Source organism: Oncorhynchus mykiss, chromosome 9, assembly GCF_013265735.2.
Source record: "Oncorhynchus mykiss isolate Arlee chromosome 9, USDA_OmykA_1.1, whole genome shotgun sequence".
Lineage (NCBI taxonomy): Eukaryota > Metazoa > Chordata > Actinopteri > Salmoniformes > Salmonidae > Oncorhynchus > Oncorhynchus mykiss.
In genome coordinates, this window is record NC_048573.1 from 42,313,085 (window position 1) to 42,434,878 (window position 121,794).

A 121,794-nucleotide genomic window follows, 5' to 3' on the forward strand; every position below is an offset into this window, starting at 1 on the left:
AATAGACTATCTTCTGTATACCAACCCTAGGTTGTCACAACACAACTGATTGACTCAAACTCACTAAGAAGGAATGAAATTCCAAAAATGTACTTTTAACAAGGTACACCTATTAATTGAAATGCATTCCAGGTGACTACCTCATGAAGCTGGTTGAGAGAATGCCAAGAGTGTGCAAAACTGTCATCAAGGCAAAGGGCAGCTACTTTGAAGAATCTCAAATATAAAATATATTTTGATTTGTTTAACACTTTTTTGGTTACTACATGATTCCACATGTGTTATTTCTTTGTTCTAATGTCTTCACTATTATTCTACAATGTAGAAAATAGTAAAAAAGAAAGAAAGAAAGAAAAACCCTTGAATGAGTAGGTGTGTCCAAACTTTTACTGGTACTGTACGTTTTTCAGAATTTTTACATATTCATAAAAAATGTAATGCTCAAATGTCTTGAGTCAACAAGTAGTCAACCCCTTTGTTAACCCACATAATAAGTTGTATGGACTCTGTGTGCAATAGTAGTTCTTATCATGATTTTCAAATTACTACCTCATCTCTGTGCCCCATACATACAATTGTTGTGTGGTACTCCGGTGTTTTGGTTTCTTCCAGTTCTAACCACTGATTTCAGTCATTGGCACCATAATGCCACTATCTTTATCGCTGGATTTCTAGATTTGAACTGGTTCCAAGTCGTTTGTCCCTTATTGGTGCTGTGGCAGTCAACGTGGTCATGGACCTCTGTCACTCTAATCCCTTTTGTGGACCACAGAGAAATTATTCATACTGTTCAGCTGCTGTTCAATTATTCAGAATGTTCAACTCACGCAAGGTGTAGTATTACTTCCTATGTTCTCTACATATTTTTGACCCTGCAGGCCACCGCAGTTATCTCTGCAGGGTAAGCCACATTAAGTAGATGTGGATCATTGGACACGTGACAGGGATGGTATTGGTTTACATGCATCCATCCTCAGAGGGTGTAACATTGAGGCATTCGATTGAGTGAAGTTGTGTCTCACTTGCACAAGTGTTTGGCATCAGAATTATAATGCTATTGTATAATTCAGCTGTTTGTTATTTCCGTCTCAATGTAGTAGACGGGGGAGAGAGAAAGAGCGAGCAGTGACGTAGCAATTTTGAAATCTCTTCCTCTCTGTGGCAGTTTCGGCTTCCAACCCGAACTGGCCTCCAGCCATGTAACCATGGCGACAACCGGAATTCAGTGGAGGGAAAATCCTCATTCCCGAAAATCCTCCTTCCCCTCCTCCGCTCTCATCCTACTTCTGTCCACTCTGTATGGTGGCTCAGCTGACTGCACGGCATAAAGGATGAGGAGGGAGGCACTGGCAGAATGGCTCACCATCCCTCCACTCTGATCTTCATCAGTGGCGTGTTGGAGTCGGAGTTCTGTTCTGACTCAACACCCCGCTGTTCATCCGTTCCCTTTGTTTGTGTGTGCCGTGCCCACAGGCTTCAACTCTATGCCATCCAGTTGTTTTACAGCACACAAGACAGTATTGTTCATCTCCCTTCCCCGACACTTTCTAACAGCATGCTGACTCCCAGTGCACGAGGCACTATTTCAGCGTGTATAACATCATTAAGGTCCACAAGGACATACAAATACATGATATAAATAAACGTTTTAAAGAAAAATATTACCATCAGAACAATAACAGGACAGTGTTGTGTTATCCTATCAAACAGAACCTAGACAGTGATGTAGCTGGTATGACAGTGGTTATCTCTATTGCGTATTATCTCAGATAGTCTGCCAATTTTACTGTATTATAACACAAATAAGAATATACTCTATATTCGTAGGGTAAACAAATCTGATGACCACATGCCAAATAACAATGAGGGTGCCCTTCCATCCTCACCTCTCTGTTCTATGGCGTGGGATATGGATGCCAGCTGTAGCATTATGGGAGCTGTGATTATTGGACCGAAACAAACAGATTTCATTGAGAGTAAAGGTCAACCCTATTGGCCACATATGGGATCCTTTGGTTGGACAGGGACATCTGCTCTTCTCTGTAAGATGCCACTGTCTGTGGGTATACATCCATGAGACTGGACTAGAGAAATAGGACATTTCTACAGGCCACAATTTCAAACAATACAACGGAAGTGGGATTTTTTCAACCATATATAGGTTGTGTTGCATGTGAAAGAGGTGCTCCGTGTTGACATGTGAAAGTTTTGTTTGACAGAGATAAATACCATTACATTACACATGCGTAGCAGGGTGTTTCTCGTTCCAAAAGGTTATTATTGCAAATGAGAATTGGTTCTCCATTAAGACACCTTGTTATATAAGAGTTAAATCAATAAAATACTAATATATTTGACCGATGTCTTCATTCAAAGAAACAAGACAGGTATGTGAAATCAAAGTTTTAAAGCAAAGTTAGTGTGTGCATTTTACCACTTTATTTTATCTCTTTACATTTTTGTTATATTGCACTTTGCAACCCCTTGATTATCTTTTCAAGGTGTTTGTTATGGTGCATCATGACAGAAAAAAAAAGCCCTTTCATCTGTTTTTGGGATCTCAAATCTCATCGGTGGGTTGCAAGCGCCAGCAAATCTCATTGGTGGGTTGCAAGCGCCAGCAAATCTCATTGGTGGGTTGCAAGCGCCAGCAAATCTCATTGGTGGGTTACAAGCGCCAGAGACAGATACAGTTTGACTGAAGCAACGTAAGTGAGACAGGTGGACACCCGCTCAAAACTCAGGTCTTGAAGCATCTGTGACCATGCTGGTTTTCATTTATGATCTACCAGTTGTTTCACTATTCTCTTCGCCAAACAATACACGTGACATCATTGACCTATAGCATTCATTCATCAATTTCACCTGGCTGCTACTAGCTGCTGGTCTATTGAGGATATAAAGGCCGACACAGGAAATGGCTGGAAGGCCCAAACATCAAGGATGATCAAGACGACAAAACACTGAATTAATTTTTACCTTAGCCCTCCTAGCTTGGAATTAGAGTCTTTGCCGATGTGACAATACTGTTACCATGTGAAATCCCCATACAAACAAGAGAAGACTTAATTTGTAAAAAAAAAAAAAAAAAAAAACAAAACATCAACAAAAGCTTCAGTATCACTATAAACCTTTTGTTCAAATGTAAAAAATAAATAAAATAATTATGCCTGAAACAGGAAAATACATTGGTCCACTTACAGTACAAGCTGTATAATCTAATTATTTCCATAGTTACATTTGTGGGTCATAAATGGCAGGTTATTTTAGCATATTGTTCTATACAGTATACTGTACCTAATGTGTGATTGTTTTTTAACCAATATTACATTTGTGCTAGCCTAAGTAACAGACTGTTTGTGCTCTCTTGCCAACTCCTTAGGGCGTTGTCTCGCCAAACATAGTCAGGCTACATTTGTGCTCCAAAAACAGATATTGTAACAACATCCTCCATATTTACTTGATTTTGCATTTGAGAGTTTGTGTCACAGTTTAGTGTAACATCCATGTTGATTGCTCACGCTATCCAGTTTCTGTGTTCTATATTGTAACAATAGAATCTTCTCATTCAGCCTGCTCTTTGGTAAACAGAGGTTAAGTAGGTTGCTACTCAAATCACTGCAATGGACATAGTTATGTATTAGACTCCAGTGTGCCTGTCCCTTGTCCTCCTCTCTGCCCTTTTACCTCTCAGCTCAACCCAGATCTCAAAGAACCTGCAGCAGAGGAATAGTCCTCTTTGAAAGAGTGGTGCAAGTAATTTTACCTCATGTTAGATTTAAAGTACAGCCCAAATATAGTACTACGATTTCAAGGGAATGCTGGAGGATCTCTCCAAAGTAAGGTAGTAAGGCTGTGTACACTAAGGCAGTGCTAAGAAAACATTTGTATTATTCAAGCGTACAGTTTAACCCACTGCCCTAGCACCCCTCCTGGTGTGCCTCTGACTGCCACCAATGCGGCGAGCAGGAATTCACATGGTAAGAGCCTTTTAGCCCAATTCCTGGGCCAAATACTCCCTTGTTGTCCTTGACTTACTCTTCCATTTTCCTGCCCTTCTTCCTGGCCCTCTTACAAGGTATGTAGTCAGGGTCTGCAATGCCTGCAGTGACACTGAATCTGGTCCCAGATCACGCTCTTTCTCTCTCTCAGTCGTTGCCCTCCTCCTCGTCTGCCTGACCGGCTTTGCCCAGGCGCTGGAAGCAGTGGACCATAGAGGCCAGAAAGAAACTGGCTATGATGGCTACCACAGAGACGGAGATCCCCGAGAAGATGACTATGAGGATATCCGTGAGGGAGAGGTAGCCCCGGCACTCCCGGAAACTGGCCTCAGAGAGCAGACTCAGGGACATAAGACTCCCGTCCATGGGGAGGGAGCACTCCAACCCTTCCATACCTGAGAGGAGAGAGAGCGACAGAAAACAGTCTGGATCACAATCACTCTATGGTCCAATCCCAAATAAACCCCAGCCTGTACACAGTGTAGATCTGAAATTAATTTCAATATATACAGTGTATTCGGAATGTATTCAGACCCCTTCCCTTTTTCCACATTTTATTACGTTACAGCTTTATTCTAAATTGATTAAATAAACTACACACAATACCCCATAATGACAAAGTGAAAACAGGTTTTTATAATTTTTGGAAAATGAAATACCTTGTTTACATAAGCATTCAGACCATTTGCTAGGACACTCGAAATTGAGCTCAGGTGCATCCTGTTTAAATAGATCATCCTTGAGATGATTCTACAATTTGATTGGAGTAGACCAATGGTAAATCCAATTGATAGGACTTGATTTGGAAAGGCACACACCTGTCTATATAAGGTCCCACAGTTGACAGTGCATGTCAGAGCAAAAACCAAGCCATGAGGTCGAAGGAATTGTCTGTAGAGCTCAGAGACAGGATTGTGTCGAGGCACAGATCTGGGGAAGGATACCAAAAACAAATCTGCAGCATTGAAGGTCCCTGGGCTGTAATGTAACAAGATGTGGAAAAAGTAAAGGGGTTTGAATACTCTCTGAATGCACTGTAAGTATGGTAATAGCTTAACAGTGAAGGTAACAGCTACACTCTGCCCTGTATGTTTAGTGGAATTTTCATCATATTGCATCTATTAATTCCTTTCAGATCTAAATGCGTGTTGGAGCTGACCTCTCTCTGATGACTGAATAAAAAGCCTACACAGGTTTTTTATTGTTGTCTTGTCTGTTCAAAGTACTGTTGAAAAGCATGCTGACCATACAATTTGGAATGGCATGCATTGACCGTGGTTGAAATCCACCAAGAATGGCTAGTCTGTGATATCCTCCTACTGTAACAGTGTAAGTGAGGACACTGCGAGACCAGATGGGTGCCATTGTTTTGCCTTACAGGAGCTATAGCCTAGTACGCCTACAGTAGTAGCTACTATATTGTGTGTGTGTTCGTGTCTCATCATTTTCCACACCCATCGAATCCCATCACGTCCCAAAACCCCATCAATTTGATGTTTGTGTTTAGTTTTCCCTCTTATAATAGTGTAAACTATCAAGTGTTGAATTTACTCACTGCAACAGAGAACCACATTGCCATAAATCAACACCTAACACTCCACAGGAATGTATGATTTTCTTTTAGTAGGCATATAAATGCATGTGCTTCGTGCCAGGCTGCGTTCCCTGTGTCGTCGTTTGGTGTGATTTAAAGAGCTTCACTGAACACCTGTCACAGACACACGTGACTCCTGTTACATAATTCCCATATAAGGTTTTTCCTTAGGATTTTCTCCAACTTTTCTTTATTCACCTCTCCAAGGCAAATATTTGTTTGTGAAATGTCCATGTTGCAATCAGATCTACCTGCTTTGGTTTATACAGAAGGAAGATAGTAATCTGCTCCAACCAGTGTATTACTAGCAGACACCAGATCAACCCCCTGGGTAATAATAGAACAGAGACCCATTTATTGAAACTGAAATACATAAATATCTAATTTACATAAGTATTCACACCCCTGAGTCAATCAATATATGTTAAAATCATCTTTGGCGGAGATTACAGCTGTGAGTCTTTCTGGGAAAATTTCTACGAGCTTTGCACTGTACAATATTTGCACATTATTCTTTTTAAAATTCTTCATGCTCTGTCAAGTTGGCTGTTGATCATTGCTGGACAACCATTTTCAAGTCTTGCCATAGGTTTTCAAGCCAATTTATTAAGTCAAAACTGTAACTAGGCCACTCAGGAACATTCAATGTCATCTTGGTAAGCAACTCCAGTGTATATTTGGCCTTGTGTTTTAGGTTATTATCCTGCTGAAAGGTAAATTTGTCTCCCAGTGTCTGTTGGAAAGCAGACTGAACCAGGTTCTCCTCTAGGATTTTTCCTATGCTTAGCTATATTTTCAGTTTATTTTTGTCCTAAAAAAAACTCCCTAGTCCTTGCCGATGACAAGCATACCCATAACATGATGAAGCCACTACCATGCTTGAAAATATGAAGAGTGGTACTCAGTGATGTGTTGTGTTGGATTTGCCTCAAACATAATGCTTTTATTCAGGACACAAAGTTAATTTCTTTGACACATTTTTTGCTGTTTTATTTTAGTGCTTTATTGCAAACAACATATTTGTGTTCTGTACAGGTTTTCTTATTTTCACTCTGTCATTTAGGTTAGTATTGTGGAGTAACTACAATTGATCCATCCTCAGTTTTCTCCAATCACAGCCATTAAACTCTGTAACTGTTCAGTCATAATTGGCCTCGGTGAAATCCCTAAGCGGTTTCCTTCCTCTCCAGCTTCTGAGTTAGAAAGGACAACTGTATCTTTGCAGTGACTGGGTGTTTTCATACACCATCCAAAGTCTAATTAATATACAGTTGAAGTCGGAAGTTTACATACACTTAGGTTGGAGTCATTAAAACTCGTTTTTCAACCACTCCACAAATTTCTTGTTAACAAACTATAGTTTTGGCAAGGCGGTTAGGACATCTACTTTCTGCATGAGACAAGTCATTTTTCCAAAAACTGTTTACAGACAGATTATTTCACTTATAATTCACTGGTTCACAATTCCAATTGGTCAGAAGTTTACATACAGTAAATTGACTGTGCCTTTTAAACAGCTTGGAAAATTCCAGAAAATTATGTCATGGCTTTAGAAGCTTCTGAAAGGCTAATTTACATAATTTGAGTCAATTGGAGGTGTACCTGTGGATGTATTTCATAGCCTACCTTCAAACTCAGTGCCTCTTTGCTTGAGATCATGGGAAAATCTAAAGAAATCAGCCAAGACTTCAGAAACAAATTGTAGACCTCCACAAGTCTGGTACATCCTTGGGAGCAATTTCCAAACGCCCGAAGGTACCACGTTCATCTGTACAAACAATAGTACACAAGTATAAACACCATGGGACCACGCAGCCGTCATACCGCTCAGGGCGAAGATGTTTTCTGTCTCCTAGAGATTAATGTAGTTTGGTGTGAAAAGTGCAAATCAGTCCCAGAACAACAGCAAAGGATGTTGTGAAGATGCTGGAGGAAACAGGTACAAAAGTATCTATATCCACGGTAAAATGAGTCCTATATCGACATAACCTGAAAGGCCGCTCAGCAAGGAAGAAGCCACTGCTCCAAAACCGCCATAAAAAAGCCAGACTACGGTTTGCAACTGCACATGGGGACAAAGATTGTACTTTTTTAGAGAAATGTCCTCTGGTCTGATGAAACAAAAATCTAACTGTTTGGCCATAATGACCATCGTTATGTTTGGTGGAAAAAGGGGGAGGCTTGCAAGCTGAATTACACCATCCCAACCGTGAAGCACAGGGGTGGCAGCATCATGTGTGGGGGTGCTTTGCTGCAAGAGGGACTGGTGCACTTCACAAAGTAGATGACATCATGAGACAAGAAAATTATGTGGATATATTGAAGCAACATCTCAAGACATCAGTCAGGAAGTTAAAGCTTGGTCACAAATGGGTCTTCCAAATGGACAATGACCCCAAGCATACTTCCAAAGTTGTGGCAAAATGGCTTAAGGACAACAAAGCCAAGGTATTGGAGTGGCCATCACAAAGCCCTGACCTCAATCCAATAGAAAATTTGTGGGCAGAACTGAAAAAGTGTGTGCGAGCAAGGAGGCCTACAAACCTGACTCAGTTACACCAGCTCTGTCAGGAGGAATGGGCCAAAATTCACCCAACTTATTGTGGGAAGCTTGTGGATGTCTACCCGAAATGTTTGACCCAAGTTAAACAATTTAAAGGCAATTCTACCAAATACTAATTGAGTGTATGTAAATGTCTGACCCACTGGGAATGTGGTGAAATAAATCAATGCTGAAATAACTCAGTCTGTATACTATTATTCTGACATTTCACATTCTTGAAATAAAGTGGTAATCCTAACTGACCTAAAACAGGGAATTTTTACTAGGATTAAATGTCAGGAATTGTGAAAAACTTTGTGTAAATGTATTTGGCTAAGGTGTATGTAAACTTCTGACATCACCATGCTCAAAGGGATATTCAATATTTGCTTTTTTATTTTAACTCCTCTACCTACAGGTGCCCTTCTTTGCGAGGCAAACATCATCAAGTTTGCTGATGGCACCACGATTTTAGGCCTAATAACCAACAATGACGAGTCCTTCTCTATGGAGGAGGCAAGCAAAATGTTATTGTGGTGCCAGGACACCAACTCTCACTCAACGTCAGCAAATCAAAAGAGTTGATTGTCAACTTCAGGAAGCAGAGGAGGAAACATGCCCAATCCACATCGACAGGACTGCAGTAGAAAGAGTCAGCAGTTTTTAGTTCCTCGGCGTCCACAGCACCGAGGACTTGACATTGACCAACTACAACACCACTCTTGACAAGAGGGTGTAACAGCGTCTCCACTTCATAAGGCAGCTGAAGAAATCTCTTCTTCAAATACTACCGCTGCACCATCGATAGCGTCTCGACTGGTTGCAGCACATCCTGTTAAGAGAATTCATCATCATCAAGCACCCCAAACAGCCCAGCCACATGCTGTTCACTCCCTTACTGTCGGGAAGACGGTATCAGAGCATCGGATCTGATACCAACAGGCTCAGACAGTTTCTATCCACAAGACATCAGACTGCTGAACACTTGAACTGGACTGACTACCTGCACTGACTCTCCGCACCTTAGCATTCATGCACTCACTCACTCACACACCCACACATTCATCCATATGCGTGCACACACACACACACACACACACACACACATTCATGCTACACACACATCACAACTGCTTCTACCAGACTCCTATTATTATTGCTAAATAATGCACAATTAAACACCTTCCACCCAATCCCCCCTTCCGCAAAACACGTGTAAATATTCGACTATAAATTGTGCCATCATATATTATATTTATGCAAAAAAAAAATATATATTCTACTCAGCCATTTACTATGTTTGTGTTCTTTACTATTTCTTATTGTTGTTGTATTGTCAAGAAGGAACCAGAAAGAAAGCATTTAGTTGGATGGTGTATGCCATGTGTATCCTGTACATATGACTAATAAAACCTTTCAATTATTGCATGATAAAAACAGAAGTGTGCAGAACAAGAAATATACTTATATTTGCACTCTGGGGATTACATATCATACCAGAATAAAATTAAATCATACACCGTAACAGATAATAATGGAACAGTACCAAATGATCTGATCAAATTGATATTATGAGGATAAATAGATTATGCTGTGGATTATTTTACTTATAAGGGGCTGTGGTTTCCTAGTAAAATAACCCAATCTATTCCACTAATGCACTAATCAGAATTATTTAAAATTCAATCGGTATTAGCTGTTTTTGGAAAAGGTATTTAATATAAAACATTCATCTAAATCACATATGGTGTACCTCAGTCATGATAATAAAGGCAGTTTCGGATGCTTCCATTTTGGCATGCCTGTGTTTGTAGCTGCTGTGGTCAGCAGTCAGAATACATCATTATCAAGTGTGTGTGCGTGTGTGCGTGTGTGTGCGTGTGTGTGCGTGTGCGTGTGTGTGTGTGTGTGTGTGTGTGTGTGGTGAGTCACAGTCAGACCAGAAGGGGTTTTCCACATGCGGAGAGATTCAGTGACCTCATCGCTCTGTGATATTCCAGTCACGTGGCTCTCCTCTCATCTCACCATGCAGCACAACAAGCTCAGCCCAGACACTGGCTGTCCTGCTCTCTCTTTCTCTGTCTCTGTCTCTATCTGTGGAGAGGACCAGAATGCTAAATTGCAAATAGATGGAGAGAGTCTGTATGGTTTCGGTGTTGGTGGTGATGAGTTTGGGGGTGGGGAAGGGTTGAGTAACATAATGCCTACATTGTCTGACGCTGCCTATAAAATCAAATCAAATCAAATTGTATGTGTCACATGCACCGAATAAAACAGGTGTAGACCTTACGCCGAAATGCTTACTTACAAGCCCTTAACCAACCATGCTTTAAGAAGTTTTAAGAAAATAATAGATAAGTAAAAAATAGAAAATAAAAGTAACAAATAATGAAACGGCAGCTGTAAAATAACAATAGTGAGGCTATATACAGGGGGTACCGGTACAGAGTCAATGTGCAGGGGCACCGGTTAGTTGAGGTAATTGAGGTAATATACATGTAGGTAGAGTTAAAGTGACTATGCATAGATAATAAACAGAGAGTAGCAGCAGCGTAAAATAGGGCTCTGGGTAGCCCTTTGATTAGCTGTTCAGGAGTCTTATGGCTTGGGGTTAGAATCTGTTAAGAATCCTTTTGGACCTAGACTTGGCGCTCCGGTACCGCTTGCTGTGCAGTAGCAGAGAGTCTTTGACCTTCCTCTGACACCGCCTGGTAAAGAGGTCCTGGATGGCAGGAAGCTTGGCCCCAGTGATGTACTGGGCCGTATGCACTACCCTCTGTAGTGCCTTGCGGTCGGAGGCCGAGCAATTGCCATACCAGGATGTGCTGCAACCTTTTGACCATCTGAGGACCCATGCCAAATCTTTTCAGTCTCCTGAGGGGGAATAGGCTTTGTCGTGCCCTCTTCACAACTGTCTTAGTGTGTTTGGATCATGATAGTTTGTTGGTGATGTGGACACCAAGGAACTTGAAGCTCTCAACCTGCTCCACTGCAACCCTATCGATGAGAATGGGGGCTTGCACGGTCCTACTTTTCCTGTAGTCCACAATCATCTCCTATGTCTTGATTACGTTGAGGGAGAGGTTGTGGTCCTGGCACCACATGGCCAAGTCTCTGACCTCCTCCCTATAGGCTGTCTCATCGTTGTTGGTGATCAGGCCTACCCCTGTTGTGTCATCGGCAAAACTGGATGATGGTGTTGGAGTCATGCCTGGCCATGCAGTCATGAGTGAACAGTGAGTACAGGAGGGGACAGGGCATGCACCCCTGAGGGGCCCCCATGTTGAGCATCAGCATGGCGGATGTGTTGTTACCTACCCTTGCCACCTGGAGGCGGCCTGTCAGGAAGTCCAGGATCCAGTTGCAGAGGAAAGAGTTTAGTCCCAGGGTCCTTAGCTTAGTGATGAGCTTTGAGGGCACTATGGTGTTGAACGCTGAACTGTAGTCAATTTATACCATTCTCCCATACATTAGGTGTTCCTTTTGTCCAGGTGGGAAATGGCAGTGTTGACTGCAATAAAGATTGCTTCATCTGTGGATATGTTGGTGCGGTATGCAAATTGGTGTGGGTCAAGGGTTTCTGGGATATTGGTGTTGATGTGAGCCATGACCAACCGTTCAAAGCACTTCATCTCTACATGCTCTTGGGCACAGGGACTATGGTGGTCTGCTTGAAATATGTTGGAATTACAGACTCAGTTTGAGGTTGAAAATGTTGGTGAAGACACTTGCTAGTTGGTCTGCACATGCTCGGATTACACGTCCTGGTAATTCGTCTGGCCCTGCGGCCTTGTGAATGTTGAGCTGTTTAAAGGTCTTACTCACATCGGCTGCGGAGAGCATGATCACACAGTCGTCCAGAACAGCTGATGCTCTCATGCATGCTTCAGTGTTACTTGCCTCGAAGCGAGCATAGAAGTAATTTAGTTTGTCTGGTCGGCTTGTGTCACTGAGCAGCTCTCGGCTGTGCTTCTCTTTGTAGTCTGTAATTGTTTGCAAGCCCTGCTATATCTGACGAGCGTCGGAGCCGGTGTAGTACCACACGATCTTAGTCCTGTATTGACGCTTTGCCTGTTTGGTGGTTCGTCAGAGGGCATAGCGGGATTTATTTTCCTTGAAATTGGCAGCTCTACCCTTTAGCTCAGCGCGGATGTTGCCTGTAATCCATGGCTTCTGGTTGGGGTATGTATGTACGTTTAATGTGGGGACAACGTCATCGATGCACTTGTTGATGAAGCCAGTGACTGATGTGGTGTACTCCTCAATGCCATCGGAGGAATCCCCGAACATATTCCAGTCTGTGCTAGCAAAACAGTCCTGTAGCTTAGCATCTGCTTCATATGACCACTTTCTTATTGACCGAGTCATTGGTGCTTCCTGCTTTAGTTTTTCTTGTTAGCAGGAATCAGGAGGACAGAATTATGGTCAGATTTGCCAAATGGAGGGCGAGGGAGAGCTTTGTACACATCTCTGTGTATGGAGTAAAGGTGGTCTAGAGTGTTTTCTCCTTTGGTTGCACATGTAACATGCTGGTAGAAGTTAAGTAAAATAGATTTGAGTTTGCCTTGCATTAAAGTCCCCGGCCACTAGGAGCGCCGCCTCTGAATGAGCTTTTTCCTGTTTGCTTGTACATATACAGACAGATACATAGTATACATAGACCGCCACCCCTTGTCTTAACAGAGGTCGCTGTTCTATCCTGCCAAAAAAGCTTAAAACCTGCCAGCTGTATGTTATTCATGTCGTCGTTCAGCCACGACTCCGTGAATCATAAGATATTACAGTTTTTAATGTCCTGTTGGTAGGATATACACTACCGTTCAAAAGTTTGGGGTCACTTATAAATGTCCTTGTTTTTTAAAGAAAAGCACATTTTTTGTCCATTAAAATAACATCAAATTGATCAAGAATACAGTGTAGACATTGTTCATGTGGTAAATTACTATTGTAACTGGAAACAGCAGATTTGTTCTGGAATATCTACCTAGGCCCATTATCAGCAATCATCACTCCTGTGTTCCAATGGCACGTTGTGTTAGCTAATCCAAGTTTATCATTTTAAAAGGCTAATTAATCATTAGAAAACCCTTTTGCAATTATGTTAGCACAGCTGAAAACTGTTGTTCTGATTAAAGAAGCAGTAAAACTGGCCTTCTTTAGACTAGTTGAGTATCTGGAGCATCAGCATTAGTGGGTTCGATTACAGGCTCAAAATGGCCAGAAACAAATAACTTTCTTCTGAAACTCGTCAGTCTATTCTTGTTCTGAGGAATGAAGGCTATTCCATGCGAGAAATTGCCAATCCCTTCACAGAACAGCGCAAACTGTCTCTAACCAGAATAGAAAGAGTGGAAAGCCCTGGTGCACAACTGAACAAGAGGACAAGTACATTAGAGTGTCTAGTTTGAGAAAAAAGACGCCTCACATGTCCTCAACGGGCAGCTTCATTAAATAGTACCCACAAAACACCAGTCTCAACTGGTAAGAGGCGACTCTGGGATGTTGGCCTTCTAGGTGATCGTAGTCTATTTTATTATTGATCGATTGTACGCTGGCTAGTAGGACCCATGGTAAAGGTAGATTACCTTCTTCCTCGATATCTGTGTATTTTTCTCCTGCGAATGATGGGGATGATTGCCTTGTCAGGCATCTGAAGTAAATCCTTCTCGTCTGACTCGTTGAAGAAAAAGTATTCCTCCGGAATGGGGTGAGTAATCACTGTCCTGATATGTAGAACCTATTTTCAGTCATAGGACACAGTGGCAGAAACATTATGTACAAAATAAGTTACAAATAACAAGAAAAAAACATAAATATTATCACAATTGGTTGCGGGATCATAAAACGGCAGCCATCTCCTTCGGCGCCATTCTCATGTAAACCTAAAATTGTCAACAAAACACTGCTTGTGTGTGTGTGTGCAGTGGCACATATTCATGGAAGCCAAGGAAAGCCAGACATCCCCCAACAATTGACAAAGAAACAAAACATACAAGAATAATTTTGCTTTTGTCTCTCCGTGTTTCATACATTTCCTTCAATTCGCAGAGGCTGAATGTACCGTATATCACCGGAGAAAGCATCCAAGCGAGCAAAACAGCGTCCCTCTGTCCTAATATGTGTAGCGAATCTATCTCATGATGTCTGGTCAAAAAGAGAACGACGTTGTTGCCACCCATATCATTGAATGCAAGGGAAGCCAGCGAGCATTTGGCCACCCTTGATAAAAATAAACAAGTGATAATATCCAATCAGAGTTGGCGCACCAAATAAACATGTCAAGAGAAGCCAGTTTGGATATGGCTTCAGACCAATCACATCAAAAGCCAATAGTCATTAACAGGAGAAAACTTTGAATTGTTACATCTTGTTGTGTTGTTGTCCTCCAGTGGCTAGCTAGCTAGCAAGCTAAAATCGTTCCTTTCCTAAATGAATCATGAATGGAGATAGGGATTTGGACTTGTCGTTTTACTTAATTCTCCGTACTAGCCAATGATTATAACAGCGATTCTGATCCAACTATAACTTCATACATTGTGCCCCTGGCCCGAGAGGATGTATGCTAATGTTAACTAGCTTGCCCATGAAAGGATGTTAGGTTAACGAGCAACATTTTAGCAAAGTAGCCTAGGACAACAAAAACTAAAAGTGTGTACTGTATGACAGAGTCATAGACCTTTTAGGCAACATGGAAAAGAGGAGGATGGCATTGGCGTTCCTCTACAAGTAGGGTGAGTCAACATGTTTTTTCTATTTGCATGCACGCGCTTACTCACGCATATACACACACACACACACACACACACACACACACACACACACACACACACACACACACACACACACACACACACACACACACACACACACAGAAACCAGTGCCATGGACAGCCACATCATGTTAAGCTTACGTTGATTGGACTAAATCGTTTTGGTTATATTTTTAGTCACTGTTTTAGACTAAGCATAGGTGATTTGATGATGTTGAAATATTGAAGTTGATATGGTGCTGGAATAGTGGAGGCAGCTTCTGTTTTCTTAGGGAATTCCGGTAACTCTCTGTGGTTCTAAATCCATAGGTGTTAATTAGTCCGAAAATGTTGTAAACATTACCTTGCTTGACCATGCAAGTAAAGTAAAGAAATAAAACAACAGTAGAAAGACATTTGAAAAAAGAGTAGCAAGGCTATATACAGACACCTGTTAGGCTTATTGAGGTAGTATGTACATGTAGGTATCGTTAAAGTGACTAGGCATATATGATGAACAGAGAGTAGCAGAAGCGTAAAAAGAGGAGTTGGCGGGTGGTGGGACACAATGTAGATAGCCCGGTTAGCCAATGTGCGGGAGCACTGGTTGGTCGGGCCAATTTAGGTAGTATGTATATGAATGTATAGTTAAAGTGAATAAGCATATAAGATAAACAGAGAGTAGCAGCAGCTTAAAAGAGGGGTTGGGGAGGGGGGGGCACGCAATGCAAATAGTCCGGACTGTTCAGGAGTCTTATGGCTTGGGGGTAAAAACTGTTGAGAAGCCTTTTTGTCCTAGACTTGGCTCTCCGGTACCGCTTGCCATGCGGTAGTAGAGAGAACAGTCTATGACTGGGGTGGCTGGGGTCTTTGACAATTTTTAGGGCCTTCCTCTGACACCGCCTGGTGTAGAGGTCCTGGATGGCAGGCAGCTTTGCCCCGGTGATGTACTGGGCCGTACGCACTACCCTCTGAAGTGCCTTGCGGTCAGAGGCCGAGCAATTCCCGTACCATGCAGAGATGCAAAGGGTCAGGATGTTCTCGATGTTGCAGCTGTAGAACCTTTTAGGGCTCTCAGGACCCATGCCAAATCTTTTTAGTTTCCTGAGGGGGAATAGGCTTTGTCGTGCCCTCTTCATGACTGTCTTGGTGTGATTGGACAAATCTAGTTTGTTGTTGATGGGGACACCAAGGATTTTGAAGCTCTCAACCTTCTCCACTACAGCCCCGTCGATGAGAATGGGGACGTGCTCGGTCCTCCTTTTCCTGTAGTCCACAATCATCTCCTTAGTCTTGATTACATTGAGGGATAGGTTGTTATTCTGGCACCACCCGGCCAAGTCTCTGACCTCCTCCCTATAGGCTGTCTCGTCGTTGTCGGTGATCAGTCCTACCACTGCTGTGTCGCCAGCAAACTTAATGATGGTGTTGGAGTCGTGCCTGGTCACGCAGTCGTGGATGAACAGGGAGTACAGGAGAGGACTGAGCACGCACCCCTGGGGAGCTCCAGTGTTGAGGATCAGCGTGGCAGATGTTTTGCTACCTACCCTCACCACCTGGGGGCGACCTGTCAGGAAGTCCAGGATCCAGTTGCAGAGGGAGGTGTTTAGTCCCAGGAGCCTTAGCTTGGTGGGCACTATGGTGTTGAACGCTGAGCTCTAGTCAATGAACAGCATTCTCACATAGGTGTTCCTTTTGTCCAGGTGGGAAAGGGCAGTGTGGAGTGCAATAGAGATTGTGTCATTTGTGGATCTGTTTGGGCGGTATGCAAATTGGAGTGGGTCTAGGGTTTCTGGGATAATGGTGTTGATTTGAGCCATTACCAGCCTTTCAAAGCATTTCATTGCTACGGACGTGAGTGCTACGGGTCTGTAGTCATTTAGGCAGGTTGCATTTGTGTTCTTGGGCACAGGGACTATGGTGGTCTGCTTGAAGCATGTTGGTATTACAGACTCAATCAGGGACATGTTGAAAATGTCAGTGAAAACACCTGCCAGTTAGTCAGCACATGCCTGGAGCACACATCCTGGTAATCCGTCTGTGTATGTTGACCTGTTTAAAGCTCTTACTCAAGTCGGCTACGGAGAGTGTGATCACACAGTCGCCCGGAACAGCTGATACTCTCATGCATGCCTCAGTGTTGCTTGCCTCGAAGCGAGCATAGAAGTGATTTAGCTCGTCTGGGCAGCTCGCGGCTGTGCTTCCCTTTGTAGTTTGCAAGCCCTGCCACATCCGACGAGTATCGGACATGGTGCAGATGTTGCTCTAAGGTTTTATAATGGAACAAATGTGTGTTTGAATTTATTCTGCTACTGTGTCTTCTAAGTTGTCTCGACCTTAGCCTATACTGTATATCACGGTGCCAAGGCATATGAACAGGTTATAGAGCAAACAATGCAATTATCACAACACATACAGTGCCTTTGGAAAGTAGTCAGACCACTTGATTTTTTTCCACATTTGTTACGGAGGTGGTCCCTGCACAGGGACAGCTCAGCGGAAATTTCAGAGCGCCACCTATAGTACTCGAGTATAGTACTCGATAAATCTCAAACTTTCATAAAAATACACATGCAAGGTACTGAATTAAAGCTACACTCGTTGTGAATCTAGCCACCAAGTCAGATTTGTAAAATGCTTTTCGGCGAAAGCATGAGAAGCTATTATCTGATAGCATGCACCCCCCCAAAATACCAGCACGACACGTAAACAACAGATTTTGCGGTAGCCGGCGCTACCCAAAACGCAGAAATAAAATATAAAACATTCATTACCTTGGACGAGCTTCTTTGTTGGCACTCCTACATGTCCCATAAACATCCCAATTGGGTATTTTTCCCGATTAAATCCGTCATTGTATACCCAAAATGTCATTTGCTGAAGGCCAGTCTGATGTTGCAAAAAGCCCATTTACAAGACGCAACGTCACTTTTTAAAATTACAAAAGTCGCCTATAAACTTTTACAAATCACTTCAAACGACTTTTCTAAACCAACTTTAGGTATTAATAAACGTTAATGATGTATCAAATTGATCACGGGGCGATCTGTATTCGATAGCAGCAAGTCTGGAAATCATCGTCCATTTTTTCAGTTTCACAACATACTGTGGTGCGCCTCAAGAAAGGAGGGGCTTATTCGTGTAATTCCTTGTAACCAAGGATAAAAAATCAGAAAATGACAGCAATGGCGACATCGTGTGGAAGCTGTAGTCGTTTACAGGGGGTCCTCATTTATTTTAGGTCGCCTTAAACAATACATTGAATGGCGGACGAATATTTTTTGTTTTGTTTTTGGTAAACTGTTTTACCAGGGATTTTTACTACTAAACACGTTCTGTTATAGCCACAGACCCGATTTAACCAGTTTTAGAGACTTCAGAGTGTTTTCTATCCACACATACTTATCATATGCATATACTATATTCCTGGCATGAGTAGCAGGACTTTGAAATGTTGCGCGATTTTTAACAAAAAGCTGCGAAAATTTGCATCATCCATAACAGGTTATAGAGCAAACAATGCAATTATCACAACACATACAGTGCCTTTGGAAAGTAGTCAGACCACTTGATTTTTTTCAACATTTGTTACGTTACAGCCTTATTCTCAAATTGATTAAATTTAAAAAATCTTCAGCGATCTACACACAATAGCCCACAATGACAAAGCAAAAACAAGTTTTTAGAAAGTTTTGCAAATTTATTAAAAGTAAAAACAGATCTGAGGAAGGGTACCAAAACATGTCTGCGGCATTGAAGTGTCATGTATTGTCATGTTGTGTCTTTCTGTCCTTTCCTTTCACCCTGTCTCCCTCTGCTGGTCGTATTAGGTTACCTTTTCTCCCCCGCTTTCCCCCAGCTGTTCCTTGTCTCCTCTTGACTACCTCGTCACCCCTTCTCCCACCTGTTCCCCTTTTCCCTCTGATTAGTCCCCTATATCTCTCTCTGTTTTTGTTCCTGTCCTTGTCGGATTCTTGTTTGTTGTGTTTCATGCCTGAGCCAGACTATCGTCATGTTTGCTGTAACCTTGTCCTGTCCTGTCGGAATCTGCCGGTCTATCTGAGCCTACCTATGTTTGGTTATTAAAGAAGCTCTGTTTAAGTTAGTTCGCTTTTGGGTCCTCATTCACTCACCGTAACAGAAGAATCCGACCAGGAATGGACCCAGCGACTTCGGATCCTCTCCACTCAGCCGTCGAGATCCAGGGAGCGATGCTAGGCAGACACGAGCAGGAATTGTCTGCTGCTCGACATGCCGTTGAGACCCTGGCCACCCAAGTCTCCAACCTCACAGAACAGGTTCACCATCTCCGCCTCGATCCACCGGCCACTTCCAGGGCTTTCGAATCTCCAGAGCCCAGAATCAATAACCCGCCGTGTTACTCTGGGGAGCCCACTGAATGCCGCTCGTTCCTCACCCAGTGTGATATTGTGTTTTCTCTCCAGCCCAACACTTACTCCAGGAGCACTGCTCGTGTCGCCTACGTCATATCTCTCCTTATTGGACGGGCTCGTGAGTGGGGCACGGCAATCTGGGAGGCAAGGGCTGAGTGTACTAACCAGTATCAGGACTTTAAGGAGGAGATGATACGGGTTTTTGATCGATCTGTTTTTGGGGAGGAGGCTTCCAGGGCCCTGTCTTCCCTATGTCAAGGTAATCGATCCATAACAGACTACTCTATTGAGTTTCGCACTCTTGCTGCCTCCAGTGGCTGGAACGAGCCGGCTTTGCTCGCTCGTTTTCTGGAGGGTCTCCGCGCAGAGGTAAAGGATGAGATTCTCTCCCGGGAGGTCCCTTCCAGCGTGGATTCCCTGATTGAACTCGCTATTCGCATTGAGCGACGGGTTGATCTTCGTCACCGAGCTCGTGGAAAGGAGCTCGCGTTCTCCGTTGCCCCCCTCTCCGCATCACTACCATCTTCCTCTGCCGGCTCGGGAGCTGAGCCTATGCAGCTGGGAGGTATCCGCATCTCGACTAAGGAGAGGGAACGGAGAATCACCAACCGCCTCTGTCTCTATTGCGGTTCTGCTGGTCATTTTGTCACTTCATGTCCAGTAAAAGCCAGAGCTCATCAGTAAGCGGAGGGCTACTGGTGAGCGCTACTACTCCTGTCTCTCCTTCAAGATCCTGCACTACCTTGTCGGTCCATCTACGCTGGACCGGTTCGTCAGCTTCCTGCAGTGCCTTAATAGACTCTGGGGCGGAGGGCTGTTTTATGGACGAGACCTGGGCTCGGGAACATGACATTCCTCTCAGACAGTTAAGGGAGTCCACGGCCTTGTTCGCCCTGGATGGTAGTCCTCTCCCCAGGATTCAGCGTGAGACGCTACCTTTAACCCTCACTGTTTCTGGTAATCATAGCGAAACCATTTCTTTTTTGATTTTTCGTTCACCTTTTACACCTGTTGTTTTGGGCCATCCCTGGCTAGTTTGTCATAATCCTTCCATTAATTGGTCTAGTAATTCTATCCTCTCCTGGAACGTCTCTTGTCATGTGAAATGTTTAATGTCTGCTATCCCTCCTGTTTCCTCTGTCTCTTCTTCACAGGAGGAGCCTGGTGATTTGACAGGGGTGCCGGAGGAATATCACGATCTGCGCACGGTGTTCAGTCGGTCCAGGGCCACCTCTCTTCCTCCACACCGGTCGTATGATTGTAGTATTGATCTCCTTCCGGGAACCACTCCCCCCCGGGGTAGACTATACTCTCTGTCGGCTCCCGAACGTAAGGCTCTCGAGGATTATTTGTCTGTAGCTCTTGACGCCGGTACCATAGTCCCCTCCTCCTCTCCCGCCGGAGCGGGTTTTTTTTTTGTCAAGAAGAAGGACGGGTCTCTGCGCCCCTGCATAGATTATCGAGGGCTGAATGACATAACAGTTAAGAATCGTTATCCGCTTCCTCTTATGTCTTCAGCCTTCGAGATCCTGCAGGGAGCCAGGTTTTTCACTAAGTTGGACCTTCGTAACGCTTACCATCTCGTGCGCATCAGGGAGGGGGACGAGTGGAAGACGGCGTTTAACACTCCGTTAGGGCACTTTGAATACCGGGTTCTTCCTTTCGGCCTCGCTAACGCTCCAGCTGTCTTTCAGGCATTAGTCAATGATGTCCTGAGAGACATGCTGAACATCTTTGTTTTCGTTTACCTTGACGATATCCTGATTTTTTCACCGTCACTCCAGATTCATCTTCAGCACGTTCGACGTGTCCTCCAGCGCCTTTTAGAGAATTGTCTTTTTGTGAAGGCTGAGAAGTGCACTTTTCATGCCTCCTCCGTCACATTTCTCGGTTCTGTTATTTCCGCTGAAGGCATTAAGATGGATCCCGCTAAGGTCCAAGCTGTCATTGATTGGCCCGCCCCTAAGTCACGCGTCGAGCTGCAGCGCTTTCTCGGCTTCGCGAACTTCTATCGTCGTTTCATCCGTAATTTCGGTCAGGTGGCAGCTCCTCTCACAGCCCTTACTTCTGTCAAGACGTGCTTTAAGTGGTCCGTTTCCGCCCAGGGAGCTTTTGATCTCCTCAAGAATCGTTTTACATCCGCTCCTATCCTTGTTACACCTGACGTCTCTAGACAGTTCGTTGTCGAGGTTGACGCGTCAGAGGTGGGCGTGGGAGCCATTCTTTCTCAGCGCTCCCTCTCTGACGACAAGGTCCACCCATGCGCGTATTTTTCTCATCGCCTGTCGCCGTCGGAACGTAACTATGATGTGGGAAACCGCGAACTGCTCGCCATCCGGTTAGCCCTAGGCGAATGGCGACAGTGGTTGGAGGGGGCGACCGTTCCTTTTGTCGTTTGGACTGACCATAGGAACCTTGAGTACATCCGTTCTGCCAAACGACTTAATGCGCGTCAGGCGCGTTGGGCGCTGTTTTTCGCTCGTTTCGAGTTCGTGATTTCTTATCGTCCGGGCTCTAAGAACACCAAGCCTGATGCTTTATCTCGTCTCTTCAGTTCTTCAGTAGCCTCCACTGACCCCGAGGGGATTCTCCCTGAGGGGCGTGTTGTCGGGTTGACTGTCTGGGGAATTGAGAGGCAGGTAAAGCAAGCGCTCACTCACACTCCGTCGCCGCGCGCTTGTCCTAGGAACCTTCTTTTCGTTCCCGTTCCTACTCGTCTGGCCGTTCTTCAGTGGGCTCACTCTGCCAAGTTAGCCGGCCACCCTGGCGTTCGGGGTACGCTTGCTTCCATTCGCCAGCGTTTTTGGTGGCCCACCCGGGAGCATGACACGCGTCATTTCGTGGCTGCTTGTTCGGTCTGCGCGCAGACTAAGTCCGGTAACTCCCCTCCTGCCGGCCGTCTCAGGCCGCTTCCCATTCCCTCTCGACCGTGGTCTCACATCGCCTTAGATTTTTTCACCGGACTGCCTTCGTCAGCGGGGAAGACTGTTATTCTTACGGTTGTCGATAGGTTCTCTAAGGCGGCTCATTTCATTCCCCTTGCTAAGCTTCCTTCTGCTAAAGAGACGGCACAAATCATCATCGAGAATGTTTTCAGAATTCATGGCCTTCCGTCAGACGTCGTTTCGGACAGAGGTCCGCAATTCACGTCTCAATTTTGGAGGGAGTTTTGCCGTTTGATTGGGGCTTCCGTCAGTCTCTCTTCCGGCTTTCACCCCCAGTCTAACGGTCAAGCAGAACGGGCCAATCAGACTATTGGTCGCATCTTACGCAGTCTTTCTTTTCGCAACCCTGCGTCTTGGTCAGAACAGCTCCCCTGGGCAGAATACGCCCACAACTCGCTTCCTTCGTCTGCGACCGGGCTATCTCCTTTTCAGAGTAGCCTCGGGTACCAGCCTCCGCTGTTCTCATCTCAGTTCGCCGAGTCCAGCGTCCCCTCCGCTCAGGCTTTTGTCCAACGTTGCGAGCGCACCTGGAAGAGGGTCAGGTCTGCACTTTGCCGTTATAGGACGCAGACTGTGAGGGCTGCTAATAAGCGTAGAACTAAGAGTCCTAGATATTGTCGCGGTCAGAGAGTTTGGCTCTCCACTCAGAACCTTCCCCTTAAGACGGCTTCTCGCAAGTTGACCCCGCGGTTCATTGGTCCGTTCCGTATTTCTCGGGTCATTAATCCTGTCGCAGTTCGACTTCTTCTTCCGCGATACCTTCGTCGCGTCCACCCGGTCTTCCATGTCTCCTGTATTAAGCCCGTTCTTCGCGCCCCCGCTCGTCTTCCCCCCCCCCCCCCCCATCCTTGTCGAGGGCGCACCCATCTACAGGGTCCGCAGGATTTTGGACATGCGTCCTCGGGGCCGTGGTCACCAGTACCTCGTTGATTGGGAGGGGTACGGTCCTGAGGAGAGGAGTTGGGTTCCCTCTCGGGACGTGCTGGACCGTGCGCTGATCGAGGATTTCCTCCGTTGCCGCCAGGTTTCCTCCTCGAGTGCGCCAGGAGGCGCTCGGTGAGTGGGGGGGTACTGTCATGTATTGTCATGTTGTGTCTTTCTGTCCTTTCCTTTCACCCTGTCTCCCTCTGCTGGTCGTATTAGGTTACCTTTTCTCCCCCGCTTTCCCCCAGCTGTTCCTTGTCTCCTCTTGACTACCTCGCCACCCCTTCTCCCACCTGTTCCCCTTTTCCCTCTGATTAGTCCCCTATATCTCTCTCTGTTTTTGTTCCTGTCCTTGTCGGATTCTTGTTTGTTGTGTTTCATGCCTGAGCCAGACTATCGTCATGTTTGCTGTAACCTTGTCCTGTCCTGTCGGAATCTGCCGGTCTATCTGAGCCTACCTATGTTTGGTTATTAAAGAAGCTCTGTTTAAGTTAGTTCGCTTTTGGGTCCTCATTCACTCACCGTAACATGAAGTTCCCGAAGAACACAGTGGCCTCCATCATTCTTAAATGGAAGACGTTTGTAACCATAAAGACTCCTAGAGCTGTCCACCCGACCAAACTGGACAATCTGGTGGGAAGGGCCTTGGTCAGGGAGGTAAGCAAGAGCTCCAGAGTTCCACTGTGGAGGTGGGAGAACCTTCCAGAAGGACAACCATCTGCACAGTGCCAAGACAACGCAGGAGTGGCTTCGGGACAAGTCTCTGAATGTCCTTGAGTGGCCCAGCCAGAGCCCGGACCTGATTGAAACATCTCTGGAGAGACCTGAAAATAGCTGTGCTGCAACGCTCCCCATCCAACCTGGCAGAGCTTGAGAGGATCTGTATAGAAGAATGGGAGAAACTACCGAAATACAGGTGTGGTACTGTCACAGCGTTGTGAGCGTACATTTTACTTTATTATAAATGTCGCCAACAAAACAAGAAACAACAAAAACGACTGTGAAGCTTACTAGGGCTGTACAGGCCACTAACAAAGTCAACTACCCACAACTAAGGTGGCAAAACAGGCTGCCTAAGTATGATTCCCAATCAGAGACAACGATAGACAGCTGCCTCTGATTGGGAACCACACTCGGCTAACCACACAGAAATACAAAACATAGAATATCCACCCCACATCACACCCTGACCTAACCAAATAGAGTAATAAAACGGCTCTCTAAGGTCCGGGCGGGACAGGCACGCTTGAAGCATCATACCCAAGAAGACTCGATGCTGTAATCGCTGCCAAAGGTGCTTCAACAAAGTACTGAATAAAGGGTCTGAATACTTATGTAAAATATTTGTCAATGTGGGGTATTGTGTGTAGATTGATGAGGGGGGGAAACAATTTAATCGATTTTAGAATAAGGCTGTAACATAACAAAATGTGGAAAAAGTCAAGGGGCCTGAATACTTTCCCGAAGGCACTGTAGATTGTAATATGGCTATTTTGGGGGGTGAGGGGGGGGGGGGGGCGGGCTTGGCTTCCCTGGTGATTTTACCCACGCACCGTGTGTCACTCGCAGAGCGATGGAGTATCTTTTACAGTGATGGAACATTAGACTAGATAATGTCAGTGTCAATGGCATGCTGTCATCAGTATCAAATGAAGTGTAGTTGTGAATAATAGATGCTGATTGTTCATCCTTGACCTATGCTGTAGTGTGATTACACACATTCACCTACAGGCACCGTTCGTGAAATATCCTCAGTGAATGCGTCTTAAACGGGCAATCTGAGGTTCAAACATTAACAGAGTGGTTATCTTCTTCAAGAATCAATGGGCATATTAATTTACAAGTTTAAAAAAAACGTATCTGCCAATTGCAGTTGCCTCTTTATCTGAGCTTTGTTGCATCTTGTTGATACAGTACCTGAGAGTACACTAGGCTTCAATGTGTCTATTCATGTTCTCAGATGCTTAACAGATCAAGACGATCTCAATCAGGATCTGACAGAGCAATGTCCCTGACAGCAAAGTGGGGAAAAGAAAGTTGTTACTGTTTGGGTCAGTGAAATTACGGTGTCCAATGAAATTACAGTGTCCAAGAGAAAATGACGTTTTTGACTTATCCCACAAACCCAGTGACTGGGCTTGATTGAATGGCTCTGTGGAAGTGTCCAGTTCAGCAAGTGGTCCATTATTCCGTGCCCTTCATTCTCCAGTTTGTTCACGGCTGTAGCTCACACAAGAACATTGATTGTGATTTGCCTCAGAGAGTCAGGAATTGAGTAATCAGTGAGTAAAGGTCTCGTTTAGCCTAATCCATCAGAGCTCCATTTCTTCCTAGTGTATACATTCCGATCCATGTTTCTAGTCTGCCCCCTTGTCAGAATGATGAAAAGATGATTATGGCATTCAACGAGTTTCTCATAAAGGCAATGGGAAGGAGTAAGTCTGCCTGTGTGTCAAATACACTGTACAACCCATATGTCCTTTAGGTTAAGATATAGTAGAGGTTTCCTGTGGTTAGCCCTACCAAAGGTGCTAAACCAGGCATAAGGCCAGAGCCTACAGTTGCTAAGGCCTATAGAAGAGCATGTAGGAAGCACCATAGTGTTGGTGTGTATATGTGTCTGTGCTCACTGAAAACTAGGTGTTAATGTGCCCCCAAATCATTTTGTTACTATAACCTGGAGCCCAGGGCACAGCTTTTGAAATGAAATCTACTGTGAAGATTGCCAATGTGCCAATTTGATCAATTGATATGATCCATAGAACACCCTGTTGCTTTGATTAGCGTACTGTAATAACATAGGTTGTGTCCCAAATGGCACCCTATTCCTTATGAACCCTGGTCAAAAGTAGTGCGCTATAAAGGGGAAAGGGTACCTTTTGGGATGCACCCACATAGCTTACTTCAATACAGGCCCTAATTCCAGCTGACATTGGTGTACCTCATTTGTATGGCCCTTAATAAAGATGTAAGAGGGTGAAGTAGCACTAGCCTAACTCTCTTGGGAAGCAGTTAATATGTAAATATGGAGTTGGACGTCCACTCACAGAGCGTTTGCTCAGGTCAGAGCTCACCATAGCACTGAAGCTCCGGAGAATGAGAGTGAGCATATACTGCGTGCAATAACCTGTCAGCACTGCAAACAAGGAATATTTATGTAGACAATACCCTCACTGTCTATATATATGGCAACACTACAGAGTGTGGATCAGAAGCTATATGTAATGCTTATTGTCTGTAATTACATAAACAATGCGGGTATATTATGATCAATCAACTGATTCAGATCCCATTGAATTTGATTCCCTGGCCTCATATCTTTTTCATTTTGAAGATCTTACATGTGATCTACCCACTCAATATTTTGGTGGACACACTCTTACAAAAAAAGGTGCTATCCAGAACCTAAAAGTTTTCATTGGCTGTCCCCGTAGGAGAACCCTTTGAAGAACCCTGCTTGTGTGTGTGTGTGTGCATGTGCATGTTCTAAAATCACAACAAGGAGACTGTTTATTGACACTATCCAGGTTTCTTACTCAAACACTGCACTCTTAGAAAAAAAGTGGAAAGGGTTCTACATGGAACCCAAAATAGTTTTTACCTGGAGCCAAAAGAGTTCTACATGGAACCCAAAAAGGGTTCGTCCATGAGAGTAGGAATGTTTTTTTTTTAAGAGTGCAGTTTTTGAGTATGAAACCTGGATAGTGTCAATAAACAGTCTCCTTGTTGTGATTTTAGAACATGCACATACAAACACACAAACACACACAAGCAGGGTTCTTCAAAGGGTTCTCCTACGGGGACAGCCAATTAAACCTTTTAGGTTCTAGATAGCACCTTTTTGTGTAAGAGTGTGTCCACCAAAATATTGAGTATAATATCTGAGAACACACTCTAATGTGGCATATGGTTAATTCATTATTCAGACACAATCTGGTATCTGTAATCTGGGACCCTCCACTCGTCTTCCAGAATTATCTTCTCTCTTTCGAATACTTATCAAGATGTTTCAGAGTGATCTTATGACAGCATTGAACTGTCCATATCCATACAGAATTATCAGTAGTATGAGCAACAAACTGCACATGAAATAAATGACGATGAGGTTGTTCGCCAATAGCTCTTTACTCAATATTAGACAATTGAAAATAAAGAGGAGAAACCATATTTGTAGACATACAGTGTAGAGATATTTCATACTAAACACTGTTATGCACGTTATGTTATCTGTCTTTCAGTGTACTGTGCAGTTTTGGATTCTAATTCTGTAACCGATTGGCTTATAGTGAGTTGTTTGAATCAAAAACAAGTGGGCTGACAAAATAGTGGTTTTATATGTCCTAGCACAGGCAAAGATGTTAACGTGCTGTTAAGCAGCTTACATACCCGTTGGAAGCTTGTGGCGGTTCTCCATCAGCCACACAAAGAGTTTAGCAAAGTGACAGTTGCACACCCAGGGGTTGCCCTCCAGGCGCAGCACCCGGAGTGAGGTTAAAGGCTCCAGCACCCCCACGTCCAGCCCCTGCAGGCCGTTTCGCTCCAGCTCCAGCACCCGCAGCGAGGTGAGACCCAGGAAAGCGTCCTCCTCCACCTGGCTAAGATAGGGGTTGTTCCCCAGCCGCAACTTAATCAGGCTCCTGGACTCTCCAAAGGTCTCTGACTGGATCTCTGTCAGGTTGTTGCTGCCCAGGTCCAGGAAGACCAGGCGGGACGATGTGCTGAGAGTGCCAGGCTCCAGCCCAGACAGGGAGTTATTCCTCAGGTCCAGGTAGACCAGGTCACTGTACAGAACCAGGAAATCCGAGGGGATCAAGGGAATCCAGTTGTCAGAGAGCAGGAGGCGCCGGACATCCAGGGGGATGGGGCTTGGGAGGCGGGTGAGACCTTGGCCCTGGCAGTCCACGGTGTGGTGGTCTGGACACAGGCAGCTGGACGGACAGTTGTGGCCCCGAGTCAGCAAGGTGGAAGAGAGCAAGGCAAGGAAAGGCTGAAGCCAGTTAATGCATGGTAACATTGTCAAGGGGGTAAGAGGGAGAGTAGGACTTTAGGTAGGGTAGGGGAGGGGGAGGTTGGGAGGAAGGGGGCACAGGACAGGAGAGGGCACGGGGGGTGGGTAGAGATCAAGAGGTGGGAGATTAAGGAAGGGGAGGGGGAAGCAGAAGGAGGAAAGGAGTCAATGTCCTGGCGCTGGCATCTCTCTTCCGCTTGGTGTATAATCTACAAAGGCCTGGCCATCGAGTGGCAAGAGAGATGCGGAACAGTGTTTTCCAGGAGATCATGTAGCAAGCCGTCTGTATCGAATAGCAGCCTGCTGGCTTTGAGGGAATAAGGGGAGGAGTGAGAGAGCAGGATCGAGCGAGAAAGAGGGAGGGAGGGGGTGTGGATTAACACAGAGGTAAATAGCAACTAGCGAACCAGAGACACGCTGGGGAGGGGGTGTGTGGGGGTCGAGGGACGGAGGGCGGTAGGGTAAGCCAGGAGGGGGTGTGAACTTGCAGTCGCCCCTCAGAACAGTTAACAAGTGACGCCATCTGTGAGTCAAAAGAAGAATATCATGTGAGTATCTTAGCATTGGAAGGCTAGACTCACTTAAAATATGGGTGTTTGTATCCAAACGTTTGCCTTTTCTTCTTGTGCTCAGAAGCTACCGTCAGTGGCTCGCTGTCCAATTGACATCACATTCCCAACTCACATGTTGCATTTCGCATTTCGCTATACTCACAATAACATCTACTAACCATGTGTATACATTTGATTTGATTTGATGATGTCAAATGGCTCCCAGAATCCCTGGAGGAAAATCATCCTGACGACTCCTGACCGCGAACTTCGGGAAACATCATCATATACGTCTCCTCCTCATCTGTCCTCTGCCTCCTTGTGCTGCACGATCCAGCCATCCCAGCTCCGTTGCCATAACAACATGCTCTAAACATCCACCGTGGCGTGAAGCCGCCTGGGCAGCACAGACGAATGTACTGAAAGTGTCATATTGAGGAATGCCATCACTTGACAGCTTGCCACAGCGGCATGATGCATTTGTCTCGTGCCTTCACTGAACAAGCTGAATGGCCGTCTCATACCATACACATCCACAACAGTACCTTTAATGCACTATATCCTATAAATAGAAATACACTATACATCCACTGCAGTTTAACACATCCACTGCAAAATAAATACTTGACCTTACACTAAGCAGTATGTTCCCAATTGCAGTTACCAACAGCAGCTGATTTGCCAGCTGTTATTGTTTACATGCTATTTACCTGCGTGCTACAGCAGTCAGACATGATATCCCCAGATCACAGTTAGAGAAACAGAATGCACGCTAGCATGTCCTCCGAAAGCATTTCCTGGTACATGAAACACAGACCAATGAAATTACCACCAGTTTACACGGCAGCTTTGACCTATGGAAAAGAGCTAAACATGACAGAGATGTTGGCAAGTCCTCTGAAAAGCCTCACATATCAAAATGGATACTAAGAGGGGTAAATTCCAATGAATCCCAGGAATGGACTTCAGATTCAGTAGGATTTTGTACGTGCCTAGTCCTAAAGTTTTGTTCCTTTTTTTTTTTTACAGTTTATTTCATTGTTTCCTATTTAACACAAAACAACCTCATAATACACCAAACTATAGACAATACAACCAATAATAAAAAATAAAAAAAACAACAACATACTGTAACAAACAAACAAAAAATGAAAACCAAGTCCATAGGGAGAGGTTTTTCTTCTTCTAATAAGTGATACTTCATTGCAACGGTCCTCCTTGACGCACAGTTAAAGAGGCATTTTGCAGTTGAAACAATGATAAAGCGCCTTCCCTGCCCGTGTTTCCGTAAAAAGATGAGAGATAGACCTGGCAGGGTTGGGTAGGTTACTTTCTAAGTGTAATCTGTAATATGTACTAGTTACCTGTCCAAAACTGTAATCAGTAACATCATTTTTGGATTACCCCGACGCAGTGACGTAATCTGATTGCTTTCAGTTCATTTTGGAATACTTTCCTTTTACGAGGCATTAGAATTGGACAAAAGGCATTCATCAAACACATTTGGTGTGTCATCATAGTGGTCTCTGATATGTGGTCAGACTCACTCATGTGGAACAAACTTAAACGTGTGCTTTCTTTCAATGCCGAATTGAACGTCACTGAGAAAACAAAAGGATGGTCGTAATGTATTTTTTTTCACAAACATTCTTTCTGAATGTAAAAGTAATCCAAGAACTAATCATGTAGTTTTTCATAAGTATCTGTAATCTGATTACAATATTTTTGCTAGTAGGGTAACCAGTTGCTCTCTAACCCCGGGGACTGGAGAAATGTAACCACTCTGAAATCCATAAACACAGTTATGGATGCAAGGACGCAGCATCCATTATATCAAAATGATCGTTTTAACCATGTTTTGAGGCTATACAGTGTTTGTTTACATTTAATTTGACAAAACATTGGATTAAAACAAGCTTATATTTTGGGTTCTGATGGGAGTACAAATGTTGAACTAAGCTCATGAGGCATGTATAAATTATATTCTTCAAGAATCAATGGGTACATATAATTAATTTATAAGTAAAAAAATAGATGTACAGATGTAGGATACTAATTTGATCAACCTGTTGCATGAGAACTTTCCTGAAATTCAGGAAATGTAGAACTTGTAGTGTATTTGAGGTTTAAAAGGGCTTCTGAAGTTTGTAATTTCCACTTCTAAATTTCAGACTTGATTTTCACATTTTTTAAGTAGGCAAGTCAGTTAAGAACAATTTCTTATTTACAATGACGGCCTACCCCAACCAAACCCGGACGACACTGGGTGCCACCCTATGAGACTCCCAATCACGGCTGGAAGTGATTCAGCCTGGATTCAAACCAGGGACTGTAGTGACACTTCTTGCACTGAGATACTGTGCCTTAGACCACTGTGCCACTCAGAAGTTGCTGCAGGCTTATTTTCCTGCTGTAGCAAACTGGCTCAAATTAAGATCCAACATCTACAGCAACTACAGATTGCCCCTTTAAGGAAAAGAAGAATTGTCCCAAATATTTTTTGAGTCTGTATTATTTTTATAGGCTTTTGTCTAGAATAATTTTAGAAGATTATGTTTTATCAACATAATCATCCATTCTGTGAACACTGGCTCATTAGAGCTTTTACAATATTTGTCAACCAGCCTTAACATCGACACAATACCCAAACATAGTATCTTCTGTCTGGTGAATGTCTTGCTCGCCTGTCCCCTTGGTCAAGAATATATGATAGATCGTTGGTTGTATCTTAGAAAATGAAATACAATCATTTATTTTAAGATTTGAAGCAAATCATTTAGATGCAGAGCAAATTTCTATGCAACCTGACAATGAAGTATGATCTCATCTCATTTCAATTCCAAGAAGCGTAGCTCAGAATATTTAGCAATCAAAACAACTCTCAAACGCTACATACATTACCATAAATTGCTCATTTCATTAGCACCAACATAGATTTTATTATTGTTATTGACAAGTTGATAAGTCAGTGTTCTTTCAAGGTGGCTTCCCTGCAGGGACCACTGGAGCCCTATCAAGTGGAAATCGGCTAATGTGTTTCCCCCATACAGTCTAGGTTGAGCATGTAAATAAATGATAAATGTCAGTGTAGCGTGGTGTTTGGCACCCTGGGTCAGAGCATGGTGTTTGGCACATACAGGGCTGGGAGGGAGGGTGGTGCCATGGAAAAGCAGACAGCCTGGCAGGCACACAGGACACACACCGCAAATGTCATCCCACTTTCCGACGATCTGTTCTCCAAGCATCCAAACCATCCAAGACCATAGGGAGCAGCTGTGACATCTGTAGTTGCACATTGGCAGGTGTGACTGTGCCCACTGGCTGTTGGCCACGAGTGGGTGACTGTCAAGGACAGAAAGCTTGGACCCATAGGGAGAGTGCCACTGTGGAAAGTTAGACAGGCAGGCAGGCAGGCAGACACTGGGCATATTGAGGATTGGTGGTGTGATAAAAAAAAATGGTGCACAGTAGGACCCTAACCAGTGCATTTGCGCTTTCGAGGATGTAATATAATGTGCCTTCTGAGAAATGCGACACACTTACCCAGAAATAAAGGAGTATTTGAGTGTCCTCAGATGAGGAAATCCCTAATCTAGTAGAGAAAAATTGCAGATACATCTGTTACACTGCCAGATGTACGTATATTTCCGGATTTCCAAGCAGTTTGTTTGCATTCAATGAAAGTCCTCTCTCAGAAAGCACGCATGACCCCAGAATGATCTAGTGGGTGAAAGAAAACGGTTCATGGACAACTTGACATCAAGCGTTCTTAGCCTTGCATTTGGAAATGTAATTACAATAATATTGTGTTCTGATAAAAGACTAAACAGACTTCAGGAAAATGCTCACCAATTCCCTCAGAGAAATAGCTTTGCATAAACAAACAAACAAAGTAACATTGTTCGACAAAACCCTAGAGTGGTCTCTACTTCCCCCTTCTGTTCAATGTGTTCTTTACAGACTAAGGACCAGCTTTCCAAAGTGTTTGCACAAAATTGTAGCTGTTATTTCACAGTTAGTTTACAGTTGAGGAAATGTGTATTTAATTGCAAGATAAAGGGAAAAGGTGCTTTAAGAAAATACAAGTTCTTTGAATGTAACCTTTTTTTATTTATAGAAGACAGTTGCTACCGGCTTCCAGTTTGTTGTCGTAATTGTTGTTTTCTTTTCTTTTCTTTTGTTCTTTTTTTTTCTTTTTATAAAATAGACAAATAACAATATTACAAATAATTCAAATTGTTACATCATTCACAGGGTTACAGTCAATGTACATTTGTACAGAAAATGAAACGTCCCAATGCAATCACAGTGGTTAGGACTGGAAGGGGTGGGGGGGGTTTGGCTGACCCTATGTGCCTTTAGGGACACCCAAAGGACAGAGGACAAAAGTGAAAGAGTGTGAAAAAGGTACTATAAGGTTACTATAAAGGTATAGAGGTACGGTAATAGTGCAGGTTTAACATGGGACCAGCAGAGGGAATGAGCTTAGCACAGTGTACAGTGTTTAAGTTATTTTTAAACACCTAAAATGACAAAAAAAAAGTAAATGTGCTCATATAGAGGTCACAGCTATATTTAGTTACAGTAGAAGCGTCCATTTTGGTTTCTTTTGTTTGCAAATGGCACGCACTCAGAGATGGCAAGCTCTGAGTGTATTTGTTGACAGCAGCAAAAACGTTTTTGTATGATTTTTTTGTTGTCGTTACAAATCATATTTGTAGGATTGTCTTCCTTAATTTAGAAATTCGGGTCTTGTATAGTGCATTGCCCCCCCCCCCCCCCCACCCCCCTGTTGCGACAGGCCTATAAAACAAAGTAAAATAATAGTGTCTGGGGCTATCCTGCATGATCAATTAACATAGCTTTCCACACATGGACATAATTCCACATAATGCACACTATACCCAGCTGAGAAGCTATTGATAGAGAATAATACGATGAGGACAATATATCTGGGAAGAACTGCAGAAGAACATACCCCTATTTATCAAAATTGGAAATGAGTAACAGTATAACACTTTAATAACACCGTTGATAACTCCATTGCCAGCGGTAAATGGTCAAGTGTTTCTCATTAGTACCATATTCATACCTATTAAATGCTACCGTATGTGAGATGACCTATGGAATGACTGATGGTGATTTATCCAGGAAGTGCGGAGACAATGGAAGCATGCAAACACTATTGCACTCAAGGAACAGAGGGTTGTGTCATCCTGGTTTGACTAGTGTCTATTTATTTGAATTTAAAAAAAATGTGTTTCTAATCCCTGAACCTCAAGTACAGTATGTTATGGATGGAGTATAAATGTGTAAACGTGTGATATGTGCTGGCACAATATGAAAAAGAGGTATACCCTATTTCTCAGTACAAAAAAAAAACTAAATGACCTTTCATCCATTTCTTTAAAAAGTCCCCACTTTTCTCTGTGACGAATCATAAACACGTGTCCTAACTTTTGAAAAATGAATGGCAACGGTATATACATATGTCAATATGAACGCTGTGTATGACCGACCCCAGATCACGTGACAATTCACAGCTCCATCGAAGGTGATCATAGGTAGCAATAGAAAAACAAATCACAAAAGATCATTATAAAACCCATTTAAAAACAAACCAAACAACAACAGTGTTCCGTGAAGTCTTTTAAATACCAGCAGGCTCCCTTTGGAATCCTTTCCCACCTGGTTGGAGCTTCAGAGGCTGTCATTTTGTGCAAGTACAGTATAGTACACCTGGCTGCATAACCTATTGCAGCCATTTTGTATGTACCATAAATGGAAGGACAAGTGCTTTTTCATGACAGAGACAAAATATATATTCACACGAGATCCTTTGAACATAGAGGAGGACAAAGGGAAAGTGAAATCTAAACTTTGCACACAACACTTTTGTAATGGAAGAATTTATGGAAGTGCCCATCCTACTTCTTTATTAAGGTGCACATACAAATATTTAAAAAACAAATACCAACTGAGTCACCGAAACAAAGACTGCACGGAGCGGAACTCCAAAACAGTGAAAATGGCCGACATGGTTCAGTGGCTATGGCAGCCTGTGATTCCCAGAAGAGAAAGAGACAATGACATGCACAGTACAGTACTTTTATATTATGCTTCATTTGGGCTGTTGGAAGTAATGTGTGTTCAAAGTCTTTTTTCTTCTCAAGAGAACAGAAGTGAAGGTAGGTAGCAAACAGTAATATATAATCACAACAATTTTCAAACGGCCAAATGAGAGCATTATGCACAAGGACGGTAAGTTTGTTCTCACGGGACAGACTCTTCCCGAAGATGAGTCATTTCATTTCACATCCGTTAAGTCTATGGAACTGCATGGGAGTCTGACACTTGTCCTATTCACTATCCAGTACATCATAAGCTCCGTTCAGAGTACTGGTCCTACTGTTAAAAGTCACTGATACCCTCAGAATCTCAATGTGAAAGATGTGAGTAAAGTTATATGAAGTCTTGTCCCAACCTTCTCTTAATAGCCCTTTTAAAGGGCCGTCTGTTGATGAGTTTTAGTCTGGGGACCAGTAGAAATCATATCCAACCAAAAGACTGTAAACAATGTCATACTACAAAAACAAGGAGGGGCTGCAGCCGTGCAATCAACAGAGACAGACTGCAGTTGGAGACTGGACAAAATCTGGACAGAGTCTGGACAGTCGTAGACTCAGCACAGCTAGAGACAGACTGAACCTAGGAGGGGCAGTGGTTGTGGACACGCTGAGCACGGCTGCAGACTGACCATAAAGTACAGGCTGCCGACTGTTGACTGAACTCATGGGAGTGTGGTCTAGAGAAGGGGGGCTGATGGGGATGGGGGTCACAGTCTGACAGGGAGACAAGGCTGGAGGTCCGGTCCAGTCCAGTGTCCTCCCCGTCTGGACATCAGAGGTTAGACCTCAACGGAGGTGATCTGATTCATCTGGGCCCGCATAGACTGGACACTGTTAAGGATCTTCTTCTGGTGGCCCACTAGGGTCACCCCTACTCGGATGATGTCCCTGTGGAGAGAGAGAGAGCAGTCAGTGACACAACACTGTGTCTATGACACATTTAGCACAGTCCAGGACATATTTAGTACACTCCAGGACACATTTAGCACAGTCCACCAGGACACATTTAGCACAGTCCACCAGGACACATTTAGCACAGTCCAGGACACATTTAGCACAGTCCAGGACACATTTAGTAGAGTCCGGGACACATTTAGTAGAGTCCAGGACACATTTAGCACATTCCTGGACACATTTAGTACAGTCTAGGACACATTTAGCACAGTCCAGGACACATTTAGAACAGTCTAGGACACATTTAGCACAGTCCAGGACACATTTAGCACATTTCTGGATACATTTAGCACAGTCTAGGACACATTTAGCACAGTCCAGGACACATTTAGAACAGTCTAGGACACATTTAGCACAGTCCAGGACACATTTAGAACAGTCTAGGACACATTTAGCAGTCTGGGGAGGTTCACTTACTCCATGGTCATTTGGGAGACCACGTCGAAGCTGGTGAATTCCTCGTTGGCAAAGTTCTCCTTGTACTGGCCCATCTTGATGGCATCCAGCCACTCATCCACCGTGCTGAAGCTGGAGAAGTCAGGCGTGCTGCGGTCCAGCAGAGGTAGGTGAACACTAGGAACAGGAGAGGAACGCCAAATAACAACCCAGTGAGAACCCAAACAAACCCAATGACAACCCAGTGAGAATACAAACAAACCGAATGACAACCCAGTGAGAACTCAAACAAACCCAATGACAACCCAGTGAGAAGCCCCCCCAAAAAACAATGATAACCCAGTGAGAACTCCAAAGAGACCTCAAAAGACAAGGAAAAAAGAAATAAACAGTGATGGATAGGCCTCTGAGATGAATGGTCATCATTGAGGAAAGGAGATGAGGAAAGGATGGACGCCAATTAAGATGACTGACATGCCTTACCTTGATGACAGCGGCGTCGTGGCCTTCAGACTGTTGGGGTTGCGGATCATCTTGTCCAGGTTATTGACAATCTGGCTGAACTTGGGCCGATTGTTGCGGTCCTTCTGCCAGCAGTCCAGCATGAGCTGGTGCAGGGCACTAGGGCAGTCCATGGGCGGGGGCAACCGGTAGTCCTGTTCTATGGCATTGATCACCTACAGGGCATTGGCACAGATTGATATGAAAATTAATAAAAATGATGATTTAGAAATCAAAGAGGCCTTGACCTGAGTTTTTGGTCTCCCCGTGTGGTTTATAGTGCCTGAATCAAATGTATAGTAAGTACAGTGAGACTGTCTCTATCTGTATGTGTCTCGATCGCTCCCTCTAAAAATATTGGGACTGCGACATACAGTGCCTTGCGAAAGTATTCGGCCCCCTTGAACTTTGTGACCTTTTGCCACATTTCAGGCTTCAAACATAAAGATATAAAACTGTATTTTTTTGTGAAAAATCGTCAACAAGTGGGACACAATCATGAAGTGGAACGACATTTATTGGATATTTCAAACTTTTTTAACAAATTAAAAACTGAAAAATTGGGCGTGCAAAATTATTCAGCCCCCTTAAGTTAATACTTTGTAGCGCCACCTTTTGCTGCGATTACAGCTGTAAGTCGCTTGGGGTATGTCTCTATCAGTTTTGCACATCGAGAGACTGACATTTTTTCCCATTCCTCCTTGCAAAACAGCTTGAGCTCAGTGAGGTTGGATGGAGAGCATTTGTGAACAGCAGTTTTCAGTTCTTTCCACAGATTCTCGATTGGATTCAGGTCTGGACTTTGACTTGGCCATTCTAACACCTGGATATGTTTATTTTTGAACCATTCCATTGTAGATTTTGCTTTATGTTTTGGATCATTGTCTTGTTGGAAGACAAATCTCCGTCCCAGTCTCAGGTCTTTTGCAGACTCCATCAGGTTTTCTTCCAGAATGGTCCTGTATTTGGCTCCATCCATCTTCCCATCAATTTTAACCATCTTCCCTGTCCCTGCTGAAGAAAAGCAGGCCCAAACCATGATGCTGCCACCACCATGTTTGACAGTGGGTATGGTGTGTTCAGGGTGATGAGCTGTGTTGCTTTTACGCCAAACATAACGTTTTGCATTGTTGCCAAAAAGTTCAATTTTGGTTTCATCTGACCAGAGCACCTTCTTCCACATGTTTGGTGTGTCTCCCAGGTGGCTTGTGGCAAACTTTAAACAACACTTTTTATGGATATCTTTAAGAAATGGCTTTCTTCTTGCCATTCTTCTATAAAGGCCAGATTTGTGCAATATACGACTGATTGTTGTCCTATGGACAGAGTCTCCCACCTCAGCTGTAGATCTCTGCAGTTCATCCAGAGTGATCATGGGCCTCTTGGCTGCATTTCTGATCAGTCTTCTCCTTGTATGAGCTGAAAGTTTAGAGGGACGGCCAGGTCTTGGTAGATTTGCAGTGGTCTGATACTCCTTCCATTTCAATATTATCGCTTGCACAGTGCTCCTTTGGATGTTTAAAGCTTGGGAAATCTTTTTGTATCCAAATCCGGCTTTAAACTTCTTCACAACTGTATCTCGGACCTGCCTGGTGTGTTCCTTGTTCTTCATGATGCTCTCTGCGCTTTTAACGGACCTCTGAGACTATCACAGTGCAGGTGCATTTATACGGAGACTTGATTACACACAGGTGGATTGTATTTATCATCATTAGTCATTTAGGTCAACATTGGATCATTCAGAGATCCTCACTGAACTTCTGGAGAGAGTTTGCTGCACTGAAAGTAAAGGGGCTGAATAATTTTGCACGCCCAATTTTTCAGTTTTTGATTTGTTAAAAAAGTTTGAAATATCCAATAAATGTCGTTCCACTTCATGATTGTGTCCCACTTGCTGTTGATTCTTCACAAACAAATACAGTTTTATATCTTTATGTTTGAAGCCTGAAATGTTCCAAAAGGTCGCAAAGTTCAAGGGGGCCGAATACTTTCGCAAGACACTGTATTTGAAGTGATACAATAACTATGAGGTTGAAGTGCAGACTGTCAGCTTTAACATGAGGGTATGTTCATCTATATCAGGGGAAACGTTTAGAAATAACAGTACTTTTTGTACATAGGAGACTATTTTAGGGAACCAAAAGTATTGGGTAAAATTCATTTATGTGTATTAACATCGTAAATAGTTAAATATTTGGTCCCATATTCATAGCACGCAATGAGTATATCAAGCTTGTGACTTTACAAATTGGTTGGATGCATTTGCTGTTTGTTTTGGTTGTGTTTCAGATTAATTTGTACCCAGTAGAAATGAATGGTAAATAATGTACTTTGTCATTTTGGAGACACATTTATTGTAAATAAGAATAGATTACGGATAGCCCTGAATTAATCGTGAATAATGATGCGTGAGACAGTAACAGTCGTACAACTATCATACCTCTAAGACATGCTAACAGTTGAAAAATATACAGTGCCTTGCGAAAGTATTCGGCCCCCTTGAACTTTGCGAACTTTTGCCACATTTCAGGCTTCAAACATAAAGATATAAAACTGTATTTTTTTGTGAAGAATCAATAACAAGTGGGACACAATCATGAAGTGGAACGACATTTATTGGATATTTCAAACTTTTTTAACAAATCAAAAACTGAAAAATTGGGCGTGCAAAATTATTCAGCCCCCTTAAGTTAATACTTTGTAGCGCCACCTTTTGCTGCGATTACAGCTGTAAGTCGCTTGGGGTATGTCTCTATCAGTTTTGCACATCGAGAGACTGACATTTTTTCAGCAGTGTGTGTGTCTTATGGCTTGGGGGTAGAAGCTGTTTAGAAACCTCTTGGAGCATTTATGCATGTACAAGATAGAGGGGGGCTTTGGCCTTCCTCACTTTAAACTGTATTATTGGGCTGCTAATCTGAACATTGTGTCTTTCTGGAGGGAAAGTTTACCTGCGATGAGACAGAAGGATATGCCTTCATGGCTTTTGATTGAGCAGGCCTCCTGTTAACGTTCCTCACTCCCTGCACTTGTTAATAGCCCATCATATGTGAAAAAATCCACTTATGACTCTAACACAGTCATTTGTCATACGCTTAGGATCTGGAAACAGATTAGGTATTTTCTTAACATACCCACTGTATACATTGACAGCCCGATTTGCCTGAATCATGCTTTCCACCCTGCATTGGATGATGTTGTGTTTTCACAGTGGAGGGAGAAGGGGCTCACAACAATTGGTAATCTATACATAGATGGTCAGTTAGCTTCATTTCAACAATTACAGGGAAAGTTCAACATGCCAACAACACATTTTTTCAGATACCTCCAAATCAGGAATTTCGTAAGGACACATATCCCACAGTATGGCATGAAGCCAAATAGTCCTACATTAGATCGCTTGATCCTTGTCAAACCCCATCCACATAGAGGTATCCACAGACACCATTAAAAGGGCTTGGGAACAAGAACTTGGTTCAGAAATCTCAGATGAGGACTGGGTAGAAGCTCTCAGGAATATAAACCACAGTTCAGTGAATGCCAGACACAACCTTGTACAGTTTAAGGTGATACACAGGTTACATTACTCAAAAGTAAAACTGCATAAAATATTCCCCGGACACCTCACCACTGTGTGAGAGGTGCAAGCAGGACGAAGGGACGTTGACCCACTTATTCTGGACATGTCCTAAGTTACATGTTTAGTGGGCTCTCATTTTTGATTACTTATCTAGAGCCTTTGATAGAGTTCTAGCCCCAGACCCATTAATCACTATGTTTGATACAGTTGATGGGAATAACCAGGAAGGGAAAGCTGTCTCTCTTTGTACTCTATTGGCCAAAAGGCTCATATTGCAATTTTGGAAATACCTACAGTGCCTTGCGAAAGTATTCGGCCCCCTTGAACTTTGCGACCTTTTGCCACATTTCAGGCTTCAAACATAAAGATATAAAACTGTATTTTTTTGTGAAGAATCAACAACAAGTGGGACACAATCATGAAGTGGAATGATATTTATTGGATATTTCAAACTTTTTTAACAAATCAAAAACTGAAAAATTGGGCGTGCAAAATTATTCAGCCCCTTTACTTTCAGTGCAGCAAACTCTCTCCAGAAGTTCAGTGAGGATCTCTGAATGATCCAATGTTGACCTAAATGACTAATGTCAACAAAAAAAAATACAGTTTAATATCTTTATGTTTGAAGCCTGAAATGTGGCAAAAGGTCGCAAAGTTCAAGGGGGCCGAATACTTTCGCAAGGCACTGTACCTTTGAAATGTGGTTATGGGATTTAGAAATGTAATACATATGGAAAAGATTCGATACAATACCTCCAATAGAAGTCCAATGTTTTACAAAATATGGCAGCCGATACTGGATAAATGGTCTAGTCCCGCTTCATAACTGGGTTAACGATCTGCTGCTACTCTGTGCTGTACTCCACTCAGTATTTATTTTTGGCTTAACTACACTGCTTGTAATGACTATATGCTGTCTTCTTATACATGTACCACCTAATAGGATTTTGTTTTATTTTGTGTATGTGTGAGTTAAGTTTTGTTTTGTCCTCTAAATTGGCCATCCCATTCAACAGTACAATGAATGTCATTGTTAGTATTGCTGTCTTTTTTATTTTATTTTATAATAAATAAACATATTATTAGAAACCTCTTGGACCTAGACTTGGCACTCCGGTACCGCTTGCCATGCAGTAGCAGAGAGAACAGTCTATGACTAGGGTGGCTGGAGTCTTTGACAATTTTTAGGGGCTTCCTCCGCCTGGTATAGAGGTCCTGGATGACAGGAAGCTCCTGAGGGCGAATAGGTTTTGTTGTGCCCTTGTCACGATTGTCTTGGTGTGCTTGGACCATGTTAGTTTGTTGGTGATGTGGATGCCAAGGAACTCTCAACCTGCTCCACTACAGCCCCGTCAATGAGAATGGGGGCATGCTTGGTCCTCCCTTTCCTGTAGTCTACAATCATCTCCATTGTCTTGATCACACTGAGGAAGAGGTTGTTGTCCTTGCACCACAAGGTCAGGTCTCTGACCTCCTCCCTATACACTTTCTCATCGTTGTCGGTGATCAGGCCTACCACTGTTGTGTCATCAGCAAATTTAATAACAGTGTTGGAGTCGTGCCTGGCAGTGCAGTTATGAGTGAACCGGGAGTACAGGAGGGGACTGAGCACGCACCCCTAAGGGGCCCCCTTATTGAGGATTAGCGTGGCAGATGTGTTGTTACCTACCCTTACCACCTGGGGCGGCCTGTCAGGAAGTCCAGGATCCAGTTGCAGAGCGAGGTGTTTAGTCCCAGGGACCTTAGCTTAGTGATGAGCTTCGAGGGCACTATGGTGTTGAACGCTGAGCTGTTGTTAAGGAATAGCATTCTCACGTAAGTGTTCCTTTTGTCCAGGTGGGAAAGGGCAGTGTGGAGTGCAATAGAGATTGCATCATCTGTGGATCTGTTGGTGCGGTATGCAAATTGGAGTGGGACTAGGGTTTCTAGGATAATGGTGTTGATGTGAGCCATGACCAGTTTTTCAAAGCATTTCATGGCTACAGACTTGAGCGCTACTGGTTGGTAGCAAACCCTGCCACATCCGAGTGTCAGAGCCGGTGTAGTACGATTCAAACTTAGTCCTGTATTGACGCTTAGCCTGTTTGACAGAGGGCATAGCGGGATAGCTCTACCATTTAGTTCAGTGCGAATATTGTCTGTAATCCATGGCTTCTGGTTGGGGTAAGTATGTACAGTCACTGTGGGGATGACAATCTCAATGCACTTATTGATGCAGCCAGTGACTGATGTGGTGTACTCCTCAATGCCATCGGAAGAATCACGGAACATATTCCAGTCTGTGCCAGCAAAACAGTCCTGTAGTTTAGCATCTGCTTCATCTGACTACTTTTTTATAGACCTTAGTCACTGGTGCTGTTTACATTTTTGCTTGTACTCAGGAATCAGGAGGATAGCGTTATGGTCAGATTTGCCAAATGGAGGGCGAGGGAGAGCTTTGTACTATATGTGTGGAGTAAAGGTGGTCTAGAATTTGTTTCCCCTCAAATAGTGTGAATCAAAGTCATCCTGTCAAGTCGAGAGAGAGAGAGAGAGAGAGAGAGAGAGAGAGAGAGAGAGAGAGAGAGAGAGAGAGAGAGAGAGAGAGAGAGAGAGAGAGAGAGAGAGAGAGAGAGAGAGAGAGAGAGAGAGAGAGAGAGAGAGAGAGAGAGAGAGAGAGAGAGAGAGAGAGCGAGAGATGACTCCTGGATACTCACATCTTGATTACTCATGTCCCAGTAGGGCCTCTCTCCGTATGACATCACCTCCCACATGACGATGCCGTAGCTCCACCCATCACTGGAGGAGGTGAACTTCCTGTACTGGATGGCTTCCGGGGCAGTCCATCGGATAGGGATCTTCCCTCCCTAGAAAGACAGACAAGTGTTGCGTACCAATTCTCTACCCTTCTGTCAGGACTGTGCACTCGATCACTCTCCTCATGCATTTAGAAGTATTGGATTGGTGCAAGTAAGACACTCTAATTCCAGAGCGACTTAATGTCAGTTTCCACCATATTTCTTAAACTTGTCCATTTCTTTTAAAACTATAAGAAGGAGTACAAAAAGAGGACGGAAGTGCTGCTAGATAACACAGTACAGTAGGTACAGTAGGTATTTGTAAATAAAAAGTGCTCTTTGGTTAAAAGGGGTTAAATAACAAATATTTTAAAATAATCTATACATATACTGAAGAAGGCCATGCTGCCGAAACGCGTATTTAAAAAACTATTGTTTCATTGAACATGCCATACAAATAAAGGCTTTTGAACTCCCTTGGTGTTGAGTGCACACGTCAGGAGTAGGGTAAAAAATGGACTGCAGGCTGCAAATAAAACCTAGGTTGTGGGTGGGATCTTAATCGTTTTAAGAAGTGACAGTTGTTTCCTCATCTCTGTTGACTTCATCTGCACTGATCTGACAGCACTGGACAGGTGAAAGCAAATCCTTTGTTAAAGGGATACTTCAGGATTTTGGCAATGTTGACCTTCATCTACTTCCCCAGTCAGATGAACTGACTGGATACCATCTTGATGTCTCTGCAGTCTGAAAGAAGTTGCTAACTAGCGTTAGTGCAACGCTAGTTAGCATTGGCTCATGAAACTACCTCTAACTTCCTTCATACTGGATGCAGATACATACAAATGGTATCCACAAGTTCATTTGACTCTGGAGAAGTAGATAAAGGCCTTCATCGCCAGAATCTCAAAGTATCCCTTAAAGCAACTGTGATATTGCTTTCCTGTGTCCTATACTTGAAAATCAGTGGTGATGAAAGAACGGAGACAAGAAGAACCCACTTTAGACTTCACATGTATGTATAATCTTAAACCTGATACAGTTCCATACTAGCATACCACTTACAATGCACGCCCAATACATTGCCTCATAATAAGGGGTATTCTAGTCTGTATATTGGAACCATAGAAATATAATCTATTCCTATGATTGGTACAGAGCCATACTCACCAGGACACTGGTGTTTGTGGGGTCTAACATGCCCAAAATACATTGCTCCATACTACACAGTATGGAAGTATGGATATTGGGACAGAGCCACACTCACCAGGGCGCTGGTGTAGGTGGGATCTGATGTGTCATCCTCCAGAAAACGCGAGAGCCCAAAGTCCGACACCTTACACACCAGGTTGCTATTGACCAGAATGTTGCGGGCAGCCAGGTCCCGGTGCACGTAGTTCATGTCATTCAGGTACTTCATGCCCGCTGCTATGCCACGCAGCATGCCCACCAGTTGGATCACTGTGAACTGCCCATCATTTTGCTAAAAAAATACAGAAATGTTATATTGCTACATGTTACTGTGCTATGTTCTGCTATGTTTGCTATGTTATGTGTTATGCTCTCTGAAATGTGCACAGGCATACGGTACACGTTCTCAAAACAGGCTGGTTCTCATATTAGTTTCCAGGCGTCGTTAGCCGCACAAAAATTTTGCGTCTGGTAAATCCTCATCTGGATCTGTGAGCTCACCTGATCTAACTAAGCCAACTCTACACACCTCACACCTGGGCCCAGCCCGGAGGGACCCACGACAGCGAATCAAAAACAAGAAAGCTATAAAGTGATGATGCAGAGGAGAGACAGCCACTGTGTTCTTGAATTCATTGTGTTCTTGATGTAGAAACATAGTTGTAGTTGAAAAATCTGTAGTTGATAAGAGATACTTATCCACTGTCTGGTTACTGTGATACAGTGCCTTCAGAAAGTAGTCGTACCCCTTGACTTATTTCACATTTTGTTGTGTTACAGCCTGAATTCAAAATACATTTAAAACAAATATCTCACCATCTACACACAATGCTCCATAATGACAAAGTGAAAATGTGTTTTTAGAAAATTAAATGGAGAAATATCTCATTTACAGAAGTATTCACACCCCTTTAATCATCCTTGAGATGTCACTACCATTTGATTGGATTCCACCTGTGACCTATTCAATTGTTTGGACAGGATTTAGAAAGAAACACATCTGTCTATATATTGTCCCACAGTTGACAGCACAGGTCAGAGCAGAAACTATACCATAAAATCCAAGAAACTGTCCGTAGATCTCAGAGACAGAATTGTGATGAGGCATATATCTGGGGAAGGGTATAAAACAATTTACAGAGTGTTGAAAGTTTCCAAGAGCACAGTGGTCTCCATTGTTGGGAAATGGAAAAAATATGGAACTACCCAGACTCTGCCTAGAGCTGTCCGTGCGACCAAACTGAACAAATGGGCAAGAAGGACCTTGGTCAGGGTGGTGACCAAGAACCCAAATGACCACTCTGACAAAACTACAGAGTTCCTTGGCTGAGATGGGAGAACCTGCCAGAAGGACAACAGTCTCTATAGCTCTGAACCAATTTAGGCTTTATGGGAGTGCCGCCAGATGGAAGCCACTCCTGAGAAAAAGGCATATGACACCACACCTGGAGTTTGCAAAAAGGCACGTGAGAGCATAAGGCAAAAGATTGTGTGGCCTGATGAAACAAACATTTTACTCTTTGGCCTGAATGCAAAGCACTATGTCTGGAGAAAACCAGACATAGCTCATCACCCGTTTAACACCATCCCTTCCATGAAGCAACAGGGATGCTTTTTGGCGGCAGGGTCTGGGTCTGGGTCTGGGTCTGAGAGTGGTAAGGATAGATGGAACAATGAATGGAGTCAAATATAGGCAAATCCTTGATGAGAACCTGCTTCAGAGTGTAAATGACCTTAGACTGGGGCGAAGAGTTATGTTCCAACAGGACAACGACCCCAAGCATACATCCAAAGCAACGCTGGAAAGGCTTCAGAACAAGGATGTGAAAGTCAATGAATGGCCCAGCCAAAGCCCAGACTTGAAACCCATTGAAAATCTTTGAAAATACTTGAAGAATGCTGTTCACCGCCGCTTCCCATCCAACCTAACAGAGCTTGAGAGAATCTGCAGGGAAGAATGGAAGAAAATCCCCAAATCCAGATGTGCAAAGCTGATACAGAGATACCCAAGATGACTCAAAGCTGATACAGAGATACCCAAGACGACTGAAAGCTGCAATCGCCGCCAAAGGTGCATCTACAAAGTATTGACTCAGAGGTGTGAAGACTTATGTGAATGACATATATTTCATTTTCAACAAATTTGCTTAAAATTATGTTTTCACTTTGTCATTATGGAGTATTCTTTGTAGATGAGTAAAACAAAAACAATAAATTTTGCATTTAGGCTATAACAACAAAATGTGGAATAAGTCAATGGGGTATGAATACTTTCTGAAGGTCACTGTATAATTTAAATGCTGTCATATTTATTATCTCCGAAATTCACTCAGGAGAATAGGCAGAGATCCAGCCCTTAGGTTCTCCACTCCTAACTTAGTCACCTTTTATTTTATTTGAAAAAGACAAACAGGGGAAAGCAACCTACTGTGTTTGAACCTGAAGTGTCTGGAAGAAGGAAGGAAAGGAGAAAAGATCTCTCCAGAGTATTGAGAGGCCCATTGACCTACTGACCCTGAGGAAGGAGTCCAGTGATCCATTCTCCATGAACTCAGTGATGATCATGACTGGGGCACTCTTGGTGACCACGCCCTCCAAGTGGATGATGTTGGGGTGGTCAAACTGGCCCATGATGGACGCCTCAGATAGGAAGTCCCGCCTCTGGCGCTCTGTGTAGCCCACCTTCAGGGTCTTGATGGCCACCAGGATCTCTCTCTTTCCGGGGAGACGCAGGTTCCCACTGCACACCTCCCCAAACTCTCCTGAACAATAATATGTTCAGATTTACTGGGCATCAGCAAAGGGCTCTGATACATCCCTACAGATGCCGTATCTTAATTTGATCATCCTGTTGCAGAAATGTTCAAACTTGTAGTGTATTCAAGGTTTAACAAAGCTTCTAAAGTTTGTCATTTCCACTTCAACATTTTAGTCTTGATTTGCCCTAACATTTATTTATTTTTTACAAAAATGTCCATTAATTATAATCCACATAATAATTTACATTTCTTGTTGCTGCAGGATTATTTTCCTGCTGTAGCAAACTGGATCAAATTAAGATCCTACATCTGTATAAGACTTCCAAGTGCTATGATATGGGTCTGTAACTTGGATATATTAAATGTAAGACAATCATACAACATGTATTATTGGGTTTATACACACGTGTATATCAATATCACACTTTATGGGCCAGTTTCCCAGACACAGATTAAGTCAAGTCCTGGACTAAAAAGTGATTTAAATGGAGAATCTCCATTGAGAATGCTTTTTAGTCCAGGACTAAGCTTTAAATGTGTTATAACGTATATATTGTAATGTATATAGGGTTTTCACCTTCACCGGTTGATTTTTTACCTGCGCCAATGACTTGCTCGATCTTGACACAGGAGGTGTCAATCTCTTTGGCAAACTCCCTCACTGCCTCGTTGGGGTCCTCATAAGTGAATGGGTCGATATAGATCTTCATTCCTGGAGACACTTGGAAGGAGAAACAAAGAAAACAAAGGCTATGCATAATATCCAGCACCAGTCAAAGGTTTGGACACACCTACTCATTCAAGGGTTTTTCTTTATTTTTTACTATTTTACTAGAATGCCAAGAGTGTGCAAAGCTGTCATCAAGGCAAAGGGTGGCTACTTTGAAGAATCTCAAATATTAAATATATTTTGATTTGTTTAACAATTTTTTGGTTAATACATGATTCCATATGTGTTATTTCATAGTTTTGATGTCTTCACATTCATTCTACAATGTAGAAAATAGTCCAAATGAAGAAAAACCCTTGAATGAGTTGCTGTGTCGAAACTTTTGACTGGTACTGTACATCCTGGGGATACGCATTGGGACTACATACAACAGTAGCTAAAACCTTGCCTGGGCTAAGACCTGCTACAGGTAGTTAGGTACAGTAGTAACTCTGAACTCCCAGTATTCCACATCTAACCGTTACAGCCCCACTGTCTCCGGGATGACAGTATTATTCCAAAGCAAATGTTTCACTCCGCCATTCAACACATTTGCCACAGATAGATGTTTATCTGTTGGAAGGTGGATATATATATATATCTAAATGAATCCTAGTTCAAAAAAAGATCATTCAAAAACTGTAAAAACATGTTACTCACTGTGGCCACTGGTGTAGTGCTGGAGCTTATCTGTGAATTCAGATTCTGGCCTCTCAGAGCTTCTTCGATTGCAGACGATGACGAATACGACGACAGCGATGATGAAGACCATGCCTGCAGCGGCGGAGCCAATGATGAGGGGGAGCTTCTCCTGAAAGCTGGACTTGTACTCTTCTGCAAGTACACAACAAAATAAACCCCATTCCGGTTATTACCTTCTACTAGGTTGGCCTACTCTGTAATGTTGCACTTTTGGGACCATACCGTTTAGCGGGCGAGCACCAAAAGTGTCTGGGGGGGAAAAAAACATTAAAAAAATAATATTCGCTGGTTCGAGGTTTGGTTCAAACGGTATACCTTCGGTCATGGTCTGAAAGAACATCTTTCCGCTGAAGCGTCCGAATCCAGCCACGGTCCGAGCCCGCACCTGGAAGACGTATATAGCGCCGGGCTTCAGGCCCCGGATGACTGCTGTGTTGGTCTGGCTGCGCACCACTGATGAGTTCCATTCTGCCATGCTCTGGAACACACAGTGTAAGACTGGATCTGCTCACTGTCCGAATGCTCCCCAAGCTTACAGTAATAGCAATTACAGCAGTAATGCAGTAGTAACACCTGTCAACTGACGTTACCTTTTCATAGTACTGCAGCTCATAGTCTAGTATGAGGCCGTTGGGCTGGTCAGGTTGGGACCAGGATAGAGTGATGCTGTCGGGGGTCCGGCTCACCTGGTGCATAATCGACACGGCCGATGGCGCTGACAGACAGAGACAGCGAGAGACAGAGAGACAGAGAGAGAGATACAGGTTCAGATAGACAGGTATAGAAGGGTTAAGGTTAGTGACAACACCACAACACTCGGGAGCAGACAGCTTTAAAATCCCAACTGCCAATCAAGAACTAGACTAATGAGGCAGCAGCCTGTACCTGGTCCTGCACGCTGTCTCTAAGGCTGACATCTGTACTGTGCTGAAGGAACTGAGAGCCAGGAACATCGGAGGCGGTTTATTAAGTACTATTCCAGTCATCACTGCTCTGAAAATACTAATAGTAATATTGTATTTGTTTTCAAAGGGGTGAAATATTCACTCAGTAGGCAAAGACACACAGGCACGCACACGCACACACACACCCACACACATACACACACACACACACGCATTTCGTTAATGAGGGCTTAATGAGGGCCTGTTTATGTAATATTAGTGCTTCTCCTTACAGTCTGTAATTGCAGGTCCCAGCAGCCCCAGAGACACTGGGGTTCATGGGAACCTGAGTTTGGTCTTTTTACAGTCCCAGCCCAGACAGTAATTAGGACTGACAGCTACTGCACTGGAGAAAAGACTACAGTGTCAAGGGCAGAGAGTTTCAACTGATAGCCTGACCCCAATAACAACACTGCCTAACACCCAGTCCATTGAATGTCATGTCTGAATACTGTATACCAAGCGCCCAAAATGCAGTGCAACTTACTCAACACTAATAAAAGGTCCCAAATCATTCTGTCACTGAATTATTCTGGAATATCCTCTATCTCATGCTGACATCATAAATATTACTGAAGCATCCTTACACAGACATGGTTTGTACCAGATGAAGTATATATGTACTTATGCAGATCTTGCCCTTGGAAAACACCCGGATGATTGATTGTTTCGACCATCAAAATATCTAAACCTATTCGGTGTAATATTCCCTTTGGCACTCCTTGCCAGACTGGACACACTGCTGACCATTTCTCTCCACTGAACTTCACACTTCAACACAGTACTGTTGGAGAAGAGTGAATGAATTGCTGTAGAGGACTGTGTCTATTGGTTCCTTTACCGGCCTGGTTGGTGGTGATTTTGACCGACGAGTACTGTGGCGAGTAGGGGCTCTGGTCGGAGACCCCGTTGACTGCCTGGATCTCAAAGGTGTACTGCGTGTGGGCCAGCAGGTCACTAATGTGGACCCTAGTCTCTGTCAGGCCCAGTTGGCGGGGGACGAACTGGACGTTGTCCCCGCAGCGGGTACAGCCTCCCCGGCCCCCTCCACAGCTCTTACAGATGATGTTGTAGACCACGTCCTCGCGGCCACCGCCATCGCGCGGTGCGCTCCACTCCAACCTCAGGGATGTCTCGTTCACAATGGAGATTACACTCTGGGGCGCAGAGGGGATGGCTGTCAGGGAAGAGGTGGGATACGAGGAAGAGTTTAGGGAGGGTCACTGATAATAAGGTCTATACTCCAGACACGGGTCATCATCAACCTTGGTCCTGAGGAGCAACAGGGGGTGCAGTGTTTGATTTCAACCCAACCCACACCCTGTACTATAGCTCTCCAGGATCAGAGTTGTTGACTACTGGTTAACTCTGTAATAAATGACCTCTATGTGGTTGGAGTAGTGTACAGTACGTTACTACAGTCTCTACACTTCAACTGAGCAGAAAGTATTCACCGTAGCTGATTATTCGGACACTAAATTCAAAGACTCCAAAGTATTTTCATGAGCTCTATTCAACCCCATCAGGCTTCAGATTAACATTTTCAATAGTAGGGAGAGAGAGCAGTGAAAAGAGCAGTGAGCTAGCTAGTTAGCGTCCTGTCGGAATCTGAGAGACACAAAGAATGCCCATGCACGCTCATTTCTGCCTCTTCAATCAGAAAGAGACTGCTGAGGGCCACCTCGCCATTGTGGCCCTGGTTGCGTCCCATATAGAACCATATTGCCTTGATAGTACACTACTTCTTACCAGGGCCCATAATAGGGTACCCATAGGGCTCAGGGTCAAAAGTAGTCCACTATAAAGACAATAGGGTACCATTTGGGACGCAGGCCATGTTTTCACATTCTAAAACAGCTGCCCCCCTCATAAGGGACAGGCTTATGCAAATCTCTCTATTTTCTCGGAGGTCCTTTTCGGACTGTTGCACCAATGGAAGAGAATGGAAGGGACATTCCACCAAGAGAATGGAAGGGACATTCCACCAGTTCAGTGCGTATACAAAAGAGGGCTACCACATACCAGGATGAAGCATAGCCCGTGTTTTTCCCTCGGGTACGGGGCACCTAGAAGTATGCATCACTTTGGTATTTCTTATGTGAAAATATACAGGCGGAGCTGGAGTGTTGTTAAAAGAGCGGTCGTTGAATAGGTTAGCAGTTTTGTTTGTGCTCATTGCAATATGCACAAAATATATCAGATTAATTCTGTCTTTGCTAGACAGGTGCTTTTATCTATAGTGAATGGCACATTAGGCCTAAATTATTAGAGGTGAGGTGATAGATTCTGTTAGTAAATTCGAATCACAAATGAAAACTCAGTTCACAAATTGATAATGGCCCATTATGTCCTGAGAGCATTTGTCAATTCATAAGTCAAAATGTAAATGTGCATGCTGCAAAACGTTATATTCTTAAATACACAAAAAGCCTACTAAATAAGCTGTAGTATGAGAATCTCCACTGTCTTTCCTTAACACTGGGCTACAGCACCCCCTATGGAGAGTGAATGGTACTGTAAGAACCAGGAACCTACTGGTGCAGGGCATCAGTGGGGGATCTGAGTCGGTGCGGTAGTAACCGTTGCGGCACACACAGTTGGTGGCCCCCTCATTGGTGATGCGACTGTTGATGGGACACTGGAGACACTGGTGGTCGCCCTGGGAAGGTTTAAAGAACCCTGAGCCACACGCTGCAGAGGAGAAAGACAGACGTATTTTTATTTCACCTTTATTTAACTAGGCAAGTCAATTAAGAATAAATTCTTATTTACAATGACGGCCTACCAAAAGGCATTGGGATTAAAAATATATATATTATAAATATAGGACAAAACACACATCACGACAAGAGAGACAACACAACACTACAGAAAGAGAGACCTAAGACAACAACAGAGCAAGAAGGCAACACATAACACCACAGCATGGCGATAGAGACATGAAGAGACAGAGGGAGTGGGAGAGATAATTCATAACCTAAGTTGTTATACTTAAGAGTGACATAAATTCAATACCAGACATTATACAATATGACGGCATGAGAGAAAAAAGGATACCGAGTCGATTGAAAGACAAATTCCCAGACATATCATAAAATATTGGTCTTGAAATACACAGACACATTACCTTTGGCATGTCCTTCCACATATGGTTAATAAAATAAAACTTCCAGGAATCAGAGGCTTGTTGCTATTCAGGTTTTTTGTCTCATGGCATTTGAAACTCTGGGAGAACAGAGTGAGGCATAGTCAAAGAGACTTTGAAATCTGGAGGTCTGGAATTGAATGGCTATACCATAAAAGGCAACGGGTGTGTGATAGGGAGAGAGGGGTGGTAGAGTGTAGGGGACAATATGTTGGGTTACACATATTCTACAACTGTGGAGTATGTGTTGAAATAGGGCTAAAGAGAAAGAGGAGTATCTATACCAAATCCTCATATCACTACCAACGGCTAATGCGCTCCATCATTCATTCTCCTCCATGATTGCCGACATTGAGAATGTCTATATGTAGAAACCTTTGTTCCGATCAACAAATGCTGCTAACCAATATCCTACCAACACCATGTACGGTGTATTCTAAAGGGCTAAATGATGTGTGTGAAGGTTCCTGCAGCCTCCAGCTTCGCAAGCTAATCCAATCAAGATGGTGTGAAAGTAATTAAATGCCTGTCTGCCACTTCCTCAACTCTCTGGATCTGGTCCAAAATGGCAACCTATTCCCTATATAGTGCCCTACTTTTGACCAGGGTGGCAGGGCCCATAGGGCTTTGGTCAAAAGTGGTGCAAAGGGAATGGGGTGCTATTTTGGACGTGGTCTCTGACTGTCTGACAGTGGCAGACACGTAGCAGTCCATTCCCGACCACTCTGGAGTGCATTTAGCCAGTCTGTGTCAGGACAGTGGGAGAAAAAAATATATACAGTAGGTATATTTTCTACCCTTTTCGGAGGATAACTTTACATTGTTCTCTTGTATTGAAACAGTGTTTGTCTCTCGTTATTGAATTCATTTAGTTTTTGTCTCATTTACCAAGAGGTCCGAAACCGTCTTTGACTAACTGTCCTATCTTCTACTTGCCACAATGAGAAGCTATAGGAATCCCAGGCAGTCAAAGGACAGCCAGTGTGACGACACAAAAGAAAGAGTCTGTTGACAGAGGGACCCAGGGAACACCCATGGCTAGACCCAGACTGAGAGGAAGGAGGATTGAAGTGGGAGAGAGAGGATGTGACAATTCGATAATAAGGGGTCATTCAATAAATAAATAGTTACACAATCTGTGATACTCCGATATCAATATTTCAGGCCACAGTGTAGTCGTCCCAGCCCTGGATCCTACCAAACAGAAATATAATCACTAGAATGGGTTTCCCCAATGAGGGCGCACTCCCCTTAAACTGCCCCTAATTTACACATTTTTAGCTACAACTTCACTTGAGCAAAGTGAGATGTAGAATCACTGATCTACAAAAAGTATTCCCTGCCAAATAATAAGCATAGCGCAATTAAGATTCATAGAGCTACGCCTCCCCTGGCTTACGGCACTGCTACACTACAGCCATCGGGCATCCAGCAATGCCATCAGCCATCAGCCATTGAGGGAACACTTCCTTTGAAATCAATGAAAGCTGCCCGCGTTGTGTCACGTCCAATGACAGCATCCAAGCTCAAGATTCGTAGATGTTCAATTCTCGACGGCTGACACATTCTATCTTCTATCCTGTGAATTTAAATAATGGGGGGGGGGGGGGGGGGGGGGGGGGGGGAGTTGATTTCGATTGGTCTTGTCTAGCAGGTAGAACTGACACAATGCTGATGGCAACACAGGTAGTGTGACTTGTTCGGCGATCCCCCCAAACCACAACTTCACACACAACCAGACATTGATTGACTGATTGGAGACAGCTTGTGTCAATTAAATAATATTTCCTGGGATGTTCTACCTGTAGCAGACCTACAGTAGTGGATAATGCTGGAAATACTGGTAAAAAAACAAAACAACTGGCATGTGATACTAAAGAGCCAGATAAGGTTTCTATATTAAGGTGGCCAATGCTTGGTTACGATATTGTGGCTACTAAATGTGGAAGACTTGTGTAAAGAATTTGTTTGGAAACATTATTTCAAGTTATTGAACCAACTTTAATTTATTGAATAGCTTGTAACGCAATTGAAGAAATGTGAATAGTTAAATCCAAATTAAAAAGTGAACTTGGAAAAATATGAAAAAAATGGGTTGTATTTACATTATATATTGTATTGTGTTTGTTATTTATTAGGTTTAACCAAAACGGAAACGAGTGTTGAAAGAAATAGGTTGCAACTTGAAATATCGGTTTGGTAATAATCAAATAAAACAGTTGGCAATGAATCGTATATATTTGATTTTAACAAACGTAGCATTTTTCAATTGAGAAAACCTAACTAATTTACTTGTGGACAGTTTTTTTGGTTGATCCAAACTGTCATTTTTTGTGTATATCTATTCAGCTGTGTTTGGCATTCGCCGACGCCCGAGAAACTGATCCGAGACGGGAGATGCAAGGCCATTATATTTCTAATGTTTATTACAGAACTAATGTAACCAGCTACATTTCCTAATGTTTCGCTTAAAGTTAATCTGCCATTTTACCAGGGAAAAGTAGGCTGGCTACACCGAGAAAATTACTGGAGAAAAGTGGCTACACATCAGTCAAAGCGATGTCTTTTGATAGAATGCTAATTTGTGAATTCTCAAACGAGTGCAGAAGTGCAAATGAAGCACAAAATGTGTTTGATGCTGAGCAAAAATGTACAATAAGAAGATCTGTATTGTAGATCTGCGTTTAAAAAAAGAATCAGTGTGAAAAAAACGAAGAATTCTGAGTTAAGGCGACCCTTAAGTTTAACTTGCTAGTTACCTAAGGAAGTGGCTGAATTAATAAGGTGCACTATGCATCATAATGTGTTCACTTTCTGCCATGTTTGAGAAGTCAAAGCCCTTTGAATGAGTTATCTGTACAGCTGCAACTGCAGCTTGATTTCCTTGCGTTTGTTCTCCTCTCTGTTCTGGGCCGTCTGCTTCTCCCTGTCTTCTTCTCCGAGCAGAGCAGGCAGGCTCCTTGCCTTAGCGACTCCCAGACTCCACAGAGACACAGTCTGTGCACAGTACTGTCCTTCCTTCAGACAAGCATGCGTCCAAACTTGTTCATTTAATTTGCACAATGTCTTTCGTTCACATTTGCTTGAAAATGTCCAAACTCACCAAAAATGACATTCGGTAGCTTCTACCTATGTATGTATAACTTTATAAGCTTGATTGTCTGTCTTTGCAATTTGTGTATTTTCGTTTCTGCTCGTTAGCATTAATAGCTAGCAGCCTCCATGGAAATTCTCTATTACAAAGTGCTAATATTGTTACCATTCTGGTAATAGAGCCCCTTCTGTACTAAGCGGGTAACACCGTAAATCCCGATGTGAGAGAAGGAAGGTATGAGGATATGAACATCTGGATACAGCCCAACCCTAGATTCAAGCATGGCGCTACAAAATATCTATAGATTTAAAAGTGTTTTAAATATCTATATCTATCTATAGATTTAAAAGTGTTTGTACTTTGACACTCTCAAGAGTTGGCTCACATTATGTGATACTACAGAAGTAGTATATGAAACCGAAAACACTTGAATAATCATGTTCTTTGAGACAATTCTTCTTGACAAAACAAAATAATGAATGAGTCAGCCTGATGTGGAGCAGTAGAATTTAACTTTGGCCTTATCAAAGGCTTAACAAAACTGTACACACGTAGCAAAGGTCAATTTGTAGACAGTGCCTGACTTTGATCCAGTAGCAGGCAGAGACAACCCACTGCCATGTATTGACACTGACAACATCGCCAACATTCTGCGGAGCCATTCTCCTAATTAGAGCCAGAAGCTATTTGTGTTTCCCGACCATATAGGCTATAAATAGGACCCCGCACACGCATAGACATGTGTACACATGCATGCACACACAGTCTGCATGAAGAGGCTCTGTCAGAAATGAAGAAAAGATACCTGTCCAAGAGAGGCTGAGTTCAGGAGTAGCAGTCGGACTGAAAGCAATATTATCCAACATGAGGTTGCCCACAACATTACCACTTTGTCTCCTCTGCACCGCACTGTGAATCTTTTAACACTGTGGTTAAGTAAAAATAACATATCAACTGTGTGTGAGAGAGAGGGGGAGGACAGAGAGAGAGAGAGAGAGAGAAAGAGAGAGAGAGAGGAAGAGGGAAAGGGAGAGAGAGAGAGATGTGGATGTGGATGACTCGGTTTCTGAGGGAGTTTAATGCGCCATGTTTGTAGGATTGGCGGTAAATTGAGAGGACAGTCTTTTCCCCTCATGCGTTTCCAGGACTCCTGACCCGTTAGTAATTGCTTGAGCTTGGGGGTCTGCCCTAACATAGCCCAGAATTCTATTCTCAGAAGACTTAATTTGCAGTGGCTTGATTCAAATGACTATTTTACACGCAAGAACCATGATGTCCCAATAATCTGAGTGTGGCCCAGAATTACATAGGACCATGTGTCTGTTGGAGGTGGAGAGAGAGAGAGGGGTAAATACTACAGGGGGTTGCTTATGTTACATGTACAGAGTCATGCACATCTAATCTCTCACATAAAACTAAGTGTACTCTCTTTACAAATGTTATTGTTTTTTATACAGAATAAAATTACAATGTAAGAGTAATTTACAATGTAAGAGTTGTAAATCTGGTGTTGAATACACTGGGGGCAGCAGGTGAGTTCTCGCTCTCTGATTATGTTCAATGACCATTGCATGCTCAGTAGAAGCCGAAACCCAGAGGACAACATACACTGTTGCAGGACATAACTCTGGCTTCCCCACTAGACAGAGTAAATGCCTGCAGTGTATATTTACCCAACAAAAGATTGTCTATGAAGCAAATCAGTTAACAATGTGCACAATCCAAACACATCGGATGCACGTTGGTAAATTTTTTTTAAAGGGACTGGCATTTTTCTGATAGGGTCATAACTTTGGAAGTTTGGAAAAGGTGCTTGTACAAGCAAGAGTTTGAGTGTTCGCTTCGATCTTATGAAAGAAACCAATACAGCAACAAAGGAATTTACTCCTCACAAATACAACGATTATGACTGGAAAGAGGGGAAGGTCTGAGGTGGGCTGGGCATGAGCGTTGCTAATTTCTCCACCTTGCATGTCCATTCATCCAACTAGACAAATGCATGTACCTATTGAATGTATTGTTACAGCAATAAGGTCCCTCTTTCCCCTGCAGGCTTGAAATGAATCCAAAGGGCTACACTCCCACGATTCACTGCTCTCCATGGGAGAGAGGAAGACGGGGTGAGGTTAGAGAGCTTGACCCTAGAGCATGTTGAGTAGCCAGTAGAAGTATTACACAGTTTTTGCTGTGCTATTGTCTTTGGGACTAATGCACTCTCTAATCAGGTCATTATTCCCCAGAACATAGGGCATTTCTTGTCCTAACATGAAATGCCTAACATAAACCACGAAGCATAGGTCATTAATAGATCCGTCGGCTATGGGCTTTATACTGTGTGAAAGCTGGGTGAGTATGAAGGTGCCTGGTGATGTGAAGTCACTGTCCTCATTAAGTGGTCAAATTACCATCAAAATGGACTCTTGAATAAGGATTTCCTGGATGACTAAACCAGATTTAACAACATAGGGGAGTCACTGCTGTGTGACAGTATGACTAAGGCTCAGTGATATCATTGACTACCTCTGGCTATTTAAGTGTCCCTCCTCCCCAAAGAAACCTTCACACCGCGAAACACGGCAGAACAGGTCGTTGAGGCCTTCATTAGCAGTGCTTGATATTTCTAATCAAATAGCCAGGGATTTGTGTGTGTGTGTGTGTGTGTGTGTGTGTCAGACATTTTCCTTGTCTCTTCCTTTCTTCACTCATCACAGAAATACATTAGGGTAAGGGAAGACACTAGGATAGTGCTTTCTTGGCATAAAGTGGTATCTCTCTGAATGCAAGGCTGGGACATAGGTCTACGGTTTAAAGACACCTCTAATTACCCTCAACACTCTCCCCTACAGCACATTCTTGACCCATCTTTCCTGGCACTAATTGCGTTCCCTTAGTGACTCTACTGTAGTTAGTAAACCAAAGGTATATGCATTAAAGATGTAGGATCTACATTTGAAACTTGTAGTGCATTTGACATGTAAAAAAGCTTCTGAAGTTTGTAATTTCCACTTAGAAATTTCAGACTTGATTTTCCCTTCCGAAAAAAGTATCAGCCGCTACAAAAATGCCTATTAATTATAATCCAAATTAAGATCCTACATCTGTTCAAGTCTCTATCCTCTGGCTTATCACTAATCTCAATAAGTAAATGACCCCAAGGCAAAACAGTCCACAGTAGTAGTAAACACATTATATCAGCAGCTCTCACCTCGACACACCGTGCCGTTCTCCACCGCCTCGTGCCCAGCCTTGCACATACAGCGCCCAATGGGCACCATCCACTCCCCGTCCCCGTTACAGTAGAGCTTGATGGGCACATCCACCTCCTCTCCATTGGGCACACACACACCCCGCGCCGCCACCAGGGAGGTGCTCTCCGCCCCCGACAGGGTCTCAGGGAACACAGCGCCATTCTCGACCACGCGGGGGCACTTCCTGTAGAAGACGCGCACGGCGATGAGCGACATGCAGCTGCCGTAGTCCTGGAATGCCAGGTAGAAACCCTGGCGTGACACGGGGCCAAAGCTCCGTACCTCCCTGTTGATTTTCATCACCCGGCTGCCCAGGTCCACCTGGGAGAAGCTCTCGTCGGCTGCGATGGTGTCCACTTTAATCCATGGGTTCTCCATCCAGGCCGGGGACACCTTATTGGCCGTGTCCGAGTCTGTCTCGTAGTAGTACAGGTTAAAAGTCTCTTTACAGGAGCCGGGGACGCTGGGGATGGAGCTGCAGTCGCGCACCGAGAACTTAATCTCCACGTGGATGCGCTGAGCGCCGCGCCGGCGGATGTACTTGGTGCGTACCCAGTTGTTCTGGTTGTTGTCAAAGACATTGCACACCTGGTAGGTGCGAATGGTATTCATATTCTCATCGTAGCCACTCACCTCCTCCCACTGCCAGGGACAGACAGAGCAAGAGGTCAGTTTAACATCCATGACCAGTGAAAAGTCAACATATTATTTGAATTACTTTGATTACTGGTCTTAAAAAACCCAAAGAACCCATATCATGATTAATGTCAAAATAAACGTGCAATAAGATTCAGTTGATGTATCACTTGGCTCACAGCTTTCACACTGTTTATCTTCCTGGCATCACACACTTTATGAATTATTGATTTCAGTATGACAGGGCAATCTTCCTTCAGCAGAGTTAACAAAACAACATCGCAATTCCTCAGACAGCTCCCACTTTTGCATTTTACATGAAAGGCACACGTAGGCAAATTTCCCCCAATTCACTTTGCTTAGAAGTTTGTTTTATGAAATCAATTATTAACTCTAACCAACTACATCAGGGGGGGAGGTTCCCACATGCTGTTTTGGGGCCTTTTGCAACCTATGACCGGATATATTGCTGCCCCTAATTGTATCCCGAATAACAATGCCGTATGAACATGGTAAACAAATAGGGGTACTTATTCCTATATATGCTTTTGCTGTTGCTCTAAATTGGGCTTCTCATGGTGCTGCAGCTAGAGACGGTTCTGCAAAATCACAAAAAGTTTAAAAAGTTTACAAAATGGTGTGTCACATAATGAGATGCTTTGTTCTACTCACCCCCAATGCTGGATAGATAGTCCATCCCAGCTCTGCTGTTGCCGTCGTAGAGTCCATGAGTATTTCTACAGGGAAATCAAGATGAACAAGTTCATGTGGTATTAAAAATCACAACTGCAAAACAGGGCAACGAAGACAGCAAGACACATGTTACTGTCATTGTGAAATATTGTGGTGAGAAAATAGTATTAACTGTGTATGACTGACCAATGTCAAAACGAGGATAAAAAATTAATTTAAAAAAGTGTTTCTCTAGCCACATATGTACGTTCATCATTATCGCTAGAGGGTTGCAACAATGTTGCCTTCTCTCCCCTCTGTTCTTAGCGTTATATATGGAGTACATCTCTCTAAATAGATTAGATAATGACTTTATTATCCCCAAGGGGAAATGGTAGCTCTGTGCATACATAATCAAACATAGAGATGGGCATATGCAGACAATAAATACAGATTCATGAGCGATCAATGATTAATCTGTAAACTACATACACTATACAACACTTAAAATGTTGCCAGGATGCAGTCGTAACAGCTCTATTGGTTAATCATGATACTCCTAACATGGTCTGACAGAATTGCGCAATTATGATCATAACACCCTTTTGCGACTTGGAGTAGAGTGATATTGTAGAAGTATTGTGTTATGACCCGTGCCCATGCTTTGTGTTGTTTCAGTGATGGTCTCTGTGCAGTCACGCTAAGGGGGCACAGTGACACTCTGCTGCACCTCAACCACACTTAATACAGGAGGAACGGTAGTGAATGACTCTGCCTGGTGACATCTGCTGTCTCTCTCTCTCTTTCTCCCTCTCTTCAGTATCCGGACACACACGCACGCACACAGTGAAGCCCATAATCTCTCCTCTCACCACCCCCACCAGAAATGGAAGGGCAAGTAGGCTGTAAGTCTCCCCACTCTGCCTGTGTAGACTGACACATTTTAAATTATTCACAGGGTCCTATCAGTGAAGTGCTGCTGAGTGGAGAGATGGTACGAACAAGTATATTTAAGCCTTATATTCTGGTAGGGAATACAGGAAGGGGGACAGGCCACAACCTACTCATACAGTGGTAAAACATAGGTTGGACCCTGATTATGTAGACTGAGCACAATTCTGTCTCTATAAAAATGGACCTGGATGGAAACTGTACTTGGGGGGGGGGGGGGGGAAGGGTTAGAATAAGGGTTAGTTGTTTATCGAGTGTATTTCTCATGATAACACACTGCCTGGTACCCTCACATCTGCAGTTGAGAACAAAGACTTATGGAAAGCCAATAGCACCAATGCTCTCTCTAGCAAACATCTGTCTTCAACTGTTCAGTACATCATGATACCCACTATCAGATGAACTTCTCTAAAGATTTTTTCCATCTAGGGAGTTTTTCCTTGCCACGGTGCTGCTGATTGGTCTTTGGGATCTAGGCTGGGTTATTGTCGATGTAAGAATTATATATAAATAGAATTTGATTATTGGATTGATTTGTCCCACCATAGGTTGCGGAAAGGGAAGAGACCGTGGCTGACCCTCCCAGTTCTGAGAACGTTCTAGGAACGTTAAACATGACGTTATCCTCGGGACATAGTCACAGAAAAAAAGATGTTGTGGTGGCAGGTGCAGAGAAGTACTTGGGTGTACGAGATTTTGCTGCAGAGGAGTTTAAAGGTGTTGAACGATAGTGTCCCGTCCTCCCAGGCTGTCGGCCTGGTGTAGGATCAGATAGGGCCAAGTAGTGGAATAGTGGTGAGGTTTTAATGGGTGTGGATTTAAATGGTAGGGACATTTTTCTTCCCTTTTCCCCTTCCCTGTTGCTAGTTCCCAGTTTGTTCCGGGGATGTCCCCAGGGACATTTATAGGACACTCTCAGGAAGTTGTGTCATGGACATGGTCCTGTGGAGATTTTGTCTAGTTACCGGTTTGTTCTGGGGACGTCCCCAGGGACGATTTTAGGATGCTCTTATAATGTACTTTCATGGTCCCCTGGAGGTTTTTGTATTGTTTCCAGTTTGTTCTGGCGATGACCCTAAAGACGTTTTCAGTACGTTCCCAATAAAATAAAATAAATCTGTCATCAGGACGCTGTGTGATGGAGCCAATGTAATGTTCTCTGGGGGAGCTTTGTGTTGTTCCCTGCAAGTTACCAGAACGTCACTCAGGACCATGTCAACATTTTTATAGGAAGTTCTCAGGACTTTCATTTTACTAGTGATTAGGATGTCGCATGATGATCCCAATGGAACTTTGGGGGACCTTTGTGTAGGTCATTGAGAACCATGTCATTGAGGACCATGTTAGGACGTTTGTAAGATGATCTCAAGACATTTGTTTCACCAGTTATCAGGACGTCACGTGGTGTTCCCAGGTGTCCCAAACCAGAGTTTGTAAAGTTATTAATTGGTTTGGGGGTTTTAAGGTAAGTGGGACGCTGTTCAGTTAAAATAATGTAAAACTCTTTAATCAATGACAATATGATTACATTTGACATGATTACCTAGTACCGAATACATCTGTAGCATTCTCAGTAGTCCCCTACATAATCATTACCTATAATACATCTCTACACTTAGCAAAAGAATACCATCTGCACTAATGTTACTCCTGAATCACTATGATAAATAAAATAGATAACTATTTTATTTATCATAGGGATTCAGGAGTAACATTAAAACAGAATCAAATTCCCCACCAACATTAGACATCTTGTGTGTATTTTTCACCGAGCTGAGATTTATTTTGAAGTGCAAAGTGTAGGAATATAGTTGAAATCAGTCATTGACACAGACATGGTGGCGTAGCAGCAGGCTCGGAATGCTTTTAGACTTTTACTCAAGTAGTATTTTACTGGGTGACTTTCACTTTCACTTGAGTCATTTTCTATTTCGGTATCTTTACTTTTACTCAAGTATGAGATCCTTCCTCTGACACCGCCTAGTATATAGCTCCTGGATGGCAGGAAGCTTGGCCCCAGTGACGTACTGGGCTGTACGCACTACCCTCTGTAGGCTGTCTCATCGTTGTTGGTGATCAGGCCTACCACCACTGTATCATCAGCAAACTTGATGATGGTGCTTGGCCACGCAGTCGTGGGTGAACTGGGAGTACAGGAGGGTACTAAGCACGCACCCCTGAGGGGCCCCCGTGTTGAGGATCAGTGTGGCAGATGTGTTGTTGCCTACCCTTACCATCTCGGGGCGGCCTATCAGGAAGTCCAGGAACCAGTTGCAGAGGGAGGTGTTTAATCCCAGGGTCCTTAGTTTAGTGATGAGATTTGTGGGCACTATAGTGTTGAATGCTGCACTAGTCAATTAACAGCATTCTCACATAGGTGTGCCTTTTGTCCAGGTGGGAAAGGGCAGTGTGGAGTGCGATTGAGATTGTGTCATCTTTGGATCTGTTGGGGCAGTATGCGAATTGGAGTGGGTCTAGTGTTTTCGGGATGATGGTATTGATGTGAGCCATGACCAGCCTTTCAAAGCACTTCATGGCTACCGACGTGAGTGCTACGGGGCGGTAGTCATTTAGGCAGGTTACCTTCACTTTCTTGGGCACAGGGACTATGGTGGTCTGTTTGAGAGGTATTACAGACTCGGTCAGGGAGAGGTTGAAAATGTCAGCAAAGACACTTTGCTGGTCTGCGCATGCTCTGAGTACATGTTCTGGTAACCAGTCTGGCCCAGCGGCCTTGTGAATGTTGCCCTGTTTAAAGGTCCTGCACACATCGGCTACGGAGAGCGTGATCACACAGTCGTCCGGAACAGCTGGTGCTCTCATGCATACTCTTCAGTATTGCTTGCCTCAAAGCAAGCATAAAAGGAATTTAGCCCATCTGGTAGGCTCGCATCACTGGTCAGCTCGTGGCTGGGTTTCCCTTTGTAGTCCGTAATAGTTTGCAAGCCCTGCCAGAGCCGACGAGCGTCAGAGCCGGTGTAGTAAGATTCAGGATTCTTACTTAGACATTACGTGTGAATCGATATGTACCCAGCTAACCACCTACTGTACTAGCCTGTTTGATTTCAGTGAACACACAGAGGCAAAGTGACTGCCAAGCAAAGCCAGCTCAGAGTGCTCGGTCATGACATTTAACAACAAGCCAGCTAGCTAACTGCATCGTAATGCCCACAATAACAAAAGTGTGATGCCAGCAGGTCCTGAGCACTTGTTGAACTACAGTATGCACAATGAACTATTCTATTCAATATGTAACTACCATGTAAATACTCTGGGACCAACATTGTTCTCCAAAAGAAAGCATCTCTCAACAAATTAAACAATTAAAATGACAGCAACATGTCAGCAAACATCTGGGAAAATGACCAATAATCTCTATTAAACTAGAGAAATATGAACCATTACTATGTGTCTGTGTCAATTACATTACCACAAATATTCAATTTAATTCAAGTCAATTGCATGTCACCTCTGAAAGAATCCTTAAATACTTAGGGGAGTCTGAGCCATGTACAATCTCTAGGGAAGTATGCTATAATGAGCCAATTACAGAACCATAATGGCCGATGATTCCAGTTTCATGTAAGCCACCTGTCGTAGAGAGGCAGTAACCACAGTGGAATAACCACAGTGGAATAACCACATGATTCATCCCCATTATCAACTGACCATAGAGGCTGAATGACATAATGTATACGGCATTACAACAGTAGGCATTTTATAGTCAAGTTCAGACAAAATGATTGGTCTCCAAATTGGGCCATTTTTCGGGTGATCAGTTCCTGTTAGTATCAGTGTGGATTAATGAGTAGCTGTGAGGGAGGGCGAGCCAGGTGTTGGTGCTGCCGCTGAACGGGAATAAAGAGGCCGGGAGCAGTGACCCGCTAAGAATTCCCATGGACTGAGCCTAGAGGGATTGGGAGGGGAGCAAGTCTGAGTGGAAAGCACGGAGAAGGGAAAGAATTGGGTCTATGTGGATACTAGCTCCAGCTCTCCAAGTCATACAGTAGGCTCAAACTAACGCACAACAAGGCTCAAAATGCAAGGCATGCACAATCTGATGTACTGTAGCTGCAACAGGGGACAAAGGGAAGGGGGGTGACATGAGTTACTGCATGATGCCCTCCTTTCGTGCATAGACATGTCATCAAAGCACTTCAGTTTCTGCTTGAGCCCAACCGAGTGTGCACAGTATGTCGCAGAGATCCTGTCACACACGACACATGGAAGGCTATATTAAAGCTGAGTATTATAAATACTGTACGCGATAAAGAGGTTGTCTCGAAAATGTAACAGAGCTCTACCAGGCGGTTGAGAGTGACATAATAGCAATGCCATATTAGAATGGCATTTTGCATAGCATTTTTACTCATCTCAACAATATTACAAAAATGACTTTAGGTCTGCTTCAGTGGCGTTCATTGGTAGGTAAGCATTGTTAAACGAGGACTAATGTCAAATTTTTACAAATGATAGTAATTTTGCACATGAATATTCAATTAAATTAATGTGTTTTCAGGTTTAGTTTAGTTCATTAGGATCCCCATCAGCTACTGCACATGCAGCAGACACTCTTCCTGGGGTCCACAGAAACCATACAAATACATGACAAAGTACAGAACAGTTATAGACAAGAACAACATAAGATATTACGTTAAATTACGCAACCCTGCCCCTTAGAGGCTGCTGCCCTATATACATAGACTTGGAATCACTGGTTACTTTAATAATGGAACACTAGTTAGTCACTTTAATAATGCTTAAATAATGTTTACATACCACTTTACTCATCTCATATGTGCCACTCCGACATTGCTCTTGCTAATATTTATATATTTCTTAATTCCATTATTTTACTTTTAGATTTATGTGTATTGTTGTGAATTGTTAGATACTACTGCACTGTTGGAGTTAGGAACACAAGCATTTATGTCATGCTCTGGCCATAGAGAGGCTTTCATTCTCTATTTTGGTTAGGCCACGGTGTGACCAGGGTGGGCATTCTAGTTTCTTTATTTCTATGTTTTCTATTTCTTTGTGTTTGGCCGGGTGTGGTTCTCAATCAGAGGCAGCTAGCTGTCTATCATTGTCTCTGATTGAGTATCATACTTAGGTAGCCTTTTCCCCACCTGGATTTGTGGGTAGTTGTTGTCTGTTTTGTGTTTCTGCACCTGACAGAACTGTTTGTTGGTGTTTTTGATCTTTGTTATTTTGTTCTAGTGTTCAGAGTTTAATAAACATCAGCGTGGTAAGGAGGAGCAGAGTGTAATGGACTCCTGGATCTGGGAGGAAATTCTGGACGGGAAAGGACCCTGGAGGCAGGCTGGGGAGTATCGCTGTCCACGGGAGGAACTGGAAGCAGCTAAAGCTGAGAGGCAGCATTATGAGGGAACACGGCTAGCAAGGAAGCCCGAGAGGCAGCCCCCCCCCCAAAAAAAATTTGGGGAGTGTGGCAGAGTCAGGTTGGAGACCTGAGCCAACTCCCCATGCTTACTGGGGCGGGCGTCGTACTGGTCAGGCACCGTGTTATGCGGTGGAGCGCACGGTGTCTCCAGTACGCGTTCTTAGCCCGGTACGCTACATCCCAGCTCCCCGCATCTGCCGGGCTAGGGTGAGCATCCATCCAGAAAGGACTGTGTCAGTCCTGCTCTCCAGACCTCCAGTACGTCTCTACGGCCCAGGATATCCTGTGTCTCCAGTGCGTCTGCACAGCCCAGTGCGTCCTGTGCCTGCGCCCCGCACGTGCCGGGCCAAAGTCACCATCCAGCCAGGATGGGTTGTGCAGGCTCTTAGCTCGAGACCTCCAGTGCTCCTCCACGGCCCAGTGTATCCGGTGACCCTGCCAAGGACAGGGCCTCCTGTATGTCTCTCCAGCCTGGTGAGTCCTGTCCCTGCACCCAGAACTAATCCTCTTGCATGTCTCCCCAGCCTGGTGAGCCCTGTGGCAGCTCCACGTTCCAGACTGCCCATACGTCTCCTCTCTCCAGTGATGATCCATGGCAAGAAGCCTCCAGTGGTGATCCATGGCAAGAAGCCTCCAGTGGTGATCCATGGAAAGAAGCCTCCAGTGGTGATCCATGGCACGAAGCCTCCAGTGGTGATCCATGGCACGAAGCCTCCAGTGGTGATCCATGGCCTTAAGCCTCCAGTGATGATCCATGGCCTTAAGCCTCCAGTGATGATCCATGGCCTTAAGCCTCCAGTGATGATCCATGGCAAGAAGCCTCCAGTGATGATCCATGGCAAGAAGCCTCCAGTGATGATCCATGGCACGAAGCCTCCAGTGATGATCCATGGCACGAAGCCTCCAGTGATGATCCATGGCACGAAGCCTCCAGTGATGATCCATGGCAAGAAGCCTCCAGTGATGATCCATGGCAAGAAGCCTCCAGTGATGATCCATGGCAAGAAGCCTCCAGTGATGATCCATGGCAAGAAGCCTCCAGTGATGATCCATGGCAAGAAGCCTCCAGTGATGATCCATGGCAAGAAGCCTCCAGTGATGATCCATGGCAAGAAGCCTCCAGTGGTGAGACATGGCATGAAGCCTCCAACGAGGGCCTCCAGCAACGTCCTCCAGAGCCTCCAGCGACGGTCTCCAGTCCGGGGCCCGCAACGAGGATGCCCAGTCCGGGGCCCGCAACGAGGGTGCCCGCGCCAGAGCCGCCGCCTAAAGGAAGCCCACCCGGACCCTCCCCTTTAGAGTCAGGTTTTGCGGCCGGAGTCCACACCTTTGGGGGGGGGGGGGGGGGGGGGGGGGGGGGACTACTGTCACGCCCTGGCCATAGAGGCTTTTATTCTCTATTTTGGTTAGGCCAGGGTGTGACTAGGGTGGGCATTCTAGTTTCTTTATTTCTATGTTTTCTATTTCTTTGTGTTTGGCCGGGTGTGGTTCTCAATCAGAGGCAGCTGTATATCGTTGTCTCTGATTGAGAATCATACTTAGGTAGCCTTTTCCCCACCTGGGAATCTGGGTAGTTTTCTGTTTTGTGTTTCTGCACCTGACAGAACTGTTCGTTGTCGTTTTTGCTCTTTGTTATTTTGTTCTAGTGTTCAGATTTGAATAAACATCAGGAACACGTACCACGCTGCGCTTTGGTCCACTCCCTCTTCTTCAGACGAGCGTTACAATTTCACTACACCCGCAATAACATCTGCTAAATATGTGTATGTGATCAATGAAATTGGATTTGATTTTAAATGAATAAGATAAAAGTTACATATAGCAAAAGACACCAAGAGAGCACAAAAATACTATTTATACTAGAGGTCGACCGATTATTCGGAATGGCCGATTAATTAGGGCCGATTTCAAGTTTTCATAACAATCGGTAATGGGCATTTTTGGACACCGATTATGGCCGATTACATTGCACTCCATGAGGAGACTGGGTGGCAGGCTGACTACCTTTTACACGAGTGCAGCAAGAGCCAAGGTAAGTTTCTAGCTAGCATTAAACTTATCCTATAAAAAAACTATCAATCTTAACATAATCACTATTACATATTACTAGTTTATCTAGCCTGTCCTACGTTGCATATAACCGACGGTACCTGTTAATTTATCATCGAATCACAGCCTACTTCTCCAAACGGGTGATGATTTAACAAGCGCATTCGCGAAAAAAGCACTGTAGTTGCACCAATGTGTACCTAACCATAAACATCAATGCCTTTCAAAAAATCAATACACATATTTCCAAAACCTGCATATTTAGTTAATATTACCTGCTAACATGAATTTATTTTAACTAGGGAAATTGTGTAAATTCTCTTGCGTTCTGTGCAAGCAGAGTCAGGGTATATGCAGCAGTTTGTGCTGCCTGGCTCGTAGCGAACTGTGTGAAGACCATTTCTTCCTAACAAAGACTGTAATTAATTTGCCGGAATTGTACATAATTATGACATAACGTTGAAGGCTGAGCAATGTAACAGCAATATTTAGACTTAGGGATGCCACCCGTTAGATACAATACGGAACGTTTTCACGTTTTGTTTTCGAAATTATAGTTTCCGGATTTTACCATATTAATGACCTAAGGCTCATTTTTCTGTGTGTTATATTATAATTAAGTCTATGATTTGATATTTGATAGAGCAGTCTGACTGAGCGGTGGTAGGTTGCAGCAGCCTCGTAAGCATTCATTCAAACAGCACTTTCCTGCATTTACCAGCAGCTCTTCGCTGTGCTTCAAGCATTGCACTGTTTATGACTTCATGCCTATCAACTCCCGAGATTAGGCTGGCAAAACTATAGTGCCTATAATAACATCCAATAGTCAAAGGTATATGAAATACAAATTGTATAGAGAAATAGTCCTATAATTCCTATAATAACTACAACCTAATACTTCTTACCTGGGAATATTGAAGACTCATGTTAAAAGGAACCACCTGCTTTCATATGTTCTCATTTTCTGAGAAAGGAACTTAAAGGTTAGCTTATTTACATGGCAAATATTGCACTTTTACTTTCTTCTCCAACACTTTGTTTTTGCATTATTTAAACCAAATTGAACATGTTACATTATTTACTTGAGACTAAATAGATTTTATTGATGTACTAAATAAAAGTGTCTATTCAGTATTGTTGTAATTGTCCTTATTACAACAACAACAACAACAAAAAATGTCATTAATCGGTATCGGTATTGAAAAATCATAATCGGTCAACCTCTAATTTATACACTATTCATATTCATATTCTTAGATACAGTACAGTTAAATTAGATCATTAGAAAGAGGAGAGGCGCTGTGATACAATATGTTTTTTTTTTATCTGTTTTTTTAAAGCTAAACTGGCTTTTTGCCAGAGTAACCTCTGGTGGCAGAGCATTCCACAATGACATGGCTCTATACAGTGGGGCAAAAAAGTGTTTAGTCAGCCACCAATTGTGCAAGTTCTCCAACTTAAAAATCCTACAATGTGATTTTTTGGATTTTTTTTCTCATTTTGTCTGTCATAGTTGAAGTGTACCTATGATGAAAATTACAGGCCTCTCTCATCTTTTTAAGTGGGAGAACTTGCACAATTGGTGGCTGACTAAATACTTTTTTTGCCCCACTGTATATGACTGAGCAATGCATTGAATCTGTTTTTGGTTTGAGTACCGTGAAGAAACCCATGGTGGAGTGTCTGCTGGGGTATGTATGTCTGCTCAAAGTGTATGTAAATAGATTATACCAGTGGTTAGGCATTTCCAACACACAAACGTTTCTTAAAAAGAGGAGTAGTCAATTTCTCCTCAACCATGAAAGACTATCATGCATGTTGGTGGTGTAGATGTACATTGCTTGTCCCTCAAAATGGTTTTCTTACATTTCATATGATTCCAGGCTCTTCCACCATGTTTCCCACATGTTCAGACTACAGTGCCTTCGAAAAGTACACAGACCTCTTAACTATTTCCACATTTTGTTATGTTACAGCCTTACTCTAAAGTTGATCAAATTAAAATAAATCCTCAGTAATCTACACACCATACCCCATAATGACAAAGCAAAAACAAGTTTTTAGGAAGTTTTGCAAATTTATAAAAGATAAAAAACAGAAATACCTTATTTACATAGCTGTTAAGACCCTGTACTATGAGACTCGAAATGGAGCTCAGGTGCATCCTGTTTCCATTGGTTTCCATTGATGATCATCCTTCAGATGTTTCTACAACTTGATTGGAGTCCACCTGTGGTACATTCAATTGGCATGCTTTGGAAAGGCACACACCTGTCTATGTAAGGTCCCAGAGTTGAACGCGCATGTCAGAACAAATACCAAGCCATGAGGTCGAAGGAATTGTCCGTAAAGCTCAGAGACATGATTGTGTCGTGGCAAAGATCTGGCGAAGGGTACCAAAAAACGTGTGCAGCATTGAAGGTCCCCAAGAACACAGTGGCCTCCATCATTCTTAAATGGAAGAAGTTTGGAACCACCAAGACTCTTTCAAGAGCTGGCCGCCCGGCCAAACTGAGCAATCGGGGGTGAAGGGAGGTGACCAAGAACCCGATAGTTACTCTGACAGAGCTCTAGAGTTCCTCTGTGGAGATGGGAGAACTTTCTAGAGGGACAACCCAAACTGGGGTACCGTCGGGGGTACCAACGGTGCCATTGGGGGTACGCCAAATAAAAATGTGATTCACATTTTTTTTTAAATAAACCTATATATACCTGTATTTGACATTGTGTTGTTATTTCGCTGAACTCTAGATGGTTTAATTTTATTTTTGGCAGTGAAACAAGGCTACTCAGGCGAGAGAAAAACCTCACCCAAATGTATAGCCCCTTTGGAAAATAAAAATGAACTGTTTGAAAATGTGAAGAAATTGTTATTTAAAAAATATATATATATATATATATATATATATATATTTTTTTTTTTTTTAAATAACAATTTCTTCACATTTTCAAACAGTTCATTTTTATTTTCCAAAGGGGCTATACATTTGGGTGAGGTTTTTCTCTCGCCTGAGTAGCCTTGTTTCACTGCCAAAAATAAAATTAAACCATCTAGAGTTCAGCGAAATAACAACACAATGTCAAATACAGGTAGCCTAGTCAAATAATTCAAATCCAATCACATTAACCGTTACGCTCTCGCGAGAATTCCACTAACGGTCCGTATGTAGCCAGCAGTGCTACACCTGCATCTGTCGACGATACAAGTTGTTCTGCTTCCCCAAGCACATCCAATGCTAGTATCAGTAATTCTACATGTGTTTTTAGCCCAGCTAGCATGGACACTGACAGCTGTGAATCTGATGTAGCCAAAGTTACTGCCCCCTTACCTGGGAAAGCACCGAACAACAGACAGGGACGTTGGACCATTGAAGAGACTCAAATATGTATGTATACGCAAATATGTATATTGATTTGGGGTTCACTTACAGTGCCTTGCGAAAGTATTCGGCCCCCTTGAACTTTGCAACCTTTTTCCACATTTCAGGCTTCAAACATAAAGATATAAAACTGTATTTTTTTGTGAAGAATCAACAACAAGTGGGACACAATCATGAAGTGGAACGACATTTATTGGATATTTCAAACTTTTTTAACAAATCAAAAACTGAAAAATTGGGCGTGCAAAATTATTCAGCCCCTTTACTTTCAGTGCAGCAAACTCTCTCCAGAAGTTCAGTGAGGATCTCTGAATGATCCAATGTTGACCTAAATGACTAATGATGATAAATACAATCCACCTGTGTGTAATCAAGTCTCCGTATAAATGCACCAGCACTGTGATAGTCTCAGAGGTCCGTTAAAAGCGCAGAGAGCATCATGAAGAACAAGGAACACACCAGGCAGGTCCGAGATACTGTTGTGAAGAAGTTTAAAGCCGGATTTGGATACAAAAAGATTTCCCAAGCTTTAAACATCCCAAGGAGCACTTTGCAAGCGATAATATTGAAATGGAAGGAGTATTAGACCACTGCAAATCTACCAAGACCTGGCCGTCCCTCTAAACTTTCAGCTCTATACAAGGACAAGACTGATCAGAGATGCAGCCAAGAGGCCCATGATCACTCTGGATGAACTGCAGAGATCTACAGCTGAGGTGGGAGACTCTGTCCATAGGACAACAATCAGTCGTATATTGCACAAATCTGGCCTTTATGGAAGAGTGGCAAGAAGAAAGCCATTTCTTAAAGATATCCATAAAAAGTGTCGTTTAAAGTTTGCCACAAGCCACCTGGGAGGCACACCAAACATGTGGAAGAAGGTGCTCTGGTCAGATGAAACCAAAATTGAACTTTTTGGCAACAATGCAAAATGTTATGTTTGGCGTAAAAGCAACACAGCTGAACATACCATCCCCACTGTCAAACATGGTGGTGGCAGCATCATGGTTTGGGCCTGCTTTTCTTCAGCAGGGACAGGGAAGATGGTTAAAATTGATGGGAAGATGGATGGAGCCAAATACAGGACCATTCTGGAAGAAAACCTGATGGAGTCTGCAAAAGACCTGAGACTGGGACGGAGATTTGTCTTCCAACAAGACAATGATCCAAAACAGAAAGCAAAATCTACAATGGAATGGTTCAAAAATAAACATATCCAGATGTTAGAATGGCCAAGTCAAAGTCCAGACCTGAATCCAATCGAGAATCTGTGGAAAGAACTGAAAACTGCTGTTCACAAATGCTCTCCATCCAACCTCACTGAGCTCGAGCTGTTTTGCAAGGAGGAATGGGAAAAAAATTCAGTCTCTCGATATGCAAAACTGATAGAGACATACCCCAAGCGACTTACAGCTGTAATCGCAGCAAAAGGTGGCGCTACAAAGTATTAACTTAAGGGGGCTGAATAATTTTGCACGCCCAATTTTTCTGTTTTTGATTTGTTAAAAAAGTTTGAAATATCCAATAAATGTCGTTCCACTTCATGATTGTGTCCCACTTGTTGTTGATTCTTCACAAAAAAATACAGTTTTATATCTTTATGTTTGAAGCCTGAAATGTGGCAAAAGGTCGCAAAGTTCAAGGGGGCCGAATACTTTCGCACACCAGTGTGTTATATGTGCACACATATACTCAATGAAACCTTCACTCTTGCACAGACATTTAGAAACATGCTAATTTGAAAAATAAGCTATGGGAGCTTTTTGAAAGAGAATTAAGATGACTTTCGAGTAGTAAGACATATATAAAAGCAATAGATACCATTAATAAGAAGGGGCCAGAAGCATCTTATATGGTGAGCTACCGAGTGGCTAGGACAGGCAAGCCACACACTATTGTGGAGGACTTCATTCTTCTTGCTGCTGAGGATATGGCTGGGACAATGCTGGGGGAAAGGCCAAAAAACTATACAGACAATGTCTTCATCAAACACTGTTTCACGACGCATCAGTGATATGGTAGGAGATGTTTTGAAACAATTACTGCTTCACATACAAGCCAGTGAATTATATGCGTTACAGCTGGATGAGTCAATAGAAGTGGCGGGCCTGGCACAGCTCCTGGTATATGTCCGTTACGTTTATGGGGGGTCAATTAAGGAAACCACTTCTGCAAACCACTGGAAACCAGGACAACAGGGGAGGATATTTTTAAAATACTGGACAGCTTTGTGACATCAAATGGACTTTGCTGGTCAAGACGTGTTGGTATCTGTACTGATGGCGCTAAAGCCATGACAGGGAGACATAGTGGAGTGGTAACGCGCATGCAAGCAGTTATCCACTGAGAGGTTCTTGCTGCCAAAGGAATGCCTGACAGCTTGAAATACATTTTTGGACACTACAGTGAAAATGGTTAACTTTGTTAAAGCAAGGCCCATGAACTCTCGTGTATTTTCTACACTATGCAATGCTATGGGCAGCGACCATGTAACGCTTTTACAACATACAGAAGTGGTTATCAACGGGCAGAGTATTGACACTTTTTTAAAATTGAGAGATGAGCTTAAAGTTTTCTTTACTGACCATAATTAACACTTTTCTGACCGCTTGCATGATGACGAGTTTCTCACACGACTGGCCTATCTGGGTGATGTTTTTTCTCGCCTGAATGATCTGAATCTAGGAGTACAGGGACTCTCTGCAACTATATTCAATGTCCGGGACAAAATTGAGGCTATGATTAAGAAGTTGGAGCTCTTCTCTGTCTGCGTTAACAAGGACAACACACAAGTCTTTCCATCATAACATTGCAAAAATCAGAAATGTTCTGTCCAAAAATGATGCATAAAAATTAATCTGCGCTTTTGTCACTTCTAGGTTAGACTACTGCAATGCTCTACTTTCCGGCTACCCGGATAAAGCACTAAATAAACTTCAGTGAGTGCTAAATATGGCTGCTAGAGCCATACCATCCTGACTAAAACCAAAAAAATTGATCATATTACTCCAGTGCTAGCCTCCCTACACTGGCTTCCTGTTAAGGCAAGGGCTGATTTCAAGGTTTTACTGCTAACCTGCAAAGCATTACATGGGCTTGTTCCTACCTATCTTTCCGATTTGGTCCTGCCGTACATACATACACGTACTCTACGGTCACAAGACGCAAGCCTCCTAATTGTCCCTAGAATTTCTAAGCAAACAGCTGGAGGCAGGGCTTTCTCCTATAGAGCTCAATTTTTATGGAATGGTCTGCCTACCCATGTGAGAGACGCAGACTCGGTCTCAACCTTTAAGTCTTTATTGAAGACTCATCTCTTCAGTAGGTCCTATGATTGAGTGTAGTTTGGCCCAGGAGTGTGAAGGTGAACGGAAAGGCACTGGAGCAACAAACCACCCTTGCTGTCTCTGCCTGGCCAGTTCCCCTCTCTCCACTGGGATTCTGTGCCTCTAACGCTATTACAGGGGCTGAGTCACTGGCTTACTGGTGCTCTACCATGCCGTCCTTAGGAGTGGTGTGTCACTTGAGTGGGTTGAGTCACTGACGTGGTCCTCCTGTCTGGGTTAGCGCCCCTCCTTGGGTCGTGCCGTGGTGGATATCTTTGTGGGCTAAACTAGGCCTTGTCTCAGGACGGTAAATTGGTGGTTGAAGATATCCCTCTAGTGGTGTGGGGGCTGTGCTTTGGAAAAGTGGGTGGGGTTATATCCTGCCTGTTTGGCCCTGTCCGGGGGTATCATCGGATGGGGCCACAGTGTCTCCTGACCTCTCCTGTCTCAGCCTCCAGTATTTATGCTGCAGTAGTTTATGTGTCGGAGGGCTAGGGTCAATCTGTTATATCTGGAGTATTTCTCCTGTCTTATCCGGTGTCCTGTGTGAATTTAAGTATGCTCTCTGTAATTCTCTCTTTCTTTCTTTCTCTCTCTCGGAGGACCTGAGCCCGAGGACCATGCCTCCGGACTACCTGGCATGATGACTCCTTGCTGTCCCCAGTCCACCTGGCCGTCCTGCTGCTCCAGTTTCAACTGTTCTGCCTGCGGCTATGGAACCCTGACCTGTTCACCGGACGTGCTACCTGTCCCAGACCTGCTGTTTTCAACTCTCTAGAAACAGCAGGAGCGGTAGAGATACTCTCAATGATCGGCTATGAAAAGCCAACTGACATCTACTCCTGAGGTGCTGACCTGTTGCACCCTCAAAAACTACTATCAGCTGATGTAAGAAGGGCTATATAAATACATTTGATTTGATTTGATGTTGATCATTGTATGATTTTTTGTGTGCAAATGAACTCAAGCTTACAGACAATGTCAAATGTGATCGAGGGAAGCACCTGAGTGAGTTGGGTGCGCAATTACGCAGGTACTTTCCAAAAACAGATGACACAAACAACTGTATTCATTATCCCTTTCATGCCCTGCCTCCAGTCCACTTACCGATATCTGAACAAGAGAGCCTCATCGGAATTGCAACAAGCAGTTGTGTGAAAATGTAATTTAATCAGAAGCTACTGGCAGATTTCTGGATTGGGCTGCACTCAGAGTATCCTGCCTTGGCAAATCGCACTGTTAAGACACTGATGCCTTTTGCAACCAAGTACCTATGTGAGAGTGGATTCTCGGCCCTCACTAGCATGAAAACTAAATACAGGCAGAGACTGTGTGTGGGAAATGATTTAAGAAAGAGACTCTCTCCAATACAACCCAACATTGCAGAGTTATGTGCATCCTTTCAAGCACACCCTTCTCATTAACATGTGGTGAGTTATTCACAATTTTAAAATGAACAGATAAAGTTGTATATGTAAGATGGCTAAATGAAGAGCAACATGATTGATTATTATATTATTATTTGTGCCCTGGTTGTAACATCTGCTTCCAACTCACACTCTCAAACACATAGATCCCCTGAACGCAGCTCACTTTCCAGCCCACACTCTCAAACAGATATATCCCCTGAACGCAGCTCACTCTCCAGATCCCATCAACCTCTTGCCTGATATCCAGGACTCCGTTATTAGCCTTTTCCCTGCCTGTACTGTTACCTTTTAGGAATCCCTGTGTGTGACCTGCCTCCTCTTGTTATCCTTTACTAAGAAACACCTGTGGCGCCCTGCACTTGAAACCAGCACTCTGTCTCCCATCGTACTCATTCCTCATGGTCCTATAAGTGTTCTTTGTCACTTCTCACGAACTGGGTTATGACAAAAACTCACACTCACACGGTCTGAATACTTATGTAAATTTGATATTTCAACAACAAAAAATATTTATACATGTGATTATTTTTTTGAAGATATATTTTTGCTTTGTGATTATGGGGTATTGTGTGTAGATTGATGAGGGGGGGAAACAATTTAATCCATTTTAGAATAAGGCCTAACAAAATGGACCTAACAAAATGTAGAAAAAGTCAAGGGGTCTGAATACTTCCCGAGGGCACTGTATATTTTGGGATAATATATGACAAAGTGCAGTGTTTTATTACTATTAAAGTCATATTTATCGGTGACCTTAAGTCTGAATATTGATTAATAGACCGCATGGGTCATGAAGTGTGGTTAATCCAATTTATGTTGTCTAATGTCGTGTGTTGTCAACAATTAAATAATATTTTTCACCAAAAGAATACTTTAAAAAAAATATATATATATTCTTCGTCCACCATCCCTTTTAATGGAATATTAACTACCTGGTTGAGAACATTGTTACTAAATTCTAGCTTTTAGCCTTTTTACATTGTAACTATTTATTTTCTTATTCCTACTCATCTCTACTAACAGGAAGGGTGCCATATTAATCCCTCACCAACTGAATTCCTGCCTTTTATCCCATATCTTCGGTGACTGATTTAGAGTTTTCTTAAAGTTAGAGTGCAACAACGCTCAACTGCAGCAACCGAAAAGTATACAAATTAAATTAATTGATACAGGAGGGAGTGGGGAGTTGACCAATCACGTTCAAGTGAAGATTGTTTTCATACCCACTTCTAATTCCATTGTCAAAACATGCTCTACCAGCCAGTTGAGAATATGGTCAAAGGGATAGACAAATCCCCCATTATCTACCGCCCCATAAGTATTCTTAAACCAGAATTTAACATGCGAGAGGGAGAGGGGAATAAAGTTAGAGAGGTCTCTCTCCCGCTCTCTGGCTCCACGTCCCCCTCCCCACCGTCTGACTCCATCTGTCCCTGCATTCCTACAATATAGAGCTCCCTCTTTCCTTCTCTCACTGTCTTTCTCTCCATATTTCAATGAAAAGTAGGGCACCGAGGAGGAGAGAGTAACTAAGTCCAGCACACATAATCCTTGCAGGCTGCGCCACGCTCTGTACGCCACACTGGATTAAACCCAGGGGACACATCGCTGGGCTTCACTCACTGGCTTTTATGTCAATGTGCCTCCCGCCACACTGAAACTCTCAGTCCCACATTTCTTATTTATCCATTTTATGGCCCTGCTTCTTCTGCTGCTTTTATATATATATTTATATTTTATTTTATTTAACCAGGCAAGTCAGTTAAGAACAAATTCTTATTTACAATGACGGCTTAACCCGGCCAAACCCAGACAACGCTGGGTCAATTGTGTGCCGCCCGATGGGACTCCCAATCAAGGCCAGATGTGATACAGCCTAGATTCAAACCAGGGACTGTATTGACGGCTCTTGCACTGAGATGCAGTGCCTAAGACCCCTGCGCCACTTGGGTGCCCAATATTAGCATTGTATTAGCATTGCATTATATTAGCATTGCAGGGGAACATCCCAGGGTTGTGGCATGTTCCACTAAAGCACACACAGAGACCAGCCTGCATCAGAGAATGCAGAGAGAGATGGCACATTGGACTAAATGGTTCAAAGCATCTTGGCTCATGCATGTTCTTCCAAGGCTACAAATTGAATCAGTGTAATATATATTTGCTCAGGTTGATAACAGCAGCACATTGTTAATACTGATGATGTTCATTCAATATCTTGGTGCATCCTGAAAGATTACGATGGTAAGAAATGGTGAAACTGTGCCATTGACAAGTTTGCGAGATTTTTACTGTCCGAAGAATGGGGCCTCTGATAATCTAAATAAATTATCTCGAAGCAGATGTTATTGCATTATTCGGAGTAGACATTCTCAAGGCCAGAGCCTATGAATTTATACTGGCAGGTAGTCAGCTAAGAATCAAAACAGTCTTACGCAATTTGACATCTTTAAAATCATTGTCTGTTTTCCCAAGAGGAACAATGGAAAATGTCATGGATAGCTCTTAAAACTTGCTGAATAATTCATGGGAGGTTAATTAATTCACAGCATAGCTTTGAGCCAACATGACATGCTCCAGTTGAAAAGCCTTCACCACCTGCCTGCCTGCTCAAGTGGCCATACTCTAAAAGGAATACAGTAGGCTACCGTTCCACTGTGTCAAGACCGAGACACATTTCTTCAATCATCTCTGGTTTTGGCATTTGTGTGAAAAAGCACATTGGACACGTCCATTGCCCCATATCAAGCCATGTCAGGAAAAGAGTTGTGAGCATATGTAGGAGATGTGGGAATGCTTACATTGCAGTGAATATAGGAAAATTAAAGTCATTTCTTCCCAAATAATTAGCATTTGATCAACGTGGTAATTTTGGACTCCAATTCCTTTGGAAAAGAAAATTGGTTTGGTTGACCTGTCAAATAAGAACCAGGTGCCCTCAACAGGTATCAACCAGGCCCTACTCACAAAAAAATGCAATTTTTGTTTGTGTGTGTGTATATAACAGTTTGCCCAGCGAAGACAAGAAGACTGGACTCTGCACCATTGTAACAGCTGTGACTGTACTTCATAACTCTCTTGCGTTGTGTTTTTAAAGAAAGGACTGTCCAGCCAGCGAGCTCCGTTGATTTGTAGTTTATTCTGTCAATAGATTTGTTATTTGTCTGTTAGCATGGAAATGACTGAATTAGCGGGGCTAATGCAACCAATACAATTAGAGCATGCTAGCTAACTCACTCTTACAGCAATAACATACAAAAGCAAATCCCAGGATGCCCCAAATATCTAACAGGTATCATACACATATATACACCAGGACATGTGCAACAGTGTAACTTTAGACCGTCCCCTCGCCCATACCAGGGCGGGAACCAGGGACCCTCTGCACACAGACAACAGTCACCCACGAAGCATCGTTACCCATCGCTCCACGAAGGCCGCGGCCCTTGCAGAGCAAGGGGAACCACTACTTCAAGGTCTAAGAGCAAGTGACGTCACCAATTGAAACGCTATTTAGCGCGCACCACCGCTAACTAAGCTAGCCGTTTCACATCCGTTACACTCACCCCCCTTTTGACCTCCTCCTTTTCCGCAGCAACCAGTGATCCGGGTCAACAGCATCAATCTAACAGTATAACTTTAGACCGTCCCCTCGCCCATACCCGGGCGCGAACCAGGGACCCTCTGCACACATCAACAACAGTCACCCACGAAGCATCGTTACCCATCGCTCCACAAAAGCCACGGCCCTTGCAGAGCAAGGGGAACCACTACTTCAAGGTCTCAGAGCAAGTGACGTCACCGATTGAAACGTTATTTAGCGCGCACCACCGCTACCTAGCTAGCCGTTTCACATGTATCTAGTGAACTCGTACACATTGTAAATATGAAAATAGAATACAGTATTTCAGAACGTGACATACCGCTTGCATGTCAATATCAGACTGGGAAGAATTGACGTTTGCGATCTCCCCCTATCTGCAAGCATGACCAATAGCATAACTCCTTATTGATATGTAAATTCAATAAACCAATAAGAATACATAAACATCAAATACATATTTCTGCAGTGTCAAGTGGAATCATAACCAACCCTGTTACACGTACTCCAGCCCTAAATGTACTTGCTGAATCTCACAGGACATACAACAAAACATTTATTTTCCTTGTCCCACTTTTACTGAACAAGTTAAATGATGATGAAATAACTCCTACATAATGAATGAACCCAAGCCATCCCAAAGTTTGTAAACAAAACAAGCATAGTGATGTAAGTAAAAGTGATGTAAGTATCTAGGCAGCAAAAATAGACTTAACTCGAATTGGATACAGCACTGTAACGATATGCGCTGAGAGTCGGGAAGCAAGTTCAGGGAGTGAGTGTTTTAACAAATGAAACATAATACAAAACAAGAAACACGAACAACGCACAGACAGGAAACTGAAACAGAAACATTGACGCCTGGGGAAGGAACCATTGGGACTGACATATATAGGGCAGGTAATCAAGGAGGTGATGGAGTCCAGGTGAGTGTCATAATGCACTGATGAGTGTAACGATGGTGACAGGTGTGCGCCACAACAAGCAGCCTGGTGACCTAGAGGCCGGAGAGGGAGCACACGTGACAAGCACATAGCTTATCTACATATTTTTCAAGTCCTTTCAGTTTTTGGTATGTGTAGGCAATATACTATAACAATACAAAAGAAGTTGAGAAATTATGATTATTTTTCAAATGAGGCTAAAGTACTGTATATCCATTTCCATTCCATGGACAGACAAATACTGCATACTGTCATACCCTGATCTGTTTCACCTGTATTTGTGCTTGTCTCAACCCCCTCCAGGTGTCGCCCATCTTCCTCATTACCCCCAGTGTATTTATACCTGTGTTCTCTGTTTTTCTGCTACCAGTTCATTTTGTTTTCATAACAGCATTTTTTCCCGCGCTCCTTTCTGTCTCTAGTTCCTGTTTCTAGCTTTCCTGGTTTTTGACCATTCTGCCTGCCCTGACCCTGAGCCTGCCTGTCATTCTGTACCTTGTCACACCACCCTGGATTACTGACCTCTGCCTGACCCTGAGCCTCCCATTCTGTACCTTTCGGACTCTGCTCTGGACTACTGACCTCTGCCTGCTCTTGACCTGTCGTTTGCCTGCCCCCCTGTTGTAATAAACTTTTGTTACTGCGAAACTGTCTGCATCTGGGTCTTCTCCTGAGCCTTGACACACTGATGTATTATGATTGTGTCAGTAAATTACCTTCTTTCGTATGCTACTGCTACTGGGAGCAGCATAGAGCATTTTCGAGAATTGGGGAATTGGGACCCATTGATTTTCTAGTGCTCCAGTTCTGTCACTATCTCTGTACTGTTAGAGGGTTTATGATATATTGGGTGGGAAGACACTTGACTGGTGATGCTTACATCACTGTCACAATACACTGGATCAAGTACATTGAACTCAAATTAACTTGAAGTTAAAGCTGCTTACTTACCTGTGTACACTTGCAACAAAAAATGTAGGGCTCAATTCCATCAAAAGCTGAAATTGTTTTCTGCCCGAGAAACCAAGTGTGTGTGCACTCTCCTTCCAATCAGTAACATTCATCAAGTCAAGAAAAACATAGTGACTGCATAACATAAAGGGTTTAGATGTGCAAACTTGAAATAATATGTATCTTATGTTCTCCTGTTTTTCACACAACTGACTCAGATTACTCTATGTCTGAATGTTTACACACAAGTATTTTAAGTTAGGATTTATCCTTGAAAGGTCAGATAAACACTACTTGTCCTTGGAATGAATTGATAGAATAATGTAAAAAATATACAGTGCCTTGCGAAAGTATTCGGCCCCCTTGAACTTTGCGACCTTTTGCCACATTTCAGGCTTCAAACATAAAGATATAAAACTGTATTTTTTTGCGAAGAATCAACAACAAGTGGGACACAATAATGAAGTGGAACGACATTTATTGGATATTTCAAACTTTTTTAACAAATCAAAAACTGAAAAATTGGGCGTGCAAAATGATTCAGCCCCTTTACTTTCAGTGCAGCAAACTCTCTCCAGAAGTTCAGTGAGGATCTCTGAATGATCCAATGTTGACCTAAATGACTAATGATGATAAATACAATCCACCTGTGTGTAATCAAGTCTCCGTATAAATGCACCTGCACTGTGATAGTCTCAGAGGTCCATTAAAAGCGCAGAGAGCATCATGAAGAACAAGGAACACACCAGGCAGGTCCGAGATACTGTTGTGAAGAAGTTTAAAGCCGGATTTGGATACAAAAAGATTTCCCAAGCTTTAAACATCCCAAGGAGCACTGTGCAAGCGATAATATTGAAATGGAAGGAGTATCAGACCACTGCAAATCTACCAAGACCTGGCCGTCCCTCTAAACTTTCAGCTCATACAAGGAGAAGACTGATCAGAGATGCAGCCAAGAGGCCCATGATCACTCTGGATGAACTGCAGAGATCTACAGCTGAGGTGGGAGACTCTGTCCATAGGACAACAATCAGTCGTATATTGCACAAATCTGGCCTTTATGGAAGAGTGGCAAGAAGAAAGCCATTTCTTAAAGATATCCATAAAAAGTGTCGTTTAAAGTTTGCCACAAGCCACCTGGGAGACACACCAAACATGTGGAAGAAGGTGCTCTGGTCAGATGAAACCAAAATTAAACTTTTTGACAACAATGCAAAACGTTATGTTTGGCGTAAAAGCAACACAGCTGAACACACCATCCCCACTGTCAAACATGGTGGTGGCAGCATCATGGTTTGGGCCTGCTTTTCTTTAGCAGGGACAGGGAAGATGGTTAAAATTGATGGGAAGATGGATGGAGCCAAATACAGGACCATTCTGGAAGAAAACCTGATGGAGTCTGCAAAAGACCTGAGACTGGGACGGAGATTTGTCTTCCAACAAGACAATGATCCAAAACATAAAGCAAAATCTACAATGGAATGGTTCAAAAATAAACATATCCAGGTGTTAGAATGGCCAAGTCAAAGTCCAGACCTGAATCCAATCGAGAATCTGTGGAAAGAACTGAAAACTGCTGTTCACAAATGCTCTCCATCCAACCTCACTGAGCTCGAGCTGTTTTGCAAGGAGGAATGGGAAAAAATTTCAGTCTCTCGATGTGCAAAACTGATAGAGACATACCCCAAGCAACTTACAGCTGTAATCGCAGCAAAAGGTGGCGCTACAAAGTATTAACTTAAGGGGGCTGAATAATTTTGCACGCCCAATTTTCCAGTTTTTGATTTGTTAAAAAAGTTTGAAATATCCAATAAATGTCGTTCCACTTCATGATTGTGTCCCACTTGTTGTTGATTCTTCACAAAAAAATACAGTTTTATATCTTTATGTTTGAAGCCTGAAATGTGGCAAAAGGTCGCAAAGTTCAAGGGGGCCGAATACTTTCGCAAGGCACTGTATAGAAAATAAATGGCAAGTAAACTGGTAGGCTCACTCTGGAAAAATGTGAGTTCACTAAAGTTGATAAGAGTAAAGTAATAAGGAGATTTACAGCTCTTCTGCTGATCTTTACAGTTAGCCCTCACTGTTTTGACCAAGATATGATGATGGCACCGGAGGGGAAGGCTGCCGTCTTAACGGCTCTTAACCAACAATGCTATTTTGTTTGTTTTTTCACATTGTTCGTAACTTGTTTTGTGCATAATGTTGCTGCTATTATCTCTTATGACCGAAAAGAGCTTCTGGACATCAGAACTGCGATTGCTCACCTCAAAATGGACAAAGAGTTCTTCAATGAGTCGGACGGGAGGGATATAATACAGACATCCGACCAGGCCCAGATCCCCGTTATTCACTGGACAAGGAAACTGAGACTTTGCGGAAAGAGATCAGGGTGCCTTGTAAGGCGACGAGTGGCTAATCTGCCCTTGCCTTCCGTCCTGCTAGCTAATGTTCAATTGCTGGAAAATAAATGGGACGAACTGAAAGCACGTTTATCCTACCAACAGGATATTAAAAACTGTAATATCTTATGTTTCACCAAGTCGTGGCTGAACGACAACATTAAGAACATACAGCTGGCGGGTTATACACTTTAGAACAGCAGCCTCTGGTAAGACACGGGGTGGGGGCCTATGCATTTATCTAAACAACAGCTGGTATACGATATCTAAGGCAGTATCGAGGTTTTGCAAGCCTGAGGAAGAGTATCTATCTAAATACAGATGAGTTTTCATCTGTATTTTTCATAGCTATCTTACATACCAGCACAGACTGATGCTGGCACTAACACCTTTAAAAAAAAAAAAGCACCTTTATTTAACCAGGTAGGCTAGTTGAGAACCAGTTCTAATTTGCAAAAAAAAATCTATATACAGCATGTGTAAATGAGGTAGGATAACAGAGGTTAGGCAATAAATAGGCCATGGTGGCGAAGTAATTACAATATAGCAATGAACCTTTTTGGGATAGGGGGCAGCATTTCACTTTTGGATGAATAGCGTGCCCAGAGTGGACTGCCTCCTACTCTGTCCCAGATACTAATATATGCATATTATTTAGAGGTCGACCGATTATGATTTTTAAACGCCGATACCGATACCGATTATTGGAGGACCAAAAAAGCCGATACCGATTAATCGGCCGATTTAAAAAAAACGTATTTGTAATAATGACAATTACAACAATACTGAACTTTTATTTTAACTTAATATAAAACATCAATAAAATCTATTTAGCCTCAAGTAAATAATGAAACATGTTCAATTTGGTTTAAATAATGCAAAAACAAAGTGTTGGAGAAGAAAGTAAAAGTGCAATATGTGCTATGTAAGAAAGCTAACGTTTCAGTTCCTTGCTCAGAACATGAGAACATATGAAAGCTGGTGGTTCCTTTTAACATGAGTCTTCAATATTCCCAGGTAAGAAGTTTTAGGTTGTAGTTATTATAGGAATTATAGGACTATTTCCCTCTATACCATTTGTATTTCATTAACCTTTGATTATTGGATGTTCTTATAGGCACTTTAGTATTGACAGTGTAACAGTATAGCTTCCGTCCCTCTCCTCGCTCCTCCCTGGGCTCGAACCAGCAACACAACGACAACAGCCACCACATCGAAGCAGCGTTACCCATGCAGAGCAAGGGAAACAAGCACCCTAAGGCTGAGAGCGAGTAGCGTGCGCTAACTAGCCAGCCATTTCACTTCGGTTACACCAGCCTCATCTCGGGAGTTGATAGGCTTGAAGTCATAAACAGCGCAATGCTTGACACACAACGAAGAGCTGCTGGCAAAACGCACGAGAGTGCTGTTTGAATTAATGTTTACGCGCCTGCTTCTGCCTACCACCGCTCAGTCAGATACTTAGATACTTGTATGCTTGTATGCTCAGTCAGATTATATGCAACGCAGGACACGCTAGATAATATCTAGTAATATCATCAACCATGTGTAGTTAACTAGTGATTATGAGTGATTGTTTTTTATAAGATAAGTTTAATGCTAGCTAGCAACTTACGTTGGCTTACTGCATTTGCGTAACAGGCAGTCTCCTTGTGGAGTGCAACAAGAGAGAGGCAGGTCGTTATTGCATTGGACTAGTTAACTGCAAGGTTGCAAGATTGAATCCCATGAGCTGACAAGGTAAAAATATGTCGTTCTGCCCCTGAACGAGGCAGTTAACCCACCGTTCCTAGGCCGTCATTGAAAATAAGAATGTGTTAACTTTTTTATTTTTTATTTCACCTTTATTTAACCAGGTAGGCTAGTTGAGAACAAGTTCTAGGCAACTGACTTGCCTAGTTAAATAAAGATTAAGTAAAGGTGTAAAAAAAAAATACTGATTTCCGATTGCTATGAAAACTCGAAATCGGCCCTAATTAATCGGCCATTCTGATTAATTGATTAATCGGTCGACCTCTAGTGTGTACGGCCCAGTACATCACCGGGGCCAAGCTTCCTGACATACAGGACCTCTATACCAGGCAGTGTCAGAGGAAGGCCCTAAAAATGGTCAAAGACTCCACCAGCCACCCTAGTCATAGACTGTTCTCTCTGCTACCGCACGGCAAGCGGTACCGGAGCACCAGGTCTAGGTCCAAGAGGCTCCTAAATAGCTTCCACCCCCAAGCCATAAAACTCCTGAACAACTAATCAAATGACCCCCCCCTGGAATGCTGCTGCTACTCTCTGATATTATCAATGCATAGTCACTTTAATAACTCTACCTACATGTACATATTACCTCAATTACCTTGACACCGGTGCCACCGCACATTGACTCTGTACCGGTACACCCTGTATATAGCCCCGCTATTGTTATTTACTGCGACCAGGGTAGATCCTGGGTGGATCCTGCCTCTGTCACTGGAGTACTCACCTCAGTAAACCTCAGAACAGCATCATTCATCAGGGTTTCCCACTCTCCAATGTCAATTACTTTTCAATGACTTTACAAGGACGAAGGTTTTTCACCCACTGGTGATCACATAAAGTCCCAAATGGACCACATCCTGATCCTGTTCCAATTAAAAAATGAGTGCCAAGCCTTGTATAATGACAATGATTTACTAAGCCTTTGCCACAGTGAAACGTTGCACCTGTTGTTATTCAGAGGGAGCAAAATTAATACAAGGAAGCGTTTTACATTCAAAGGCGTCAATGTTCCACAGGTTAAAAACCTTAACAAATCTGACCAAGAGATAGGTTTGTTTCTTTGGCACATGTGCTTGCAGTTCCAGAATGGGTTCATTCACTGTACCCAATGTCCATCTTGTCTGGCGAACGGTTGTCTGGCTTTAATCCAACCTGGAAACAAGGGTAGACTCATAACAAATCTATAACCATAACTACGGTATATATAGATTGTAACATTTACATGTTACACTGTTAAGTGTCTCAGTCATGTAAGTGTAACCACGTTTTGCAACCCCACCATAGGGAAGAAGGAGAAGTAGGTCATTGGCTGTTTTGATGCTAAATATTTTCTGCCACTGCTCCCAGAGGGGAAAGAGTACTGCACCGAAGAGCAGCATTACACTGCATATTGATTGACTTCCAAAGAGCAGAAAGGCTATGCTTCTTTTGGAAGCAAAAGGCAAAGGTGTCATGTCAACACTTTGGTTATACTGAAAATACAAGTGAAGAAAATAGGATTCAGTTATTTTTATTGAACTTGTGTTTAAAATAAGTGCTTTGTTTTGTCTAGAACAAATGGACAGGTAAGGGCTTAAGGTGGACCAAAATGGCCTCAGTCAGTCGCAAGTCGCAAGACATTGCTAAAAACGTCAGTAAAGAGGAAATAGAAATAGATCATCATAACAAATAGTTAACGACCATAATGTATAATCATCCACCACCCTAAAAAAAAAACAGCTAACTAAATGCATGGCATGATTATTTGCGGCAGAGCTGTTGTGATATTTGACCATAGTAAAAAGTGTATAGATAGACCAAAGAGGTGGATGGAAAGGAGAACCATCAAACAGTATATGCTGTGAACAAGACATTCTGTATCACACAGTCCTTGCCAGTAGGCATGGATAGGAAGAGAGCCTTTCTGTATGTTTCATAAAAGCAAAAACCATTCGTGAAAAAAAAAGAAGAGTAGTGTTGGAGGTTGGAACTGCAGAGCCACCCAAGTACAGCCATTCAGCCATTACGTGTCAAACATTTACAGTTGCACTCCTCTTCTCTGGATAAAAAATACCTACATTCACATGCATGGGTACCATCTGCATCCAATTGGCATGTGTAACTAACCAACCACTACAAAGAACCCAGTCAGGTAAAGAAAAGAAAAAATGTCTGTGGTGTGACAGAACATAATGGGGAGAGAGAGATAGAGTGAGAGAGAGATCCTATATGATTTCTCAGCCAGACTATGGAAGCCAATGCTGAGCCAATAGCTCTTGACGTGGCTGAAATCGGTCAGGTCTGCCCAGCTTACATAAAGGCTTGGGAACATGGACGCTGTGCAGCCCAACAAGGGGGAGGGAGGGAGGTCTCACAGCTGAAACAGAGGGACAGGAGGGGACAGCAGGCTGGGAGAGCAGAGCAGAGCAAGCAGACGTCACATGGGCCAAGAACTGACAGACAGACATCACATGATCCCACACAACTCAGATATTTTTGACTGACTGAAGCAATTGAGGGGAATTATTAAAAGGCTTCTAGACCTATAGATTTATTTTCTTCGTTTTAGTCAGAAGGTTGGTGACATCGTAATAGGCCTTGGACATGCATGATGTTATGGACATAAGCACAACAGTCACAGTTAGGCAGCCATACTGTTAACCAGTAACACATTTGTTAAGTCATTTTCTGTGATTTTTATCACATATCTTGCTGTGCATGAACCATGTAACTAAGGTAAAAATTTCACATGAAGGCCTAGTAGTTACTCTTACTGTAACTACTTCAGTGACTGCAGAGAGAGAGATAAGTAATAATTACTCTTAATAACTTAAAATGTCCTTTCAATGTTAATTACAGGTTTAGTTAATATGTCATTACAATTTGTTACACTGTTGTTACCAAAGCAGTAGCCTGACGACTCGCGCTAAATTCTGTGTTCGCAACATACTTCAATCTGAGACTGCCATCATTGAAGTCATTCGTAGTGACGAGGGGCACGAGGGGTGTTGTACAAAACAAAGTCATCAGAGATGGGATGGTGTCTAACAAATCAGATTACAAAGCCAATGACACATTTTCAACCCACCGCTTTACTCACTTGTGTTCTTGCTCTGGCCCAACCCATCGGTTTCAGGACCAAACAGGCGGCCCCAAATGTGTTCACATTCGGTGAAGGGTCGGGGAGGTACTCAGATCCAGACTCATTGCGGAGAAGAAAATAATATCCGTGGGTGTGACGTAGCATTTGGCCCAGAGCAAGGACTCTATGTGGCCATGCAAGTAAATTAGGAAATCCTGAATCTCTAAGTTATTCTGCCATAAAATGTTCAAAACTCAGAATAAGTAGCTTTAACTCTCAACTCCTGAAAATCCAAAAGACAGGCCAAACACACCACAGGGCCGGATCAGCTTTTCAATCCAAAAGACAGGCCAACACACCACAGGGCCGGATCAGCTTTTCAATCCAAAAGACAGGCCAAACACACCACAGGGCCGGATCAGTTTTTCAATCCAAAAGACAGGCCAAACACACCACAGGGCCGGATCAGTTTTTCAATCCAAAAGACAGGCCAAACACACCACAGGGCCGGATCAGCTTTTCAATCCAAAAGACAGGCCAAACACACCACAGGGCCGGATCAGCTTTTCAATCCAAAAGACAGGCCAAACACACCACAGGGCCGGATCAGCTTTTCAATCCAAAAGACAGGCCAAACACACCACAGGGCCGGATCAGCTTTTCAATCCAAAAAGCCTTTTTGCGCTGGATTTAGCCATCATAGGTCAGTTATGCATCCCCGCATCTGATTAATCTTTCATTAAATACAGAAGACACCTGAAGTGTTGTGGAATGACTAAGAGAGCATATAACTCAACACTTCACCAACAAATCCCATGGAGTGCTGATCATAGTGAATATTTGCTTGTTTTAAAATTACACTAGTACAAATAATAGGATATACCTATATCATAAAGATATATTACCATGTTATTGATATATGTATGTATGTATGTATGTATGTATGTATGTATGTATGTATGCCATCATTGTAAATAGGAATTTGTTCTTAACTGACTTGCATAGTTAAATAAATAAAAAACAATTGGTTTAATGTATGTATGTATGTATGTATGTGTGTGTGTGTGTGTGTGTGTGTGTGTGTGTGTGTGTGTGTGTGTGTGAGTGTGTGTGTGTGTGTGTGCGTGAGTGAGTGATTGAATTGCAAGCAAAACCATTCATACAGATGATTCAACATCGCATTTAACATATTGGCAGACTATTTAACATAGCCTACCTACATTCTATTTTCAAAGAAATAGCACATATGACTGAGATGGGGTTACAGGGTTACATGGTTTGTTCACTGCAAGTACCCCCCCCCCCCAATATTATATGCTATGAAGCAGATACATTTCTATAACATACTGTATATTGACTACAGGTAGTTTAGGAGTCAAAACTTGTGGTAAGAACCATTAAAATGACTGAAGCACTGTTTTACCTATCGATATACTGTATTTCCTTGGAGTATTTTATCTAACGTTAGTTTTTTCTCTCAACAGAATTTCATCAGACTTTGATGCATACAAAATAACGGCGTTACAATTGTGACAGTCCCCCAGAAAGCATTTACTGTTGTCACATTAAAACATATATAATAAAAACGACTTATTTACTTTTACACTACCATCACAATCCACCCCACTCCTAGATGTACATGATATTTGCCCAATATCTTACGAAATGAATAATTGATGGTGTATAATTAATGGATTTATGGTGAGAGTTTATTCACAATGACAATCATCCATGAACGTTTTAATTATGCATTCAGACGAGAAAAAGAAAAAGCAGCATTCTCTCTTACCTTCGACAGCCCCTACCATTGGAAATATCCATAAACAATATAAGATATCCATAACAACGGAAATACTTGGCATTTTGGCTGTAAAAAGCCAAGGTATTCATAGAAAACAGGTCCACCAGCGGGCCATTGACAGCGAATTAATCTACAAGAAGCGCAAACCCTCACAGCCAATGATTAGAACGAACCGCTTTTGAAGGGAGAACACGCGTCTAAAGCCAAATTTGGGCGAAACCAAAGGGAATCATTCAAAGGGGTAGGGCAATGTATCTATTGTTTGGAGATGGCTGCAGTTTTCATTTACAAGATAACCTCTGAATAGAGAGTGTAATAATTGTTGTATTTAATATATGTTGTAATTAAATAATATCAAAGCACACTATTATACTGTAGATGTCATTATTGTTGTGTACATGCATCACTAACTAGCACCATACTTCCACCACCACCACCACTACAGCCTACCACCAGTTGCAGCTGCATGATAAAATGGTTTGTTTTATTGATTGACTAAGGCTGTCTTCGTGGACATGTTTTGATCATTTATCAGTGCATCATCAACAAGTGAAACACATGCTGTTGAGAGGAGATAGAAGTTGCGCGGAGCTTGTTTCACTTTATGGTCAGTCAAGTCACTGGTTCTCTGAAGCAGCTGCGTAAAACATGTATTATTTCACTTCGCTGCTGGGATATTATGGGTTTTCAAACGCATAAACTGCAAATGTCATTTAGTGTATATATTTAGCTATACTAATGAAACTCTGCAGGCGAATAAATAAACAAAACAATCTCAGGCATGTCAACTACTTTCAAATGAAAAGATTAGGCATGTTTGGTGCTTCTCCTGGACGTTCACTATGTCGTTCAAGAACAATGGCGCCACCCTGAGTAGGAAACAGAGACTACATGATATGAGTAGTGTTTTAGGCAAAGGGTCTCTGGAGAGGATTAGAGTCAGATAGGTTGTCTGCTGGAAACAGAAATTACAGATTGAAGCTTTAAAATCATAGAGAGGGTAGGCTATCTGGCAAAATCTGCCTAGTGTGATGGATCATCCCATTGTAATGCTAGGATCTTGTATGATCAGTAAGAAACAAGCGGCCCATTGTCAAATGTACACTTGATCTTTGGCCCTAACCTGAGAACATCAACAAAGCAATTTATCCTGGAATTAACCCCAATTTAGTCATGGATTAACACCCTCCATTACTCCAATCAACAGCACTTAAAGCAATGCTACCACCCCCCCCCCCCCCCCCCCCCCCCCCTCCTACTCTTAGGACGGTAGGTTATTAATATCCAAACAACCCCTTAATTAAGATCTGCCAATCAAAAAATTATGAGAAAATAAATGTTACTATATCTGTTTCTGCATTGCATTAAGACAGAATAACACACAATCAAGAAAAACCTATAAAAAAAATTAACAATTAATCCAACCACTGGCCACTGCATTGATATGTACATTATCCTACATGTGAATATATATTTGGGCCTTGAACACTGGCATTGGAAAACACTGAGTAAAGTTGTGTTAGCATCATTTAATGACTAGGTGGATCTAGCCCATCACATTTGTAGGAATAACACGTTTGATGCACATCAAACACATTGGTGTGTTGTTCAAAACCATATGCATTTCTGGCGTCACATTACACTCGGAGCAGGGGCACAGCTTTCACTGGGGACAGGGGGGACATGTCCCCCCCGCATTCTGAAATTGCATTTTTGTCCCCCCCAATTTTATCATTGGAATGTGATACAACATGAGGCAACAGTGTGCTTTAGGACTATGTGGACGCCTCCGAGCGGTCGGGTATGCTGTTTGGAGTGTATCCGACTAGATAAACAAAACAAAAAAAAAATATTATCTCCCACCGACGTCTAAAACCAAAGTTGCGCTCCTGAATCAGAGAGTATGCAGCAGGCTGGCCCTGCATCTGTGTGCCTGTGGTGTCTGTCAAGACCCCTTAAAGGAATGACAAAATGAGGACATAGCATCCCATTCAAGTTGACGTGTGTTCAATATTTACATCTAGAATATTTATATAAATTAATCATACCATGTGTGTTGTGGAAAAATGTATATCAAAGATTATGCCATCAATTGTTTGTTTCAATTTATTTATTTTCTGATCCCATTGCAAATGAATGTGAAACATGCCACTTGGATTTCAGTGGGAAAACCAGGCCGATTCACTGCAAATGCTGGTAGTAGACAAACATGTAAGGAGGAAGAAAAGCGAGCAGAGTGCTTGCCGACAGGAGAGGGAGAGAGGGAGGGAGTGAGAGGGAGGTGGGGGCGCGGGGAGGCAAATAGGGAGTGGGTCTAGGGTGAGGAAATAGAGCAGAAGGATATGGGACTGACATAAAGGAATCCAACATAACTCAGCCTCAAGATGAGCGAGGGCTGCAAACTAGCAGATTAGAGGATCCAGGGGTCGTTCCCATGGAAACCTTTGCCCAGGGAGATCAGCGACCCTCTACGAGCTGAGCACATTGTAGGTCACACATGGCACCAACGACCCGATCAAGTCTAATCTGTCTTGACTTGTGGGTCATAAATTGAACAGGAAAGCTGGTTTGTTTCACTGACAACACTCATCTCTTTATTAATGTAGATTCAGTCACACAGGCAAATTTAGCTACGCAACCAGGCTAGATAGGGAAGTAACTACGTCGGCCACATATTTTTTTATGAATGTTATGTAGATATACACAGTACCAGTCAAAAGTTTGGACACACATACTCATTCAAGGGTTTTTCTTTATTTTGACTATTTTCTACATTGTAGAATAGTAGTGAAGACATCAAAACTATGAAATAACACACGTGGAATCATGTAGTAACCCAAAAAGTGTTAAACAAATCAAAATAGTAAAAATTAAGAAAAACCCTCAAATGAGTAGGTGTGTCAAAGTGGCATCCATCTGGCCATTCTACCATAAAGGCCTGATTGGTGGAGTGCTGCAGAGATAGTTGTCCTTCTGGAAGGTTCTCACATCTCTACAGAGGAACTTTGGAGCTCTGACCATCGCGTTCTTGGTCACCTTTCTGACCAAGGCCCTTCTCCCCGATTGCGCAGTTTGGCTGGGCTGTCAGCGCTTGGAAGAGTCTTGGTGGTTCCAAACTTCTTCCATTTAAGAATGATGGAGGCCTCTATATTCTTGGGAATACTTATGCAAATAAGGTATTTAAGTTTTTTATAAATGTGAAGGGAAAAATTATTCAGCCCCTTTGCTTTCAGTGCAGCAAACTCTCTCCAGAAGTTCAGTGAGGATCTCTGAATGATCCAATGTTGACCTAAATGACTAATGATGATAAATACAATCCACCTGTGTGTAATCAAGTCTCTGTATAAATGCACCTGCACTGTGATAGTCTCAGAGGTCCGTTAAAAGCACAGAGAGCATCATGAAGAACAAGGAACACACCAGGCAGGTCCGAGATACTGTTGTGAAGAAGTTTAAAGCCGGATTTGGATACAAAAATATTTCCCAAGCTTTAAACATCCCAAGGAGCACTGTGCAAGCGATAATATTGAAATGGAAGGAGTATCAGACCACTGCAAATCTACCAAGACCTGGCTTTCAGCTCATACAAGGAGAAGACTGATCAGAGATGCAGCCAAGAGGCCCTGGATGAACTGCAGAGATCTACAGCTGAGGTGGGAGACTCTGTCCATAGGACAACAATCAATCGTATATTGCACAAATCTGGCCTTTATGGAAGAGTGGCAAGAAGAAAGCCATTTCTTAAAGATATCCATAAAAAGTGTCGTTTAAAGTTTGCCACAAGCCACCTGGGAGACACACCAAACATGTGGAAGAAGGTGCTCTGGTCAGATGAAACCAAAATTGAACTTTTTGGCAACAATGCAAAATGTTATGTTTGGCGTAAAAGCAACACAGCTCATCACCCTGAACACACCATCCCCACTGTCAAACATGGTGGTGGCAGCATCAGAGATTTGTCTTCCAACAAGACAATGATCCAAAACATAAAGCAAAATCTACAATGGAATGGTTCAAAAATAAACATATCCAGGTGTTAGAATGGCCAAGTCAAAGTCCAGACCTGAATCCAATCGAGAATCTGTGGAAAGAACTGAAAACTGCTGTTCACAAATGCTCTCCATCCAACCTCACTGAGCTCGAGCTGTTTTGCAAGGAGGAATGGGAAAAAATTTCAGTCTCTCGATGTGCAAAACTGATAGAGACATAACCCAAGCGACTTACAGCTGTAATCGCAGCAAAAGGTGGCGCTACAAAGTATTAACTTAAGGGGGCTGAATAATTTTGCACGCCCAATTTTTCAGTTTTTGATTTGTTAAAAAAGTTTTAAATATCCAATAAATGTCGTTCCACTTCATGATTGTGTCCCACTTGTTGTTGATTCTTCACAAAAAAATACAGTTTTATATCTTTATGTTTGAAGCCTGAAATGTGGCAAAAGGTCGCAAAGTTCAAGGGGGCCGAATACTTTCGCAAGGCACTGTATATTGTAACGATCGTTGTCATCCTCGGATGAGGAATAGGAAGGATCAGACCAAAACGCAGCGTGGTTAGTGTCCATGTTAATTTTAATAAATAAACTGAACACTGCAATAACCAAAAAACAACAAAGAGAGAGCGGGAACGAAACGAAACAGTTCTGTAAGGTGAAGAACCACAAAACAGAAAACAAATACCCACAAACACAGGTGGGAACAGGCTACCTAAGTATGGTTCTCAATCAGAGACAACGATAGATTGGGAACCATACCAGGCCAAACACAGAAATACAAAACATAGAACAAAAACATAGAATACCCACCCCAACTCACACCCTGACCAAACCAAAAATAGAGACCTAAAAAAGGAACTAAGGTCAGGACCTGATATATATATATCAGCTCATACCCTAAAATGCAAAGGGATAAAGCACACACACATACACACACACAGATAAGCACAGCCATGGAAGCAATGTAAAACATTTTTACAGTGTACAAAAGAGCTATACAACTATCGTGGTCTTGGATAAAGGTATTCTTTATAGAAGTCCATATTCTATGGGCTTACATCATGCGTTAGGAAAAGACGCCCACCTACTCGCTTCCCTGATTTGGTCAATTGTGCAGACTCAGACTATGATCAAACAGAACCCCTGACGGTTTCCTGTCTGTAATGACACAACAAAGCCATCAGGTGTTATTTTGAAAATGATGTTGAAAATGTGACCTCCAGGCAAATAACAGTGCTTGGGATATAAGACTTAACTAGAAAAGCGTTATTGCAGCCATAGAAATCTAATTCATTGCAAAGAATAGGGAAAAATGGTCAGTGTGGCTTGGTGAGATGAGCCTAGGCGGGGGTGTCTCCTGAATAGTGCAAGGCTGAGGGAGATCAAATCAAATCAAATTTTATTTGTCACATACACATGGTTAACAGATGTAAATGCGAGTGTAGCGAAATGCTTGTGCTTCTAGTTCCGACAATGCAGTAATAACCAACGAGTAATCTAGCTAACAATTCCAATACTACTACCTTATACACACAAGTGTAAAGGGATAAAGATTATGTACATAAAGATATATGAATGAGTGATGGTACAGAGTGGCATAGGCAAGATGCAGTAGATGGTATCGAGTACAGTATATACATATGAGATGATGTATGTAAACAAAGTGGCATAGTTTAAAGTGGCTAGTGATACATGTATTACATAAAGATGCAGTAGATGATATAGAGTACAGTATATACGTATACATATGAGATAAATAATGTAGGGTATGTAAACATTATATTAAGTAGCATTGTTTAAAGTGGCTAGTGATATATTTTACATCAATTCCCATCAATTACTCAGGGTGTGGCGTGAGGTGGAGAGGTGATGTCCTAATATGGATGCCGTACCATATAACAAATATTTCATCACCACAAATCATAACTATTTCCTGAAATTACTATTCCCAGTCCCACCACCCAGTGAACTTGTCTTTGATAATGATGCGTACTGAAGTGTGGGTGCACAACATTTTTTTTGACATTGCTGGCGGAGGTGACACAAGCCTGCTCTGGAAGACATTTCTGGAGACACACTGAGTGAACAACAAAGACTGCCACGCATCTGCAGGTAAAAGCAAATAGTTAATGAGTCATTTAATATCTGGAGCATGTGCCAGATATTGTTCTTCAGTGAATTCACCAGCTCTTTATTTTAGACTTTTCATAAATGCTTGGGATTGTATCTGTCTCTCTGGATTGTAATTAGCATCTCACTTTGACTCCTGTATGATGCCAGTGTGAAGAGAAGACTATTCATGCTGGATGGGGTTAATGTCTGTCTGTCAGTCTGTCTGTGAGTCCACTGCTCAGTGACCTCCCACTCTCTCCTGCCTGGCTGCAGTGATGAGGTCACACAGATGGGAGGTGTCAGATATGGACAGCAAATAGAAGCTTCCTCTATTCACTTGTGTGAGCAAAGGTGGAAAGGTGTCTTGAAAAAAGCTTTTGTTTGCACTCTCCCTCACTCTTGCATTTTGGTACAGTCCATAATCAGACACAAAAGCACATCTAACACACATTTTGAATATAAGACAGGCTCTGAAACGTAGGAGCAACAAGGATTTCCTCCTCCACCCACATGCAGTAGTCCATTCTGAGGATGGTTTCCGCTTTCACTTTGTGTTTTGTCTGTGCTGTATGGCCCGACTGCCTGGGATACAAACGGATACTAATGAAGTCAAGTCAGGAAGTTGGAGGACCTTTGCTCCGGTGAGCAGCACTTCCCGCACAGGGTGACGTTTTTAAACAAAGACACTGGGTAAACATTGCTATGGGGTGTTGATTAAATCCCAGCATGTAAAGCGGTTCTAGGATAGGACAGTAAATACCTGAACTGGGTACTGGTATGGAAGGCATGTAAAAGTAATCCCGAAAAACAGAGATTAAATATCAAAGGGTCGTAAAGACTAAAGTGCTTCATGCACATAAATAAGTCAATCCTTTAAATGTACTGATCAACACAATGTAAAAAAAACACAAGACATACATTCGCTGGCTGTTTCCATGTCCACAAGATACCAAACAAGTTGTATTCAGATTACCTATAATTAACCTTACAAAAAACACACAGACAGAAATAGGATTGTCAACTGCAACCGGAATGTTCACAGACTATAGATGGAGTGGGGCCTTGGAGACAACAGGACTGTCCCTGGGTTTCCCTCTCCTGTGGAAAATGTCCTTGCGTTCTCTCTTCCGTCCCTTCCTCGCCTGCCTTTGAAAAAGGTCAAAGGTAATCAACTACATGTGACAAGGAGAGGAAACGTGGAAACAAATGCCCTTGTATTAAATGACACTCTCCTTCTCTACACGCACATCATCAAGCTAATGACGTTTATACAGAGGAGGAATCCCAATATATATGTTTAAGTGGTAAAAATAAATTGTATAGATAAAAGATAAGTAGCTTTGGTTTTTAAACGTGTGCATGCTTTTCTCCTCCAAGAAAACAACAGCTGATTTCTATAACATATGAAGTGGTTAGCTGATACATATTGTTACAGTTGCGTAAATTTGAATCTGGTATCAGGATAAATATAACAATGAGTCACCAATTTTATACTATGTATTATTTATTAGCTAAGTAATAAATGGCAAATGCAACTTTCGTATATACGGGCTCACTGTAATACCACGCAGGGCAGAACAGAGAACTGACAGGATGTATGTAAACAGTATTCTTTATACTGTGATAGACATAGTTCCAACACGTCTGTTGGCCTATCACAGTAGAAACTGGGCGTGGTTTAAACTTGCCCAGCCTATTGCAGGCGCTCAGGCGGGTCCCCGCCTCTTGGCGCTTCTTGGAGTTCTCCCTCCTCGATGTATAGATCCTTACTGTTCTGGTATTGCAGCCTAGTTAGAACAGTTGCTCAGTTCCTGCTATTGTGTTGTTCAGTATTTTTCCATCTCAGTTAAAGCTAGTGATGACCACCCCTCCCTATCACAACTTTGTAAGATACAGCAAGTCACACCATGTGCTCAATATTGTTACATACAAACACAAGGACAAAGCATCTGCTGGGCTGTTATCTACAGTTTTGCAACATCCAGGTCACACCATGTTACTCAGTTCTTGTCACACACAAACAGGCAAGTAGCAAGCAGTTGTTTAATCTCATAATGATGCTCCAGTGCACAAATGCAGACACCTCACACAACCAACATCAGATGGTATTTAATCATATGTCTACTAATGGCTATAATGTAAAACACAGGATCCAACAATATGAAGTGGTTAGCTGATACATATGAAGTGGTTAGCTGATACATATGAAGTGGTTAGCTGATACATATGAAGTGATTAGCTGATACATATGAAGTGGTTAGCTGGTACATATGAAGTGGTTAGCTGATACATATGAAGTGGTTAGCTGATACATATGAAATGGTTAGCTGGTACATATGAAGTGGTTAGCTGGTACATATGAAGTGGTTAGCTGATACATATGAAATGGTTAGCTGATACATATGAAGTGGTTAGCTGGTACATATGAAGTGGTTAGCTGATCCATATGAAGTGGTTAGCTGATACATATGAAGTGGTTAGCTGATATGAAGTGGTTAGCCTCCTCTAAAAGCTTAAATTTGTTTGGATTCTGTAAGAGCCGTCATGGTATATCTAGAACCTACTCTGTGTAAACTAATAGAGGAAAATGTGTTTTTTTTTAAACACAATCAATTAAAAATATATATATCAGTGCATTCACAACTCCAAATTGTAATGCTAATACTGTTGCTGAGTTTACTCGGATCCTGGAGAAATCCAATCAATCCTTAGTGGTGCTTAGTTTTGCTATCATTGTTGCTATTATCAAATCGTGTATTATGACATGAGTGTGTCACGGCTGGCTAAAGCAATAGCATCTACTGCCCCCTTGTGGTCTGATTGGAAAGCATCACGGTAATAACCACATAACTCCTGAATGGCTTTTTTGGGTCATAGTCATAAGGTGAGACTTCATACAACAGAGGATAATTATGATGGGGGCAGACATTTATAATTTCTGATAAAGTGTATGAGGGCATATGGTGGACCTGACTTCCCATGTCCGTATCACAGTCACAGCTCATACTGTATGTCAGTACTGTTATATCATGCATCATAACTGAATTAACTGTGCAGCTACTGTATCTGTCTCTCTTAGGTATTTGAGCTTCCTACCCATCAAAAGAAGACCATCGCACTCTCCCCAAGAAAATGTAGTGCGTAAAACCCTGGAATTCAGGTAAAGTAAAATATTTGAGATTGGTCCGCACTAAAAAAAGACGTCAAGCTTACTTCTTCATTTTTCTCCTGCATCAGGTTGCTAACATACACAGACGTTGCAGCTTTCGCCTTCTTCAGTGGGCAGCTTCCTACCCATCTGCTTGTTACAGATGTAGGATCTTAATTTGACCAGTTTCTCACAGCAGGAAAATGATCCTGCAGCACATATAATGAATTAACATTTTTGTAGGGGTTGATTTAAAAAATTGTTAGCGCAAAATAAAAAACTTAAGAAGCCTTTTTAAACCTTGAATACATTACAAGTTTGCGTTTCGAGAGCTTGGGACTACAAGGTTCTATCTGCAAAAATATGATTCTGAGATAATTGCCTTTTAAGTCCCGAACCCTCATTGGTTTGAATGGAGTCAGCAATTTTTATATTGTATTCTTTTGAACTTCACAACATGAATTGGGGTATTTAGAGTACTATATAGGTAGAGAACATTGAACAGAACAGGACTATGTCAATAACTTAATTTTGACAAAAATTCAGATAGATCCTTATAGTCCCAAGTTCTCGATTTCCTGCTGTGTAGGACATTTCCTGCAAAAACAGGGTGATCAAATTAAGATTTGATATCTGTACTACCTGTTCTTATAAAACTCAAACTTTTCCTCATACATATGTACTTATCTTATGACATCTATTGCGTTCATAAACCTTCTGCAGACAGCATATGAAGTGCCATGGAATAAAAACTAAGTAAATTGTGTAAATGTCATCATCAATAAATCTCATCAGTAAATCTCATTCATTTCTACTGCAGTGACTTGAACACATTTAAGTTTGACATGTGATGTGTTTGGTCTACAGTGTGTATAGTGTGTTTGAATCTGTAGCGTTTGATGGTGGAAGGTTACTGAAAGTTATAGTGGTGCATTACTAGGCTTTATACCTTCGTCTTGACGATAAATCATAATCAGTTCCTAATGAAAGTTACACTTGAGTTGGAGTGAAACTAGTATTTGCAGACACACACACATTATCCACTTCACTGTGAGAAGGTAAAGCAAGCTGAGATATATGTAACTGAGTGCATAAAACATATGTCATACCCATGTAATCCTTGTCTATTTGGCAGAAGCAGAATCCGAAGCAACATACAGGTTGTGGTAATCTCGGCACCTAGAACCAACTCTCAGCTACTCGGGCTGTCACAAGAGACTAAGGCAGTGGTGAACTATAAATTGGCCCTGGCTCGTGTAATATTGCTCATCTTCAATGCCGTAAGCACATTATTTTACATTTACATTTGAGTCATTTAGCAGACACTCTTACCCAGAGCAATTTACAGTTAGTGTGTTCATCTTAAAATAGCTATGTGGGACAACCACATATCAGTATATCAGCAAAGTCAGAGCTAGTAAGGGTGAAAAGAGTCAAGTTGAGGGGGTTTAAGATACTCTTTAAGATAGTCTTTGAAGAGGTAGGGTTTCAGATGTTTTCAGTAGATGGGCAGGCACTCTGCTTTCCTAGCTTCAGGGGGAAGCTGGTTCCACCATTGAGCAGCCAGGACAGAGAAGAGCTTGGACTGGGCTGAGCCGGGAGCTGCCCTCCTGTACAGGGCGCTTCCTGTGTGAGGTAGGGTCGTACTCTACGGATGTTGTAGAGCATGAGCCTGCAGAAGTGAGTAACTGCTTTGATGTTTACAGAGAACGACAGGGTGTTGTCCAGTGTCACGCCAAGGTTCTTTGCACATTGGGAAGGGGACACCATGGAGTTGTCAACAGTGATGGAGAGGTCTTGGAGTGAGGAAGAGCAGCTCCGTCTTGTTGAGGTTCAGCTTGAGGTGGTGGGCCGATATTCTGCCAGACACGCAGAGATGCGTGTCGCCACCTGGGTGTCAGAAGGGGGGAAGGAGAAAAGTAGTTGAGTGTCATCCTCATAGCATTGATAGGAGAGACCATGTGATAGAGCCAAGGGATTTGATGTATAGAGAGAAGAGGAGAGGGCCTAGAACCTAGCCCTGGGGGACACCAGTAGTGAGAGTATATGGTGCAGACACAGATGCTCTCTATGTCACCTGGTAGGAGAGACCTGCCAGGTGGGATGCAACCAAAAAGTGTGCAAAGCCTGAGACACCCTGAGAGGGTGGAGATGAGGATCTGATGGTTCACAGCGTCAAGGCAGCGGATAGAGCTAGGAGGATGAGAACAGAGGAGAGAGAGTCAGCTTTGGAAGAGCAGCGAGCCTCTGTGGCACAGAGAAGAGCAGTCTCGGTTGAGTGACCCGTCTTGAAGCCGGACTGATTAGGGTCAAGAAGATCCAGTCCAACTAGTAGCAAACCTAATGACTTGGTGGAGGTAGAAAGTGTTATAGATTAGTGTTACGGAGCCAGTATTACATGTCAAATGTACATGGCCAGTTTCTATTTAGACCACATCTACAATCATCAAAAAATATTTTATCATAGATCTCTAATGGTCATGCCAACCATGTCGCTATTCTTAAATCAAAAGTGTAAATTACAAATCATTTGTAGACTGCAAACTGACAGCAAGAAGCCCAACCAGATACAGTGCCTTGCGAAAGTATTCGGCCCCCTTGAACTTTGCGACCTTTTGCCACATTTCAGGCTTCAAACATAGAGATATAAAACTGTATTTTTTTGTGAAGAATCAACAACAAGTGGGACACAATCATGAAGTGGAACGACATTTATTGGATATTTAAAACTTTTTTAACAAATCAAAAACTGAAAAATTGGGCGTGCAAAATTATTCAGCCCCCTTACGTTAATACTTTGTAGCGCCACCTTTTGCTGCGATTACAGCTGTAAGTCGCTTGGGGTATGTCTCTATCAGTTTTGCACATCGAGAGACTGAAATTTTTTCCCATTCCTCCTTGCAAAACAGCTCGAGCTCAGTGAGGTTGGATGGAGAGCATTTGTGAACAGCAGTTTTCAGTTCTTTCCACAGATTCTCGATTGGATTCAGGTCTGGACTTTGACTTGGCCATTCTAACACCTGGATATGTTAATTATTGAACCATTCCATTGTAGATTTTGCTTTATGTTTTGGATCATTGTCTTGTTGGAAGACAAATCTCTGATGCTGCCACCACCATGTTTGACAGTGGGGATGGTGTGTTCAGGGTGATGAGCGGTGTTGCTTTTACGCCAAACATAACGTTTTGCATTGTTGCCAAAAAGTTCAATTTTGGTTTCATCTGACCAGAGCACCTTCTTCCACATGTTTGGTGTGTCTCCCAGGTGGCTTGTGGCAAACTTTAAACAACACTTTTTATGGATATCTTTAAGAAATGGCTTTCTTCTTGCCACTCTTCCATAAAGGCCAGATTTGTGCAATATACGACTGATTGTTGTCCTATGGACAGAGTCTCCCACCTCAGCTGTAGATCTCTGCAGTTCATCCAGAGTGATCATGGGCCTCTTGGCTGCATCTCTGATCAGTCTTCTCCTTGTATGAGCTGAAAGTTTAGAGGGACGGCCAGGTCTTGGTAGATTTGCAGTGGTCTGATACTCCTTCCATTTCAATATTATCGCTTGCACAGTGCTCCTTGGGATGTTTAAAGCTTGGGAAATCTTTTTGTATCCAAATCCGGCTTTAAACTTCTTCACAACAGTATCTCGGACCTGCCTGGTGTGTTCCTTGTTCTTCATGATGCTCTCTGCGCTTTTAACGGACCTCTGAGACTATCACAGTGCAGGTGCATTTATACGGAGACTTGATTACACACAGGTGGATTGTATTTATCATCATTAGTCATTTAGGTCAACATTGGATCATTCAGAGATCCTCACTGAACTTCTGGAGAGAGTTTGCTGCACTGAAAGTAAAGGGGCTGAATAATTTTGCATGGCCAATTTTTCAGTTTTTGATTTGTTAAAAAAAGTTTGAAATATCCAATAAATGTCGTTCCACTTCATGATTGTGTCCCACTTGTTGTTGATTCTTCACAAAAAAATACAGTTTTATATCTTTATGTTTGAAGCCTGAAATGTGGCAAAAGGTGGCCGAATACTTTCGCAAGGCACTGTATAATATTTGACTTAAACATAATCATTTCAAACCTTGCTTGCATTATACGATCACATGTGTTTGTATATTATCTGTGGGAATACTTGATAACAGTTTTCCAAAATTAAAATCACTTGGAGGTGTTTTTACAGTCTTTTCTGTCCAACAATGAGTACATATATGTGTGTATGTGTGTTTTCTGTTCAGAAAACTTGGGCCCAGAAATTCAAAATTGGACAAAGGCTATGCTCGAAGCAAGACAACTGTTCGCTTGTAACAAGGTGCAAAAAATGCAAAGGAAGATTATGCAAAGGCTTCATAGGACTCCTATTATACAGTACCAATCAAACGTTTGGACACACCTACTCATTCCAGGATTTTTCTTTAGTTTTCCTATTTTCTACATTGTAGCAACCAAAAAAAAAAAACATTTTTGGTTACTAAATGATTCCATATGTTATTTCAGAGTTGTTGATATCTTCACTGTTATTCTACAATGTAGAAAATTGTAAAAAGAAAGAAAAACCCGTGACTGAGTAGGTGTTGTGAGGACAGACACTGGGAGATAAGAAGCAAGTTATCAAGGCACAAAGCTGTAGATGTAGACACAGGAGGCAGAGGGTTGGTGTCTTACAATGTTTATTCATCCAAAGGGGTAGGCAAGAGAACGGTCGTGTACAGGCAAAAGGTCAAAACCAGTTCAGAGTCCAATAGGTACCGAAGGGCAGGCAGATTCAAGGTCAGGGCAGTCAGGATGATTAGGCAGGCGGGAAAGTAGTCCAGAGTCAGGCAGTGGTCAAAACCGGGAAGACGATCAAAAGAGAATAGAAAAGGAGTATGGGGAAAACCACACTGGTTGACTTGACCAAACATACAAGACGAACTGGCACAGAGAGACAGGAAACACAGGGATAAATACACTGGGGAAAATAAGGGACACCTGGAGGGGGTGGAGACAATCACAGGGACAGGTGAAACAGATCAGGGCGTGACACAAGTACAGGGAGTGAACATTTAATAAACAACGGACATGAAACAGAACACGAACAGCGTCTGGACAGGGGAAACAAAATAACATTCATGCTGACACGGGGATCAAACTGAGGAACAGACAGATATTGGAGGGGCAATCAACAAAGTAATGGAGTTCAGGTGAGTCCAAAGAAGCACTTATGCGTGTAACGATGGTGACAGGTCAAATTAAATCAAATGTATTTATATAGCCCTTCTTACATCAGCTGATATCTCAAAGTGCTGTACAGAAACCCAGCCTAAAACCCCAAACAGCAAGCAATGCAGGTGTAGAAGCACGGTGGCTAGGAAAAACTCCCTAGAAAGGCCAAAACCTAGGAAGAAACCAGGCTATGAGGGGTGGCCAGTCCTCCTCTGGCTGTGCCGCGTGGAGATTATAACAGAACATGGCCAAGATGTTCATAAATTATTTACCTAGGCAAGTCAGTTAAGAACAAATTCTTATTTTCAATGACAGCCTAAGGAACAGTGGGCTGCCTATTCAGGGGCAGAACAACAGATTTGTACCTTGTCAGCTCAGGGGTTTGAACTTGCAACCTTTTGGTTACTTGTCCAACTAGGGTAGCCTAGTGGTTAGAGCCAGCATGGTCAAATAATAATAATCACAGTAGTTGTCGAGGGTGCAGCAAGTCAGCACCTCAAGAGTAAATGTCAGTTGGCTTTTCATAGCCGATCATTAAGAGTATCTCTACCGCTCCCGCAGGTCTGGGACAGGTAGCACGTCCAGTGAACAGGTCAGGGTTCCATAGCCACAGGCAGAACAGTTGAAAATGGAGCAGCAGCACGGCCAGGTGGACTGGGGACAGCAAGGAGTCATCATGCCAGGTAGTCCTGAGGCATGGTCCTAGGGCTCAGGTCCTCCGAGAGATAGAGAAAGAGAGAATTAGAGAGAGCACACTTAAATTCACACAGGACACCGGATAAGACAGGAGAAGTACTCCAGATATAACAAACTGACCCTAGCCCCCCGACACATAAACTACTGCAGCATAAATACTGGAGGCTGAGACAGGAGGGGTCAGGAGACACTGTGGCCCCACCCAATGATACCCCCAGACAGGGCCAAACAGGAAGGATATAACCCCACCCACTTTGCCAAAGCACAGCCCCCACACCACTAGAGGGATATCTTCAATCACTAACTTACCGTCCTGAGTCAAGGCCGAGTATAGCCCATAGGTGTGTGTAATGATGGGCAGCCTCGCGTGCCAGGGAGGGGGAGCGGGAGCAGGCGTGACAGGTGTGTTCAAACTTTTGACCTGTACTGTATGTAATAAAATGAAAGCAGAATTCTCAGATACGTGTTGAAGTGTAAGAAGGAAAAAGGCCCTCATGGCAATCTGTTTTGGACTTCTGGGAAAATGTCAAAACGGAGCTGGGGGCATGTTCACATGGCAATTTGTACTGGGTGTAGTTGGGAACAGGCCCTCACGTACCTGAGCACAGCTCAATCTTCTTAAAACATCACTCTTTGTGGCCCCGCAAATGCATTCTCCTTAACTGGATAAAAGACCAGCCACCAACAATAAATCAGTGGTATTGTGAGATCTTTAAAGTATTGGCACTGGAGAACATGAGTGCTACATTTAGGAACAAGGAAGGAGATTTCTATACAATCCACTTTTTGCTATCTCTTCCCCATAAACTTGCAGATACCCTAAGAAGTGTCAATATAAACATTAAATGAACTTATAGGTCAAGTGGACCCTAGTCGCTGTAGACTAGGGTTGTAGAAAATGTTGTAGAAAATAAATACAATTTGATTTGATTTTTTTTTATATCTTGCTGTATAGGCCTCTATACTCTGTTAGGTGTATTTTACACACTACAGCCAATTATTAGTGGTATGCAAGGAAAATTAATGGTATGTAAGGAATGTAAGGAAAATAAATGAATGAACATTTAATTTAAGTCATGTAAAATTAAGAGCAGAGAACTGAAAGGGAATGTACAATTCCTATTGTTTTTGAATTTGTTGGTTATGTTATGTTTATTTCACCTTGTTTCATTATGGAATTCAAATATATGTACATTTTATTTATTTTACTAGGCAAGTCAGTTAAGAACAAATTCTTATTTTTCTAGAAACAGTGGGTTAACTGCCTGTTCAGGGGCAGAACAACAGATTTGTACCTTGTCAGCTCGGGGATTTGAACTTGCAAGCTTCCGGTTACTAGTCCAACGCTCTAACCACTAGGCTACAAAAGTTTGGACACACCTTCTCATTGTCAGATCTCTCCAAGGAGACGTGGGTGTAGAGTCAGGCGCAGAAGAAACAAGTTCCGAAGGAAAAGGGCGTATATTTAAACAAGTTCAAAATAACAGGACACCGGACGTACAACAGTAGCCACAAAACCCCACTCAGACACAGTCCAGGGAAAAACCACCTGTTAAAAATGAACAAAAGAAAACGCAACCCAAAACTCACTGACAGTGAAGCAAAAACAATCCCGCACAAAAACCCAAAGAAAATGGCGAGATTAAATACCAAAACGAAACCAGGTGAAACACAAAACAGACATAACCAAAAGAAAAGGAAAAGGGATCGGTGGCAGCTAGTAGACCGGCGACAACTACCTCTGAGCGCCGCCCCAAACAGGGAGAGGAGCCACCTTCGGTGGAAGTCGTGACAGGACCCCCCCCTGACGCGCGGCTCCCACAGCGCGCCGATGCCGGCTTCGAGGACGACCCGGAGGAACTCACCCAGCAGAGATGGGTCCAAGATGTCCCCCACCAGCACCCAGCACCTCTCCTCCGGACTATACCCCTCCCAATCCACGAGGTACTGCAGGCCCCCCACCCGAGTCCAGAATGGACCGTACAGTGTACGCCGAACCCCCCTCAATGTCCAGGGGGGGCGGAGGGACCTCCCGCAACTCAACGTCCTGTAGTGGACCAGCTACCACCGGCGTGAGGAGAGACACATGAAACGAGGGGTTAATACGATAGTAAGAGGGGAGCTGTAACCTATAACACACCTCGTTTATTCTCCTCAGGACTTTAAATGGCCCCACAAACCGCGGACCCAGCTTTCGGCAGGGCAGGCGGAGAGGCAGTTTTTGGGTCGAGAGCCAGACCCTGTTCCCCGGTGTGAACACGGGGGCCTCACTACGGTGGCGGTCAGCGCTCACCTTCTGTCGCCCACCGGCCCGTTTCAGGGATTCCTGGACGGCTCTCCAGGTCTCCTTTGAGCGCTGCACCCAATCCTCCACTGCAGGAGCCTCGTCTGATTCTGATGCCACGGTACCAGGACCGGCTGATAACACAACACACACTGAAACGGCGACAGGTCCGTGGAGGAGTGGCGAAGTGAATTCTAGGCCATCTCGGCCCATGGGACGAACCTCGCCCACTCTCCAGGCTGGTCCTGGCAATACGACCGCAGAAACCTGCCCACATCCTTGTTCACTCTCTCAAACCTGCCCATTACTCTTGGGGTGAAAACAAGAGGTCAGGCTGATCGAGACCTCCAGATGCTCCATGAACGCCTTCCAAACCCGGGAAGTGAACTGGGGACCCCGATCAGAAACTATATCCTCAGGCACCCCGTAGTGCTGGAAGACGTGTGTAAGCATTCTGTAGGTCCGTAGGGAGACCGGGCAAAGTGAGTGGAGGAGGTTCTAACCGAGACGCCGGCTCGATGTCCGCGTCCAACTCCACAGCCAGCAACTCCCGATCCCCCACATCATAGTTTTGCTCCGCCGGACTGAGCTTCAGGAGGGGCGAAGCTTCGGGGGCGTTCCCAAGCGCTGCGATAGCACGGCTCCAACACCAGCCTCGGACGCGTCCACCTCCACTATGAATGCCAGAGAGGGGTCCGGGTGCGCCAATACGGGAGCATCGGTAAACAACACCTTCAGACGCCCCCCCCCCCCCCCCCCCCCCTTCAGCAGTGAGGTAATGGGAGCAGCCACCTGCCCAAAACCCTGGATAACCCTCCGGTGGTAATGGATGAACCCTAAAAACCGCTGCACCTCCTTTACCGTGGTCGGAGTTTGCCAATTACGCACGGCCGCAATGCGGTCACACTCCATCACCACCCCAGATGTGGAAATGCGATACCCCAGGAAAGAGACGGCTTGTTTGGAGAACACACATTTCTCGGCCTTGACGTACAGGTCATGCTCCAACAGTCGCCCAAGTACCTTGCGCACCAGAGACACATGCGCGGCGCGTGTGGCGGAATAGACCAGTATGTCATCGATGTAAACCACTCCACCCTGCTCGTGCAGGTCCCTGAGAATCTCGTCAACAAAAGATTGGAAAACGGATGGAGCATTTTTCAACCCATAAGGCATGACGAGGTAATCATATTGGCCAGATGTGGTAATAAACGCGGTTTTCCACTCATCTCCCTCCCGAATTCACACCAAGTTATATGCGCTCCTAAGATCCAGTTTTGTGAAGAAGCATGCTTCGTGGAATGACTCCACCCCCGTGGCGATGAGAGTAGCGGGTAACTGAACCCAACTGTGATGGAATTTAGACCTCTATAGTCAATGCACGGACGCAGACCTCCCTCCTTCTTCTTCACAAAAAATAAACTTGAGGAGGCAGGTGAGATGGAGGGCCGAATCTACCCCTGTCCCGGAGATTTGGTGACATATGTCTCCATAGCCACCGTCTCCTCCTGTGACAGGGGATACACGTCACTCCTGGGAAGTGTATATTTGAGATTCTTCAAAGTAGCCACCCTTTGCCTTGATGACAGATGTGCACACGCTTGGCATTCTCTCAACCAGCTTCATGAGGTAGTCACCTGGAATGCATTTCAATTAACAGGTGTGTCTTGTTAAAAGCTATTTGTGGAATTTCTTTCCTTAATGCGTTTGAGCCAATCAGTTGTGTGTAACAAGGTAGGGTTGGTATACAGAAGATAGCCCTATTTGGTAAAAGACAAGTCCATATTATCGCAAGAACAGCTCAAATAAGCAAAGAGAAATAACAGTCCATCACTACTTTAAGACATGAAGGTCAGTAAATGCGGAAAATGTAAAAACCTTAAATGTTTCTTCAAGTGCAGTCGCAAAAACCATCAAGCGCTATGATGAAACTGGCTCTCATGAGGACCGCCACAGGAAAGGAAGAGCCAGTCAACCCTGCCTCAGAGGATACGTTCATTAGAGTTACCAGCCTCAGAAATTCCAGCCCAAATAAATACTTCATAGAGTTCAAGTTACAGACATCTCAACATCAACTGTTCAGAGGAGACTGTGTAAATTAGGCCTTCATGGTCGGATTTCTGCAAAGAAACCACTACTAAAGGACACCAATAAGAAGAAGAGACTTGGTTGGGCCAAGAAACACGAGCAACGGACATTAGACCGATGGAAATCTGTCCTTTGGTCTGATTAGTCCAAATTTGAAATTTGTGGTTCCAACCACCGTGTCTTTGTGAGACACAGAGTAGGTGAACAGATGATCTCTGCATGTTTGGATCCCACAGTGAAGCATGGAGGAGGTGTGATGGTGTGGGGGTGCTTTTCTGGTGACACTGTCAGGGATTCATTTAGAATTCAAGGCACACTTAACCACAGCATTCTGCAGCGATATGCCAGCTCTTAGTGGGACTATCATTTGTTTTTCAACAGGACAATGACCCAAAACACACCTCCATGCTGTGTAAGGGCTACTTGACCAAGGAGCATGATGGACTGTTGCATCAGATGACCTGGCCTCCTCAATCATCCGTCCTCAACCCAATTGAGATGGTTTGAGATGAGTTGGATCTCAGAGTGAAGGAAAAGCAGCCAACAATTGCTCAGCATATGTCGGAACTCCTTCGAGACTGTTGGGAAACATTCCTCATGAAGCTGGTTGAGAGAATACCAAGAGTGTGCAAAGCTGTCATCAAGGGAAAGGGTGGCTACTTTGAAGATCTAAAATATAAATATATGTTTAAAACTTTTTGGTGTTACTACATGATTCTATATGTGTTTGTTCATAGTTTTGATGTCTTCACTATTATTTTACAATGTAGAAAATAGTCCAAATAAAGAAAAACCTTTGATTGAGTAGGTGTGTCCAAACTTTTGACTGGTACTGTATGTACAATTTGTTTATGATGTTGACCTGAAACAAGGAAAATGATATAATAATTACAAATATATATATTTAAAAGAAAATTTGAGGCTGCAAATAAAACCACCAGCCGGCCAATTTGTTTATGATGCTGAGTTGAAACAAGGAAAAATATACTATAATAAAAAATATTTATTTCTAAAAGAAAACTTGAGGTTGCAAATAAAATCACCAGCGGGTTTTATTTGCTAGGGGAACCCTGGTATAGAGTGTGATTTGTGAAGTGAATCAATTCGCCCTCCCACCGTTCAGCTTGAACTGATTTTATTGCTGAGGATGAGAGCTTAAGGGTTCCCTCCTCTCCTAGGCCTTCTCCAGCATGGCTTTACAGCAGAATCTCTGGGGATTATGACGTCACGGCCCCTAGTTTGCGGACAGGGAATTGAATCACCCATTCAGGGATCACCGACTAGGATTAAGTGTGGGTAGGTAGTAGCAGGTAGCAAGTGAATGATTGGGATCCATTGGTTACTGTACATGTATTGTATGTCTCTGTGAAAGAGTACTGAAGTAAATGGAGAGGTTGGATGGTGGGGTTTTGCTAGCATCCTACTGAAGATGAAACATCAGTGACGTGAGAAGTTTGGGTTTTGTGGAACTTCTCTCAGCTGGAAAAGTGAGCATACTGAGTGGTAAGTCGGTTGCACTGTATTTATACAGTCAACAGGATTCTATCTATGAAAGTACATATTATCGCATTAGCACTTGGCATTGACAGTGTTCTGGCTTGTATTGCTATAGGCTACAATAGGCTTGTATTGCTATAGGCTTGTATTGCTACAGGCTACTATAGGCTTGATGCAACAAGCTTCTGTTTCAATGTCATGTTTTCTTTTGGAAAGACATTAACTACTGTTGTGTTAATCAGACGTTTTTTTTTATCCCCTAACCAATTTATCCTCACATGCCAAAGAATACTTAATTAGGAAATCTATTTGATTGAGGACAATTAGGATTCCATTGATAAAGACTGTAAGAGGTGCAACTAACTTTCATGTCATTTCCAGCCTGTCCAACTTTGGGCAAGAACACCAGACCAGCAAGATGAAGGTGAAATGGACCAAGTTAGGCATGGTGGTCTTTTTGCTGATATCCTTGGTCATGACGGGATGCTTTATTTGGCAGTACAGGATGCCAAAATTAAAAATAGGTAAGAGTCAAAAAATAATTTCCCCTCCCATGTGTGGTTCCATACATCCACTGATTCAAGAGCCATTCTTGTGTGTTCTAATGGGGGACCGTTGAGGTGTAGCCATTTCGCCCAAGCAGACAAAAATACTTAGATGTGGGTTTTAACATGGAAACACTTTTGTACATGTGGCTTCCTTATCCTCTTTGGCTTAATTGCTCGTTTGCAGGGGCTGCTGGGGATTACACAAAGCTGCTGGATTACCGGGCCCTTTAATGCAGGCTTTAACACCAGGGGCGGGAGGGAGGAAGAGTATGAAGTGGTACGAAAGTGGGTGTTCCTGTACAGGACACATACTGTAGATCAGGCATGTGCACAAATAGGGGTCTACCTGTGCCCTGAGCACCTGCTCCTTTGTCCTCTCACTCAAGTGTACTTTTGGGTGGTTGTATAGTTATTATTTGTATTATAATTATACCACCACCCCCAGCACCCCCTGCAGCATGAGATTTGAGGAACACTTGATTTATATATTTATCAATATTTGGTCTGGTTGGCTGACAGCCTATGCGCAGCAGAGCGAAGCAGAAAGACATAGAGAGGAGCAGCTACATCTGCGACCCTCTGACCTCCGATCCTTCTTGCACTGTGTCAGGTCAGCAGAGCAGCAGCAACACAGGTAGTCTACACTCTAGCTACCCACCGTACAGTGCCTTCAGAAAGTATTCATACACATTATTCCACATTTTGTGGTGTTACACACAATGACAAAGTGAAATCTTGTTTTTAGAAATGTATCTAATTCACATAAGTATTCCCACCCCTGAGTCAATACTTTGTAGAAGCACCTTTGGTGGTGTTTACAGCTGTTACATAGTATTTTTGGGTAGGTCTCTAAAATATGAAGAGTGGTACTCAGTAAAGTGTTGTGTCGGGTTTTGCCCCTAACATTTGCCACATTTTATGCAGTATTTGTGTCTTGTTGCAAACAGGATGCATGTTTTGGAATATTTGAATTCTGTACAGGCTTCCTTCTTTTCACTCTGTCATTTCGGTTAGTATCTTGGAGTAACTACAATGTTGTTGATCCATCCTCAGTTTTTTCCTATCACAGCCAGTAAACTCTGTAACTGTTTTAAAATCACCATTGGTCTCATGGTGAAATCCCTGAGCAGTTTCCTTCCTCTCCGGCAACTGAGATAGGAAGGACACGTGTCTTTGTAGTGACTGGGTGTATTGATATACCATCCAAAGCCTAATTAACAACTTCACCATTGCTCAAAGGTATATTCAGCGTCTGCTTTAAAAAATTAAAAAAATACAAATCTACCAATAGGTGCCCTTCTTTGTGAGGCATTGAAAAACCTCCCTGGTCTTTGTGGTTGAATCTGTGCTTAAAATTCACTACACTAGTTGCTATCTAGAACCTGAAGCGGTTCGTCTGTCGCCATACGCTCAGGTGGGTGCCCTCTTTTCATTTTGAGCACCTGCCCCGTGAAAGGTCTGTGCATGGCCCTGCTGTACATAGCCTGGTACAGAATAACATAAACTGGCAACAGAATGAGTATTGTCTACCATTTGTAACACAGACAAATCCTCACATCAGATAGTAAATTACACAACTAATATGTGAGATAAGGTGACCTAAAACAACCACAATGGTTAAATGTCACCACTTTAACATAATGGGACCATGTTGCCAAAGAGAATTGGATGAACCTCCCTCACTCAAACAGTCTTTTTCTGTTGCAACTGAAAATGATTGGCCCAGTTTGGTACCACGTGAAGTGTGATTCACCACCTGCACTTGTTACACCCCCTTTCTTTCTGTCCACAGGCAATGTTGTGAACATTGAGGTGAAGGAGGAAAAGTTGTGCCCTCGTTTCCCTGAGCCAGTACTCCTGGAACATCCCATCCCTGCACTCAAGGAAGCATTAGAAAAGGTCGACAATAACATTTCAAATCGTGAGATCATGAATGGAATTTGTTTGATAAAAAACGTAAATTAGACAAGCACTAGATATACAGACATGTGTAGCTACCTATTGGCATTGACTTTACTTGACTTTGTCAAACATGACAGATTTGCCCTTGTGTTGTTTTTGAGGCAGAACGCACAACATGCACATTTTTCTTCACAAGATGCCATTTTTTTCCCCATACAGATAGATGTTGTCCTAAGGTTAAGTATTCATGACACTACACTACCAGCTCTGTCTGCCATCGTTGTCTTCAACGACTCTGTGTTGTGGAACGGAAACTTTGGCAGAAGGAACGGGAGTGATCCCTCCTCGCCCCCACCCAATGAATACACGGTGTACAGGTGAGCTCTGCTCTCCTCTGTTGTTAAAACATTAGTTAGAAGCATGTTAGATGAGATTTACATGATTTCTGTGACAGATTTGTGTCTATTTCCAGAGACTTGGTCAGGTTGACAATGAGAATATTGGGGGATTTGCCACAAAGGTGAATGGTTGCAGGAGTAATAACACTCAACAACTGTTTCCCCAACAGAATTGCAAGTCTCTCAAAGATCTTCCCGACACTGATGCTGTACAAGCTTTGGGAGGAGGGGAAGGTGGCCTCCTTGGATGACCCTTTGGAGAAGTATGCGGCAAACTTCACCATCAAGAACCCGCTGGGGAAGCGGCGGGGAGTAGTGGATGTCAAGGCTGGTTCTGACAGAGATACCCAGCCACGCTCTCCCTCTGTCACCCTGCGCAGGATGGCCGGTCAGCTCTCTGGTGAAGGCACTCTTCCTCTTCATGACTGTACATTAACCTTAGCTTACCTTGGCCATTGCGTGAGTGGAGAGAGAGGCTATACTTAGATCGAGACATGTCCCTAATGATGGCGGTAATAAGCTCCTGGCCTATTAGCCTTTTCTCCTGACCAGATCCCTCGGACTGTGCTGTAATGTAATGTACCTGAGGAAAGCACTACGTGATAAAGGAAGTTCCCTTGTACATTCCTTTGACTCCAGAACGTTTGACATTATTTTGACTCCAGAATTTGTTTCGTCTTCAGGGTTACCCAGACGGCTTCGGTCAACAAATCTACTCTGGGGTGGAGACACAGAGGCTGCTATAGATCTATTACAGGATGATGTCCTGGTGGCAGACCCAGGCACCAAGTAAGATGCACCTCATTCCCCTTCCTGTTAAGAGCTTATCCAATCAATTTTGGTAAAGGGTGGTGGTGATTTAATGTGACTGTGACATGGGGTTGCAGGTTACCCTAGTGGTTAAGAGCGTTGGTCCAATAACCAAAAGGTTGCTGGTATGAATCCCAAAGCCGACTAAGGGAAAATTCTGTTGACGTGTCCTTGAGCAAGGCACTTAACCCTAATTGCTCCTGTTTCACTCTGGATAAACGTGTCTGCTAAAATGACTTAAATGTCAAAATCACCAATACTTCCTCTCGCTTCCCTAGATGTCACTACAGCAACGTGGCCTTCTCTTTATTGGCTAATGTCTTGGCCGAGAACTTTGCAAAATCCGACTACGAGAGCTGGGTGTCCGACAACATCCTGGAGCAGCTGGGGATGGAGGACACAGGCTTTGATATAACCCCAGCCATTCAGAGCCAGATGGCAGTGGGCGTGTACAGCAGCGGCCAATCGGCACCCCTCTACGACCTGGGCTGGTATCGGCCCGCTGGCCAGATGTACTCCACGGCGGCCGACATGGCCAAACTAGCCATGGTGCTTCTGGGGGCTTACAGCCGGCCCCTCCTCCAACATGACACCCTGAAGACCCTGCTGACCCCTCTGTTTCGCTGCCACCAGGGCTACTTCGCCAACTACACCGGCACACCCTGGGAGGTCAACGAGCAGCTGGGCTACGAGGTGGTTCGTAAGGACGGAGACCTGGACGGCTACGCCACCACCTTCTCCCTGGTTCCTCGACTGAAGCTGGGCCTGGTGGTGCTGATGGCCGGGGTGAGGCCGCCAATAATGGACGGGGATCTGGTCACTCAGGCCTACAGCCATCTCATCCCAGCCATGGAGAGCGCTTTCAGGAATGCACAGCGCAAGCTCTCGCCGCCGCCCGACCCCACGCCCTATGTGGGTCTCTTCACCTACCAGAACATGACCTTCTATGAGATAAAGGCGAGTTTGGGCGGGGTGCTGGTCATGCAGCAGTTTGGGCCCCAGGTGGACACCATGATGCTGGCCAAGTACAGGACTATCAGGCTGGACTTCCTGCAGGAGAGGGTGTTCAGGGTAGTGTTCGAGGGGGAGTACCCCTGCAAGCTGAAGGTCAACAGCATCTCAGTGTCTCTGGAGACCCAGGACAGGCAACTCTTTAACTTCTATTATTTCAACAAGAAGGGCGTGTCGCCTGGATTCGACTCTCCTGGGCTCAACACTTACAAAGTGCTCCGGATAGCTCGACGGCCAATCTTCAACAGTTAAACCCTGAACTGTTTTTATTGTATGGAATCACAGATGGAATTCTGGATTTTAAGTGGATCATTTCAGAGCCTGAACAGTATGCAGAGACTTTGGAATTTAAATTTTTCTACCCTTTCAAATGCTTATTTTTTTTTATGTGTATGACGTGAATGAGTAAATTGTTGTTTTTCCTACAGTGAATGTCAGAGGGCCTTGTTATTGTGTTCTGTAAAGTAGTGCAATTGTAAGTCGTTTTATAATTCTCTTATCTTCAATGTCAATTGTCTTCCATGCAAATATCATGCTGTCTCTTGCGTGAAGTTATTCTTATTGAATGATGCATCATTAAGGTTACATGAAGGTTAAATTAAATGGGTGCGTTATATTGTTTGTTATACTGTGGTGACACATTCTTTCTGTTACCTTGTTACTTCAATGAAAGAAGCTGTCGTCACGATGATAGGTATTTGTCTCACAACAAAATATGACTGTGGTGAAAATTCTGTAAGCTAATGTCCACTTTTCTCACTTTTAATTCATTTAAGTGCCTCAAATGACCTTGGGAAAGAAAATCCTGTTGTCTAAATGTTTTGTCTCCACATTTTAGATGGCAAGTGCAGAGCTCCCTGGCCTAAAGGAAAACTCCATCCAAAAACGATATTTGTGGATTTGTTTTGTTAGTCCATTGTTGATATAGTCCCAAAATGTTTTGCATGTCAGGAAAACAAGTTTCAAGATATGTAACTTTCAAAATACAATAATACTGCATTCATACAACGCAATTATACAAAATTGAGTAGAGTCCATATGCTGTCAACACAAATAAACTAAAAGAATAAAAGAAACGTCCTCTCACTGTCAACAGCGGTTATTTTCAGCAAACTTAACATGTGTAAATATTTGTATGAACATAAGATTCAACAGCTGAGACATAAACTGAACAAGTTCCACAGACATGTGCCTAACAGAAATGGAATCATGTGTCCCTGAACAAAGGAGGGGGGGGTTCAAATCAAAAGTAACAGCCGGTATCTGGTGTGGCCACCAGCTGCATTAAGCACTGCAGTGCATCTCCTCCTCATGGACTGCACCAGATTTGCCAGTTCTTGCTGTGAGATGTTACCCAAGGCACCTGCAAGTTCCCGGACATTTCTGGGGGGAATGGCCGTCGCCCTCACCCTCCGATCGAACAGGTCCCAGACGTACACAATGGGATTGAGATCCAGGCTCTTCGCTGGCCATGGCAGAACACTGACATTCCTGCCTTGCAGGAAATCACACACAGAACGAACAGTATGGCTGGTGGCATTGTCATGCTGGAGGGTCATCTCAGGATGAGCCTGCAGGAAGGGTACCACATGAGGGAGGAGGATGTCTTCCTTGTAATGCACAGCATTGAGATTGCCTGCAATGACAACAAGCTCAGTCCAATGATCCTGTGACACAACGCCCCAGACCATGACGGACACTCCACCTCCAAATTGATTCCGCTCCAGAGTACAGGCCTCGGTGTAACGCTCATTCCTTTGACAATAAACGCAAATCCGACCATCACCCCTGGTGAGACAAAACCATAACACGTCAGTGAAGAGCACTTTTTGCCAGTCCTGTCTGGTCCAGCGACGGTGGGTTTGTGCCCATAGGCGACGTTGTTGCCGGTGATGTCTGGTGAGGACCTGCCTTACAACAGGCCTACAAGCCCTCAGTCCAACCTCTCTCAGCCTATTGTGGACAGTCTGAGCATTGATGGAGGGATTGTGCGTTCCTGGTGTAACTCGGGCAGTTATTGTTGCCATCCTGTACCTGTCCCGCAGGTATGATGTTCGGATGTACCGATCCTGTGCAGGTGTTGTTACACGTGGTCTGCCACTGCGAAGACAATCAGCTGTCTGTCCTGTCTCCCTGTAGTGCTGTCTTAGGCGTCTCACAGTACGGGCATTGCAATTTATTGCCCTGGCCACATCTGCAGTCCTCATGCCTCCTTGCAGCATGCCTATGGCACATTCAGCAAAATGTGCAGGGACCCTGGGCATCTTTCTTTTGGTGTTTTTTAGTGTCCTAAGTTTTCATAACTGTGACCTTAATTGCCTACCATCTGTAAGCTGTTAGTGTCTTAACGACCATTCCACAGGTGCATGTTCATTCATTGTTTATTGGTCATTGGACAAGCATGGGAAACAGTGTTTAAACTCTTTACAATGAAGATCTGTGAAGGTATTTGGATTTTTACTAATTATTTTTGAAAGACAGGGTCATGAGTTTATGACTGAATCACAGTAAAAATAACAAAACCCTATTGAGTTTGTGGGTACTAAGGAAACCGATAAAAATGTCATAATAAAGTAAAATAAATTGTGGAATAGTGTCCACCTAAGTCTCATTTTTTTGATAGTGACTCTAAACAGGAACAGAAAGTTAAGGCTCTATTCAATCCGTATTGCGTGATTTCAGCATTACAGCGTGATTGAAATTTAAAGGCAATGTTCCCACGTTAGTGAAAACTGCATTCACGGTAAACACTGCATATGTCAGCTCAATGGAAAATGACCTTTAAATGTCTATCACGCAATCTGTAATGCTTGAGCGATACAGATTGAACAGAGCCCCCCCGTTAATCTTTCTGAAATGGACACTATTTATCAACTCAGTGTACAGTAAAGGATGTATCATATAGAGACAAGAAAAATATCAGAGGGTTCATTAACCCAATAAAACATATCAGATACCTCTCTTGGCTTCTCTTACTGTTTTCTGAGATCCCGAGATAACATGCTGTAATTATTACCAATCATATCCTTTTTGAGCCCAGGTTGGAGTGCAGTCAAAAACATTTTTTTTATTTTTATATCAAGATAGAAACCCAGAAACGGAACATACTGTATCACAGAGAAACAGAAAAGAGGAATACTGCTCTCTATTGTCCTGCTCCTCGTGGTTTTTTGCCAGATGTCTAATGCTGTTCTTATCATGGTAAGTGTCAATCAGCACTTTGGGAAAAACTGAGCTTTTCTGAATATGTACTTGAATGAGATTTGATGCATCCACCCCGATATGTTTATCTAACTTTGTAAAACAGTAGATTTGTTTTTTTTTGTTTTTCTTTCTAACATCACTCTTAGAGAGTGAGCTGGACACTATTATACCCATTGTGCCTAGCTGCTGCAATGATCCATTTTTGTGTTCTATTCTCTCGCGAGGAAGGAGATGTCCTATTCTCTCTGGAATCAGTGAGGAAACGTTGCTGGACAGTGAAGGGAGCTTTAAGCAAGACCAGCACAGTGGCTGTGTGCACACACCTTTCTCTCCCCGAAGAATTAATGCCTTTGTGCCAAAGCAAGGACGCCGGGGTATCCTTCGTAAGGTTAGGTGAGTTAAAGCTGCACTCCGTAACATTTTCCAGTAGGGGGCACTCGTGAGTAAAACTGCATCCGGAGCCTTAGCAACTGAGCTTCCAAACTGTAATTTTGAAAAGGAAGGAGTGACCCGATGATTGGTTGGGTGAAAAACATTGGCATTTTACCATTTATTTTCAAATATGGATAATAAAGTGTTGAAAGTCCATTGGCTAATTAGTGGATTCTTTCTGTAATATTGTGAAAAACTATAAATACCGTGTGTGTGCATTCACACGCTTCTAAATGTACAGTATTTAGATGGGTCGGTATGCGTTTGTATAAATACTTAAGGGAAGATTTTCTGTGCTAATTGTAGTGGTTGTGAACAGCAGGTGTGGCTGACCATCCGCATGCCTGTGAGATCTGCACATTTGCTACATGTACTGGCTGTTAAAAGGGACACCTGCCAACCTTTCTAAAAGACGACATCCCATTTCATTTTTTTGGTCAGTTTCAAGCAAAATATGTTTGGAGTAACATTAATATTTGTCAATTGCTGTAGTTGCTGGTTTCTCACCATGTCAGATTCTAATAAGCTTTATACTCATACTGTTAGTGGTCATGGCATCTCAGTCTATGCACTAGAGAAGCAGATATGAAAGACATTTTTGTATCAGCCAGTTGAATAGTTCTAATTAATTATTCTCTCACTTCCCCTGTTATTGACTGATTATGTGTATAGGAGACTCCACTAAAAATGTATTTCAATTAAATGTATTCACTAAGTAAAATATTCATAATAAATGATGACACGGTCTTATCACTGCAGAAAAGTGTACACAGATACCATTTTGAGGTTTTATTTTTGGAGTACAAAATGTGGTATACAAGAACTAGTTCCATAAATACAAATACTCAAGTTTAGAACTTGAAGAATGAAAAGTGAGTTTCTAATCCTAAACATCAGATACAAACATGATGCCGATGACACTTTGGTTTGAGGGTTACAACAGGTTTCAAAGTCTATAAAAAAGGCCTGCAGGACATGATGCAGTGATGACCAAAAAAAACATTGAGTGATTATCTATTAAAATCTGCATTTCATTGTGTAAACGATCCCTTCAATATGATACCGAGCACAAAATGGAATTGGGAATGGTGCTTTTCCCAAAAAATTTATTAATTTAGATCTTCACTAAAATCTATTCAAATGTCACAGGTTTTTCAACCAAAATAGGTGGGGGAACCTGAACGTCCCTCCATGTTCCTGTCCAATTAAAACCCTAGTAGTTTATCACACAAAATAATACAAACTTGGAATACAGTTGATTTTTCTTAG

General features: G+C 43.1%; 3 protein-coding genes across 6 annotated transcripts; 1 reads left to right on the forward strand and 2 right to left on the reverse strand.

Annotated features, from left to right (window-relative positions):
• Window positions 1-403: 403 nt before the first annotated feature.
• Window positions 404-28,490, reverse strand: LOC110532126 (leucine-rich repeat-containing protein 38). The gene is made up of 2 exons (XM_021615746.2): window positions 27,536-28,490; window positions 404-4,396 (listed from the first exon to the last, which is right to left on the reverse strand). Exons 1-2 carry the CDS (start codon window positions 28,161-28,163, stop codon window positions 4,149-4,151), a joined length of 876 nt encoding a protein of 291 aa, XP_021471421.1. The 5' UTR covers window positions 28,164-28,490; the 3' UTR covers window positions 404-4,148.
• A 4,307-nt stretch (window positions 28,491-32,797) lies between these two features.
• Window positions 32,798-91,378, reverse strand: LOC110532127 (ephrin type-B receptor 2). Of its 4 annotated transcripts, none has more exons than XM_036988041.1 (15): window positions 91,185-91,378; window positions 60,145-60,209; window positions 58,794-59,478; window positions 51,885-52,040; window positions 50,191-50,526; window positions 48,996-49,120; window positions 48,721-48,883; window positions 48,364-48,537; window positions 47,572-47,706; window positions 46,750-46,997; window positions 44,312-44,527; window positions 42,964-43,113; window positions 36,670-36,863; window positions 36,208-36,363; window positions 32,798-35,724 (listed from the first exon to the last, which is right to left on the reverse strand). In XM_036988041.1, exons 1-15 carry the CDS (start codon window positions 91,255-91,257, stop codon window positions 35,616-35,618), a joined length of 2,985 nt encoding a protein of 994 aa, XP_036843936.1. In that variant the 5' UTR covers window positions 91,258-91,378; the 3' UTR covers window positions 32,798-35,615. The 4 variants fall into 4 exon arrangements, with proteins under 4 accessions (XP_036843936.1, XP_036843938.1, XP_036843937.1 ...); XM_036988043.1 differs by having other exon boundaries at window positions 47,593-47,706; window positions 91,185-91,377; XM_036988042.1 differs by having other exon boundaries at window positions 47,593-47,715; window positions 91,185-91,377.
• A 20,619-nt stretch (window positions 91,379-111,997) lies between these two features.
• On the forward strand, window positions 111,998-117,969 carry LOC110532129 (putative beta-lactamase-like 1). The gene is made up of 6 exons (XM_021615752.2): window positions 111,998-112,744; window positions 114,561-114,667; window positions 114,890-115,047; window positions 115,239-115,468; window positions 115,752-115,857; window positions 116,157-117,969. Exons 1-6 carry the CDS (start codon window positions 112,639-112,641, stop codon window positions 117,139-117,141), a joined length of 1,692 nt encoding a protein of 563 aa, XP_021471427.2. The 5' UTR covers window positions 111,998-112,638; the 3' UTR covers window positions 117,142-117,969.
• Window positions 117,970-121,794: the final 3,825 nt, after the last annotated feature.

Excerpts from the sequence above, each read along its gene's own strand:
- LOC110532126 (XM_021615746.2), bottom strand. The coding sequence starts at position 28,163 with ATGTTACCATGCATTAACTGGCTTCAGCCTTTCCTTGCCTTGCTCTCT. Across the intron at positions 4,397-27,535 it reads CCGCCACAAGCTTCCAACGG|GTATGGAAGGGTTGGAGTGC; the intron begins GTATGTAAGCTG and ends CTCTCCTCTCAG.
- LOC110532127 (XM_036988040.1), bottom strand. The coding sequence starts at position 91,257 with ATGCCAAGTATTTCCGTTGTTATGGATATCTTATATTGTTTATGGATA. Across the intron at positions 47,716-48,363 it reads GCACTACACCAGTGGCCACA|TGTCTCCAGGAATGAAGATC; the intron begins GTGAGTAACATG and ends TCTCCTTCCAAG. Across the intron at positions 36,364-36,669 it reads ACGACGCCGCTGTCATCAAG|TGTTCACCTACCTCTGCTGG; the intron begins GTAAGGCATGTC and ends TCCTGTTCCTAG.
- LOC110532129 (XM_021615752.2), top strand. The coding sequence starts at position 112,639 with ATGAAGGTGAAATGGACCAAGTTAGGCATGGTGGTCTTTTTGCTGATA. Across the intron at positions 114,668-114,889 it reads TCAAGGAAGCATTAGAAAAG|ATAGATGTTGTCCTAAGGTT; the intron begins GTCGACAATAAC and ends TTCCCCATACAG. Across the intron at positions 115,469-115,751 it reads GATGGCCGGTCAGCTCTCTG|GGTTACCCAGACGGCTTCGG; the intron begins GTGAAGGCACTC and ends TTTCGTCTTCAG.